Source organism: Cottoperca gobio, chromosome 6 (genome assembly GCF_900634415.1).
Source record: "Cottoperca gobio chromosome 6, fCotGob3.1, whole genome shotgun sequence".
NCBI classification, from domain to species: domain Eukaryota; kingdom Metazoa; phylum Chordata; class Actinopteri; order Perciformes; family Bovichtidae; genus Cottoperca; species Cottoperca gobio.
The window spans coordinates 1024911-1150803 of NC_041360.1; the positions used below are offsets into that span (position 1 = coordinate 1024911).

The following is a 125893-nucleotide window of genomic DNA, read 5'->3' on the forward strand; positions in this document are numbered from 1 at the left end:
TTAATCTGACTTTACTTCCTGCTTTCTTACTGTGCGGACGCTTCTCTGCTTGCCCCTGTTTACCTCTGCTTACATCTTTCTGCTAATATTAATTAAATTTTCACGGATATGCCCCCCTGCACGGACTGCTGTGGACATTTACAGAAGGTTGCAGTACTTCAGGGAAAGGTATTTCATCTAGAAGAGAAGGATACAACAATACAATGGACCCCAAAGGTGAAGCTACAACTTGCCCCGGAGAACAGTCATGTAAATCACGTCGGGACTAAGCGTGGAGCAGGACTTAAAGCCACCCCTAACAAAATAGAAGAACCCGACTTGACAGAAAGAGACTGGCATCATGCCGGCAACGGCTCACATCAACCCCCGCTACACAACCGTGGATTGTAACAGCAAACACGGCAAGGAATGCCCCGCCGCCACTGATGTCTCTACAATTGACTTTAACTTCCTCCTTCTTGTATACAAAGCCCTAAACGGAACCGCACCAAGTTACACTGCCAAATCTCTAATCAACTATGTGCCCCCAAGAACATTATGATCATCCACTACTGGTTTATTAAATGTTCCCAGAAACATCCAAAAGAAAATTGGGGATGCAGCCTTTTGCAATTATGCACCAAAGCTATGGAACACTTTAGCTGCAGACATTAGGGAGGCAAGCTCGCTCAATATCTTCAAAAGTAAGCTAAAAACGTATATTTTTACTTTAGCCATTTAATAGTGATATTTTATATCTCTTTACTTTAGCCTTTTAAGTTTCTCTGATAAATATGTTTACATATTCTTTACACAATTAGTGGAAAAGTGAAAGATTAAAGAATAAACTTTAACCGATATTCATCCATCCATCCATCGTCTACTGCTTATCCGGGGTCAGGTCGCGGGGGCAGCAGCTCCAGTAAGGAACCCCAAACTTGCCTTCTCCGGGCCACATCCGCCAGCTCCAACTGGGGGATCCCGAGGCGTTCCCAGGCCAGTGAGGAGATATAATCTCTCCACCGAGTCCTGGGTCTTCCCTGTGGTCTCTTCCCAGCTAGACGTGCCTGGAACACCTCCCTAGGGAGGCGGCCAGGTGGCATCCTTACTAGTTTCCCGAACCACCTCAACTGGCTCCTTTCAACGCAAAGGAGCAGCGGCTCTACTCCGAGTCTCTCACGGATGGCTGAGCTTCTCACCCTATCTCTAAGGGAGACGCCAGCCACCCGTCTAAGAAAACCCATTTCGGCCGCTTGTACCCGTGATCTCGTTCTTTCGGTCATGACCCAGCCTTCATGACCATAGAAGAGGGTAGGAACGAAATTCGCCCGGAAGATCGAGAGCTTTGCCTTCTGGCTCAGCTCTCTTTTTGTCACAGATCCTCAGGCCATCGAACTGGAACCCCTCTCCTTCACGACTACGCCTCGATATCCTGTCCATGACAATTACAAACAGGATTGGTGATAAAGCGCATTCCTGGCGGAGGCCAACATTCACTGGGAACGAGTCTGACTTACTGCCGAGTATCTGGACACAACTCTCGCTTTGGGCGTACAGGGAATGGATGGCCCTCAGAAGTGACCCCATACTCCTGCAGCACAGAATACGCATTGTTTCTCTTCAATCAGAGGTTCGACTATCGGCTGAACCCTTCTTTCCAGGACCTTGGAGTAGACTTTACCGGGGAGGCTGAGAAGTGTTATACCCCTGTAGTTGGCACACACTCTCTGGTCCCCTTTTTGAATAGGGGAACCACCACTCTGGTCTGCCACCCCCTAGGCACTGTCCCAGACTTCCACACAATGTTGACGAGTCGTGTCAACCAAGACAGCCCTTCAACACCCAAAGCCTTTAGAATTTCTGGACGGATCTCAACCCCTGCGGCTTTGCCACTGTGGAGTTGTTTGATTACCTCAGTGACTTCCAACAGGGAAATTGACGATGGTTCCAGCTGTGCCTCTACCATAGAGGCCACAGCTCCTCACCGCAGCTTCAGCAATAGAGGTTTTGAACATTGCCCACTCAGGTTCAATGCCCCCAACCTCCACAGGGATGTCTGAAAAGCTCCGCCGGAGGTGTGAGTTGAAGATCTCCCAGACAGGGTCTTTCTCCAGACGTTCCCAGTTCACCCGCACTACCCGTTTGGGCTTACCAGGTCTGTCCAGAGTCTTCCCCCACCCCTTGATCCAACTAACCACCAGATCGTGATCAGTTGACTGCTCCGCCCCTCTCTTCACCCGAGTGTCCAAAACATGCGGCCTCAGATCAGATGATACGATCACAAAATCGATCATTGGCCGTTGGCCTAGGGTGCTCTGGTACCACGTGCACTTATGGGCATCCTTATGTTCGAACATGGTGTTTGTTATGGCCATTCCGTGACTAGCACAGAAGTCCAACAACAAACGACCGTTCGGGTTTAGATCAGGGAGACTGTTCCCCCAATCATGCCTCTCCAGGTGTCTCCATCGTTTCCCACGTGCGCGTTAAAGTCTCCCAGCAAGACTACGGAGTCACCTACTGGAGCCCCCTGCAGGGCTCCATTCAGGGTCTCCAAGAAAGCCGAATACTCCGAACTGCAGTTTGGGGCATAGGCACAAACAACAGTCAGAGTTTTCCCCTCCATAACCCGAAGGCGTAGGGAGGCGACCCTCTCGTCCACTGGAGTGAACTCTAACGTAGCGGCGCTCAGACGGGGGCTTGTGAGTATCCCCACACCTACTGCCTATTGCCTATTGCCTCAAACCTTGGGCAACTCCGGAGAAGAATAGAGTCAAACCCCTATCCAGGAGTACGGTTACAGAGCCAAGACTGTGCGTAGAGGTAAATCCCACCAGATCCAACTGGTAGCGCTCCACCTCCTGCACTAGTTCCGGCTCCTTCCCCCACAGAGAGGTAACGTTCCACGTCCCCAGAGCCAGCCTCTGCTGCCCGGGTCTGGTCCGTCAAGGTCCCTGACCATCATTTAAATAGCCAACTATAGCGACTCATTTAATGAAAATAACTAAATACATACAGGCAATGAACCTTTATTGTACCAATTTGCAACAGTTTTCCACAGCTCTCTCTCTCTCTCTGTATTACAACAGAAATATGAACCTTTCTATTTTTCACATTCAAATACATTTAGTAGTCCTAATTCTTTAACTAATTTAATTAGATTATTAATTATCTTAACACATTAAGTGTGGCCTCTCCTGTTGGTGCACAATAGACTGAATGTGAATGTCAATATTTGTACATCCGATCTGCATGAGATGGAACAGTGTCTCATCTGTCAGTCTGTTTCTCTCTCTTGACTTGATGTGCTTCATTGTAGAGAAGTTGCTCTCACAGATGTATGTGCTGCCAAACATGCTGGCCATTGAGAGCGCAAAATCCCTGAGGAGTGGAAAGCGGGACTCGGATAGCAGTCTCCAAAAGGAAATTCCCCTGACAAAGATCAGAAAGAAGGGGTCTGACTGCAGTTCACACATTTCAAGCTGCAACTCAGGGGGCTGCTCGCTTATAGCAGCAGAGAGGGGGTCAGTGGATAACGCAAAATCGTGAAAGTGGTTCTTAAACTGCTGCTGCTGTTTATATGTCGGCTCTGTTCTTGGGTAATGTTTTCTCACATTCGGGGACATCTTTGCACATCTCTTCACATGAGGGGAAGTGTGCCAAGTTAGGATGGTCGGATGAAAATCCTTCTTTAAACAGAACCAGTTTAGTGAGAAATGCGTTCATGTGCGCATATAGATCCCACACGGTTTGGCATCTTCCCTGTAACTGCATATTCAGGCAATTAAGGTGCAATGTAATGTCTGCAAGAAAGGCCAGGTCGAGGAGAAAATCTGTATTCCTGATTTTTGCAATTGTATCACTTTGGACGGTGTCCTCCAAGAACACAGGGATTTCAGCGCGTAGCGCAAAAAACCTCTTCAAGCATGTCCCACGGCTCATCCACCTTATCTCTGTGTGCATCAGTAAATCACCGTAAGCAGCGTTCACTTCACCCAAAAAGGCTACAAACTTCCTATGATTGAGAGACCGGTTCCCTCCTCGAATGAGATTGGTAGCCTTGGTAACTAAATCCACGACATGGCTGAAGTTCATTGATTTGGCACAGAGAGCCTCCTATAATATCAAAATGAAATTGGATTTAGCTTAAATTTCTTACGAAGAATACCCACATTCATAACCATAACAATAGCTAACAGTAACGTTACCCACCTGATGTATGATGCAGTGCAGTATTGGACAGTCAACGCTGCTCTGACGGAGGAGACCGGCAAATCCAATGTGTTTCCCTTGCATTGATGGCGCACCCTCTGTAACAACAGCTGAGAGCTTGTCTCCATGCTCATTTACATCATTTTCAACAGCGCTGAAAATATCTTGTCCTTGCAAACTTGTATACTTGCAAAGATACAAGTTTCAATAACTCCTTGTGTACTTCAAATGAACTGTTAATGGTTCGTGTGTAGATGAGAAGCTGGCTAACATCAGTGTCACATCAGTGCTCTCATCCAACACTAAGGAAAAATATGACTTGTTTTAGCTTTCCCTCAACATGATTTTGAATGTCAAAAAATCTTCGAGTGACTGTTCGACGGGACAAAGAGACGGTTTCAAAATTCTTAGCCATGTTATCATCTCCGAATGCTTTAGCCATTTCGACTGCACACCTCTTCACCATGTCGCCGTCCGATTCTGTAAACAAATAATTTGTTTCCCATTTTGGCTGAAAGATACGGTTTTCTTGGTCCAGTGTTCTTTTTTGACCGCTCATGTTTCTTTTCCCGCTAGACTAGAGGAGGAAGGCCGCGAGATCAGCACAAGAAAATCTTCACTTGGCTGCAGGCCTTCTAAATTGTGGGGACTGCTCTCTAGTGGTGAATATTAAAAATTCAAATGGGAATAATTTGCTTTATTGATTTTTGTAAAGTGACTCGCGTGCGGCCCGCGGGCCGCCAGTTGCCCTTCCCTGGTATAGATGGAACAAGTCTGACATTTACGTTGTTTTTATTTCTGTCTTTACCTTTCAAAAACCTGAAATTTCATAAGGGTGTGTAGACTTTTTATATCTACTGTAAAATAGTTGTTTTTAGACATTTTAACGTGGAAATGTTAAATATTATACGCTTAACACGCATGATTTGCTGATTAGAACAAGAGTAAGTTAACAGCAGGGTGCTCAAGTGAATTATGAATAAAGTCCATCGTTAAGGCATTTTTAAAACGTGAATTTAACACCATATGCCAATAAGAGCATATCTGGGATAGTGCTGTATAATACATTTAGGAAGTATGTTACTATGTGAAGTTCGGTAGGCTATATGCAAAATGGAGTTATTTTAATGATGATTATTGTCATTGATGTCTTCATTATTATCACATCATAATTGCCACTGACACCTAAGACCACAAATCAGACCACAAAAGAAGAATGAAAGAAAGAGTCTGGAATATTCACGATAGTGCTTTAGATATAATTGTAGTCAGTTGTTTGCAATTGTTTTCCTAATAGAAAAAGATTTGTCTTTAATAATTGATAATTAATATTATTTGTGTGAACAGATCTACAATCCGTGTGTAATCTGTAAATGTAAATTACCTTCCACAAATGTAAAACAATATTTGTAAATTCCAAAAATAAAAGAGAATATCTGTCAATAGATTTAATTGATTTAAAACTAAATGAAAAGCATTTGTGAATATCATTCTAACATTTACAACTCTCGAACAGGCATTTGTGAATCCACATTTTATTTGAGGATCATGGAGACAAACTTTCCGCTGGTTGGAAGGAAATCCACTTGATGTCACTGTTGATGATGTCACTGTTGATGACGTAATTTCTGTATTTCAGAGTAAGAGCATGCAGTCTATATGAGCAGGGTTTAACAAACATCTGTTGTAAAGAGGACTTGATAAAAGCATGAAAGACCATTCAAATATATGGAGCAGACCCCTCGACTGTAGTATTCTGTATTGAGAGATTTAGTATTTAATATAAAATGACATTTGGGTTGAATATTTTTGCTGTTAGCTTGACAATAGCTGCTGGGAGAAAAGTTATCATCTTTTCCCACCTCAGGTTCCTGCTTTTCATTCAGGAAGTACTGTTTATTATGCACTGTACATGTTCAGGACTTACTTTTATGCAAATCAAAACTTTTATCACAGCCCTGGAGCTTAAAGAAAAAGGACGTCTGCACTATGAATCTGAATCAAGTATGGATCCGGCTCTCTAATCAAGTATGGAAGTGTCTCTGTCTGCATAGCATTTGTCTGATAGAGACTTATTAAAATATATTTCTTATTCATAGACCATATCCGACAATGAAAGAGGTCCTCCTTCATTTTTTTATTCTATTCGGCACCCTTCCACTGAAGATTAATTAATCAGGAAACAATCAGGACAACTATCTACTATCTGCCATTTTCTTCCTGAACAGTATGCAGGGCATATCCTAAACCTGTCCACACATTGCATCCTAATCAGCCTTGTTGAGTGTAGCGCAGGAGAGGAGAGAGAAGAGCAGAGAAAGAGAGATAGTACCAAGATAAAACCATTTTCATTAAGTTCTGTATGGAGGAAAGTGGGGAGGCATTCAGTAATTTCCATTTGGAGTCATCAAAGCCTCTGATAGCTTTAGACCAAGACAGATTATTACTGTATGCTGCCTTAATTCCAAGACTACCAGACACTTGAGGCTCATTTTACGCACTATGCTAAAGCTAGTATATAATTTCAAGATTCAAAGATTCAAAGGATTTATCGTCAGATGCACAAAAGCTACAGAGTAGTTGTTGGCAATTAAACTCTTAAGTCCCAGCTCCTCCAACAATACAACATACAGTATATTTAAGACATACAATTAAGTAAAGTAATACAATAGTGCAGTAAAAATAGTGCAAGATGGTGCAAATAAAATGCAGGAATAAGTAGAATATATACATATAAAATAGAATAAGACAAAACAGACTAACATTTTCAATACTGGAGAATGGAATTACATACTGTACACTAACAATATATGCATATGTGGAATAAACAGTGAGTGTACTATAAACATATGTAAGTAGTGACACTTCACAGAGGTCAGGAGTTCAACAGTCTCATGGCCTGTGGGATAAAACTGTCCCTGAGTCTGCTGCTCTTGGCCCGGATGCTGTGGTACCAGAACAGTTTGTTGCCGGGGTAATGGGGTCTTTGATAATCCTGTGTGTCTTCTTCCTGCACCACTGGGTGTAGAGCTCCTCCATGGAGGGCAGCTCCGTCCTGGTTATGTGCTGAGCAGTGTACCCTCTGTAGAGTCTTAGTGTTGAGGGAGGTGCAGCTGATGGAGCATTTCATGTACAGTAAGCATGAAGAGAGAGACACTCACACAAAAGTGGTATCAGCACCTCTCTGGCTAGTAACATAAATGCAAGGATTTATACTCTGACTAGTCCACGTTTGTCTGAGGTGAAAGGCTACTAGATCAATCAAGGCTAATAGAGTTCGGTTTCACAAGACCAAAAGGCCAACTGAATTCCCGGCTTCCCTGCATATGAAAATGAATGCTTTAATATGTAGAGTCACATGATGCCCATCTTAAGATACGACGCTATTCTGAGTTCTTTCCCATAGGTAGAACTTTCGTTTCATCGAGTGTAAATAGTCTGTTTCAGCCACAGACGTGTAAAAGATGGACGTAGTCTCTGTGACGCCATTCAAATAAATGCTAAAGGCTGAAATAGTCAAATATTTTTAGATATGGTATGTTTTTGCCAGACCTGCTGCTTGTTAGAATTACAGTATGCACATACTGTAATGTTAGTGCTGGCCATAAATGAACAGTGAAGTAGCATTAATGCATTAAATAATACCGAAATATGTAATGATAATCAAGAACTCTCAGGCTTCAAAATCATGCACCGTAAACACTTGAACAGTGATTGCGTTAACTTCGGCTTTCATCCCTCCGATTCTATCTATCTATATGTTTAAACTTGTTTCAAATGTTACCTTGTGTTGGTCAATTGAAATTAGAATCATAAATTAAATAAAGAACTGAAAAACTGTCTACCTTACTTAACAGAAAGGTTAAGCAAATTGTCAGTGAGGGAGTTGGTGCTTCATCACAGAGCAGAGACCAAAGTGAAAAGTCATTGTTAAAGTCAGCCATGGCTTGAAGCCAAGTAAGAAATGACTAATGAGCAAGTCTGCAAGTCTGAGTAGCGCCTTCCAAAGAGAGAATCCTCTCAGCACTCGGACAAAGCTTTATCTGACATATCAAATCCTTCAGGAGAATGTACTGCAAACCTCTCACATAGTTGGAGTTTATGGCCCCTCACCCTACATCACTTAACCACGCTTACTCCCCGTCTTGTGCTGTCAGCCTCATATTTGGTTTGTTTGAGTAAACAGCCTGAAGACGACAATGTTCCAAAAAACACTGTTGCTGCTTCGGAGGACAAGCTGGTTATCATAAGGAGGGCTCTCAGAGGGGGGCTGACACACACACACACACACACACAGAAAGCAAGCGGTCATCATCTCTCACGTTAGCAGGTGTGATACCTCCATTATCACACCTCACTGGTGAACAGTTGGTATTGGTTTTGCTCAGTCATCGGACAAATTATATGAGTGTGTGAGCCTTCCTTGTTTTCTCCTTTTGAACTGTATGTACAGTTTTTAAGACAGTATTCTATGACTGTGGCCGTTCCTCACCTCATGTTCCTTCCCCTAATACATTTTTATTCCTCCAAGAGAGACATACTGTAGTGCAGAGAACACTGTGTTAGAGCAGGTAACTGCTTGCCCGTTGGGGAGATGAAGTAAAGATTAAAAACACCACAGTGTGCATGAAAACCTTGAAGATCCACTCTTTGAAGACCTTGAAGACTTGTCGCCATCCAGATTTAGAAACAGACATATACACACACACACAGATTGACATACACTGCAACTATATCAAAAATACATCCTCACATTGAGAATAGATTTATGTAGAGTTTAAGGCTGGTGCTGCCATTTCGAAATAAAATCTGTTGATCGATGACATTTTGTGCGAGATCGTACGGCCTTTAAATCTGACCAAACTGTGTGGGTCATTCCAAAAAAGGACATGCATTCAGCTTATTCCTGGGATTTTGATTTTCTCAGTTTACTGAAAGTGGTTGCTCTCATATTCTATCTGAGATGTTACAGGGATCCAGCAGGTAGCTAGGAAACACCTTACAACACTGGTTTCCTTGCTAACAGAGCACCAGTAAAGCAGAATACACTCAGGGGTGTAACGGTACGATCAAGACAGAAGGGAGGTGGGACTCAATTGCACGACACAGAGGCAGATAAATGTTGAATGGAACTGGTCTTTACTGAAAACTTTGCAGTTGCTATGGTACACGCATAGACAGTTGAACATACAAAGTATCAAGGGGTAATCCAGGAGCAGAGTCGGGTCACGGAAACAGGTTTGGTACACGGGCAGATACTCAGCGTAACAGCACAGTAGACAAGGATCAGGCAAGGGCAGAATCGAGTCACGGAAACAAGGTCGAGGAAGCCGGGGAATCAAACGCTTGGGAAACAGGAAGATGGGACTAATGCTGGAACTCTTGACATCGAAGTACGAAGACGAACTGGCAACGAGAGACAAACAAAACAGACTCTATATACACACCAAGAAGTGAGAGGGAACGAGACACAGGTGAGGACACTAACGAACAGATTGGGAACACCTGGGGGTAGAAAGTAGAAACAACAGAGAACAGGTAATTAACGAAATAAAACAGGAAGTACAAACACAACACAAAACATCTAACGAACAGGCCGAGACCTAATAAGGGGCAAATTTACAAAGAATGGATTGGGGTCGCTGGCAGGACCATGAATTGCGCATCCTTTGCCTCGAGGTCGGTTTCACAAAAGATTTAACGGTAATGATGATACAGCCAAAACAAGCCCTTAAATTATTGCACTCGATTGGAATTAGGGGGTGCATAGCGCAGTTTGGGATATATTTTTTCTTTTTGTCTTGTTTGTGCAGGTTTAGCGGCCACAAAAGCAGTGTAATCCTTTTGTAAATTCACCCTATAGCCACACACTTAAAAATGTCTTGCTTTCCTCAAGTGAACTTTGATCCAGGGTTAGATTGATATTTGCCACTTTTCTAAAGTAGGAAGGGTGACATGAAATAACCTTTTCTTTTCAGTGATATTCACAAATAAACATTTAAACTCAAACATTTAAACTCAAGTGAAATGGCTGGCTGGCTGGCTGGCTGGCTGGCTGGCTGGCTGGCTGGCTGGCTGGCTGGCTGGCTGGCTGGCTGGCTGGCTGGCTTGAAGGTCGTCTCTGGCAGGGTCAACCCTTTACTTTTAATCCAGTAACAGTCTCAGAGGTGCATAAAGCCCTTAAAAGTTTAGACACAAGAAAATCAGCAGATCCTGACAACCTGGAGCCATACTTTTTAAAGTTAGCAGCTGATTTCCTCGCCTCGCCCCTGGCCTATCTTTTCGATCTAACCCTGGAGACAAACGAAATTCCCCTTATTTGGAAATCTGCTTTTGTTCTCCCACTGTTGAAAGGGGTTGACCCCACTCTCCTAAACAATTACAGACCCATCTCCAAATTGTCTGTCATAAATAAAGTGCTGGAATCATTGGTAAGTCAACAACTAAAGGACTTTTTAGCGACTAATAATATTTTATCTGACCTTCAATCTGGTTTTACGAAAAAACACAGCACTACAACAGTCGCCTTAGAAGTAGTAAATGATTTTATAAATTTCTTAGACAATAGAGAACATTGTGCAGCACTTTTTATTGACTTATCCAAGGCTTTTGATACAGTGGATCATGCCTTATTGTCACAAAGACTCTATAGTATAGGTCTCTCGGATCAAGCCATCTGTTGGTTTGAGAACTATTTATCAGGCAGATCATAGTGTGTGAGGGCAGAAGGTATAACTTCTAGCTCTCTTAATGTATCCAAGGGTGTGCCACAGGGATCGGTTGTAGGACCATTGTTATTTATCATTTATATAAATAATCTTAATCACAATGTTTTAAATGCAAATTTCCATTTTTATGCTGATGACACAGTAATTTACTGCTCTGCGTCCTCCCCAAATCAGGCTCTTTGTCAGCTCCAGACTGCTTTTAACATTGTACAATGTACAATGTAATTTACGTGAATTGAAACTTGTCTTAAATGCTGGAAAGACGAAGCTCATGATAATCTTGAAAGCAAAAACCAAACACTTGAACAGACATACAGACAGACAGACAGACAGACAGACACTTTATTCATCCCGAGGGAAATTTAGGCATCCAGTAGCTTAAAAGACATTATACATTTATTAACATTACACACCCACACCCTCCTCCCTCCATTAAAAAGTAAGTACAAATACATTTTAAAATAAGCTTTACAAATTTGTTTTTGTTTTACAAATTTTTACATTTTACAAAGTTTGTGTATTGTATTATACAGCTATATATATCTCTCTTCTAGTGTTGATGTATTTACTGTGTATGTTTTACTAAGTAAGTAAAGTAAGTCTGACTTTGACCATATCACTGACTCTGACTCCAGCCACTCCCTCCTATTCTGCCATAACCCTTTCCCTCCAGTCCGTCACCTGACCTTCCCCGCCCATCTGCTCACCTCTTTCCCCAGTCCCTGTCCAGCCCAGTTGTACAGGTCAAACCTGTTGAAAAAGAGAGGCGGGACACTCAGATGAAATCAATCAATTAGCTAAACTTCAAGCATAACTTAAGGACATAAAAACTTGTATGTCTAGCAACTTCTTGATGTTAAACACAGACAAAACTGAAGTTATTATACTTGGCCCCAAATGCCTCCGAAACGCATTTTCTAATAACATAGAAGCTCTGGATGGCATTAATTTGGCCTCCAGCACCACCAAAAGGAATCTTGGCTTTATCTTTGATCAGGACCTGTCTTTTAACTCCCACATAAAACAAATCTTAAGGACTGCCTTCTTTCATCTACGTAACATTGCGAAAATAAGACACATCCTGTCTAAAAATTATGCAGAAAAACTAGTCCATGCATTTGTTACTTCAAGGCTGGATTACTGCAACTCATTGTTATCAGGTTGTCCCAAAACGTTGCTTAAGACTCTTCAGTTGATACAAAATGCAGCAGCATTAGAACTAGGACACAGGATCATATTACTCCTGTGTTAGCTGCTCTGCACTGGCTCCCGTTAAAATACAGAATATAATTCAAAATCCTTCTCCTGACTTACAAAGCAATTAATGGTCAGGCTCCAGCTTATCTTGAAGATCTCACAGTACCTTATAAACCAACTAGAGCATTACACTCCCAGAATGTAGGGTTACTTGTGGTTCCTAGAGTCTCTAAAAGTACAATGGGAGCCAGAGTCTTCAGCTATCAAGCTCCTCTCCAGTGGAACCAGCTTCCAGTTTGTGTTCGGCAGGCAAACACCCTCTCCACATTTAAGAGCAGGCTAAAGACTTTCCTTTTTTGATAAAGCTTATAGTTAAGGCTGGCTCAGGCTTGCCTTGGATCAGCCCCTAGTTATGCTGCTATAGGCTTACACTGCCGGGGGATACCTCCCTGATCTCCTCCTTCTCTCCCTCTCTCCTCCCCTCCCTCTCCCCTCTTCATCTGTATGCATTTATGTATGTTACTAACTCAGCATCCGGGGCATCATCCCCGGAGTTTCTGTATCTCTCATGTGGCAGGTTGCCACTGATAAAGTTTACGTCTGGATCATGAATCGTGGCTGCGCCTGCTGCCCTGGTCCTGCCGGACACTGGGAAGCCTTTTTGACATTATCCTGGATTCATCCATACTTTCTCTTTTTTGATCACAACATAATTTCTGTCAAATGCTGTATTTGTACTATGTTGTTTATCCTGTACACACGACATCTATTGCACGTCTGTCCGTCCTGGGAGAGGGATCCCTCCTCAGTTGCTCTCCCTGAGGTTTCTTTCAGGAAGTTTTTCCTTGTGCGATGCGAGGCTCTAAGGACAGAGGGTGTCGTATCCTGTACAGTCTGTAAAGCACACTGAGACAAATGTGTAATATTGGGCTATATAAATAAACTTAATATGAATTGATTTGATACTTCGACACCAAAGACTGTTGTAATCTGAAAAGGTGAAAGCATTGAACAAGATTGTTCCAAACATTGGTGTTACGACCCGGCTCGGCAAGGGAAAAGGAGTAACATAAAACCAGATGGTCATGGTTTAAATAAGATACATTTATTAATATAGCTGGACAATTGGCAAACAATTGCTTTTAGACAGACAAATGGAACAAAAGGAGGGCTCTTACACCAGAGCAATGAGGCGTCAAAGCCAAACAAACAGAACAATAAACCCCAACCTAAACAATTCTAAACAAAACTTGGGGTGAAAACTGGATCAATACAAACAAAAGTCATAAATAGCACTGAAGCACCTAGCGATTCCAACACAGAACACGTAACTTAACTGATGACAGGATACAACCGAATCTAGGACCCACACACACACGAGTACAATGCATATGGCTGACAACACCAGCAGCCCCGACTGTCGAGCTGGCTTGGCATTTGTAGTCACCGGTCTCTCCAGTGCGCCTTGGATTGGAGAGCCGGAACAGGTGCACAACAATCACAGCCGGTCTTCATCAATGTGGGAGGAGGAGGTGTCGCTGCAGCCAATCAAGGGGCAGCGGTCACACATCCAAATCTGCATACTTACAGTATATCTCAAAAGTGAGTACACCCTTTAGATTTTTGCAAATATTCTGTTATATCCTTTCAGGGGATAACATTATCCTACTGAAACTTTGATATAACTTAAAGTAGTCAGTGTGCTGCTTGAATAACAGTATAGATTTATTGTCCTTTGAAAATTACTCAGTACACAGCTGTTAATGTCTAAACAGCTGGCAACAAAAGTGAGTACACCCCATAGTGAACATGTCTAAATTGTGCCCAAAGTGTCAATATTTTGTGTGACCACCATTGTTATCTAGCACTGCTTTAACCCTCCTGGGCATGGAATTCACCAGAGCTGCACAGGTTGCTTCTGGAATCTTCTTCCACTCCTCCACGACGACATCACGGAGCGCACGGATGTTGGACACCTTGCACTCCTCCACCTTCCTCTTGAGGATGCCCCACATGTGCTCAATTGGGTTTAGGTCTGGAGACATACTTGGCCAGTCCATCACCTTAACCTTCAGCTTCTTCAGCAAGGCCGTTGTCATCTTGGAGGTGTGTTTAGGGTCATTATCATGTTGGAAAACTGCCCTACGGCCCAGTTTCCGAAGAGAGGGGATCATGCTCTGCTGCAGGATGTCACAGTATATATTGGAATTCATGTGTCCCTCAATGAAATGCAGCTCCCCAGTGCCGGCAGCACTCATGCAGCCCCAGACCATGATGCTGCCACCACCATGCTTGACTGTAGGCAAAACACATTTGTCTTGGTACTCCTCACCAGGGTGCCGCCACACACGCCGGACACCATCTGACCCAAACAAGTTTATTTTGGTCTCATCAGACCACAGGACATGGTTCCAGTAACTCATGTTCTTGGATTCATTGTCTTCAGCAAACTGTTTGCGGGCTTTCTTATGCATCGGTTTCAGAAGGGGCTTCTGTCTGGGGCGACGGCCATACAAACCGATTTGATGCAGTGTGCGGCGTATGGTCTGGGCACTGACAGGCTGACATCCCACTTCTGCAACCTCTGCAGCAATGCTGGAAGCACTCGCACGTCTATTTTTGGAAACCAACCTTTGGATATGACGCTGAGCACGTGGACTCAACTTCTTTGGTCGACCCTGGCGAGGCCTGTTCCGAGTGGAACCTGTCCTGGAAAACCGCTGTATGATCTTAGCCACTGTGCTGCAACTCATTTTCATGGTGTTGGCAATCTTCTTATAGCCAAGGCCATCTTTGTGAAGCGCAATAATCCTTTTTTTCAGCCACTCAGAGAGTTCCTTGCCATGAGGTGCCATGTTGTCCAGCATTCAGAGAGAATTGTGCCCAAAACACCAAATTTAACAGCCCTGCTTATCATTTACACCTGAATCCTTGTAACACTAACGAGTCACATGACACCAGGGCGGGAAAACAACATCATTGGGCACAATTAGGACATGTTCACTATGGGGTGTACTCACTTTTGTTGCCAGCTGTTTAGACATTAACAGCTGTGTACTGAGTAATTTTCAAAGGACAATAAATCTATACTGTTATTCAAGCAGCACACTGACTACTTTAAGTTATATCAAAGTTTCAGTAGGATAATGTTATCCCCTGAAAGGATATAACAGAATATTTGCAAAAATCTAAAGGGTGTACTCACTTTTGAGATATACTGTAAATAGGGAAAACAAGGTGCATGCATCCACAAAGTAATCCCCGCAGATAAATAAGGCCGTGGCCGTAACACTGGTGATTGTTTCATTCATTTTCAGTGTCTTAGCTTGTAACTTGATGAAATGATTGCATTTAAAGCAATTAAAATATTCTACACAATATTACAAACAAATGACAAACAAATGATTTAACAATGTATTGCTACTGGACTGTGTATGCAATTTCCATCGTATGTCTTTGTTATCGTACAACCTTTCTTTTCCTAATTAGTATTGATAATTGAAATGGAGTCCAAAATTATGATCTATTTGCATCTATAATTTTTCCAAATGCATGACTGAATAGACAGTGGGGCTGACTTTATTTGATGCTGTCAAAGTTAAAAAGAGGACCCAATCACAGTACACACAACAAGCAGGTTGCAAACAAAACAGAGGGAGTAGTCCAGGGCAAAAGACGACCAGACCAGCAGAGACGCTCTGGGCGAAGGACAAGAGGACAACCGGACAGCCGTAGCCCCTCTGGAGGACGGGCAGGTGGATAACTGGATGTGCAGAACCATACTGGAGGGCAACCAGACAACAGGTCGGCGACAAAGGAGGAGCCTCTCTGGAGGACGAAGTAGGTGGCAAGACCCCTCTGGAGGATGAAGGCTGATGTGGGACCACCAATGAAGTTGGGAAAGTACAGAGGGAAGTTGGTACTGCCGCAGCCAAAGCAGGCCAAGGCAGGCCACGCAGGATAAACACAGAAGGAACGACAACACCATGAAACATAGAAGACGAACCGTGAAGGAACAATGGGACACACAGGTATATACAGTACACAGACAACTAATCACAAGAACGGGACACAGCTGGAGGAGGCAAAGACACAAGGGCAGCAGGGTGATTGAACACAGGAGGATCTCGTCAGGGCGGGGCACTATTGGGACTGGATCAGGTAATATCAGATGAACATACTATGGACTGAAAAATCAGTTAAAACCTTTTCAACGTAACCACTGAGTAGACTGCAGAGGGCCTGAAGAAAAATGGTCAACCTCAATATTTAAAGCTTAATTGCACCGTTGTGGTTCAATAATGGGCCACTTACGCTTGTCTGGACTGGAAAACTAATTCAAAACCCAAGTTCCAACAGTATTCTCTGCTGTCATGCAACACCGTGGGGACATCCTAATTGGAAGTTTGAATTATTTAATTCTTCTTCCTTTGAAAGGTAAATAATATATTTGTTGTCTGAATGATACTATATCTCTGTTGAAATCGCCATTATTGAAGGAAAGAAAAACATCAACAAATCAGGTTATTCCAAACTTTTGAAGGGAATAACATTCATTATGTTTTTGTAATGTCACTATTTATTCTCAAGTAAATAAAAAAATAAGCAATACCCATATTATTCTGAACAATTTCACCATGTGCCTTTTCAATTAAACAAATCATTTCAGTTATAGTTCATTACAATAACAATATAATAGTTTTACAAGTTCATTTTATTCAGCTGTAATTTAAAAAGGCTAGTACATAATCTGTGCCATTATTTAGAAGGTGGGTGAATTTACCCGAAAATACCTACAAACGACATACCCAAAGTAAATTGAAAGCTGCTCTTCAACCATTTGCACCAGCTGCATGATTTTGGGCTCATTCAAAAGATAACTCTCGTATTGTTCTTGCAAGATAGTGAATAATCACTCCAAGTGCTTCTGGCACTGAGAAATAGTGGTCTGAATATACTGAATTTGAAGAAAATACACTCCGCCAGAATTTCTTAGTTCTTAGAAGTTAGAAAAAGATGTCTGAAGATGGGTATAGCTGGTAGTCCCGAGCTGAAATACACAGTAGAAACACAGAACCAAGTGTTATCAAGTTCACCACCAAATTTCAGATAAAAAAGGATAAAAACTTAATTTATTAGACAGGTTTGTCTAAGACCTCTCTGGAACCATCACCTTATCGTGGTGGAGAGGTTTGTGTGTCCCTATGAACCTGAGAGCTGTGTTGTCTGGAGCCTAGTGCTCCTGGTAGGGTCTCCCAAGGCAAATTGGTCTCAGGCGAGGGGCCAGACTAAGAATGGTTAAAAAACGACTTCATGAAAAAAAGGAAAAGGAAAGGAGAGACCCTGCCCGGAGGAAGCCCGGGGCCCCCGTCTGGAGCCAGGCCCAGAGGGAGGGCCCGACAACGAGCGCCTGGTGGCCGGGTTTGCCACGGAGCCCGGTCGGGCACAGCCCAAAGAAGCTACGTGGTGCCTCCCATCCATCCATCCTGTGGGCCCACCACTCATGGGAAAAACCGCTGGGGTCGGGTGCGCTGTCACATGGGTGGCAGTGATGGTCAGGGACCTCGACCTGAGCAGCAGAGGCTGGCTCTGGGGACGTGGAACGTCACCTCTCTGTGGGGGAAGGAGCCGGAACTAGTGCGGGAGGTGGATCGCTACCAGTTGGATCTGGTGGGGCTTATCTCTACGCACAGTCTTGCTCTGGAACCGTGCTCCTGAATAGGGGTTGGACTCTATTCTTCTCCGGAGTTGCCCAAGGTGTGAGGCGTCGGGCCGGGGTGGGGAATACTCACTAGCCCCCGGCTGAGTGCCGCTACGTTGGAGTTCCGGTGAATGAGAGGGTCGCCTCCCTACGCCTTCGGGTTATGGGGGGAAAACTCTGACTGTTGTTTGTGCCTATGCCTCAAACCGCAGTTCGGAGTATTCGGCCTTCTTGGAGACCCTAAATGGAGCCCTGCACGGGGCTCCAGTAGGGAACTTGCTGGGAGTCGCCATAGTCTTGCTGGGAGACTTCGACGCACACGTGGGAAATGATGGAGACACCTGGAGAGGCATGATTGGGAGGAAGGGCCTCCCTGATCTAAACCCGAACGGTCGTTTGTTGTTGGACTTCTTTGCTAGTCATGGAATGGCCATAACAAACACCATGTTCGAACATAAGGATGCTCATAAGTGCACATGGTACCAGAGCACCCTAGGCCAAAGGTCAATGATCGATTTTGTAATCGTATCATCTGATCTGAGGCCGCATGTTTTGGACACTCGGGTGAAGAGAGGGGCGGAGCTGTCGACTGATCACCATCTGGTGGTGAGTTGGATCAAGGGGTGGGGGAAGACTCTGGACAGACCTGGTAAACCCAAACGGGTAGTGCGGGTGAACTGGGAACGTCTAGAGTAAGCCCCTGTCCTGGGGATCTTTAACTCACACCTCCGGCGGAGCTTTTCAAACATCCCTGTGGAGGTTGGGGGCATTAAACCTGAATCTATTGCTGAAGCTGCCGTGATGAGCTGTGGTCTCAAGGTCTTAGGTGCCTCAAGGGGCGGTAACCCTCAAACACCGTGGTGGACCCCGGTGGTCAGGGAAGCCGTCCGACTGAAGAAGGAGTCCTTCCGGGTTATGTTATCCGGGAGGACTCCGGAAACAGTTGGAGGGTACCGAAGGACTAGAATGGTGTCAGCCTCTGCCGTGTCAGAGGCAAAGCAGCGGGTGTGGGAGAAGTTCGGAGAAGCTATAGAGAAGGACTTTCGGGTGGCACCAAGGTGCTTCTGGAAAACCATCCAGCACCTCAGGAGGGGGAAGCGAGGAACCATCCAAGCTGTGTTACAGCAAGGGTGGGACCCTGCTGACTTCGACTGAGAAGGTTATTGTGCGGTGGAAGGAGCTCTTTGAGGAACTCCTGAATCCGACTAACACGCCCTCTATAGTAGAGGCAGAGCTCAAAGCTGATGGGGGATCATCATCAATTTCCCTGATGGAAGTCACTGAGGTAGTCAAACAACTCCACAGTGGCAAAGCCACAGGGGTTGATGAGATCCGTCCAGAAATGCTGAAGGCTTTGGGTGTTGAGGGGCTGTCTTGGTTGACACGCCTCGTCAACATTGCGTGGAAGTCTGGGACAGTGCTTAGGGGTTGGCAAACCGGGGTGGTGGTTCCCCTATTTAAAAAGGGGGACCAGAGAGTGTGTGCCAACTACAGGGGTATCACACTTCTCAGCCTCCCTGGTAAAGTCTACTCCAAGGTACTGGAAAGGAGGGTTCGGCCGGTAGTCGAACCTCTGATTGAAGAGAAACAATGCGGATTCCGTCCTGGTCGTGGAACAACGGACCAACTCTTCACTTTCGCAAGGATCCTGGAGGGGGCCTGGGAGTACGCCCATGTGTTTTGTGGATCTGGAGAAGGCGTATGACTGGGTCCCCCAGGTGATACTGTGGGAGGTGCTGCGGGAGTATGGGGTGAGGGGGTCACTTTTGAGGGCCATCCAATCCCTGTACGCCCAAAAGCGAGAGTTGTGTCCGGATACTCGGTAGCAAGTCGGACTCGTTTCCAGTGAATGTTGGCCTCCGCCAGGGCTGTGCTTTATCACCAATCCTGTTCGTGATTTTCATGGATAGGATATCGAGGCGTAGTCGTGGAGAAGAGGGGTTGCAGTTCGGTGACCTGGGGATCTCATCGCTGCTCTTTGCACATGATGTGGTCCTTATGGCATCATCGGGCTGTGACCTTCAACAGTCAGTGGATCTGTTCGCAACCAAGTGTGAAGCGGTTGGGATGAGGATCAGCACCTCTAAATCTGAGGCCATGGCTCTCAGCAGGAAACCGGTGGATTGCCTACTCCGGGTAGGGAATGAGCCATTACCCCAAGTGAAGGAGTTTAAGTACCTCGGGGTCTTGTTCGCGAGTGAGGGGACGATGGAGCGAGAGATTGGCCGGAGAATCGGAGCAGCAGGGGCGGTATTACAGTCACTTTACCACACCGTTGTGACGAAAAGAGAGCTGAGCCAGAAGGCAAAGCTCTCAATATACCGGTCGATCTTCGTTCCTACCCTCACCTATGGTCATGAAGGCTGGGTCATGACCGAAAGAACGAGATCACGGGTACAAGCGGCCGAAATGGGTTTTCTCAGACGGGTGGCTGGCGTCTCCCTTAGAGATAGGGTGAGAAGCTCAGCCATCCGTGAGAGACTCGGAGTAGAGCCGCTGCTCCTTTACGTTGAAAGGAGCCAGTTAAGATGGTTCAGGCATGGTGTTCCAGGTACGTCCAGCTGGGAGGAGACCCCGGGGAAGACCCAGGACTCGGTGGAGAGATTATATCTCCTCACTGGCCTGGGAACGCCTCAGGATCCCCGAGTCGGAGCTGGAGGATGTGGCCCGGAGAAGGGAAGATTGGGGTTCCTCACTGGAGCTGCTGCCCCAGCGACCCGATCCCGGATAAGCGGTAGACGGTGGATGGATGGATGGAGGTTTGTCTAAGAGTAACACCTTTATTAATAAATATTCTTTTTATTTATTTATAAAAAACTATTATATACCCATATAAGTAAGTAAGTGAGTAAGTGAAGTATAAGACATTTTTTTCTAATATGTTTATGTTTTTTTTGTATTTTTTTCTGTACAATAAATAATAAATATTATTTTGGAAATAAATTTAATTTTGAAAAAACAAACCAAGGGAAGTGACGCATCTAACGAAGAGGCACTAGTTTTCTATACGATGCGCGCGCCACCAGGACGTTGAGCTGGCCCAGGGTCAGTCTATAACAAAAGAAGTGGGTGGGTACTTTCTTATCAAGTTGACACTCATTGGCTCATGAAGGTATTAAAAAAACCCATCGAAGCTCCGATTGGCTCAAATGAAGTGTCAATCTAATGCTGAGAGCCCGCGCTAAAACCAGGACATGTCTGAACCGTGATGAGCGCACGATATATTAAGTTATGACTGTTTATGATCACACAATGTAAAAATCGATCAGCTGATTTCACAGATTGCAACACCTGTTCATGGACTTTTATTGATGTGACGATGTTCACAGTGGATATCTTTTTACCGGAAACGAACGTGTGGACATCTGGCAATGGCTTATGAGCATCTTTTTCAAAATATTGCTGAAAAGAGGATATTTTATGAGGCTTTATAGGTAAGTGGGCTCAAAGTTATGATTTTGATTTTGAGTGTACTTGCTAGTTTGAGGAGCTGATTGTACCGCTGTTGTGATTTTCATCTCCATATTAAAATAGACGAGATTCTAAGCTTTCCAAAAATATAAAAAGAAATCTAACACCTGCTGGACCCGCCAGCGGGCCCGCGCACGGTGAGAGGTTGAGCAGAATCCCACTGTGCTGTAAAACATTCCAGGTAATGTTACGTTTGGTAAAATGGAATAAGCTGCCAACATTCTCAGGAATGACTTGGTTTGTTTATGGTTATTATTTAGGAAGATTTTCCTTGTGTGGTGTGAGGGTCTAAGGACAGAGGGTCATATGCTGTACGGTCCGTAAAGCCCACTGAGACAAATGTGTCATTTGTGATATTAGGCTGTATGAATAAATTTGATTTGATTTGATTTATGGCATCTCATGTCAAGTGTTTCACAGTAACTGAATACAACAGTGAGATGTAAATTCACAGCTCATACATGAAGGATAAACACAGGGTGAGAAAGTTACTTACAAATGTGCAACAAATAATTTAGTCTCTTTTCGAGCTATCTATCAGTGCTTTTATCAGTGCACTTTGCCAGTGATGGGAGCAGCCTTGGTGCTCTGATTAGCACACTTTTCTTCTTAGAGTTGCTATTTCTCATGCACAATATTCTGAAAGAAAAGCTGATGATTCACTCTGCCTTTATTCAAGAGTATCAAACAACGCACTGGAAACTTTCTTATGAAAGGAAGTGATTTATGAGTGACTACACACAAGCAACAGAGATTCACCTACAAAAGTCAAGGACTCCCACTCAGGCACATGACGAGAGTTTTGGGTATACCATCACGCAAAAAACATCAAAGCCACTAGGACAGGGGTCGGGAACCTATGGCTCGCGAGCCAATTATGACTCTTTCGATGACGCAATATGGCTCACAGACAATTTTGAGCTAACATTTTTTAACACCATTAACAAGCAAGAAATAATTGTACTGTGACATTTTAAAGTAAAACATTTAACAGAAATTAGTTTTGAAAATAAAATTCCAAATATAAAATATTTTGATCCATTTTAATCTGTCAACGGCAAAACTAAATTTTAATTGGATAATGCGGAACGACACAGGTCAAGAAAGAAACTCCTCCTTTTCGTCAGGTAACCAGCTAGTTTATCTGCCTCGAACCCTTAAAACGGAAAAGATGTCAAAAAGAAAAAAATATGAGGATTACCATACGTTCCAGGCCGCGTGGACAGAGGACTTTGCCTTTGTGGAGAGAGCAGGATCTGTGGTATGTTTGATATGCAACGATAAAATTGCATCAATGATACGGACAAATGTAAAGCGGCACTTTGATACACACCATGCTTCATGTGCATCGAAATATCCAGCTGGGGACAGCAGGAAAAAGGCAAGCGAAGAGCTACAGCGGAGAGTGCTAACCAGTCAGCAGCAACTCCTTGGATGGACCAAGCAAGGTGAAGGGAGATAAGCTAGCTTTGCTGGTGCTTTGGCAATGGCTCAACAAGAGGAGAGGATTTATTCAAGTCTTTCATGGAGTTCGACAAAAAAAAATATCTAGCAATGGATAAACTGATTTCTGTGTGTACTGATGGTGCACCCTGTATGTTGGGGAAAAACAGGATTTGTCACGCTTCTTCGTGAACATGAAAATAGACCCATCCTAAGTTTTCATTGCATTCTGCACCAGGAGGCGCTTTGTGCTCAAATGTGTGGCGAGCAGCTTGGTGAGGTGATGTCATTCGAGTGGTCAACTTTATTGTTGCCCGAGCTTTAAATCATCGCCAGTTTAAAGCACTGTCAGGAGTCAGACATGTGGGTGAGTCAAGTCCCTTAATGGAGAGTTAGAAATACTTGCGCGACAGCGAGCAGAGCTGACGAGTGAACACAAGTGGACAGAAATTAAAAAACTTCAACCTGAAGACCAGCTGATTCTTAAAACTTGGAATGAGCTTCCGGTCACAAACTGCACAATGCAGCGTGTGAGTGTTGCCATATTGACCATGTTTGGCTGTACATATGCATGTGATCATCTGAGGAACATTAACACCAACCTACGCTCACATTTAAATGATGGAAGCCCCAACGCCTGCATGAAGCTGAACCTCACCACTTATGAACCAGACTACAAGGCCATCAGCAAAACCATACAGCACCAGAAGTCGCATTAATGGTAAGACGTATTTAATTTATTATTGGTCAGCTACAGTATATCAACAAGAGTATTAAGAAGAATAAAGATATTTATTATATATAGCGCTTTTAGTACTCAGAGATGTTTTGTACTCAAAAAATGTATGTCTTACTTAAAAAATGCACGCATAAAGTTGCATTCAATTTTATTAAATATATGGCTCACAAGGAAATACATTTAGAAATATTTGGCGTTTATGGCTCTCCCACCCAAAAAGGTTCCCGACCCCTGTACCAGAAAGAAGTACAATCATATTCTCCATCAGTGTCTCTCAGAACGTTTTTATTTCCCATGCATAGTTTGGACAAGAGTGTAATGAAACTGAAATGAAAAGTATGGAAATAAAAGTTTAGACATTCATTGTGATTTCTTCCATTATGGACATTAGAGAAATCATTAAGAAACATGTTTTACAACTAGATAAAAAAGGTTTTATGCGAGGGTTCAAATCTTTCAGAAAATCCTTCAAGTTGACGCACTTTGGACGGGGAAAAGTTCTGTATAACATAAATACATTACAAAAAAGTCTCTAAAACTAAAACATTCAGCACATTTTTATACAACACAGTGCAATTAAAATGGGGTAGGTTCAAAGGATGATTTTTCAGCACTCAGTTACTCAATTTGTAAGTAGTTACCATGACTCTGTGACTTTCTGCTTTTCTCTCTCCTTTTGAACTGAGAGAGAAAGACCAGCACAATTGTAAACACTTAGTAGTAAGATGTGTCTGATACAAGTGCTGCTCCGAACCACAACAGAGCAGAACATCAACCAGGAATTTTGAAAATGATGATAAAAAATCCTACACTTTTATATTTAGTTTCCAGTTTTGGAAACAAAATGATGGGGTGAACATGGATCAATTAATGAGGAACTCACATTTCCACATTCGCCATAATAACTTTATACGATGATACTATGTCATTGTTGTGTTTACAGCTTGTTCTGTTGTCCCTTAGTGACCAAAACAAACTTCAACAGGTATGACAATGTTTCTCCCAACCACTGATGACTTTGATTAGGCATGTGTAATAAAAAGGTCAGGAGTATCCAACACAGGTCCAGATCTGTCCTATGTTGGTAGGTATACAGTTTGACTGACATTAGCATTCTAGCAAAAAAGTGTAATAGCTGGCTTATGTGCTCACCTGCTATCATCTAATTCTATTTCCCAACTTTGCAGTTCTAGTGTCAAAATCAGAAAGGTCCAAATTCTATTTTAGAGGCTATTGTACATTGTCAAAGTCTGAGGGAAATGTTTGTAACAAATTCAGCATCTGGATGCAATATTGGCTAATGGCAACTTCAATTGAAATGAAGTCTGGACCTTAACAAACTTAAGATGGCCCATACTATACATTACTTAGTTTGCATCAATATTTGAAAAAAAGGATTTCACAGTTCTAACTAACACTGTATTGCAACTGCACCAGCAGCATGGGAACATTGCGTAAACTGTGTGTGTGAGTATGTGTGCATGAGCGAGAGAGCAATAAAGTGAGAGAGGAATAGCACAGTATTTTTCTCACACACACACCATGGGCCACAATAAGCGGTTACTACATACTGGATGTGCTTAACCTACAGTGTGACAATTCCCTGCTATGCCTTCATTGCCGGACAGAAACACAATCATTTAAAAGAAAAACAACATCTTTTAAGATGTGTATTAGAAGCATTTTTTCTGTTTTGTGCATCCCTTGGAAAATATATGAAAAGGCAGTGTCCAACCAATAATGTAAAGCTGAGTGTCCATAATGGTCATATTTTGCATGGTATAGAGGCTGGTAACTAAAGATAGTTTTTAAGGTATATAACATTTTGATTTTAAATACCCTAAAATCTGGGAGGCTACATTCTCACCAAAGTATTAACACAAAAGTATCAGTAGTTCTCCCTTCAACTTTCTCATGTGAAAAGCTGTAAGTGAGGAAGCTGTTCTGATCTAATCATGTTCCTCATCAGCATGATACAAGAGGGGATAAAAATAAACAGCGCAGGTTTTCAGACCTCACCATCAATTAAAGACTACATAAACAGAACACCAAATGCTAACGTGATAACAAAGTTCAGTGAGATCCCAGTGATTACTGTGAGAAGATATTACATATCTGCACTTAAAAAATACACTTCAACACACCCAGATCCTTCCAACAGTATGAAAAATATACAAATAAAAAATACAAGTACTCTCAGACACCAGGTAGGTAGTTTTCTGTTGACATGAAATCAGTGAGGACTAAAAGATAAATATTTCACATTTTCTTCTCCCTTGCATTTTTTGAAGAGAAAATAAAAATGTATATGTATGAAAGAAAAAAACAAAAACAAAACTGTCCATTTAGAAATATTATCCTTCAGTAATTAGTAACATTGTGATACCACATATTTGTTTTTGTTTTTTTAGCTAAAACGCTTAAGCTTCTCTAATAAGCAAAAAAGAGCCAGTGTTGAAACCAAAAGTATTATAGAATTCTTTTTTTCAGACATCATACAATATGCACAGATAATAAAAACATTAACAATGATCAAGTCTTTTCCACACAAGAGAAATTATTCCTTTGTTTAGGTCTGGAACATTAAGAGCTCAGGAAAAGACTGGAGATTCATCATAATCAGCATCAACATTACTGTATCATCATCAGTCATAAATGCCTCCAACAGTCAGTTCAACAGAGAGACAGAAAAGAGGCTGTCTAGATAAATGTTTTTAACGTCCCATAATGCAACATACTGTGAGGCCTGGGAGCGGTAGATGTTGAATTGGTGACCGGGGTATGAAGACAGAGAGTGAGCTAGATGATGAGGGCACACCAGTGTGTGCAGGTAGCATCTGTCGCAGCTCTTAGTGTACAACAAACTTTGACCCATTGGAGGAGAAATATCAGTTAATGTATGTTAGTAACACCACCTGCAAATTCTACTCTCGAGCATCAGGCCCTGCCAGGTGAGTAACAGTCATTCATTGTCATTCATGGTCATGCCATCTGAGCGCCATTTTGGCACCTATATGGGAGGACTGGCCGAGGAGGGACTTCTTAGCTTCTTGGAACCTAATGAAGGAAAGCCTCCGCTCAGAAAGATAAAGTTAGGGGAAGAGGAGAAATACTCAGCTCACTTGACATGTTCAGCACTGTGGGAGGAGCAGTAGTATTTCTTATGAGCTATGAACGTGGAGAGGCTGCTGAACTTGATATTGCAGAGCCGGCAGAAACGGGAGTTACCGTTCAGGACAGGGGAGATCACTGTGGTTTTGGGGCCGGGGATGGGGGCAGGCTGGGGTGTGGGGTCGGGATGGGAGGCTGTGTTTGGGACAGCCTTGTCTGGAAGGAGGGAGGACCCCACCGTCTCCCTCAGGACCTCAGGCACAGGTGACAAAGTCAGAGAGGGAGCCCTTGACGGAGACACAGACAGAGGGGAGCCAGCCAAAGGTGATCCATCCCCAGCTGAAGGGCTGCCGTTTGCCAGTGGGGAGACGGGAGAAGTTGTACCGCTCCTTGCCTGCCCGTTGCTGCTGTCTCTGTGAACTCGAGAGACCAGTCTGGGCTGGCTGGCCGGGGTGGTGGAGGTGGTTGCAGCTTCATCCCTGGGACTAAGGCTGGGGCTGCGGCTGACTGCACTGCCTGGCTGGGGTGGCTGAATGGTTACAACCAGGCCGTGAGTAGTCTTGAAATGCTCCATTAGGTCACATGTGATGAGCCTGTTAGGGCAGTATGGGCAGACCACCTGGGAGGCACTGGCGCCTACGACTTTGGCTCCAGCTCCTGGGATGGCTGCAAGTGTTGTGGTCGTATGGTGAAGAGATGTGGCATCGGCGGCCTGTAAGGAAGATGGATGAGGACTGGATGATGTGCCTTGAGCCTGGGCAACCCACTCAGCGGGCAGAGCTTTAGCCTCCATAGGGTGCAGAAGATCTGGGCGCTCCTGCTGAGGCCTGCTTTTGGGAGAGGTAGAAGCAGATCTCTTGAGCCTGTGAAACTGCTCCAAGGTTTGAGGTTGAAGGGTGGTGGCAGGGCAGTAGTAGGTTTTATGGGCCAGGTAGTTCTCAATGCTATTGAAGCTGATACTGCAGGCGGTGCATTTGTGGTAGTCAGTCAGAGGCAGGGAAGGGAGAATACTGTTACTGCTGTTCCGTGGAGCCTCTCTCAGACGGGGCCTTTTGCTGAGGTCAATCGGGCCATCTCCTTCAGGGCTGGAGCTGCCTGCTCCGCTGGGAGAAACTTCTTGCTTCACTGCTAAGCCCAGAACAGAGGGAGATGGTGCAGAGGCAGCTGCACTCGCGGCGGCGGCAGCAGCGGCAGCAGCAGCGTTGGCTAAAGCTTCAGTTCTAGCCATGTGAATCTCATACATCTTCTTCCTCTTGCGTGTGCGGATGGGTTGGGGAAGGAAGGCTGCTGCGGTGGTTGCCTTGGCCATGTGTACGGATCGGTGGTTGGATGGGTCATGGCGGGACGCGCAGTAGAAGCGCTTGTGAACAGTGTAGTTTTCATGACGACTGAAGCGGATGTTGCAGGCTCCGCAGAAGGTTCTATTGGGATCGTCTTCTTGGTCCTCTGCAGAACCACTAGCAGGACTCTGGCTGCCTTCACTTGCTCTTCCTCCTCCTCCTCCTCCCACACTTCCACCTCCACCTTCCCCTTCAGAAGAGGATGATATTCCTTCTTTTCCAACAGGTGTTTCTGTCTTCACTTCCACCATCCTCCCGGATTCTGTTGCTCCACTCCCTGCAGGAGGGTCAGAGTCAGAAGGAGAAGCAGAGGCTGCTCTACTTCCTGCTCCACCCTGAGGAGATGCGGACGAGCCATGTGCCCCACTGGAAGGTATCGTTGCTGGGGCTGCGTCCCTTGTCGATCCAGGGCCTGACGCTGAGGTTGCACCTTCTCCATGGTGCCTACTGGAGCAGTACAGCCTCTTATGTGCATAGAAGTTGTTGATGTTGTTGAAGGTGATATCGCACTCAAAGCAGGTGGCTCCTTTGTGAGGAGGAGTGGCTGCGGCTGTAGGTGCAGTCGGTCCAGAGGGGAAGAAGGCTGCTGGGTTGTTTTGAGGAACTGTCTGGCCCTGTTTCAAACGGCTGTGGACCATCTCTGACATTTTAGCCAGTATCTCCGAGGCCTGAGGCAAAATGGCTGCCTCAGGATTAAACATGTACTGAGGCAAGAACATTGCTCCTCCGGGAAGAACTGACCCTGTACCGCCCACATGTGCAGGGCTAGAACCAGGGGTGGGACTAGTTGGTTCTGCCTTCACAGTTGCGTTAGCTGGACTCCTCGGAGAGGTTGATGTCTGAAAGGAGGATGTGGCAGTTTGCTTCTCCTTTGTCTTCCTTCTTGCTTCTTGATCCGCCGCCTCTCCACCAAGTTCCTCTTCTTCTCCATCCTCCTTAATCTCCATTTGCTGCTCTTCTGTCTCCAAGTCTGAATGTGGCTCCTCTTTGATCTTAAGGTCAGTGGTTGGGGCATCAGGAGGACTGTAGTCTCGAGGCGTGGCTGAGCCACCATTTGCACCAGGACTGGATGAGTCTGGCGTAGGGACACAGGCCAGGGGCTCCCTCTCCTGGGGAGACTGCTGGAGCTGGGGGTTGTCAACTGATGATGGGGTGCTTTGGCGAGGGGTGGGGCTCCTTTCGGCTGGGACCCTAACCTCTAGATGGGTTCGTACATGCTGCTGAAGCTGGGCAGGGGAGTCAGAGTTGTGGCCACACACTTGACACTTCAGCACCACACCAGAGTCTCCTGGACTAAGACCTGAAGAAGAGATTCAAGAATAGCAAACTATATTAGTAGCTTCAATTTTAATGGATTTAGAATGGCAACATTCAGAACAATGAATCTGGTCAAGATTGAAATTGATCCACAGTCTTGAAAATCAACTGTCACAATGAAGATATGACTTACCAGTGGACAGGGGCAGCTTGGGAAGGCCTGGCCCTGGGGAGTACACCTCACTGTGAGACCCAGGCTGGCAAACCATGTGGCTGGTGACCAGATGACTGTAGAGGATATCCCTTGTGGTAGAAACAAAGCCACAGCCATGACACACCCCGTTCAGTGTGTCCGTGTGGACCTTAAGGTGGCGCTCACAGTTGGCTTTAGTGGTGAAGGCTGACAGACAGATGAGACAGACAAATGGGCGCTCACCTGTTGAAGGAGAGAGGGACAACCAGTTAGAGGGACAAACAGTGGACTCATCTACCAGATGGTCTGATGAACATGGTTAAGGCACATCTACAAGTTAGGTCTCAATGTTCTGACCCTTTTGTCTGTTTTTGTGTACATATACAGTAAGTCTGACTCTCACCACTGTGTGTGCGCATGTGGATCTCCAGTGAGCTGGCACTGGGGCAGCTCTTGTTGCACTGTGGAAAAGGGCAGATGCGTTCATTGGGGTAGGACTCCTTGGGTTTGTCTTGTGGCGGGGATGAGGCTGCGGCCGGCTGCTTCTGACGGCTGGCGCAGTAGTACATAAGGTGTGCCTGCAGGTTCCTCTCACTGCGGTACCAGATTCCACAGTCCTTGCATGGGAAAATGTCCTCTGATAGACAGCACATTTAGAGTTAGTTGACTGAACAGAAAACACTACATTTTGGTCTAATTTTAGTCTACTAGTCTTGTACCCTTATTACGAAGATGTGAATACACATAAAGGTATGTGCATAAATAACAGAAACCATTTTTCAGAAATCAAACTACAGCTCTAATAGGTTGAGCAAGCACTCATGTTTGCCACACACACACACACAAACACACACACACACACACACACACACACACACACACACACACACACACACCATTGCTATGAGTATCCAAGGCAACAGGAACGTAAGGGCATTGGAACAATAATTATCATACGTCTTATCATCTAGATTATTTTGTATTAAATTATGCAGAGTTACCAGATCTAGGAATGTATAATTATATCGGATGATTATCAATGGTGACAGCAAATCTGTTTGTGTGTGTGCATGGGCATCAGCTACAGACATAAGTATGGCACATGGCAACAGGGAACTTTATTGAGTAGCCCTTGCAGGTGAGTCAAAGAGCTGCAGCGTCATCTTGTGGACACAGAGATCATTGCAACTTTAAGACAAATGCTGAATTACAGTGGATCACAATGGCCTGCCAGCACCAGCTTCTATTGCAGTAATTAGAATAACAATGTCGCGATAAAAGATGTAAAAGCTTACAAGGCAAAACATGTATAGCATAAAAGATTAGAAAGGAATGTAATATTGTATAGCCCATATACAGTATCTCATATTTCCTGTTCCTTGAAACACGTATTCTTATGGAGTAATCTTCTTCTTTGCATTTCTACAATATTGCTGGTACCTTCTAATCGATTCTTGATTCTAATCGATAATTTTCTTTGCCAAATTAGAACCAACTAAAATGTATAAACAATACATAAAATATACTTTATTATTTGAACAAAATAAGCGGCTATACTGCCAACAAAAACAAAACAAATGTCATGCCTTAAATATAACACTCACTATTGACAATGGCAGTAGCCAAGATGGCGGCCATGCCAGCTTGCTGTGGGAGGAGCTGGATGTCTGAAAGCAGTGCAGGTGGGTACAGTGACTCCTCCTTCACCACAGGTTGTTTCTGGGTTACGAGGCTGAGTGGAGGAGAGAGCTGGGCCTGCGGGGAGGAGGAGCAGGAGCCCGGAGGAGGTGACAGGGAAGCCAAGAGCCTTTCACCAGCTGCAAGCTCTCTGCTCACCTTACAAAACAAATCCTCACCTGAAAACACACAAGCTCAGGTCACAATTGGAAACCGAAAAGGCACATGGTAAGAATTAACTTTTCATTTTCATACCAGTTAATACACTGAATTGATTCTATTTTGGGGTGTGGTTGCCTAGAGATAATATGATACAAAACAGAGGAAAAACTGCAAATCTCTATATTTGAATGGCTGAAAACAGCATTTCCTGCCATTTTTACATGACAATTTACTTTAACGATCAATCGATTATCAAAATAGTTGGTGATTATTTTTTCTGTAGATCGACAAATTGACTATAGCAGTTGCAGCCCAAATGTTAAATAAAGAAGTTAAATAAAAATGTTTACGGAAAGATGAATGAGAAACACGAGGCAAGCAAGGCATTGACTCCTGAGTTAGTGTTCTGGAGCTGCTCAGAGGCTACCAGTGACAGACCGGGTTGTACTGGGCAATTGGAATGCTGGTGCATAGATTCAGACATTCAAAGCAGTCAACACACATATTGACCGGTTTACAAGAATATACAGTACTGTAAGTCACAAAGAGCAATATTCAAGCAATGCTTGCCATTGTTACATAGTAAAACTCACGTTGGCTGTAGATGGTACAGTTGGCAGCTGAGATGTCGGAGGTCAGAGGGAGCAGACTAATCCAACAGTCTGGATCTTCACACACCAGAGTCAACCTTGAGTTCTGCTCACACACACACACACACACCACGCACGCACGCACACGCACACACACACACACACACACACAGGAGATGAGTAATGAACATAACCTTGTCATTGGTTATATACAGTACATAATGAAGCAGAAGGTGTATCTTCATCTGCACAGTGAAAATAAATGTCTCCTGCTAAATATAAGAATTACAATTTTTTTGTCAAAGAGTACATTTTTTATGACTATAACAGCAATGTAGGTCTTGGTTTTTTGTTGATTGTGATTAGTTGATTAATCATCTAATTAAAATTAAATTAAGTCATTTTTTTAAAGCAAAAATGTCCAAATGTTTCAGCTACTCTGTTGTATCTTCTGGACTGTTGGTCAGACAACAACTATTTAAAGATGCCACCTTGAACCCTGGGAAATTGTGATGGCATTTTTCACTATTTCTTGATATTAAATAGATCAACCGTTTAAAACCCATCCATAAGTAATTTTAAGTGACAAATAATAATCTGCCTTGTATTGTATCTGAATTTTACAACAGGGAATTCTTTTTTTAAAATGAGTCTTACCTGATGATACACACATTACATATTCATATTCATGGAACTTTTCATAATACTAGAAATACAGTACATACAGTGTAATGTAACCATCCTATAGCTGGAACAATGTTTTGATTGGTTCACATGTTTCTCTCTTGCCTCCCTTAGAAACAAATCAAATGAAAGAGGAGAGATACTCTTAAAATACATGCCATTGTCACTTTCAAGTGTCCCTTCTCTTCTTTAACTGGGCTACTGTATAATATGCAGACCATGAGATAATCACAAAAATCCAAGCATTAATTGCTGTCAATTGGAAATACACAGTCACGCGATACTGTCCAGTGTGTGAACAGTGGTAAACACCCATTTATAAAATGAATGCCAGTGAACAGAGGATGATTACAACCCAAGAAGGAAATGAGGAAATGAGGGGAGCATGGGCTGAACAAAGCTGCATAGAGAATAAAGGAGAAGAGAAGAAAAGAGGGGAGAATGAATAAAAGAGAAAGAATGACCCCGGGAGAGTGAGAGAAGAAAAGGTAGAGAAAGAAGATCTGATGAGGTCGACAGGCTGCTATTCAGAAGGCTGACATAATTAGATCAACTGAATACACTGGACAAAGAGTGGAGAGTCACCATCCAGTGTCTGTATGTGGCGGTATGAGAGACAGAGAGACAGGGAGAGAGGGAAGGAGAATACGTACAACACACACAAATATACACACACCTGTGTGTCCGAAGTACAATCTTGTCTTTGTTCATATAAGGCTCCAGGAGCATTCCCGCTTACGATCACTACAGGACACAGGCTTATCCCATGTTCCCATGAAACACGTAAGCACACACACTTTTCAGTACCACACTGCCACTGTCATCCCATAGCAAATTACTTTACTGCAAAATTGCGTAAAATGTCACCTTTAAATGTCTCATCATGCTCAACAAACACCATTTTGATCAATAATCTCTTCATTAGATTTGACCAGCTGTTAAAAGCAATGGCTATGTAAGTGGTACATGCTCAGGGACTTTACTGTGCGTCTAACTGCCATGATGAAAGTGAATAAGGAAACACATATGGCAAGGCTCAGCTTGTGTTTTTTTTCTTTCCTATCTTATATCAAATACAACCATTTCACCATTTTATTTGAGTAATAAAACACTTAAAATGTATGATGTTCATGCATTGGCTGGATCTTTTTGGTATCAAACCCACCCAGTATTGTTAAGGGAGTTTAATGCAGTACTGCTCACTGTCCATCAGGAGGCAGCATTCGCTCAGCACTGGACCTGACAGTCCTCACACCACACTAAGCAGTTACGGGCTGAAAGGGTCACAGTTGACTCGATGGTGTATCCTGCTTGTTAAGTGTTTCCTCTGTCATACTCAAGAGATTCTTTTAATACCAATGCCACTTTGGCCCTGGTGTTACATTCATTTGTAAGGTTCTGTTTTCTACACTTAAACTAAGCTGATATCTAAAACAATTTGGAAACAACATTCTGAGAAATGGGAGCCTTTTTAAAATCTTTAAACGCTAATCAGTACTTTGTCATCAAATCCTAATCCCCTTGTTATTGCAGCAATTTTAACAGTGATTATTACTCCATTGTGTTGTTAAAACTGCTGTATTTAAAGACTGGCTGATCAGTGAAAATATGACCCTCCAAGTGAGGAAGGGATCTATCACTGGCTTTCTGGGAGGAAAACTAAGCAGCTAACAGTATGAGCCAGTGAGAGCCCAGAACAGGAAGTGTGTTTCATACACACTGGCACATTTCATGCATTTGGCCAAAAAAGGATTACCCAGCCTGATGAGTATTCTCATTGCACATGTATCTGACCTCTATTCTATTCATCTCTAATAAACTGCCAAAAACCTGTTTCCCCTCCCACTCAATTCTTCATTAGAGAGCTACAATGCACTCAGAGTACATACACTCCCCTATATGTTGTTTGTTAATAGAAAATAATTTGAACATTTTAATCTTTATCTGCATTGGATACAGGTGCAGAAGTGTAAGTACAAATCCAAGTTTATTAGAACAAAGAGTGCCGTTATAGATGTTTGGATGTATGACTGATAATGTTTCTGGGCAGCGAATATGAAAATATATTAGTAGTCTGCATCACTACCTCATTAATGATCTTTTAGGAATGAATGGAATGGAAACCAATGGCTGCCTAGAATGGTAAAAAAAACAACAACAATCAAAACACAACAGCATGGTTACCTGTGATGTAAGGTGCATGTGATTAGCAGTAAATGGAGTGGTTCCCTATAATTAGCTTAGGGACAAACACATGACAAAAACATCACTACCACACAAAAAATATGGCTTTTCTCAAATCTTTTTTTTGAAAACTGAAGTGTTTAACTGCTTCAGAAGTTTAAAAACAATTTAAAAAAGCAACATCGCTCAACAGGTATGACCAGGTGTTGTGAGTTCACATTTTTTGGCTATGAAATGTTCAAAAGCCAAAATGAATAAAACATGAAAAAAAACATTGGTATGGTCTGCAAGTTGCCAAAACTCCCACCAAATGATAAGCTAATAGTCTTTTAGATATTCTGCTAAATAAAAAATAGAAAGGCACGCAAATGAGGCCAAAAACATGATATCATATGTAGATAAATGAAAAAAGAAACTGAACACATGTGTTATTCCTAATCTGTACCCTGCCACTCCCTAAAGTGTCTTCTTACCTAAAGTGAAAACTTTTACTTCATTAGTGTACAGTAAGATCTGAATGATCATATTTTACAGCCAGAGGTAAATGTTGAGAGACCCGCAGAAGATGGACTCGTCTATGGGACAGCTTGAGAAGACAGTGAGAAGAGAGAAGGAAAGGACAGAATGAAGGAAACCTCTGAGTCTGTTGTATGTTGAAGACTGAGGCAGAGCGTATTGGATTTCATGGGGAACTAGCGCTGATGTGGAGATACTGCTTCTTTTGTTTTAATTTGTAACCCAATGCTGGAGCCGTCTGAGCTGTAAGTACTGCTAATTTGTTTCAGTCTAATTCATCACGGCCACGGCTTTGGAATTCGCCATGATAGGGCAATGGGGAGAGCTAAGCAGCGCACAAGCGGAAAACACGCACACAAACACAAAACAGTCACACACAGATTTGTTCTTCAAAATATATTAAGTAATTACTCACTGTGAGTGTGATACTTGTCCATATTTTCTTATTTGAGAATTGTTATTAAAAGTCAATGTTGTCCACTCCCTGATGGAGTTTCCTCTCACAATATACAATATCATTGGGAAGGTTATTCATCCATAACATCATAGATGTTTTTTTCATCTATGGGGTATTCAAATATCATGTCCTCAGTACGACAACACACTGATCAATTGTTGCTGCCGCAGATGATGTTGGTTTTACTTTGTCAAAGCAAAAGATGAATTTAACTCAGAACTACAACATAGCCACCAATTACAATGATAGATTATCTACAATGTCAATCTGCAAAAATAAAAACATGCTACTTTACACACTTACGAGCAGAGATACACACATACACACACAGCTTCAAATGAGATAATAAGAGTCAGAGAAGCACAGAGCCAGATCATAATGTGTGTGTGTGTGTGTGTGTGTGTGTGTGTGTGTGTGTGTGTGTGTGTGTGTGTGTGTGTGTGTAGGTGTGTGTAGGTGTGTGTAGGTGTGTGTAGGTGTGTGTGTGTGCGTGTGTGTGCGTGCGTGTGTATGCGCGTGTGTGTGTGTGTATGTGTGTGTGTGTGTGTGTGTGTGTGTAATTAACCAGGCCAGTAGAGAATGCAGATGCCAGAGATGTGCGGGTGAGTTAAGGAGAACGGAAAGAGGCCACCGGATGGTATCAAAACTCTTTTCACTTCTCTTGGTCTGACGCCGATCTCATTGACTCAAATAGCCAACAGTCAGTCGGGGAACGTGCCTCGACCCACGGAGAGTGAACCTAGGCTGCGCCGTAAGGTTTTTGTTGTTTACTGTAAACATGAGAATGAACTCCCCAAACTCAAGCACATTGTTACATCCATGAGTTGTGTTCACTGCTGGGACTGGCCACACCCCGTCAACAATGACAAAACAGATAATTTTTCCTTTGACAGAAAACACCTGCTGTAGCCTCACGGTGACCACACAATGTAATCCCACAGAGAGCAGTGCAGCACAACTGTAGCCTCTGTCTAACAGTTAGGCACGGTATTGAACCCTGATGCACAGAGTATTAAAGTTATATGAAAGTTGACATGGAATGTTTGGTCAGATTGTTATGCTTGTTTACATATTATTTGATACGTTATTTCTAGCTTTAGCAGTACTGGCTACTTTTTGTATTCCCCAAACTAAGGCATCAGAAAAGTTGTTTTGGTATCAGAGTAGAAGGTCAGGTACCGTATTCCAAAACTATTGAAAATGTTCTCACGAAACCCAGAAGAGGGAGGACTAGGAGGATTTACCATAATTGTTCCCAGCATTTCATAAAAATAACATGATTAAATAAAGATCTATAGATCCACATAGATGTACCTTGTCACCCTCTATTCCTCTTGTCTCACCACAACTATCTGCACAGTCCTCCATCTATCAGTGGGATGTCAGGCCTCCCCGGCAGAGCTCCATCTTAGTTGAGAGCACTGCCTTAAGCCCCATCAGCCAGAGGAGAGTCTTTGAGCTGCAGTCTAAGCCCCTCGCCCGGACCCCGGTCCCCTCATGAATATTAACCAGCCCCGAGCCTGGCTTTAATCTGCCTGATCCCCGCACTGCTGCCGCAGAGACGATAGCGAATCTAATTATTTGGTCTGATATTAACCCCCCGCTCCCACACCCCCATCACACATACACCATTCCCACCCCCAATGCCCTGTCCTGACTATAGCTGCTGTAACATTCACGTATGTGTGTGTTAGTGCAAACAGACACCAACTGAACTCCAGAGCTACCTTCTTTTGCCAAAGTCAGTAAACATAAAACATTCATACACAAATCATACTCACACACCCACCTCTCCAAACTAACCCCCCTCCACCTCCAGCGAAGCCTGCGACGCCCTCTCCTTATCAGGCCCAAGAACGCCCTCCTCAATACCGATAAAACTTGAATGCAAATGATGCCAGCTGATTTAATTTCTTCCTTTTCTTCCTCCATTCCCTCGTTTAGTATCAGAATGGATTGTCTGTCTGTCTGTCTGTCTGTATGTCTGTTTGTCTCTGTCTGTCTGTGTGTCTGTCTGTCTCTGTCTGTCTATATGTGTCTGTCTGTCTGTATGTGTCTGTCTGTATGTGTCTGTCTGTCTGTATGTGTCTGTCTGTCTGTGTCTGTCTGTGTCTGTCTGTATGTGTCTGTCTGTGTCTGTCTGTCTGTATGTGTCTGTCTGTCTGTATGTGTCTGTCTGTGTGTCTGTCTGTGTCTGTCTGTCTGTCTATATGTGTCTGTCTGTCTGTATGTGTCTGTCTGTATGTGTCTGTGTCTGTCTGCCTGTCTGTATGTGTCTGTCTGTATGTGTCTGTCTGTGTGTCTGTCTGTCTCTGTCTGTCTGTGTCTGTGTGTCTGTTTGTGTCTGTCTGTCTGTATGTGTCTGTCTGTGTCTGTCTGTCTGTATGTGTCTGTCTGTGTGGCTGTCTGTCTGTATGTGTCTGTCTGTCTGTATGTGTCTGTCTGTATGTGTCTGTCTGTATGTCTGTCTGTCTGTCTGTCTGTGTCTGTCTGTGTCTGTCTGTCTGTATGTGTCTGTCTGTCTGTATGTGTCTGTCTGTCTGTCTGTCTGTCTGTATGTGTCTGTCTGTCTGTCTGTATGTGTCTGTCTGTCTGTATGTGTCTGTCTGTCTGTATGTGTCTGTCTGTCTGTCTGTCTGTCTGTGTCTGTCTGTGTCTAAGAGAGTTCAAAATAATAAAATAAAGTGACAGATTTTATTTGAGTAGCCTGTAATTAGTGTAATAATATGTAATAGTCAATATGTTGCTGCTTTTCTTTCTCTGTGTATATATTGTAAACTAAATATCTTCAGTTTTGAAATGATGTTCCGACAAAACAAGCAATTTGAAGCACCTTGGCCTTTGATCAATTAATAACAACCAATAAAATAACTGTTTATAAACAGTTAGCAAAAACAAAATTCCTCCTTATCACTGGTGCAACACAGCTGCAACTGCCAGGGCCAATATAAGAATACTAGTGGAAGCCAGTAGGGTTTAATACAAACTATTTGAAGAGGGTTCAACTCCTAAAACAAAATGCATTAAGTAATATTTGTACAGGCAGTGAAAAACATAACAATAGCCTAGAGATTTATTTTACAGCTCACACTCCAAAAAGGTGTATTTTACCTTTAAAAACCCTTTCCTGCATTAAGCGTTTCAAATGGTTTGTGGAATTTAATAAGCCCCCCTGCTCCTGACCTTTTCAACCACCGTTCACTCATTCACTCTCCTCACAAAATCATCCATTCAATCATCCAATTCACCCTCTTCCTCCCTTCTCCTCTTTCACTGTGTCTCCTGCACCCCCTCCTTCCTTTTATACACCTCTTTCTTTCTTAATCTCCAATTCTCTTCCTCTCCCCAACTCTCATTCCTATCCTTCTGTCTGCCTGCCCCTCCTTCACCATCCTATCTCTCCCTCTTTTCTCTCTCTGTCTCTCGTTCTATCTATCGGCTACAGGAAATGGTTTCTTTCCCGATCCAGGGGGTTGGAGGGGTGTACTCACTGTCCCAAACAAAGAGGTCACTGTGTGAATCCTCCAAAAATACAAAGAAGAAAAGGAAGGCAGATAAAATCAGAAACCTACTCTCATCCGCCTCTCACACACACACACACACACACACACACACACACACACACACACACACACACACACACACACACACACACACACACACACACACACACACACACACTTTACCTCTGTTGCACTCACGCAAAGCATTTCTCTAACATTCAACAGAGACACAAGATTTCTTTACACTGTATATTCCTCTCACGAGGTACAAATATCATCAATACAGTACATGGCTATGGCCCAGCAGCGGAGTGAAAGCTTATTCCCTTGTGCTCATATCGGCACACATCCGAGAAGCAGAAAAAGGAGGAAAAAAAATAGAGGGAGCCAGGTTTGATGAGCTGCATGCAAATGACATGTAAAAATATAAAACTGCGATACTTAAAACGGGGGCCAAGATAAGAGATTTGAAAATGAGGCACTCTTGGAAAGCAGGCTCCTGAACTGCCGGAGATGAGGCTCAGAGATAGAGAGGATAGAGGTTTTCCCTCTCCTCTTCTCCTCTCTTACACCTCCTCCTCCTCTTTCCTTCCTCCTCCACCCTGCAGAAGCCGGTGCAGATGACAGGAAGATGCAGATACCAGCCAGTCATTGCCACTGAGTGATGAACACCTCCTCCCTCTCGTTTAACCCTTCTCTTCCACGTTTGCCTCACCTTTCTTCCAGTTCTGTTTTTCTCTCATATTTCCTTTTGTCTCTCATCTTTTGTTTCAGTAGATGGACCTTACTCGCCTTTCTCTTTGGCTCTCTTATGTCCCTCTTCCTCCCTGGCCAGGCTGGCTGCATTTCTGTCTATCAATATTTGATCTTATTTGGCTAAGAGACAGGCAGCTACTGTCATGATGTGGGCAAGTCATACGACAGGTAGCCTATGTGGAGAACGCCGATTCAATCATCACAGATAAAAGCTATGTAAAGGCCATGATGCACAGGGTCAACATTTTAGAGGCAATATGTCCATCACTCAAGGGGTGATGTGGGTTTTGCCAAAAACTGAGTCCATGTCCATGCTCAGTGCGCAGCGACAGCATCTTTGTATTTTCAAGTGACACAGAATATGAACGAGGGATCATTTCAAGAGGGATTGAATACAATCTTCCGGGGTTTGATTTGATGGAATTAATTGGTGAACATGGAGTCCTTGGACAACCACTGATTTGAATGTTCATTTTTGATCAAAATGTCTTCAGTGAGAAAGGTCTATCGTTAGACTTTTCCTTTTTATAAAACCCCCAATAGGTCATACAATCTCACATATTATATTAAGTGTTAAGAGAATGCATATTAACATGGCCTCTGATGTTATCAGTATGTTACAAGTTATTTTCAGTTTGCCAAACAGTGTATGAAACCCCCTTCTTCAGACTTCTGTCACATTTTGAATGAACAAATGAAACTACAAGAATGTCTTTGAAGAAAGGTAGCCTGAACGTGTGCGCTATTATCCCCGTATCTGAACGACTATCAAGTCTGGTCAATCTCTATGAGGGCCATCTTTCCACCCCGCCTTCAGACAGTTGGGATGATTATTTTGGGATGCAAAAACCTCAATTTAAAATGTCTCTTTTAAACAGTGTCCAAAAAGGTGATTCTGTGTGTGGCAGCCAATGGGGCATGGCCACCACCTGCTATCCCTGAGCTCTGCCATTATTGCCTCCAACCAAGTTTCTCTCACCTGTGTTATTAAAACAGGAGGTGGAAGAGGGGGAAGTTATTAATTAAATTACAAGCATACACTTTTCAATGTAATGTAAACAAAGCTTTTAACAGATGATATTCAAACGCACACCTCTGACCCATAATATTGCTCTGTTAGCTACAACATGAGCCAACAAAGATAAGTGTGGTTTGATATGATGGCAGAGGTTCGGTTTTTCCAAATCGCTTATGACTTTATTTATGTACAATAAATGCATCAAGGTCAAGAAAAAAATGTCTTTAAAGATAGAACCTCTTTTTCTCGCTCTCTAGTTGTATTGCGTTCTTCTGGGGGGCATCGCAGAAGGTGTCTCAACACTCGCTGTAATCATCGATTTGTCATCTTTTGAAGGAGCACAATTTTAATTAACATTCTAATTTGATGGGCGGAGGAGAGAAAGAAACAGAGAGGCAGAGAAACACTGTTGATGAGTCCAGATAAAAAAGATCAAAATCAGGATGTAAACAAACTGGCTCAGAGTCAACGCAAAAAAAATGAAAAGGAAAACAGCTCCAGAGAGAATAAGGAGACAGTGATCACCTTCACTCGTCCTTCGAGGGGGGTGAGGGAAGGAGGTAGGGGAGAGGAGAAGAGAGGAGGTAGAGGGGAGGAGAGATAGGGAGTGAGAAGAGACTACCCAAAAAGTGTTTGAAAAGCCGTGGGTGGCGCGCCTTATCGCCCCAGTTCTCCTGGAGAGATTATTGGGGGATTAGTGCGAACGCTTGTTTCTAAAACATGATGAAAAGACGTTCGGCGCGTGATAACGCTTTGAACTCCCCTACTCTGCTCCTTCTAGGATCGTGCCTTCAGGCTGCCTTTCCACGAAAGACAGGATTGGGGTGGGGTGAGCTGCTGGGTGCTGCTGAAGGAGGGAGAACAATACGGATAATGTTGTAAGAAGAGTTTCTCCTGTGGTACACTGTGGAGACTTCCCTTCGGACATCTGTCCTTTTGGAAGATGCAACAGATGCAACAACTGTAGGTTTGCGTACACTTTAGCATCATCACTGTGTCACTTCATCAGAGCTGAAATTTCACGACAATCCTGCAACTTCGGTCCAATCACATGCACTTGCACTATCAGTTAATTAAAGCAGGATCCAATCAGAAGGAGAGGAGATATAATATCAGATTTGTTATGTGCGATCCAATCAGAATAGTAGAAGTGCTGCGCAAACTCCTGGGTTGCCATGGGAGGCTCACCGAGGAGGACCTGGTTGTTCACTCAACCAAAAACAGTGAGGAATCAGCAGCCAGCTGATCAGTTGATCAGTAAACATTATTATACCCTGTTCTAAAGTCCAACAGCCATATCAGCCAGAATATATTTAAATAGATAAATGGTTTTACGCCTCTTTCTCAAGAGATGCAAATGGCAGGATTTCCATATGACACAGAGCAGTTAACACACCACTAATCTAATGAAGGAGATCTGTTGGAGGGAGAGCGAGGACTGGATCTCATTTGCCTCTCTTTCTCACTTGCTCTGCTCCACCCTGATTACTCAGTACTGACAACCCCACCCAAACGATAATACACAAACAAACCAAGACAACATCAAAGACATCTCATTCTACATTGTTTAAGATATAAAAAAATAAATAAAGTCATTGCACTTAGGATGTCTCTTTGTGTGCATGTGTATATGTTACTTGCACACGCATCCAAAATGCTTCCCGATGTAGATGTGTTGGTGGGTAGGCCTTGTATTAAACTGATGGCTTATCTGTCCGGGTCAAATAAAAAGCACATTTGTTGAGAAAGAAGTTGAGAGAGAGAGAGAGGGCAATGCTGGAAGGGGCAGCACTGCCGAGTGGGCCATGCCAATCTCCCAGAGATGGAGGGCAAAGCCTGGGGGCTTCACAGACCCAGCAAGGATGAGGACTGAGGAAGACAGTACAAGTAAGATAGAAGTGAGGAAGGATAGACAACTGGGAAAGATCTGGCAGGCACAAAAGCACATATATAAAAGGTGAGCAGATGAAAGGATGCCCACAGCAGGGAGCTGAAAGATAGAGGGAATTGGACAAAGCATGGCCCATGTCCAGTCAGAAACAAATATCTCTACTTAGATAAGATAAAAAGGTACATCACAAACTGTTACCCCCTTCATACTTTACATACTGTATCTTGGAAATGAAAATGCCCCGTCTACACCACGATCATTTTGGAATTTAATATATAAAAACAACCTGTTGAGAAAAAGGAAGGAATGAGGATTGCTCCTCCAAGCAATTCCAACTAACTCTGTAAGACGACATACTTTATTTTTTATTGCTAATCAATTAAAAACAGAGAACATTATGTGATGGGCTATGCTTTCCTTGGGGTTTCCTGGGTTTGCAGCCATCCATTTGTATCTGCATTTACAATTTACAAACAAAACTGGAGTTTTAAAACTCCTAAACACCTTAAATGTTGCAAACAAACTGTAAAACAAACAATAAGGGCTAATAATAAGAATAAGGGCTTGTGATCAGAGAGTTGTTGGTCCAATGTCAAGACAGTCAGGATGTAGTGGTCCAAATCCATACTAAGTTTTGAGTATGTAGTGTTCACACTGAGTTTATTCAAAACATTTAGTAAGCGTACAAAAAAAAAGCCTACATTTTTGAGTGTGCTGTTGATGTACTCAACAGTGGTCATGGGAACACACTAACTCTTTAATCTTGGGGAACACATTTTGCTGTCACTTAAGTTTTACCTCTTACAGTGTGGGGGAATTTACCCGAAAATACCTACAAACGACATACCCAAAGTAAATTAAAAGCTGCTCTTCAACCATTTGCACCAGATGCATGATTTTGGTCTCATTCAAAAGATAACCCTCTTATTGTTCTTGCAAAACAAGAATCACTCCAAGTGCTTCTGGCACTGAGTAATAGTGGTCTGAATATACTGAATTTGAAGAAAATAAAAAGATGCCTGAAGATGGGTATAGCTGGTAGGTAAGAGCTGGAAAACACAATAGAAACATAGCACCAACATGTTACCAAGTTCAGGTTCAAATATCAGAACAAAGGCACAAAAACTTAACTTATTAGACAAGTTTTTCAAGAGTAACACTAGGCGTAGATATTATAGTATTTATTGATACAAAGGCCATAAATAACTATTGGCCTTTACTATAAATAACTATTATATACCCAATATTCCCTGTCAGTAGTAATGACACAAATAAGTGAAGTATAAACAAAACAAATTGTAATATTTTTGTATTTACTTTGTATTTTGTAATTAATAAATACAATTATGAAAAGATAATAACATTTGTAAAAATAAAACCATGGTTGTCACATGTCTAAAGCTCCAGCAGTTTTTTGGCTACACGATACGGGAGACAACGGGAGACTGGGCTGCTGCTGGCTCTGTCTGTAAACAAAAGAAGAGGGCTGGCACTTCCTTATCAAGTTGACACTCATTGGCTCTTGATGGCTATAGATAATGTATTCAAGCTTCGATTGGCTAACAGTTTGCTACATGCCGTTTTTAGCGAGTATCATTGCGAAAATAAACACATCGATCAGCTGATTTCAAAGATTGCAACAACTGTTCATGGGCTTTTATCAATGTGACAATGATCAAGATGGATATATTTTTACTGGAAACGATCTATTGGACCTTTGGCAGGAAGTGTTTTTATTATTATTAATGATTACAGGATTATGAGACTTCATAGGTGAGTTGGCTCAAAGTTATGGGTTTGATTGTGAGTTTGCTTGCCTGTGTGAGATGCCTACTGTACTTGCTGTTGTGATTTTGATCTCAAAACAGATTTTCTCACTAAATAGACGAGATTCTAAGCTTTCAAATGACCTATGGCGTTGCGTAACAACTCCATCATGGCGGACTGTAGGGAACACAGGATTAAGATACAGCCTCTCTGAAAATGGATGAAAACGGGTGGACGGCCCGTTAAGTGGTTACAGTTAGTGACATTATTCTGCAATTTTATCTGCTATTTTATAATATTTTAATTCTGCTATTTCTATAATGGTACTTCAGACTCATTTACATCAACACTGTGGTTATTGTACTGTAAATGCTCTTATTCTGTCTAATCTTGTACTAATTGTTATATTTTTGCTGTGAAGCACTTTGGGCTGCAATTCTTGTATGAAATTATTATTATTATTATTATTATTATTATTATTATTATTATTATATAATTTCCTATTTCTGTAACATAAATCAATGTACTTTAAAGTGTTATACTAACTACCCAATACTAATTAATAATCAACAATCAACAATTCTGCACCTCACACTCACACCTCACAACATGTAGTGCTAAAGCAGGAGGTAGTGTGCAATACACTGTGTACATTGTGGTTTGGGTGATGGTGTTAATAGCAGCTTGTCCAACTTTCATGCAGCAGGCCAGAGTTCTCATCCCAATCACATACCAGCAAATAATGCTGACCTTTTTATTAGTCACGACAATTTACTAACCTTCACGATAGCAAAGTTGGTTTTGCAGAAAATGTACATTATTATGTGTGCTGTATACAGTTAGTGTGCAGTATGAAATTAAGAAAAAGCTTATTCTAACCCAATGTGCAACCAAATGTCTCTTTTGACATTGAAAATTGTACTTTTGTTTATAAAAAAGGTATGCAAAATAAGTTTATCCTTTACATTCACTGTTTTTAGAATATAACCCTTGAAATAACTAATCAAGGAATGCAGTGTGATGGCTCTGGCTTTAGCAGCGCAGCAGGAGCAGATTTCTCCTCTCTAACACACTGAGGAGGATAGCCCTGACCCCTGCTGACCCATGTGGGAGGGAGGCAGGGAGGGATGGAGGGATGGATGGAGGAGGGGGAGGATGTGGAGTGACAGGGGGAGAAACACAGGAGGAATGTGAGATTACGGCCACTATCTCCAGCAGATACTAAAGGTCCGTCTCCTCACTTCTTCAGTCCGCAGATAGGAAGGGAGGGAGGGGCAGAAAATGAGGAAGAAGAGAGAAATGGGTATTAAGAGTCAGAACGAGATGCTTTCCATATGAATGCAAAGCCCTCAAAAGAACAGAAACTGACTTTACAGTTCAGAGGAGGTATAGGACGGTATGGGCAGCGGAAGGGAGGGGAAGAACAAAAGGTAATGGGTGAGTGAGTGTGTGTGCAAGGGAGTTGTCGTGCACACACACTCACACCCACACACACAGACATCTATCTGTACACTCAGAACCTCACTGATAATAAATGAAATCTTAGAAATGAGAGCCTATCAAGCAGGAATCAATCACTGGGGTTTGTTGTCCAGGAGGATGGCGCCATGTAGAGATAAAAGACAGGCGGACGTCTGGGGGGGCTGAGAGGAGAGGAGGAGAAGAGGGGAGAGGATGGGATAGGAGTCCGGGGAGGGCTGGTAGGAGAGAAGAGGAGAAGAGAAGAGAGGAGCGGACAGGAACGGACAGGAGAGGAGAGGAGAAGAGAGGAGAGGAGCGGACAGGAGAGGAGAGGAGAAGAGAGGAGAGGACAGGAGAGGAGAGGAGAAGAGAGGAGAGGAGCGGACAGGAGAGGAGAGGAGAAGAGAAGAGAGAGAGGAGCGGAAGAGAGGAGAGAGAGGACAGGAGGAGAGGAGAAGAGGAGCGGACAGGAGAGGAGAGGAGAAGAGAGGAGCGGACAGGAGAGGAGAGGAGAGGAGAGGAGAGGAGAGGAGAAGAGAGGAGAGGAGCGGACAGGAGAGGAGAGGAGAAGAGAAGAGAGGAGAGGAGCGGACAGGAGAGGAGAAGAGAGGACAGGAGAGGAGAGGAGAGGAGAGGAGAGGAGAGGAGAGGAGAGGAGAGGAGCGGACAGGAGAGGAGAGGAGAGGAGATGAGAGGACAGAAGAGGAGAAGAGAAGAGAGGAGAGGAGAGGAGAGGAGAGGAGCGGAGCGGAGAGGAGAGGAGAGGAGAGGAGAGGAGAGGAGAGGAGAGGAGAGGAGAGGAGAGGAGAGGAACTGAGTAGGCCATTTTGTGAACAGAATAGGAACTGCTTTGAGCCAAGATGTGGACTAGTTAAACTCGGCTAAACGGGACTGAAATGCATTAAGCGACATTTGACACTTTAAAAAAAAGGTAGGAATGATCATGGGTATGAATGGCTCTGCATGTGTGTGTGTCTGAATTTGTGCTGCCAGGAAGCCTCTCCCAGCATCAGTATCATATGATTAGATGGACTTGCACATGATGCACAAACCCAGCCTCTGATAGGGCTCCATCCGGTCCCACACACTGTTCCCAACCAACACACACACACACACACACACACACACACACACACACACAGCTGTTTTCATTTCCAACCACTGTCCAACATATACGTGATAAGGTGTTTATTCATCGTCTGTCTTTGTTACACGACCTTTGACCTTTCAAATTGAAATCTCTCAAGTTAGTTGGAGGTCTCTCTTAATCCTCCTGCAGTTAAACAACAACATGGTTTATTCTCACCTCAGTAGTACAATATGTTTATTATAGGACATATTACTATAAAGCCTCACTCTAATTACATTAATGGATTTGTCTTACTTTTGGGCTGCATTTCATAATTAATAAGTAATCATTTATACGTGTTTTCACTATTGAATAATCTGCTAAATATGTTTTTGACGCATTTGTGAAGTTGCAATTTTTCTTTTTTATAAATGAGCAAGCGAATAATAGAGCATCAAAATTCTGATCAATTAACCGATTAATCAACAAATAGTTTCAAAATGATTCAGTCTAAAATACCACCTAATATGAACTTGCAATTGCTTAATAGTTAGGTCAGATATTACTGATGACATTTAGAAAATATAGATAAACATCATACTTGGTCAGCCTGCTCATCGTGTGTGCTGTCAGCAACTGTTGCTATCAGAGATACTAAGACTTCTGGACTGAACTTCAAGCTCATCAACAGTGTCACAACATGTTTTGTATTTATGTATTTATTTAAATCTATACAGTCATTAATATAAAAGACTGTAGAATATCTGAAATCTTCTAGTGGTTTACATGTATTACTTGACATGAATTGCAATGCAAGAAGAGTTCACCAACAGCAGAGACAAACACCTCAAACTCAGAAATGTAAAAAAGTAGTAGCCAATTAATTTGCTATGACAAACATCTTTAAAGTAACGATTAAAACCTTCTGTTTTATTTTACAATGGGTATGTTATCATGCTTACGATGCACTGATATTACTTTAGAATGACATGTGTCATTTCAATATAAGGATTAATAAAACGTTACAATAGCTGTGCAGGTGGTTAGTGGACAGTGATCGTATTAGAGCTCTTACCTCTGTCTCCTGATCATCTGTGCTACCCTCTGATTGGAGGATTCCTTGGTAGGGGCCCCACGTTGTGTCTGGATGGAGATCCCTACCAGCCACCACTCTGCTGTCACCGCCTTCTTCACTTAGCTCCAGCTCATCTAGAGGAAGGAGAGTGGAGAGGAGCAGTTAACATCAGGGAAGATGATACAACTGTAGGAAAATATATAAACATGTGATATTGACCTGATCATTACAACTGGTATCTTCCAGGCAGTGCCATCAATGACAGAATGATGAAGAAACCTTTTTAAAAATGACATCTTTATGTCAACATTTGTAAGCATTCAGATCATTTATTTATATTTCATCAACAGTCTGAACTCAATTTTACCAATACAATTTTACTACTAAAGCTTTCATGAAAAGTTAGGATGTTTGCCACCTTGTGAATTCTAATGGCATCAACAGGGCAACATATTGATTATTAGATTATTATATACTGAGTATTGATAGAAACTATGGTATTTAATCAAAATATGGTTACTGCTAGAAACATGACCCATAGCATTTAGTAGAGACCACATGAGAGGCTCAAAAGGAAAAACAAAACCAAAAAAGAAACACCAAAGCAGCATGTGGCTTGAACTTGACCTGAACCCTTTCCGCAGTTCAGACCATACAGCAAAAACTGTCAACAGCTCAACAGCAGGGGGAGTTTGATACAAGCTGAGCACTTTCGGTCCTGGCCGGTTCAAACAGGGGAAACTTCTTGTGTACTTCCTCAAATTGATAACTGAAGAAGAATGGCAATGACGGCTGTGGTCTGAGCCTGCTGCAGTCCTGATAGAGCCAGTTAGCCGGGAGGCATGGAGGACGGATCCATCTATTTTAAAACTTAGGACAGCTGTGAGTGCAGCCGGAGCAGCTCACAGTTTAGAGAAGACTCTGCACATCTGAGGAGAGCTGAACAAGTTTGAGAAACACTGGAGAGAGTTGCAGTAGGAAGCATTCTCGTTGTGACCGTCTGCCTCTGTCTCTGATCAAAGCGCATACAAAATCTGACTCCCCTCCTCTCTTCCCACCCCCCTCCCCTCCCCTTCTCATCTCGTCCATGGTTCAGGCGACTGTTTCGGGGGGTCGGTCTAAAGTGGCGGGCCTGATAAGAGTGTTTGTCTAACACTCTCCATGTCAAAACACTCATCTATCTTCTCTGTATCTATCCCCACCAGAGAACAACGGACAGGCGCTGATAAAATGGCTTTCCCACAGCCGGTGGGGGGTGGAGGAGGTGGTGTTGGTGGTGGTGGGTAAACGGGGGGGGGGGGGGGGGTTTGGGGTTATGGAGGGGAGGAGGGGAGGAGGGAGCAGGAAGGAGTGTGGTTTGAGGGAAGAAAATAGGAAGGAGTGAGAAGTAGACATTAATTTAATAAAACGAGTCCAAACAAAGAGTTGATGTGCTTTATTATGTGCATGGTATATGTCACACTGTAACCAGCCCTACTTTTTCATTATCTTGCCCCGGTGCACATGAGAGCGTGACACTGATGCCAGACGCAACAAGAGCTGACCTGACCTGTTGTGCTTGGGTCAGGTTGGGCTGAATTTTTTATTAAATGACTCATGTTTTGGGTGGAGCTCGATTTCACTAATAATTTTGAATACAACATAGTCTCACTTCTTTATTACAAATACAAATTAAATAGGATATATGAGGGTTGTCGGGTCTGGCCTCCTGACACATAATAGCTGTCTAATTCTTTTCGGATTTGGACACAAATTTTCCAGGTTCAAGTTGGGTCAGTGTCAGATTTCAGTCGCAGGTCAAGCGCCAACCCAAACATGAGTCCTCAGGCAGTCTAACCTGCTGCCTTACAAAGTCTGAAGTGCAGCCTCTGTCCAGCTAGTATCCTATCTCTTGTCCCATGGGGCCTTAGTTTGGCCACTCTGACCCTCCTTATCTCAGAACTCCATCAATGTCCAGTCTGTCTCTGTACCATTGGCCAATCTTCACCACATGGTACTCTTATCAGCATGACCAGCTCAATTGACCCTCATTATGAAACAGTGCACGGATTTGACCTCAGTGAGCCAAGACAGATATTAACTTATAAACAAGCTCAACACACGCATTAGTTTGTCAGATATAAGATGAACATGTGTTATCCTATTGCTTTCATGACATGTTGCATCATTTCCATTCATGTAAACATGGCTTTAGGTAAATCAAACAGGTCATTTGTTGTTGTGGCAGAGTGTAGGCTAACTGGAATATTCACATGTGTTAATGGAGTCTTCTGAGGTGCACAATGTGTGTAAAATAAAATATTTGTAAGTCATTTGTAAAAATGTCACTCTGTTGTATTTCTTGCCTTGTAAAAACCAGTAAACTAGACAACTTTTGCTCTCTTTGCTAATGCAAATGGAGGAAATTAGCAAACCATGCGGAACAGATAAATCAGGACAGAAAACCATCTGAGAAATACTACGCGGAAGCATTTTGGATTCAACGCCATGGACAGAAAGAATTGTGGATAAAGGTAAGGCTGTCTACTGAGTGAGTCAGTATAGGCACAACAAATAAACGGAACTACATCAATTCTGCAAGATAGTTTAGAATAAGGCTAGATGGGTTGCTTTCAAATTAATTTGAACAATTTATGTGTAATTTGTTTTTACTTGATTGTGATATCTGTACTGATGACTTCAGTAATGGCAATGTCAGTTTGTGGGTTGGAACACTGGTTCATCTCAACAAGTGATGGACTGCCATAGTATTTTGTACAGACATTCATGATGCCAGAGGATACATCTTAATGACTCCCTGACTTTTTATCTAGCTCACCATCACGTCAAATTAATTTGGTTTATGACTATATATTTATAATGAACATGCTGACGTTAGCATTCTGCTCAAAGCACGGCTGTGCTTTAGTACAGCATGACAGAGCTGCTAGCATGACTCCTGTCTTGTTTCATTTTTTCCTTCTTTCTAGCCATACTGGCTACATTATCAATCTTAGTGTCTATTTACACATAATTGCTATTAATCATCTGAATAATAAATGTAAGAAAATGTACATACAAAGCAAATGAGGGAGTTTAACTGGTTAATTATAGGCAGCATCAATGACTGTAGATCAAGTAGTTGTCAGGGAGTCTGTTTAATAAAACACTGCCTCTTCAAATTAGTAGTTATTATCAGTGCACCTACACTAATGAGTGCTGCATGCTAATCCCAGCAGGTTAGCTGTGTTCACTGGGGTAACATGAGGCCTCCAACTTTAATCCCTGTTAATTACCCCTCCTGCCCAACACAGACCTGCATAATAACGCAGCGCTCCTTATCAATACTACCCTCATTGTTCTGTATGATACTACCCCCATCGCTGTTATACACTGAACACACACACACACACACACACACACACACACACACACACACACACACACACACACACACACACACACACACACACACACCATTCTTTCTGTCAGTGCTAGATGACCCATTCCCAAAAACACAGGGCTGGATGGCCTCTGATTCACACACATACCTGACAATTTCACAAACACACTCTCAAACACACAAAATACACACAGGTCCGCAAGATGACACGGTAAAACTCATCAGCCCAACACACACTGTGCCCACACACATCCAACCTGTACACACCATCACACCAACATACACCCCCCGTCACCAGCCACACACATACACACAAAGGCTTATCAATACGGACGCTTCAGCAGCCACTGGGGCGTCCAGGCCTCTTTGACGAGCCAACACAATAAAACAATCAGTCCGCCATTAATGAAATTACTAACGCAATTAACCGATGAGTGGGGTGGGGGATGGGGGGTAACAGGCAGAGAGAGAACACAGCTGAAGATGACAGACAGCCGTTAGCTGAGACCAGAGCAGTGCTGATGATATTGTTCCAGGATTTTTGGATCAGTACCGTTTTATTGTGATGTTTGTTTTGCCACTTTACCCACTGTTCCATTGTTTAATGACTGAGTTCTGTCAATGGAGATTATACAGATTCAATCCATTATTGGAGACTTACTTTGTTAATGAGTGTGATGCTGATATACAGTATATAAAATACTATCCTGGAGTCACCATGTATGACGCAATTAAGCAAAAACCCTAAAAGACACATTCAGTCCCATTTCAGTATGTTTGTCCTTTCAACATTGTTCCAAACTATTTCTTTGTTTCTTTTCTTATTTTTTGTCAACATTAGCTTTTGATTGATTCAAAAGTGATGACATTACAGAATGTGGAGTCCCACATGGGAGTTGCTTGGTCTTGGTTTCATTTTCTGTTCTTAAAATGATTAACAGTATCTTCTTATGTTGGTATTCTTACTGTATGTAAGTGTATGACTTAACCTTGTTCTGTGCTGCACATGACAACACACAGATAAAGGATGATGTGCTGTTAGAGAAAGTATAGAGAAAATAGAATATAATCTTGAATCTTGAAAAGTTTCAGTTTCAGTTCAGTCAGAGTTTCAGTTCAGTCAGAGTGACACCATTGGAACACTTCAACAGTATAAATGATTTGGTGTCAAATAAGGTTATCTTTTGGTCTTGATCAAAACTGTTGGTCCGTAAAATGAAAAGTAAAGCAGGGCAAGTTTATTTGTATTGCACCTTTCAAGGCAATTCAAAGAGCTTTACATAACATAACAAGGCATTAAGAATGTTCTGATAAACTGTCCAAGGACTACAGATGAAAATAAGCTCATTAGCTAAGCACATTTTCATTGAGGTGAAAACTGAAATGATAATTAATGTGCACTGTTCATTGTAAAAACAAACAAAAAAAGAAAATACACACAAGGCTATATAAAAAGACAATATAAACAGACATGATTTGAAAGAGTATAATAAAACAAAAGACAAAATAAAAATAAATAAAAGTTACAGTGTAGTTACATTGCAGAGCAATATATGAATAAATAGTCCCAAATGTATTTTACTAAAAGGCAGTGATAAACAGAAACATGCTTTATAAAGCAAGAGTAGTATTTTAAAGCAAATCATTTAAAATTACTTGTTCTGTTTTATGTAATGTTGTCTAAGAACAGACCATCATGGCTTCCTAGGCCTAAGTTATTTAAAGATGGACAACTAGTTGTACCACACCCACAAATATGATGACAGCAGTTTCTACAGAGGTACCTGTTGTTGAAGTACATTTATATTGGTCACAATTTTATTCCTGGAGTCCTTCTGTAAACTTTGTGTGTGGGTCATTCATAGAGCTGAAGTCTATATAACTGTGCTTGGTGTGCAAGGAGGATCAAATGTGAATCCTTGCATAATGGCATCTTACCTGGTCATCCAATAGGAGCAAAAAGTCTGCCTGATTGGATATCAATGAGGAATAAAGGGGGGAAAAGAAAGGTGTAACCCAACACCGATGTTCTCCTCTATCCGGCCTAATTGATTTTTAAAAAGACTAGTGTTGATATCAAATGAGCACATCGTGGCGGAGCTATTGATTTTTTGACACCACACAACAGGAAATCTTTATCTGCGTGTTACTCCGACCCCACACTAATAGGTGGGGTTTAACCTCTGCTGAATGACAAATCCCAACACCTCCACTTGCAATTCTCTCTCTAGTCCTCATGGGAAACACAGGACAAATACTGTATTTCTTTTAATGTTATAAAATATGGAGTTCCGTGCTCTATGTTTACACATGAGGTCCAATCCAATTATATCTGCCAAATATACAGAGGCTTTCCTGTCATATGGTAAAGAGTCTAAAACTACTGACAATTGTTGCTTACAGTCTCTATTGCTTGTGTATTACTATTACAGTATACTGTATATACATACTCAATATTACAGAGCCAGGCACGTGTTTTTTTTTTGATAATTTGTATGCATAAATGTCTATGTTATTTCCTTAATATCCTTCATTTGCTTAAAAAGGTGATTAAAACATATTGTGTCAGCTTCTTGCTAGGAATGATGGGAATATGCTTTCTTCTACAAAAGTTAAATCAATTTTGGTTGTTTTACATGAGATATTTAATATTTCTTTCTTTTCCTCTGTGCTCATATCACTGGTTTGAAGTGGGCGGAACTCAACTGGAAAAGTGTGACGTCACTTGGTGGTTGGTGTGTTGGTTTGTCACTATAACTCTTTCACATAACACACAGTATTTTGATTCAATATTAAAAATATTGATTAATGCAGCATTAAGTGGAATTTTAGGGATTTTCCAGTCAATATTTTTGCTGTTGAGATTTACTTTGTATATCAATTTTTCGCAAATCTATGAAAAGTCTGTAAAGACTCATCTAGCATCTAAAGGCCCTGTCACACATCTCCGTATGGCGGAAACGTATATGAAAAATAGCTCACAATTTGTCAGAGTCCAAATACGTCCAACTTTTCATCGGATTGGATCGGAAAAGTGACGTATACAGATACGTATGTCTAACCTATTGATAGCGTATCACTTACTTATACAAAATGTATCTGGTGAATGCCCAACGAATGCATAACGTATACAAAAATATGGCGTATACAAAATATCGGCAACACGCTGGTGTACGTTGATATAAGGTAAGGTATAAGTGGTATTCGTTAAGAACACGCTGTGTTACGCTGGGATACGTTGTTGAACGCTGAGGCCGTGAAAATGATTTGAGTGTGTTCAAAATTTTCTTCATAAGTTATGCAGGCGTTACACATAAATTACGTTACGGTAGACATACGTGAATACTGAATACAGTACGTAAATTCCTACATGAATACAGTACGTGAATACGTTACAGGTACGTTAAGTTTAAGTCGGCTGACGGTGAACCCTACAGGCAATGTATTGATAACGAGTGGATAACCTATTCGTAACTTATGTTAAACTTATGTCTGACGACGGAGTAAGTTATTAAACGTGTTTCTACAGTACAGCTAGCGTTCAGCTAGTGTTTTGGGAGCTTATTGGGGTTTGAATACAGTATATAGGGTCCCTGTGAGGAGCTCATCCTCACTTCTTCACAGCATGTCTTGATGAATACATCAGCCCATCATCAGAGAGCATGGAGGATGCTGAGAGGCTGCGGCAAGAGTACATTCTGTTCTCCAGCATCAGCATGAGTGAACCAAATGGCACTTTTCCAGCTCCGTTGGCCAGACGCTCTGATAAGTTTTAAATAAGTAAGTGATACACTATCAATAGGTTAGACATACGTATAATAATTTGTTATGTATTCGTTATGTATACGTCAGCTACAACACCGCTGTGGAAAAGTTGGACATATTTGGGCTACTTTTCATATAAGCCGGCATATGTTTCTGCCATACGGAACTGTGTGACAGGGCTGTATGTCTGGCGTGTTCGGCGTATCGTCTGCGTCACAACGATCACAACGATCACAACGATCACAACGATCACAACGATCACAACACTTACCCTAAATTTATATCAACCTATTGCTGATATTTTGTATGCGCCGGCATACGTTTCTGCTATACGGATATGTGTGACAGGACCTTTAGGGATTTGAGAGTTTTGAAAATAGTCAAATATATTTCCAACATTTTCTACAGTAGGATTGTTTTTTCACAAAGCAATGGCAAGTTTCAGTGATCATGCAAAATATGCACAATTTGATGCTGTTCTTGTTAAAATGCTAATTTATGGTTTCAGAGCTTTAATTAGCAGTGTTACATGTTACTCAGAAATAGATCAGTTCATTGGCCATGTTTCGTTATCTTGGTCAAGCTCTTGGAAAGTCTAAAAATTTTATTTACAAACCCTACCCAAATTTTCGCATTGATAATACCTCACATCATTTACAATGCTGGCTGATAAAAGGTCTCGATTTAACAACAACCAAGACCCGATTGCACCTCTTTTTCTCTTTCTCTTTCTCTTCTCTCTCTCCATGATCTTCCATGCAGCACCCCTGGGTCCCTGGAGTCCAGCAGGCTCGGCTCAGAGGCAGATAGACGTTTCTGGGATAGGCATCTACTGCTCAGGACCACGCAATCATTTCCATTTTACCCTCTGTTGCACAGGCAAGATAAGACACCTGCGTAGCCCTGCTAATCAGATGAGCTTCAACAGAACTTTATCATTGACATTTACCACTGTTTACCCAACTAATTTCTCTTAACTGCACTGCTGAACTTTTATCTACAAAATACATACACCACCAGAAAAGAGCAAGAAGCAAACATGCAAATTCACAAATATGCGAAGAAAGATAAAATGAGGGGGAGAAAACTAAAGGCATTTTTTCTGTTCAGAGGACCAAGGGGGTGAAAACAGAACAAGTGACAGGGCTACTGTTGATGAGATGAGCCCTCTCCCCCCTCCCTCCTCGCTGAAGACAAACAAATGCAAAGAATGCTGACATTCACATGCAAAAACTTCATTTTGCAGTTCAATCACCTGACTGCTGGCCAGATGTATTTATTGCTGATAAAAAAAATGTGTCTCTGTATGCAAGTGTGTGAGAAAGTGAGTCCAGCATTATCCAACCAGTCACAAGACAGACGGAGTGCGAGTGCATCCAACACACTGTTCTAAAATGCTGCGGTTCTAAATGTACCACCCTCAGATCAAAATGTTAACTTGACACATGGTAGGTACTCATGCTACAATACAGCATGCACAGGGTCATGACATTGAGCATTGTCCCAAGAGGATACTACTTGGAGCAATTGATTAAATGTTTTTCATGATGGTATGAAATATGCTGAAATAAGAGTATTTATTTATTTTGCGCACAACAACAACGTGCACCTTTTTTATGCATGTAGCTACATAACTAGCTATGTAAGAAGATGACTTCCACATTCTCTTAACACCTCGTGCAGGGTTTCTCCAACCAACAAACACCAGATCCATTCACATTGCTGAACAAATGTTGGCGGTGAAATGTGGATGTTGATTCAGAGGTGTGAGACCTGGCTTGTTATTAAGCTCTGAGGCAGTAGCTCGCTGTAATCCAACCAAATTTTAAGCGGCATTTTACATTTTCAGTACTGCTGGAGAGATTGTCGAAATAGTAAATATGCTGTTCCATCCATCTGGCTCTTTCAAGCTATGGAGCGAAAGATGAAGTCTCTAGGCCACTAGCAAGGCTTTTGAATTTTAGCTTTGTCCCTTGGCTATGTGGGTTAGGTTTCTGTCGCTGGAACTTTTCACTTCAGGGAAGATCGCTGCTCATGCTAAAGTCCTATGAGGCTAATCAGTTACAGTCTTTTCAGTACAAAATCCCGTGTTTTATTGAGTTATTAGTATTTCCTTGCTCACCTGTGGAAGTGGAATATGTTTATTAGTCAACTGTGGGTTTAATGCCATGACAACCAACACATGTCTGCCAGGACAAAGAAACCCACTTGATTTGGCCAATTCACACTGCTGACGCCTTACAGCTGAGGTTGAACTTCTACATACAAAATGCAGAATGTTCGGCTGCAGAATGTATTTTTGGATTTGGTCACCTATTTATTGCAGTTCACTTGCATTTCAGAGCTGAAATGGAGAGAAGGAAGGACATAGAGACATACAGCATGTAAGTATTATATTATGGTAGACCTAAACAAGTCTGAATCTATTCTTCAAGAAAGTGCTAGGCATTCCAAATATTTTACAACCAAGGCAATGTCAAACACACAGAAATGTCAGTCTGTATTCCCTGTCTTTATGTTGAGAAGAAAAAAGCCCAAAAACTCAACAATTTCAAACATTCAGTTTCCAAGCACAACAACACTGACTAGAGAGTCATGGCTCGAGGAGAAAGAAGGAATTCTTAGGAGTAATTCTATTGAAAAAACAGTATATCTGAGAGAAATAGAAAATGTAAGGGCATGAGTGTGCACAACTCATTGAGTGTGTGAGAGGGCACGTACAACACGAGCAGAGATGCCTCACACTCCCACCTCCATCTCCCCCAGCCTTCCCTCTCTCCTCCGCTGTCACAAATTGAAAGTGGAGACCTTCCAGAAACTATCCCTGATAATCACACATGAATTAATTAGAAAATGTTTCTTGACATTCTCTACGCACAGACGGGGAGAGGAAAAAGACTGAGGCAAAGCCACAAAATTAATTGTACGGTATGTGACTCCGATAATTAATTCAATCATTAATTCATGTCTGCTTTAACAACTCCTTCTGGCTCCCGCAAAAAAGGACATTTCAATCAGGCCGGTATCAGCAACACGGGCCGAGGATGGAGACATGGAAAAGTTAAAGAGTGATAGGCTTGCTCGACACACTCAGGGTCATTTAGAGGTTCATCAATTAAACAGACAAGAGCCAGAATAGACCCGTTAGGGAAGCGAACATGAGAAACGGAGATTCTTTTTTTCAACTCTGGAATCAGTGTCCATATCTAGAAAGAGCACACAAACACCGTTAGCATAGCATCTTCCTGTAATAAATCGGTTTGGAATGGTAAATGCTTACAACTGAAGGGAAAAAGCTCATAGTGCATTTAAGTACTTACAGTAAGTTTGTGATACTAAAAGGTTGATTTAGAATCATAGATTGTACAGCACGCTGTTACGTTGGAACATTTGGCAAAATACTGTGTGTTTTTCTAGTGCTGCTGCACAACCTCCCTTAAGACTTGGGAAAACAAGAGATTGTTGTCTAATAAAGGAAGGAAACTGGTGAGTGAGAGATACTGTAGAGGACACAGAGAGAAAGAGACAGAACATGATAAGAAAGAGATATGAAGATGGGGAAACGAATAGAAAGACATGAGTGTGTTTATGTGCTAGTTATGTTTTGTTGAAAAAATAATCATAAGATTTTGTTGGTCTAACTACTACAATGAATCAATATGGGGTCAGGCCTTGAATTCATACTATTCAACTATTATTATTACATTAGCGTTTCATATCAGATAATGGTGTAGTTAAAGTTAAAGGAAAAGTAAGACGTTTTTAAAAGCAAAAAAACTAATTATAGCACAAAGTAGGTTCTAAAAATGTTAGTTTTGTTCCTTTAATAGCTTAACTGTTGGAGATGATGTCGGTAAAATGCACATATGCAGTGTCTGAGATGAAGTTTTTGACTCACCAGCTCAGGGTAGATGAAAAAAATCAGCCACAAAAACCTTTTTGTCACATTTGTTTCAGTAAATCTTATTGAGATAATAATAATAAGGGATTATCTTAAATACAAACTTAAGGAAGAGGCCAGAGAAAAAAATGAAGTAAAACTATTTAATATATTGATCAACAGTTATTCAATTCAAGCATTAAGCCGTCATAATCTATAAATTACACTAAAGTATTTGCTATTTAATAATGTACCTAAGGATCAAACATTCAGTACATTTCCTCCTCTCCACTTCACACAGTGTAGCGGAGCAGCTGATGTGCCATACAGTGCTGCAAAACTAGCGCTCGAGACAAAAACACATCTGTGTGTGTGTGCGTGGGTGTGTGTGTGTGTGTGTGTGTGTGTGTGTGTGTGTGTGTGTGTGTGTGTGTGTGTGTGTGTGTGTGTCAAACTCTGACACAGACAGCATTGGACAAAAGCAGCGAGCCTGTAAATTACACCAAAACGTGGCAGAGCCTCTCAGCATAGGTTTTTGGTTTTATGGTAAACAGGCCAAATGGAAAAAGGGGAAAAAGAGTGAGACCTGTAGTTTCACAGAGCTGCGGTAGAGAGGTACAGTATATATATACACACATACATATACTGGAATAAGGACCTGCAGATAAATGTGCAAAGCTGGTGATAACAAGAGTGAAAGGTGATGGTTGTCCCTCTACCAGCTACTGGTATCATATCACACAACAGAACTTAATGTAAACCAGCTGACCACTGAGAACCATCAAGTCAAACCAATACATTACAGCTGCTGACAGAAGTCAATTCATCGTCCTAAAATATGTAATATAATATATATATAAAGGTGTCCACTAAGTCTTAGTATCAGTAGTAAGAGACTGATTTAAATAATTCTAATTTTGTGAGCATACAAATGACAGAGCATTAACACAATCAACACATACTAGATCAATTACTTCATCATTTCAGGCTCTGACTTTGTTGACTTAAAGAATATCTGATTGTATATAATATATGATTTTAAAGAGAGCTTAACATACTTATTCTTGCATGAAAGCTGACATATTCCTGTGATACCTGTCAGTCATCAGTATTATATTTATACCTCACAGTTTTATCAGTTTATAGTCATTTTTAGTTGTAATCTATCATATGATATGGTAATATGTTCTGTTGTAGCCACTTAACAGTGAGTTTATTATATTGAATATTATGGTAATAAAACACGCGCATGAGCAGCTACAACCCATACACTTTACAGAGGGCTGTATATTTCATGGACCAAAACATTCTAAAGCATGGCTATACTTTGTGGCGTCTGATACAAATAAATGCATCATTTCAGGAGCAACTGGGAAGATGAGTACATACAGATCTGTACATTTATTTAATACATTGATACTAATTTGAACACTTTAATAATGTATTTGTGTAAAAATACAATTAGATGCTGAGGCATTTTCTGCATCGAATGAATTATAGAGGAAACAAAGATATCAAATGATGTTGGTATCTGTTTCACTTTAAGAGTAGTGGATTTTGCATTTTCTAAACGGTGATGCAGCCCTTATCCAGACCCAACACCACAAGTTGTTTGCAGCAGTGCATTTTTAGCATAATGGTAAAGGGTTGGGGGATGAGTGTAGGCAATAGAGCACACTGACAAGTTGAACACAGACGCGAAGCTCAAGTGTGTTTTGTGTGAGAACGTATTACAGGTGAGGGGCAGTGGCTGCAGGAGAAGCCAGGAATCTGATAGGCTGGTAATCAGCGTGCCTATGTCCAGTTCTGCCACCAGTGCCAGGCCTGCCACGGGCTCGCACGTTGGGTGTATGGGAGTTGCTAGGCTGATAGCAGCAGGACAGCATGGAGAAATATTCCTTTAGATTAGGCCCTCGCTCCTATCAACCATCAGGGACGGAGGAGGGGAGTGACACACCACAGACAGGCTAGAGAGAGGAGATGGTAGAGGTGGGGAGTGTGTGTGACAGTCAGAATGTGGGGTGTAGATCAAGAGGCAGAGGGCGATGCTGGCTGCGAGTGCTCGTCCTGAGCTTCTCCTCCCAAACACATCAGTCACACATTCTCACTGCACACATCTTGTTTTTAGGTTGCTCTCATTGTATATGGGCTAGTTTGTGCTGCAGTACGCAGTACTTGAGTGGGCTATAAAGTAAAACCAGATGTCTTATTATGAAGCAGGCCATAATAACAAACAAATGTATTTACATGCTCTAATATTCCACTTCTGAGTTAAGCTGGTTGCTTCACAAGTAACTGCTAGTAACTAGTAGTTGTATGTTATCTGGAAAAGTAATAAGAGGATCAATTGATTATTAAATTAATATACTATAATTAATTAAATCAAATATTTTGAAGTGTCAGTGTCTGAAATATGAGGATTTCAGTTGTTTCTTTAGTTTTATACTGAATAGCTTTGTGTTGTGAACCCTTTGATTTGAGATAACAAGCGACATCACCCTGGTCTATGGTAACCTTTGATGGGCAGATCACATTAAGTGAGCCAAGATATTTGTATAGTATACATTAAATTATTTTAACAGTAATTTGACTTTTGTCTAAATCATCTATTTGGGTTTTCATCCATGCTACATTAATTACAGTTAAGCACATCTTATTCAACTTTCCAGGTTTAACCCAGCTCTTCATTAGACTGAAATAAGTGGACTGACCTTCATCCACACTGATGCTTTCTTTTCCCTGTGCATACAGCCAACTGGACCTGTATGATAGCAGCCAGCGTTATTGGGAGAACTGTGAGATGTGATTGGGCGCAAACAAAAGCAGTCATTCTTTGTCTTAGATAGATACAGATCCATTAGGTGTAACATGCATTCCAGCTGACCCACATACTAAAAGTTTTCTTCGGCTGTGTGTGGATGGGACAAAAACAAGTTTCAAACTGCAGACTGTACTCTGAGGTATCTCAGCCTCACTGACAAGACAAGCCCTCTGGACACATGACAACCAATCATCATCCCAAAGCAGTTTGATTGACAGGTGGAATTGACAGGGTGCTTGCAGGGACACCGTCCTCCTGAGAGACACGGCAGTCTGCTGGCTGGAGATATGGAGGAAGGTTACAGAGAAGAGTGTGGGAGCACAGCATGAAGTGTGTGAGAGATGGGTGGATGTGGGTCAGCTCTGCTCTAAAGGAGCCCACAGTTGATGAGTAACAATATGTTGTAATTGTACAGCTGAAAATGAGTGATTAGATGTGGCCCAATATTAAGCATTTGTTATTAGCTACTGGACAATCAGCGTCACCCAAGTGGTTAACTCCAAGGCTAGAAAATGAAGCCTATACAGAAGTGCCAAAACTGCAGTTTCTCTAATGGCCTGGATCGAAAATGGAGTTAATCTCCTCAGATGGTAAAATGCCAAGCTTTACAGCAGAAATAAACATGTTCACAGATTGGTACAAAAACGGTTTTGATCTCTATAGCTCTATAGCCCTATTCATGACAACTATACGGGGGGTGAATCTTCATATAACTCCCCTGCTTAAATGATATTATTAAGTTAGCATTATTAAGGGTGCGGTCGATTTGACAGAAAGGTAGGTAAGTGCTGTCACAGGTAGCAGGCATCTTAATTTAACTTAACCCTGCCACATCCTAAACTAACCTGACACCATATCAAATCATTTACACTCCATTGTCCTTCATCTCATCCTCCTCCACTGTATATTGCATCTTGGCACTTAATTCTGTTGTTTTGGCCATCATTCCAAAACTGTCAGAAATGTATTGGCTGTTGCAAATGAGTGGTAAACAGTACAAACCCAAGAAACCCAACTTTTTATAGAGCACAATGATTGTTTAAGGGAAGCATTAAAACATGCTGAAAATGTTCTACAGTCTACACCAAACTCAAAGCATAATAGGTTTGGTACTGGAGCCCACAGAGCCAGTCATTTCTTCACATTATATCTCCCTCATCTTTCTATCTCTTAACCTTACCCACTTTCCATTCCCTCACCTGTAATTTCATTATCTGAATTGCACCTCTTAAAATCTCTCACCCCTCATCTCTCTCTCTCATTGATCCTTAAACCTTCACCCCTCTTTTACCCTTCATTAGTTATCTCTGCACTCTAAACTCAATAGTGTACTTCTTTATTCCAACCACTTCTCTTGGTCTTCTTTACTCTCTCACCTTCTTCTCCCGTTATTCTTCTTCCCTCATGCCATTCTCTTTATCTCCTCCTTAAGTGCTCTCTAACCCTTCATCCCTCTTTCATATGTTCACCCACTTTAATCATGACCAGGTTACCTCTCGTCTCAACGTGAGAGTTAACCGTATATGCTCCTGGTTTACCACACGCATAGAAAACTACTTGTTCAAATATGAGTAGATTCTTAAATTCAAGGTTTCATTAAAATGCAACCTAATTAATTTATATATAAGCTTCATCTTTTTGAAATAAGGATGATACAGGTGATAAAGTGTATGTTTGAGCGAAGCAAATTCCACAGATGCTGAATAAAACCTTTTAATACCTATTGAATTATAAAATACAAAATAATAATAATTAACAGCCTTAAATAGCCTTTAAAAAAAACTGTTGTCCTGTACTCCTGGAATGGTAACATTTAAGAGATACTGGAGGTCCTGGATTTGTATGAATAACTCCACAAAGAGATGAACAAACAGTGCCGAAAACGGGAAGCCTTTAACACAAACATCTTATCCTTCAGTTGCTACCTTCAGCCATCCATGAGCAGATGAATCAAAATGAGAAAACAAAGTTCTTATCACATGTGGACAAAGTGATGAGGGTGCACCTCGTGCTGAGCGCGATAATTTCAATGGGGGAAAGTTGCCATGCACAGTATGCAAATGTCACACCGCCAACATCTCTTATTCCTCAACCCAAATAAATTAAGACTCCCAGCAGTGACAGTGTGCGCATATAGTGTGCCTTCATGCTCCTTTATAATTATCTACTGTATGATAACACACACACACACACACACACACACACACCCTAGTAAAGAATAATAACCATAATAATAACCTATATTAATATGCCTGCAATTACAATGCTTTATTTGAGGTCATTTAAATAACTCTGTTGGGGAGGATAAGGAACGAGGAATGCTGGGCAAGCAGTAAAACCCCTGGCCTCGCACGGCTGGCTTCATGGGGCCCCTGGACAAGATGTCAGAGGGTGGGATTGGACCTTCTTTGCCATCCATGCCACACACTAGAAAGCTGGGAAGGGGAAGGACCTGGGAAATTCTTTGATGGTGGAATTCACCAGGGATACTGGCAGTGCACTTTTTACTGTTTTACTGCTGCTGGGAAGCAAGAATACTTTTTGAAAATGTAAGAGGCTAAAAAAGAGATCATGTTATTAAAAGATTAAAAGTATATAACACACAAATATACTTTTCAGTTATAAAATCAAAAACCTAAGGAAATAACATGCGATTAATATATTCTCACAAAAATCCAAAGAGGATAAAGAATTTTTTAAATGGTTTTAATTATTTTTCAAGCATAAATACCATAACTTCCCTGGAAACTATGATAATAAATTAATAAAATAAATAATTAATCAAGAAAATAATAATAAGTTTAATCGATAATACAAATAATCATTTGCTGCAACAACGGGTTAGTAAAATCTTTAAGCAAATTAAAAGCTTAAATTTATGAAAGTAGCTTTTAGTATTTTTTCAGTTACTTGTCCATCGCCTTGGATATAAAACACTTTGACTGTTTAGTGATGGCCACTGACAATAGATTTGTACACAGTACTGGAAGCAGAAGATGTGTGGACTGCCAGCCAGCAAATGACAAGGGATTACTGTGACACATTTGCATATCAAGAATGTTAAGTAGCGAGAGGGGGAAATATTGAACCCTCCAGCCTGCAAGGTCATTCAGAAGATAGGATTTTTTTTTTTTCTTCTTTTCATAATTTATTTTGCATATCATGCAGTATGGACACACTGTAGATTAAAATGGTGACTTTAGCATATCATGCCATCCCTGATAGGGACCAGCTCCCACCTAGACTACCCGGCACACGCACACGCACACGCGCACACACACACACACACACACACACACACACACACACACACCCACACACCATCTTGTTTTAAGACGAAAAACTGAAACTGAAAATTGCTGAAGCCTCTAATCCATTCCAAGTTTATCATCTCTTTAATTTGAATGTTTTTCCTTTCATATCAATGGAAGCCACAATGTTTTGCCACTGTCGGCAGAAAGTGGTTCAGAAAAAGAGAAAAACTAAAAAAGCATCGCCTTGACTCTCATCTATGACGAAGGAATGTATTGAGATTGACGTATAAACAACTCATTACACACTGAGGAGACGGTGTTAAATATGTCGATTGAAAAATGTTGTGTCCAGTAATGAATTGTATTATCTTTAAGCAGGAAGAAAAAAGAGAGAGAGGCTGAATTAAAATGTTCTGTTGTTTTATCAGTTTGTCTGAACAATAATGACTGCAACAAAGAATTATTTGAATTAATTATTTGAATAAATTAAGAGATTATTATCATAAGGTTAGAACACAAACTGTGCACAGAAAGGGAAATTAAAATTGTCATATCTAGGATTTATTGTGTTTCAAAGTAGAATAAATATTTTTCTCTTACTATTTAACTAGAATTAGTAGATTATTATTCAATTAATTTAGGCTTGCTATATACACAAGACTGCATGGATTTTAAAAGTAAAAGATTTGTGCATATATAATATTACCACACTGATACAAACAGCTATAACCGAGAGTTATCGAGAGGGAAAGAGGGTATAGACTGATGGATAGAGAAAAAGACGGATCGAGGTATCATGACTCAGTGCAAGTGAAGAGATAGGGAAGAAGACATGAAGAGGAAGGAAAGAGAAACGGATGTAGAAAGGTGTAGTAAGCGCAGAAAGAAAATGGATGGCACATGTGGACAAAAGAGGGGCACAAGGAAGACTGAAATGTGAAAAATGTATGTAGTGTATGATCTGCGTAGAAGTGTCTTCTCTAAATGAACAAGCGTAGAGAAGCTTGGCAGCACATACAGTCTCAGAGTGACATGCAGACACTTCTTTCACAAAAAGGGTAAAAGGAAGGAAAACACTGGAGTTTTACACCATCGCATAAATATAATAACGGACTGTAATATCTTTATTCTCGTTGAGCTGCCTAAGAACAATTTATTTATTATTATAGGCAATTATTTTGATGATTGATTTATTGTTTCTGATTTAGTTTAAGAATTTGATGCTTTCTAATTAAACTATTGGAACAATAATATTGGGCTCTAAGAAAAAAAATAATGAGCATTTTGAATATTTTCCAACTTTTAGTAGGTAAAAAAAAAAGAAAACCTTTTTAAGAAAAAAAACAACAGATTCATTGGGGATGAAAATATTAGTTGCTGCTCTAATTTCTATAATTATCATATATCATCAAAACTGGCAAACCTACTATTATTTAGGGATGCAAATAACTATCTTTTTTTATTATTGATTACGCTGTCGATTCTTTTTCGGGTTAATCAATTAATTGATTAGGTTAGAAAATGGTGAAAAATGCCAATCAGAATCTCCAAAGCCCAGGGGGACTTGAAGTTGCTCATTCTGTCCGACAGACAGCTCACACAGATTTTCAATTATATAAACCAGAGAAAAGTATCAAATCCTCACATTAGTACCATAAATGTTAAGCAATAAGTTGATTGTCAAAATTGCTGTTGATAAATATTTTCTGTCAATCGACGACCTGCTTAACCAAGTGGCTGTCTCAGCCCTACTTTAATCAACTACATACACAGGAAGTGTTAAGAGCAAAGTGATGACTGACGTGTTGTTGCTCCTTTAATTGTTGCTAAGTTTTGCTCCTTACTGTAACACTTAAAACAACAAGCATGTACGTTGTACATTTTATTTGATTTTGTATTTTATAAAAAATAAGAAAAAACTAAACAAATCCAACATGGGAACCTGGACATCCAAAGACAAAACATATATATATTGAAAAGTCATAAAACATCATATGAATAGCATTTGACACAAACAAGGTGTTGTAGTGACAGTTGGCTGGCATGATGGGCCTTAAAGCAACCAAACCCCATAAGATTAAAAACTAGACTTCTGGTCCCAGAAGTGTCTAAAAGGCAGCAACAGAGAGAAACGAGTGGAATGCCAACACTCAGACGAGATAAAACCCTGTTTATTTCCATAACATACATACACACTTCTCCACTCATACACACTTCTCCACTCATCTGTTTATGGGAAATGTCTGATACACGGGGAAACATTTTGTATGAACAAGGGAACATTAGCCAGAGACTCCAGTCCCACTGTGACATGCAGGACGAAGAAGGAGGAGAAACAATAAAAAGAGGGAGAGAGGGAGAGATGCATGCTGTTAGGGGTGGACAGGAGGGAGGGGAGGAGGGCTGTTAGAGGGGTTGTTAGTGGTGATGGATAGAGCAGAGGAGGAGAGGTGGATGGATGGAGGGAGGGGGGGGAGGGGAGGGGAGGGGGAGGGAGGTAGGTGGAGGAGGGGGGGCTTGACGATAAGAGAAAAATTCAGACCGGTCAAAGTTTCCTTTTTGCCAATCGTACTCCTGATAAAGACAGCGCCTGCTCTGGAGCTGATAGAGGGGCTATCTCTCTTCCTTACTCTCTCTCCCCCCTCCTCCCTCCCTTCTCCTCCATCCTTTTGCCTCGCTCACCCAGCAGTTAGTTTGTGAGGAGAACGGACAGGCCCTATCAGTGCAGCATCATGGTGCTACCATCAACCAGCCACTGCGCAGCAATTAATATCGCTCCAATTACTGTTAAAGGGACAAGGCTGGGACAGGACGATAATGAACACATCCTCTCTTCCCCACCATAGGAATTAAAATACACATGCACACACACACACACACACACACACACACACACACACACACACACACACATAAACATACACACACTCAACGCTGCGTACACACACATGCACAGACATACATAAAACGTGCACAGCTTGAAAAGGAAATAATGCGAGATAGTGCGGTAATCTTCTTGCATTGTTTAACTCATTGAAGACAACAGACAGAGAGAAATAAATAACCAAACAGACCTCGATAAGAGAGGAAATAAATAATAAAATTATGGCGATTTACTTGTTATCTCTTCTTAGCCGTGTGTGTGTGTGTGTTTTTGTTACAACTTGAATAAATTTTCCCCCGGCCTGTCGCATCCACATCTCCTACAGGGGAACAGTAGGACAACACAACGGACCCTGAAAGACACTCGGAAGAGGCAACACAGCAGAGCGTCTCTAACATGAACACAGACACAAACACAGACATATAGTGACGGTAGATCCACTTGAGAGCATGTTAAGAGTTGAACTGATAGTATGTTGCCTAGAGTATCCCGGTATCCCATTCTAGACTATTCTGCAGCACAGCATATGCATTTAATGCAAACAGTCAGCACTCGTTACCAAGTTATAAGGTAAGTAAGGGTGTGGAAGTTGGGGGCATGGCCAACGTTCATGCCAGAGACTGGAGTTTGCACTCAGGTCAGGTTTTAACAATGAATGTATATATTTCTTTTTTAAACCCAACAATGATCTGTCCTTATTTGTTTAGCCTCCTAACCTCGACTTTATCTAAACCATGCCGTAGTTTCAATGTCCATTTATTTTTAGAAATAAATTGATTTTAAACGCTGTCATTTAATGTGAAAACACGTCATTTGGGGTTTTATAATAATATATTAATGTCCTGACTAGTGGCAGGGTTGGGCCCCCTATTAACAATCATTTTCCATAACCATTACAGAAACGTACACTTACAAACTGAATTGACCAAATGGATTTCTTATTAAATATGTGGTCTTCTGTGTAAAATAAAGCCCCTGCACTAATTTCTCTGAAGATTGTTTTATTTCATAAAAGTGGAATTGGTCTATATGCAACATTATGCAGTATGCAAGATTCAAATTTAAATATATAAACCACACAAGTCAGGTGCAGTGTACTAACACAACTACAGTAAAGAACTAACGTCATAGGTGGAACAAGGGAGGAGATGGTAATGCAGGCTTTCCCCCAGGATATTGGTTAGTAGAGGAAATGTGATGCTGCCACCTTACAAACAGAGTTCAGTCCTTTTTGCATAAAGAATGACTGAAATCAGACAAACAATAACAACAACTAAACAAGAAAAAGAAGAAAACAGTCAATACAAACTTTAAACTAACTTCAAACCAACTGAGTAACAACCGTTCAGTAGCTGATGCTTGTTAAACTTAAGCCTGGTGTCTGAGCGCTATTAAGGATCAAAGAGCAGCCCTGTCACTGAAGACCATCCTCCAGCATCTGTAGCTGCTCATGGTGAGGACAGAGAGAACACGTAGCTGTTGTCGTGAAGGCTTTATTAGTCATACTTCAATTACATTCTCTAAATAAACTCATTTGTTTCTTTATCGTCTTAGTTAACAATGTACGTAGATGAGATGGGGTAGGCAGACGGCTTGAGTAATCGTCTGTATTTTCATATCATTATCGTCACCAGAGATCGCTGATAGACGATCAGATGGCCTCCTAACTTTCTCATTCTTAATGTTAACATAGCCACTTTCTCACAGCACAGCTGCTGTCTTGAGCCTGTGCTTTTGATAAAATAATTATTTATGCAGCGACATACTTGGTAATGACCGCTGGTGTTGGTAGTATTTATGAGCTGTGATCAAATGTCATACTACATTTGACGACTGTTACTCTCCCTCTCTAATTACAAACACAAAACAATGTGCTGTATATGCGTTACAACAAAGTCAGTAACAAATGATAATGAAAATGTTTTAGTCAACTGCCAATAAGTACAGCCATTTATACACATTCACAAGTGAATTTCAGGCTTCAAAGATGCGAGCCAGTCTGGCAAAAATAGAGCTGGTTTGTAAAGATAGCAGAGTGAGGGAAAGAGCTGGGCTCTCACACACACACCAGCTAGAACAGCAGCAGATCGTCTCCGTCAGCATCGACGGAGCAGAACATGGACATGCAGAACAAAGCTTGGGTGAGCAGGCGTATGGAGAAGGGAGAGGCCTATTGTCTCATGTGCTGGATAGATATTGCACATTTCTGACTGATTGGATTTGAAATGAACTACAAGCCCCTCAATGACATCCCGACACTAGAAATGTCCTTTTTATGCATAGTGCATGTAGTTGTAAATAATTACTCTTAGTTTTAAATCAAATAACACTGTTAATGTGAACGCACCATTAAGTATTGTGAAAGGGTTGTTTCTGGTTGGTCAATAAAGAATGTGAACACCTGTACAGGATTTTACAATCCTTTAGTAAAAGCAGATATTCTTTTGTTTTGCATCAGTACATTTGTTTTGGTTAGTTTCAAATACCACATGACATCGTTACTGACTGACCTGGTCCCCTCCACTGTAACACCTCCTCTTCCTCTCCTTCCTCTTCCTCGCCACTGTGCGTAGGTCCTTGCTCCTCCCCGTCCTCGTCTTCATCATCGGGGCCTCCTCGAGAATCCTGCGTCCTGGGCTCTGGATAAACAACACAAACATTCACATTTAAATACACTCAAACATACGACATACTGCCTCCTGGCAGCTTCAATCCCAAACTTCGATTGAAACCTATGTGCATGTCAAAATGTGTGTCTGTAAGTGTGTATGTGCATCTGTGTGTGTGTGTGTGTGTGTGTGTGTGTGTGTGTGTGTGTGTCTGTGAGTGCATCTGTGTGTGTGTGTGTGTGTGTGTGTGTGTGTGTGTGTGTGTGTGTGTGTGTGTGTGTGTGAGTGTGTGAGTGTATCTATCTGTGTGTGTGTGTCTGTGTGTCTGTGTGTGTGTGTCTGTGTGTCTGTGTGTGTGTGTCTGTGTGTCTGTGTGTGTATCTATCTGTGTGTGTGTCTGTGTGTCTGTGTGTGTGTCTGTGTGTGTGTGTGTGTGTGTGAGTGTGTGAGTGTATCTATCTGTGTGTGTGTCTGTGTGTCTGTCTGTGTGTGTGTGTGTGTGCATCTGTGTGTGTGTGTGTGTGTGTGTGTGTGTGTGTGTGTGTGTGTGTGAGTGTGTGAGTGTATCTATCTGTGTGTGCGTTTGTGTGTGTGAGTGTGTGAGTGTATCTATCTGTGTGTGTGTCTGTGTATCTATCTGTGTGTGCGTCTGTGCAGTGGCTGTTCCTGTCTGTTGATCAAAGGCAGCAGTGAGATGACTCCCTGAGCTGTGTAACACACACCTCGCCACACAGAGATGGACCCTTTGATTCTCATTGCAACTCTGGAGAATCAAAGACTCATCAAAAACAAAGTCTTCACTCTCTACCTTTAGTTGTGTCTCTTTCAATCTGTCTTCCACCAGTTTTCCATTCTCTCTTCATCAATGCCCACCATCATTGCCTCTCTTTCTCTTCACTGGAGGTGGTTCTCTTTTCTTTTCCCTCGTCTTTCTCCTGTATCTTTCCATCTCCTCCCCGTGCCTCCCTTCGGCCTGTCACCTTCAGCAGAGACAGAGGCTGCCTGTGTTCCTCTAATCAGCATTGATATCCCTGCCATTGATCAAGCTGATTACAGAGCCTCCTGCTTGCTGATCAAAGAGATCCGCCTGTGCTTCTGCACATGGCTTTACTGTGTGCGTGTGCGTGTGTGATGTGTTTATCCAGCATGCACAAGTGTTAACCCTGAACTTTGCCTGTGCAGCCGGTATCAGCTGGTTCATCACACTGCTGGGTCACTCCCTATTAGCGGGACTCATGATTAGTTAGATTAGATTAATAGTTATATCACAGCACCTCAGGCTATCTGAGCTGAAGATCTTTCTCTTCTTGTTCTCTGGTCTTGCATCATCATCATCATCATCATCATCATCATCAGGACAAAGGTTAGCATGACTCAAAAGCTGAATGCATGGAAACGGATCACAAACATTTCACTATTAATATCTCTAATGATGTTCACTGTAGATACAGCAAAAACTGGAGAAGTTTCTAACTACATGTTTAACTCAATTAGGTATATTACCAGTTATACTGCAGTGATGCAGTTAGTGTTATGTAATGGACGTCATGATTAAAAGTAATCTCCCCAACCTAGCTTTATGCCGGTTAGAAAAGCACTAGCGCTGTCTGTTACGTGACAGGCAGGTTGTGTTTTGGTCTTGCTGTGTTTTTTTCTCTCATCTGTGCTCCAATTAGGTGGTGATTACCTGATTGGCTCCCCAAGCCACCAGCTGGCCTATCAGGAGTAAGGGCCCTCAATAAAGGAGGAGGACCAGGAAGAGCTGGGTCTGCTCTCTTCTCCCTGGTGTGAGGTTGTGGATTTAGGTAAGTCGGGGTACCCTATACATTTGCATCCACGTAGACACCGCTCTGTTAGAAACTCTAGTTAGCCGGTTGCTGCCACCTCTGTATGTGTTTTACACCATTTGTTAATAGATCAGTTAGTGAGTTAGTTAATACCTTCTAGGTTAAAAATACACATTTTCATTATTATTATTATTATTACAAGTATTATTTAAAAAGCAGTCCTCCTCCTCCTAACTTCTGCCCTACTTTCCACTTCCTCCTTCCCAGCTCTGTTCTCCCTCTCTCTCCCCTTCCCCAAATCCCACCCCGTCTTCAGCCTCCGACCCGATAACACCTCAGCTGTCTGCACAAAGGCCGTGTTTACCCTTGCATTCCCGCTCCGATAAACAGCGATAGCGCCCAATCGATACCAGCCATAAACGCCACAAGACCATGTGACGCCCTCACTCTCTGCCGTTATTAATGTAACAGTTGAGAGATTGGATCTGCATCGTCAAATAAATCAACACACACATACAAAGAGAAGCTGATGCATACACACACACACACACACCATCCATCTTCACGTCACGTCCACCTTTCAACCTCATGCAAACACTCATACACGCCTACATACTGCACGCACACGCACACACACACACACGCACACACACACACACCTCCCCCTGCCTAAACAGTGCCATTATTTTCAGCTATAAATCACATTGAATGGCACATTGATTTTATCCTGCAGGGGCTGAAGCGAGGGAGGGGAGCTGGAGACACAGTTATTGCGTTTAATATTATCAATATTATCTTCCATATCATCTCAGACATGGAGGCAGGTATCAGGAGGAGTCGACAGACACTTTTCTGCAAAACTCCCTCCTCCCTCTCTCTCTATCTCCCACCTTCCCTCCCCCCTATAGCGAGACAGTCTCCATCAATCTGATAAGCTGAACTTCCCCTGTCACACCTGCAGGGCAAAGTCACCCAACAATCTCGCTTTCTTCTACAACTTCTACAACCCTCGATACATTTCAGACCCTCTTCGTACTGATTTTAATGCTGCCTTTTGTAATCGGCATCTTTTATTTACATATGTGTTCACTCACATTTGAGGGATCCCTCACATACCTCCACGTTGGTCAATTGGCTGGTACAGATTAAGCTAAAAAGGGCTTGGACAAGACCAAGACCAAGACCAAGGTATGGAGCCTCAAGTCTTCCACCTTGTACACACCAGCTAGAGAAAGCTGCACATCATACGCAACTGCAGTCGTCTGTCAGTGTCACTGCATCCATTCAGCCACAGCACAGCTGCACACTGACAATCATTTTGGCAAACCTCAAAGCCCGATGCACAATCAATGTAGTGACGCATGTAAGTCAGTCAGAAGAGAAACACACAGGAGTGTAAACTAGGCTTTGGCTCACATATAAGGCTTGAGTAAAGCAAAAGTTATTTACGCATCTTTATAAAAATGTAAGTTACGAAAGACGCCCATGAGACAGAAACATGTGTAGACAGGTTGTTACCATTACAACCTATAACAGCACTGCTGGTAATGGAGCTGAGCTAGATCAATAATAGCTGAAACAGGGTTCACAGGGTTTTGTTCACTTGTCTGGTCAGAAATCTATCTGTCATTATACAATTTGTAATATTATCAAATAACAACCTACAGACTAAAGTAAACTGTCATGTTTAATCTTTATTTAAGTAAATTAATCTGGATTTGAGAGGACATCCTCTTACACCACCCAACTAAACTCCTGTATCCAGGATAACTGGAATGCTCCTCTTGCGCTTCAGGTCATAAACATTGTTTTTACCCGCCGTCAGTGCCCGATCAGTAAACTGCACATGTGCAACTCTCAACAGAGGACAAGGAAGAGAGATGGCTCCCTCCTCAGCTACTTCAATTATCAGCTCCGGAAAAAACAATGTTTAATTATTTTTATTTAATAGGCTGACGAGGCATTTTACTTGGCCCGGGGTGAGCTGGCAGTCCTTATTGTTGAGCCCTGTGATAGACACCATGATATGGTAAATGTATGCAAATGTGTGTTCAATGCAATTAGTAATGTTCCACGAATGTCTTCCAATGTGTTAAACAAAAACTGTCTTTAACTTTTTTTTGTTTTTCATTTTCATTTGTTTGGAGTGAGTAAATGTATCAATAGATTCACTGTGAGAAGCCATGCACAGCGTTCCTCAGGCTCACAATCATCATAATCAACATGTTTTAAAGTCCATCAGTGGTACGTCCTGTGAGAGCATCCCTGTTCTCCCTCTGCTCACCCTGCACATCGAGTGCCAAGTATTTCACAAGCATGCAGCTCTTTCCATAAATGTCCGGTCACGTGTGAATGAAAGTGTAGGAACGTTAACAGAACAGACGCCTCTGTTTAAATGACAGAACGCCGTCCCTTTAATAGATTAAACCAGCAATGTTACATATTATATGTCTGAAAAGGGCTGTGCATTCTTTTCAGGGACAATAATTATCATTGGTCACTAAACTATAGAAAATGTTTGTATACTTTTGGCTAACTTTTTGTTGCCATTCATAAAAAAATCTCATTGTGTAAATCTCTTGTGAAAGCACCAATAATATAATCGGCAATATCAATATCAAGGTATGTGGTCAAACATCCGCCCACCCTGAATTGCTCATTGCTCACAATTTGAAATGACATAAAACCGATTAAGTTCTCAGACTGGAGCTGAAATGAGCAAATGTTTCATAAATTCCCTTGATAAATGATTTAAACATTTGTCAATTCCAATTGACTAATCGATTAATCAATGCATCACTAATCATTGCAGCACTACTGGAATATCATGGATATCAGAAGAGATTATGACTTCTGTCATTTGTCCGTTTAAGCATCACATACACTTCCTCACCATCCTGTTCCATCACCTCTGATCAGATTCTGATGAGAAGAAAAAACTGCCGCTTTACAAAAAGCATTCTGATTGGTCTAAACAAGGGCCCGACAATTAGAGGTCAAAGGGAGGTAACATACTCACGAATCAGGCCAGATGTGGATTTTATCAAGTTTCCTGTGATGTAAATGTATGATTGCCTTGTTTAAAACATTTTTTAAAAATAGCTACAACTGTAGAGCAATTCTGAGAAGAGAGAGGAGAAAGAAAAAAACACCACAACAGAGAGAGACGTACTGAACAGATGCTCACGTCTTCCTCAATCATACTGTGTGTGTGTGTGTGTGTGTGGGTGTGTGTGTGTGTGTGAGTGGGTGTGTGGGTGTGTGGGTGTGTGTGTGTGGATTCACAGTAATGGCACTAATATACTGGCTCTCTCTGTCAGGTTGAGTAGGTGGGTGCGATGGAGAGAACAGAGGCAGAGTGCTTGGGCCTGTTACAGGTAGAATGTTTTTTTATTGTTATCACGGCGGTTATCACTAGTGTGTGTGTGTGTGTGTGTGTGTGTGTGTGTGTGTGTGTGTGTGTGTGTGTGTGTGTGTCCCTCTCTCTCTTTCTCTTACAGATGGTGGATAAGAGGCCTTGCCTTTATTAGCCAGCTCTGGACAGATAAAGACCTGGTATTGATCCCAGGTTGAAAGAGCAGGTTCGTCAAACATGGCTGATTTACAGAGAACTGATAATGGCAGCGCTGGGCAACCGAGGAACCCCAGGGAAGAGAGAGAGAGAGGAGTAAATCAACTGTGTGTGTGTGTGTGTGTGTGTGTGTGTGTGTGTGTGTGTGTGTGTGTGTGTGTGTAAATAAAGAAACAATGACGCCAAGTCAGTTTGCTATCGACCGACAAACTTGCTCACATGTGCAGTCTGCCTGAATTCTCTCATCTTTTTCTATCTTATACACACATAACCCACTCCTCACCTCAAATACACACACACACACACACGCACATAGCTAATCTCTAATCTCGTCTCGATTAGCACCTGACAGAATTTCCATGGGTTTATCAAACCAAGCCAACCAACAGACGCTTATCACTTCCAGCCCCAAAATTTCACAAGAGCAGGAATTTTTGAGATTAAAAAACACAGCTAGTGAAATCTTGAATAAGTCAAAAGAATATGACTGAAAACTCTGCTATCACACGGTACAAGGGGAAGGCCTGGGATAAGAGGTGCATGAGGGGGCAGGTTCACTGAAGCCAAGATTGAACCTAGAGAATTGGGTTTTTATTTTTTATTTGTTTAGACACAATAGAGATAAAAGAGTGATACATGTGGAAAGCTGCAACTTCATAATGGTTCTTCAGTGTTTTTTAGTTGTCTCTGGGTGACGCTAACTGTCTCTTGTCAGATAACAGGTAAACGTTCGTTGATGAAAGAAAGACTTCAAGTCTTGATGAGGAGATACATCTGGTGATAACCACTAATAACTGCCAGTAAACTAGACATCTGGATTATTTTGCAACAAAAAATGCGTGTTGTGCATGGCTATCAATATAGTCAGTGTGATAGTATAGTATATTAATAAAAACACATGGTGAACATATTTACTGATGATTATACTATCTGGAAGTTATTTGGTCAAACTGTCAATTTACTATATCATTGATAGAAAGTAGTTCCAGTTAAAACAGTTCCCAGTGAAGGTCTGTGGAAGGTCCAGTATAAGTGCACAGTAAAAGTGAATTGACGCGTGTGCTAATATGTTCTGTTGTAGTTGGATATTTGACTCTTCTTTCTTACTTTCGTTGTACAGCGATGTGTATGGTGGAGGGCTGGAACTGTCCCCTTCTGCTGAATCGTCTGGGTCCGAGGCTCCTCCCTCCTCTCCTGATAGGCTGAGGTTGTCCGGTGTGTTTTCCTCGTCGCCGCCAAGATCCCCGAGGGAACCTGTGAAGAGGAGAGGAGGGAAAATGTAAAACTGGATCTGTACTTAAATCCACCGATAGAAGAAAACATATTGCCATCTGGATGGATGAAGACACATTCCAAGCAGTTATATTAGAAAACATTTATTATTAAGTATTTAAGTAGAGAGAAGCACATTATAGCCAAATTGGTATATAAAAAAAAGAAATGCAATTACATCAGGTGGTCTCAACCCAAAATACACATGAATAATAAGAGTAAAGTAGAGACGTGTAGAAATCTGTCAGAGGACAGGAACACAGAAGAACATTAGACTCCGTGTGCAGAAGGAGAAGGACTTGAGTCTTCACATGGGCCTCGTGTCTAAACAGCCTGGTGCAGCAGAGGTGCAAAATAGAAGGTAGCGAGATTGTAAAACAAGCTACTTATAGAGGAAACGTACCCTAAACACACTGATCCATTTTCTTAACTGGACTCATTCAAATAACAGTTTCAAGAATTGGACAGGCTGAATGCTCTAATCCACAAGATTAATAGCAAGAAGCCAAGGGGGACCTTAAAGCCAAATTACAGTATACCTAAAATTGTAGCTAAAAAAGTGATTAGTGCATGGCTGATCTGTATCAATTACAGTTTCATAATCCCTGCTGACCATAGTAATTATACAGTACTTTTGATCTATTTTAGCCTGTTTGAAGATTACATCCCAAAAAAATGGAGTCAGTTAATATGGATTTAATGCGATTCTTTTTTTTAAATTGCTTCATTAATAAAACTCCTATAAGATGAATACACCAGGCTACTTTAATGGTGCATTAAGAGCTCCAAACCTTCAAAAATACAGTCATATTTATTGGCTGTTTTTCCGGATCTAAAGACTGAGTTATAGTTATTAGCGTTTCAAGGCTGATTATAAAAGGCAGTTTCTATTATGTTCACGTGCATCGGGTGACATGTTTCATTCTCCGTTCTCGAGAGGTGAGATGATAGAATGAATAATTCAGGGTAACCATTTCTTTTAAGAGGACTAGGAAGTGAAGCAGACATGGTTAATCACTGCCGAGGGAGAAAACAATTCTCATACACGATGATGTATTGGAAAGTCGAGGAAGGTGGGCAAATGTTTTTGAAAAACTGAATCAGAGTGAAATTATTACAGAGAGAAAAACAGGATTTTTTTTTCATTTCCCGCCTTTCCCTCCCAATCCAGACAGGTTGTAAATTAATTTTCATTAGGTTGTGTCGAACGAACAGAGGGATTGTTTCGGAGCTAAAGCCGTGACTGGGGGCGTATATATTTACAATACTGGAACAAAAGGAGTCTATAATCTATACAAAGCACACAACAATACCCATGAATAAAGAAGCTTGTAGAAAAAGGGAGAGGCAATTTTTCTAATTCTGTTAATTTCACTTCCAAAGCAATTAAAAGCAGGCAGAGATAATGCTGGGAAACAATCGCTGGCTGACAAAGTGTTTCTGTCTTTGTAAATGAAACATCTTTAGGCTAATTTCAACTTCCACGCCTGCATGGTTCACTCTAATTTCAGATAAAATTAACACAGCTAGATTTGGACCTTCATAAAAAAAGAGGAGAAAGAGAAAAAGATCGATCCTGTACACAATATTTTTAGAATGAGGTCTATGCCGCACAAGCTTTGCTAGATCTAATTTTCAGTATCTATAAGGACATTTTCATACAATTAATTTTCCTTTAATCATAATTGTACAAAGGGACTTCTCTGTATAAAATTCCAATTATATTTCCTGTTTAAAATGTAAGTTTGAATTATGATTTCTTTCCTCGTTACGGCTCTGGTTTAATGAATCAATCGCTGCATCACTGCTTTCAGACATCAAATGGTGCGGAAAAGTTTCGGCTCCACTTTCTCCCCTCTTTTATCCAAGGAGAAATATTCTCTTTCCCCTTCTCTTCCTGTCTCGGATAGTTGGCAGAAAGGATAGCGGGCCCTGTGTGATAAGTGCGGCACATTCTACTTCATTTGCCAGTTTAAAAGTTAAAGCCTTATTAATTGTTAAAGCGTGATATCCACAGGAAAATTGGACTGAACTCATTGAAGAGATGGAGAAATAATAAAAAGACATAGCCCACATGTGTATCTCTGTGGGAGGGACATCAATTAAGTTGAGACTTATCCAGCAGCACCACTGAGCTTTCTAGGTTGTGAACTAAAGACGGAGGATCTTGTCTTGAACGAAAAGCTAAAGCTTACATTTACTCATATTTCCAAACTTAAGGGCAAATGAAACTTGTGAAATATGGAAAGATGAAATTCAGAAAATACTTCAGTTCCTGGAGAGAGAAGGACTTTTGAAAGTTCTCTACAAGGTGCAAACCCTTACAGAGTCCTTTACAAACAAATCAGATTGTGTTTAGTTTGGACTGCCTAAGATCTATTGAAGGAGTTTCCAGAACAAATTGCTCCTTTTTTGCAAGTATACCAAGTGAGGTGCACGGACAGAACTTTGACGTCTGCCTCAAAGTATGGACTTAATAATATTTAAAAGGGTTAAAAGGAGATCTGACTAAAAAGACACCGTAGTGGAGTGAAGAAGGGATCCCCATCAACTCAAACAAAAAGATTTTAAATCAAGAACGCAGCTCATCAAGCCTAATGAGCTTCATTTTAAGACAATGATGTAATATATATATATATATATATATATATATACATTCCTCCCTAAACCTGCAACAAATAACTATTTTCATTGATTAATATATCAATTACTTTTTTTTATTAGTCATTTTGTATACACAATTTAAAAACAATAATGACAAATGCACATCTTAAGTTAAAGACCATTTCATCATACGAAAGCTGGGTTTTTGACAAAATAGGACAAACCCTCAATACCCTTATTTTAAAAAGGTTTTTATTAATTAAGGCTTAATAAGTAAAGTTTACTGAATTGCTGAACAAATAGACTATTAATCTGATCACACCAACTTTAAGAACTTGGCGGCTTTTGATGCTAAATGCTCACTTTGTTCGGGACTCAAACTGTATTAACATTTAATTTCAAAGCATAAAGGAGAACATGTTTGGTATTTTTACTTGATGCATGTCTTGAAACAATTCATTGATAATAATGGAGCAGAAACAAATAGTCTAATAATGCAATCCACATACAAATAAATTGATAACTATTTGAATAATCTGCACATTTTTTAACTCGAATATTTTAAGTCTTGAACTGTGGATCGGACAAAAATGTGTGGCCATTTTTTATTTAATCAATTATTCAAAACATGAAAAGTAACCATTGCGGCCCTAATGGACACATTTTGGACACATTTTGATATGGATTGTATTGGGGTTCGATACCCAGACCTTAGTGACACCAGACTCAAGACATGACCTGGATGTGATTTGTCCAATGCAAGGACCGGACTGGGATATTCCTCTTAATAAATACGTAATAAAATACATTATTAAGGTGTTTCAGGCAAACACCGTTTTAAAATGAGAGACAAAGTAGATTATTACGAGTCTGTGTTGACTGTGGAAAAATCCATTCCAGCATCAAGATGAGACCGAGACAGATGTGGTAGTAGTACAGGAGTACTTGAGCTCCAGCACAGAGACTGCAGCTGTCTGTCTTGGAGGCGCGAGGAGAGGCAGAACAAAGTGCTGCAGCTGATGAAGGCACCAAAGATACTGCTTTATTAACTCTCCGTCCACATCAAACCTGCAGCAAGCAGCTCGCTGATTAAACACAGAGACAACACACATCAAGCCTGCATGCTCAACAAGCCTGATTAAACAGACGCAAGCCTCGCCGCTCTCACGCTAATAACCCGCCGCACAAAAAATACATTAGACCTGAAAGCAAGAGAAGGAGAGGGAGAGGGAGGGAGAGAGGGAAAGTCATACTTGTATGAAAGAAAATCTGAGACTTGTGAAGAGAAACATTAAAGGAGGATATTTAAACAAAGAAAGGAGGAGAGAATGGAAAGAAGAGGAGGATGTGTGAGAGAGAAACTAAGGTACCTGACACAGAGTCACGCACTGGAGAGGAGCCACTTATTGATCAGAGTGAAGAGAATTACCCACCACTGAGGAAATACTTTTAATCAACTTTGCACTTTAAACACTTCCTTCAACGCTGCATGGCTCTTATCACAGCTCCATGGCCACCGTCCCTTACCATCAACGTCACACCAGAGGAACCGTCCACACAGCCCGTGATATCGATCTGTTATATTCAGCTTCAATAATAATCAGCTTCTTCTCCTCAGCCTTTAGGATTTGAGCTGCTAACGACTGCCCATTGATTACTCTAGGGATGACAAACTCAAGCAAAGCAAATTCGACAGATCTGAAATCCCTGGGATTTATTGACCGTCCACACATCTTCACATCTAATATGATGATGATGATGATAAAGTTCCCAGAGTGCAGTGGCGCGTGCAATACGTAATGGTTGTCAGTGAGAGGGTAGAGTAACTATTAAGGCCTGCAGGCTGGTCAACCTCGACCAATCCTCTGCCACATCCCTTACATGTTCTCAAACTAATGATGTGTGTCAGTGAAACCTGAGACACTACCACAGGATGCACATGTTCTCGCCACATCAAATGAACAACCAGTATGATTCCATTGTGCTCGTGAAGTGGACAATTGTTAACTGCACTAAGGAGCAATTGTTAGAAATGTGTGTGTTTCCTGAATATTTACGATTTCTTAATATCCCAGGAGCACGGCTGTAACTAACCATCTGCATTATGTGAACGCTCTTGTATCGTGAAACTGCCCTGAAAAAACAGCGATTAACATTTTATTCCACTTTGCACTGCATTGTGTTTCAAACAAGCAAGACACGGAGCATTACAATGAATAGCACACTGAAAATAATATAATTACTATGATCACGATCATTAAAACAGCCACTGTCAACGTGATGATGATGATGATTATGATGATGTGCTGTAGATGTCTGAGGCATCCACCAATATTCTGCCATTTTCACTAAAGTATAGTATCAATATATTCTAGAAACTATACAGAATAGTTGCACGGCATGAAGCAAAAGATGGAAGTGGAAAAATGGTGCTGAAGTAGGATATGATGGTGCAGCACAATGTTTCATATCTTAAAAGAAAGAGCTTAATAAATAGGTATGAACACGACTCTAAGAGAGCGGAGCAACCACACATCTTAGAATAACACACTTAACCCCAGAGTTCCACTGTTGCAGAACAATCTGTCATCGGTATAAATGTCTAAATGTCAACTTTTTAGGAACTACTACAACCGTGGTTAGGTTTCATATTGGAGCTGAAACTACGTGTCAATAAGTTGACCTACAGAAAATGACAGATAAGCGGTTTTTGATGAATAATTGAACATTACCGTGTTCCAGTTTGTCAGGTGTGTTGTTGCGTTGTCTCTTTCTTTTTACTTGTGATGAAGAGAAACACCTTTGGCTTTTGGACGAGCAATTTGAACGCGTGAGAAATTGTGATGGGCATTTTTCCCCATTATCGGACATATATATATTATATATATATATATGTATTAATATAAAATCATAACCAGATTAATAACAATATATACAATAATAATAACAATGAAAGCAGTAATTATTTGGAGCCCTGTTTAATATGATAGCAGTGCAGTCATATACGACATGTGAAAGGCATCATGGGTCGACTAATTCTGCTGGTGTTTTGTTAAAAAAGCAAATATTATCCCGTCAGTGCGAACCACCTGTATTATGATTCATAATAGATTTGATGCAGGCTGAGACATAATCCTCTACTATCAACACCTGTGTCCCACAAATACTGTACATATGTAAAGAATATGTTAATAACAGTGTTCTTATTATTAGTAGAACTCATTTAAATATCAATACGTTCGGCAGCATCGACAGCATCAATTCAAACAAGACACTCGTTTTAATCTCCTCAACGATAAGAAAAGTGCTTTTATGTGACGACAGAACATTTTAATTCCATAGCAGTTCGTTGCTATGCCCTTAGTAAATACAAATGTACCCAGCAGCAGCGTGAAGGACAGACTGAAGGGAGGAATACGTAAGCAGAGAGGGAAGGGGAACGCCCAGCTTTGAGAATGTCGATCACAGCCAAGAGTGAAACACGTAGTGTAAGGCTAATGATAATGAGGATTACACTCGTGGTAAAGGGGCGAGCTGCTGCACTTGAGCACAGCAGGACACCAAACATCAAAAGCCTGAAAATGCATGAACCCGGTGTAAACATGAAGCAGTACAGCGTGTATTTGCAGGATTGATCAAGCTAAACATTTTGAAAATGACAGACTAACAAAGTGCAACATATTTAAAAGTTATTTGCTCGATTAAATTCTTAATTTAATTGTATTCAAGTCCCATAAAGGCCTGGAGTTGAAAAGATTTCAAGGCATTTCTAGACTTTTAGGACGCTGTTTTCTCAGCGATGAATGCCTCTCAATGAAAAAGAAAATTCTCTCAGCTTCAATCTCTTCTCTCAAACCTCATCTCTCCATTTCAACATGCAGTCTCTCCTTTATATTCTCGCTTCCTCCTCTCTTTCCATCATTATCTCTCCGTTCCTCATCCCCTTATCCCCCCTCCCTTCCACCACCTCTCTTTCTTCTTCTCTGTACCCTTTCAATATCACTCATGCTCTCTCTATCCCTTATACTCCATCACCTTCCCTCCCTCTCTTTCTCTGCCTCCCCTCCATCCCTTTTTCTTTTTTTCTGTGAAAAAGCGTAGTGACTGGGAGCGTCACTCTGTGCGGATAGCTGGGAGCCGTTGGCGGTTATCGGCTCCTGCAGACTCTCTCTGCCGGTCTGATCTGTCTCCTCTTCATTAAGCAAATACGCCGACGTGGAAATGAAAACATAATAGCTATTTGATTTCCAGCGAGATATTTTGCATATTGGTTCGGAGCTGATAGCGGAATTTCATCAAGTCGTTTTTTTCTCTCCTTCTCTCTTCCCTCCCTCTCCCACCACCACCACCGTCAGCCCCCCACCCGCCCTCCACCACCTCCTTCTTTCCCTCTATCCTCATGCTTTAAAAACTGAATTACTGAGCTGGGCTGGCTTTCAGAGAGATTTCTTTACATTGCTGGGAAGAGAAAAAAAAGAGAGGGAGAGAGAAATCTAGTTCCCCAGGAAGACTACTTAACCGATTAAATATCCCCCCTATTCCCATCTTTTTTTCTCCCTCTCCCTTTTTGATAACAAGGAAGAAAATTTGAAGAATTCACAGTGCTTTAGGTTGACTATACTAATCAGAGATAGGAGTGAGAAAATTAACTCCTTAATGAGCAGAGCCGTCTCCCTGATAAAGGTCCTGGGGAGATGGCGGGATGGGACACTGGCTGAACCTTGGGAGAGAGACAGAGAGACAGAGAAGAAGAGATAGACCTCGGATGGAGGGATGTAGCGCAATGGTAACAGAATGAGAGAGACTTGACACCATGCAGGGGTAACAATTAGCTCCCTCCTCCTCTGAGGAGGAGATACTTGCTTCTTGGGCATGAGGACGGCAGGTAGAGAGATAGCAGCAATTCCCCCCCTATTGTGCCACAGATACCCACAGTGGCTTGCATCAGCGCTGGCTGTGATGGATTGTCCAGTGGCAGGGGTATCCTTCATGCCCCCCAGAGAGAAAAACTAGCCCTGGAGGAGAGGATCAGCAGCCTCTTCACAGCGGGCCTATCTGATGGTCCGGCGCCTCTCAGGAGGACAATTCACTGGCCCCAGTCCACAGAAATAAATCTCCCTGCTGCTGCTTTCCATGTTGGAACACCGTGTTGGTTCAGACCTGATAGCAGTCCCGCCGTGTTACAGCTGCAACCGACGGATATTGTACACACTCACACATACAGTGGACTACACACACACAGACACTTTTGTCAAAGGGTTCTGAGGTGAGGAAAACGATTCCTATTAAGAGCTGTGCTGAAAATGTTCATAAAATCATTTATTTGTTTGGCGGATGAGGCTGGTGTTGTTCTATATTCTTATTGTTCTGCTTCTATTGCCAACTAAAAAACATAATTCTTCAAAAGTTTAAATGACTAAAAAGGCTCAGTTTAGTTTGAACAAATGTTACTCAAACAGGAGGAAATAGTGCGTTTATTTTGGGATAATTGTCAGTGGTGGATCACAAATACTTACAACATTCTTATATTCTTAAAACGTGATTTGTTACCTTTTTTTCATTTGTAAATTGAATATGTCTTTTTGTTGTTTTTTGTTCTTGAATGTAAAATAAATTAATCTAGATTCCTCTTTTATTCTCTACATGTTATTGTTGAAAAGACACCAAATGTGACACTGCAGAGCTTGTTTCTAAAACTTCTTACAGGCCTGTACGGATATTCCTTAGTGATCCAGAGTACCAATCTGACCAGGCGAGCTCTTACAGATCGGGTTGATGCACAAACGACTTCAGACTGATGATCAGTGAGTCAAAAGTGAGTCCGTACAGTAAACGAAGAAAACAATGCAGAACACTGGACTGACAGCATACTTATTTTTCCAAATTTCTAATACACATAATTTAGACAAAGGGGTGTCATACAAATATTATTATTTATTTATTTTAATTTACACTGAATTATCGACATTGCTATCAAAAGAAATCCGGTATCATTCATTTCCACATTAAATTGGCCAGAGGGAAAGAAAGGACATTGACGCTCCTTGAAACTGAGCACTACAAAAGCCTTTAATATCTATTTAAAATCTCTCCAGGATTTCCTAAAGGAACAGTGCGCACAGAAAATAGCATCAATTAATAGAAAATGACGATGGCACCAGCGAGGAACGGAAGAACACACAATGTTTCAGAGTGTCAAAACGGAACCATGTGACTCACATACTGTGATAACATTTTGGAGATGCTGCATTTCAGCAGATTTCATCACCTTTGACAGAGAGATCGTATCAGGCTTGTCTGACTAACACAAAGTCACCTCTCTCCATCTCTGTTCTGCCTCTCATCTTTGTTTTTATACAGCTCACTGAGATTTTGGCTGCACTTTGTCCAGCGCTCTCATGTAATGGAGGAATGTTCTCCAAGCACTGCACTTTGGAGTGAGGGATGAAGCAACATGATAAATACTGTACACCAATCAATGGACAAATATGGCTGAATAAGATGTTTTTGACATTAGTTATGTAAAGTCTGAATGATAAGTTAATTAAGGGTGTGGGTTTTACGTTTTCAAATCAAGTATCCACATTTGTATTGAGCACCATATCGCTGCATAAAGTGCAGTGTGGAGACACCTCGTGATACGTTGGATCAAGTCTTCCCTCTGGTATTCTGTTTCACAACCGTTTCTTCTCTGGCAGCACTTCAGACGCACTCACCCTGACAGACTGTTTCATGTTCCTCAAGGACGCCTCACTCCCACATACACAACAGAGGAACAGCAGTCTACAGTTTAAATACAGTGAAACTGTGAAAAGTGAAACTGTGTGCATTATGATAAGCATGTAAAGGAATGAAACAAGAAACAAGACCCTCTTAGATCCCTCCAGGTAGGGGGGGATCAACTTTTGTCAACTTTTAACAACACTTGACAAGGAACATTGATAAAAACTGTGTATTGACATTAAATAATAATGAATCATTTGACTCTTTAGCAATAACCCCAAAACCACTCACTTTGTGTGCCATTACCCCCTTTTTATGCATGGAGTGTACAATACAACTTTAAAGTGTTTTTCAAGGTCGGTGTATTGTTTGTGAACGACGCCAAAAAAACTAAATATTGAATTCAACGTTTGATCCAACGGGATCATTTCATTTCTTGCCAGAAAAGCTGTATACCAACTCTTCTCAACTCTTCTTGAAATGTAACTAAAGATATAGTTCATGTTTTTTCACTGTTGACATTTCAAGCTCATTCTCATTAAACGGGGAAATGCAATATTTAACTGTATGGAGGCACATTGAAGGCAGAGTTCTTCAACCTTGTCAGCACATTTCTGGTCCTAAAAGTCTCATGATCTCAAGCATAGAAGCAAATACGTTGGCTTGTAAACTGAACATGGGTTATTTGTGTCTTTCATTTTCTAGGAAATAGAGGGGACTCCAAATGAATCATAAAACATATGCTTGAAAATGTCAAATTGTTTTAAATACATGAAACATGTCAACATGTACAACTTCATCTGCATATTAAGTGACCCTCCAGAGTGAGCATCAGGAAAGGGAAACTCTGATTGAAGGCCATGCATATAGAGGAAATACATTCAGAGATGGTGTATTCTCTTTGTCTTTTTAATGTGCTGGTAATGAAAAAATGTAGAGGAGAAAAAGGAGTAAGAACAGGTGGTGTTTCAAAACAAGACAAAAAAGAAAGAGGGGAGGAGTTTTGAGGGAGGAAGATAGAGAGCAGTTACCATGCAGCCGAGCTGAGACCCTGGACTATTGAAGCCAGGCATGCAGACGAGAAAGCCAGCCGATAAGCCCGGCTGATAAAAGATAGAAAATAGCAGCAGATTTGAACTTTCCCACCGTCCTAAGATCCACAGGGGGAGGAGGGGTTGATTCAACTACTTATTGAATCCCTTCCTATCACAAAGCACCCTCAACCCCCCAACCCCCTCCCAAAACCCAACAGCTAGGCAAGGCCACGAGTGGAGCGGGGATACAAGGTTGACACGCACGCAAATGCACGCACACACACACAAGTATCAGCATAATGTAATCGGAATATTGTAATCATGTATTGCACAATTTAAGAGTTTAAATAACCAAAAGGTTTCATGGAGAGGTCATTGAAAGGTCAGGAAGAAACACACACACACACACACACACACACACACACACACACACACACACACACACACACACACACACCCACACACACACACACACACACACACACACACACACACACACACACACACACACAAGGTCATACAGTACGTGAAGTCTAACCATCATCCCTCCATCCTTAAATCAAATCAGAGACAGTGTTTCTTTCCATATCTCTGCTCCACTCCGTTGACATAAAGAGACTTGGCCTTGACTAAATTGGTGAGAATTTTCACACCCTTCTAAGTGCAGGCAAACACGCACACACACTGTTTGGTGAAATAAGGTCATTCCCATATCCGACATGGTTTAGGCTGTGAAATTTATTGATGGGATTCATTCACAAGGTCTACACTGCAGACACTCTTTGGAACTTTGGCTCACCTGCTCTGATTCTTGTACACAATGGTACAGGTGTGATTTGCCCAAATCTCGTATCGAAAAACACACTAATGATGACAAAATACTATATACAGTGACTCTAATTTCTCTATTATTTTGCAAATTGTCAGGATTCATTTCCATGGTGTCATGTGTGTAGTAAAACCTGCTTTGGGTTTATGGAAGCTTTTCATGACCAAACAGATAAAGTCATGCTATAAACAATGCTGCTTGTGTTAGCGCCTCAAATCTTTTCCATAACAATAGCTCCTCTTAGTTCCTTCGCTCTTTTTAGCAGTGTGGTGAAGAGCAGTGAGTAAATATAAACACTGAAGCCATAAGCATTTCTGAGATAGCGTAAGTGCTATTAGCTTTATTAACATAGACTCAAATTCAAAAGTGCTAAATGTTCTTCTGGTGAGTACACTCTCAAACTCACACAGTCAATTCACTTTATTTTGGTGGTGAATTATATGAATTGTTCCAAGACAAATCAAATAAATACTTACATTTGTATGTTTCTGATTTATGCTGTGTATAGAAAATGATATCAATTGTATAAAAGCCTGCTAACTCCAGAAAGTGTACCGGGTGCTAGTCGGACACAATAGCTCTTTGAGCTTCAATCTATTATCTTTACTAACGCATTAATCAATTTACCTAGTTACTTCAGTCCATCCACAAACACCTGAATACCTTGTGCTCTCAACTGTCAGAAAGCAGTTTCAGCTCTCTATGTAGCTCTCTGTGATGTTAGCAATTATGTGCAATTAAATGCAAGACGCCACTAGGCTAGTCAAGCTACCTGACACCCCATAACACAGAGGTTGACTTTCCATTACAATTAGGCAGGACAGGCGGGTTTCATTACTCTTTAAAATGATTTGATTAAAGCTTAAAAAGAGGAAGGTTTGGCAGCATACTAGCTTCATTGACAGGAGTTTTAAGCCTTTGTGGTACTTGCTTGTTCCTCCTGAGCTGGACGCAGGCTGCACTTCTCTGCTCAACGTTGAGCTTTATTACTGCAGTCAAGATGGAGGCGAAGGTGCAACGTCAGCCACGACATCCTTTTGTTTCTAACACAGAACAAAGCTAGAACAGAGACATGATTGTAATTTTATTTGACACTGGCTTTGGTAACCAGTTGGCCAAACTGACATATGGTTGAAATAGCTCTTCAACAAATAGCAATATCTTCTATTAATATTGATCAACAAAAGTCTATTCCGACAGTGTGCAATTACCAATGCCTTGTGCAATATTCACTTTTTATAACTTTTGCAATTACACTGTCATGTGCAATATTCACTCCTACACTTTTGTTTTCTCCAATGACTGTACTTATGTTGCTGTTACTGTATATTTATTCTATTTAATTGTTACTCGTCACTTTACTCTCTTTGCTGTAACAACGTACATTTCCCTGTCGTGGGACAAATAAAGATTCTGATTCTGATGCTCAACAAAAGTTTCACCCACAGTTTCAACCATTTTCGACTAGCACATCACTTCCATCTCTCTCAAATGATCCAAGCTGCATGTACAGTTTATAACAAGGTTGTGTGTCATCCGCTGATATGCTGCATCAAATGAAAGAAAAGAGAAAAGCCACAGGAGAGATCAGATCCCGCTGGATCAGGGACTTTAATGCATGGCTCCATTAGCATGAGAGACATTTCTCAAAGTGTGTACAGTATGTGGGAGAAAGTGTGTATTTGACTTTTTGTGTGATTAGTGTTTGCCTGTACTGTGTGTGTATGATATAATGAGCCTGATTGCAATCCCTTCTCCTTGATTTTAATCCCGAACCCCGAATATAAACGAAAGGCAGATGAGCAATTATAATGGTATGCAGGAGGAACGAGAGGTCCTCCCTCCCTCAGCTCCCTGAGCACCTCCAACACCACATCTTTGACATGACCCAGCTCTGTGTTCATGTCAGTGCGATGTTGCAGAGTTAGAAATACAAATGATGTTAACACTGGAGAAAACAAAGAACTTCATGTGATGAGGTGTTGAATTTCTGATCTGTTTATTATCTATGAAAATGTCAAAAATGGTTATCTTTACATGTTTCATCTTTCTCACATTTCTTTCAAGGTTTTTTACTTTTGTCAACTGTTCCTGCTCTCCCACCTTCCTGGCTTCTCTCTTCCTTTTCACTTTCACTAACTTCTTCCTCTCTACCTCCTCGTTTTACTTACTCATCTTCCTTGTTTAGCTAATTCCTCCTCCTCCTCCTCCTCCTGATCGCATTCTCAAGAACTGCGGCCTTCGCTTTTGCTTTTTATCTGAGTGTCAACCCTGAAACCTCATGTCAACTGTGCAGGAGGAACCAGCACACACACGCAGATGTTTCTGCTGGTCCCAGAGACTAAACACACTAAGGGATAGAGGGAACAGCCCCGGCAAACAGAGACAAAAACATGATTGAGAATGCAACAAAAACTGTCCTGGGGGACGGTTTGTGTGTGAGTGTGCCATTTTAATTAATATATTTACAGTGAAACTGATCAATATTATTGTTTGTCAGTTGCATGACATTTAACTATAATGTCATCTTCCTGTTGAAGTGTCTCACTAAATGATGTTTTAGAGGCATTTTGAGGACATAGAAAATATCACATACACGTGACTTCAACCCAAAGCTGTACCTGCTTTTAAGAACCCATAACTCTGCATTATACAATACATGATACAGCACAATTACAATCAGTTAAACTGATGGCTGACATGTACTATTTGGTTGACTGTGCAGCGTTCAAACTGAATGTAGCCCTGTGCTTATTTGATTGGTCAATGCAGCATCTTGCTGGATGACATCACATTGTGTTGTGCAGCACTACTGTGGATCCAAGCACGTCCTAAGGCTCGACATTAGTTACACATTGAGTAACTTAAAAGACCTCAATATTTTCTCTATAAAACTGAAAAATACAACAAATTTCACTGTTTGGCTAAAAAACAGACAATAAAATAACTGTTCTTTGTATGTTGCACTTAGTTGCACCTGGTTTGGCTTATTTATAGCTAATAGTTGAATTTGTATTCTATTGTTTCTGTATGTTGCACTTATGTTGCACTTCAAACTGGCTTATTTGAAGACAGTGTTCACTTATACGATTGTACCTATTTGAAACTATTGTACTTACAAGATTCTTGCTGTTCGGAGTTGTATCTCCATGATTGTTTGCACTTTTTGTACGTCGCTTTGGACAAAAGTGTCAGCTAAATGAACTGTAATGTAATGTAAAAGTCTATAACACCAACTGTTTAATTTGAAAAGTGCAGGGACTTTTAATAATGTCTAAATCCATGATCTTTGATTGTATATGTGTACAGTAAACTTATTCATTAATTGCTGTATCACTTCTGCCTTAAGTGGAATCAACAAAATCAAACAATTGCACTCATTAATAGCAAATGTGGCCCAAATCTGATTTCTCTTTGCTCTTATGTGTCACAGATCTGATTTTTTCAGAGTGATGTGGACATAGAAATCAGATTGTTCACACTTTCATATGTGGTATGATACATATCTGATCACTGCCTAATAGGCTAATATTTTCCAATATATCGGCCTGACTGATTGTTTTGGTTACCAGCTATGGTATCCTCTGACTATTATATTGGAAGGACACTTTGTCTACATTTTAATGGCTTTACAATTGTTTTGAATGCACACATTGCAATTGAAGTCAAGTGTAACATATGGTGGATGTATAAATAAGCACTGATCAAGCCACAAAAAATTCAATATGTCAACGTTCCACATGACAGAATCCAGTGTTGTACATCTGTGTGATCTCCGGCTTCCTACTGTACATCTGCCACTCCCACTGCCAAGAAGAGGAAGCTTTTACCAGGAAACCCTCTCTGAGAAGTAAAGAGAAATACCACGAGAGAGAGAGGGGAGGGGTGGAGGGAGATAAAAAGGCAGAGAAGTGATAAAGATAAAGAGACAGACAAGCAAAGCAAAAGAAAAAACAAGGGAAAAGAGAGATGGAAAGATGGGGGGGCAGTCTTTTTGTTGAAGAGAGAGCAGAAATAGAGAAGAGGGGGGTACGCCACTCACAACTTGGCTTTGCATCTCTTATCTCCGCCTCCTGTCACAAGGCTTAAAATAAAAATAAAAATAAAGTGAGATGGTGGCAGCAGTGTTGGTGCGATAGCCCTGTGGAGCATGGAGAGGGGATGTAAAGGAGATAGCTAGTTAAATATAACCCGCTGCATGGTTGGCAGCAGCAAAGAAAGGGGGTATTTTCAAGAGGCAGGGCATCACTGGAGCCCTCACTGCCCAGATAACATCCATGTTAAGAGTGTGTGTGTGTGTTTGTGCAAAAGACATATCCATAGCTACTCTACTGATCGAACACACACACACACACACACACACACACACACACACACAGTATGCAAACCCAGGCTTACACAATTACTTTCACAAACTGATGGAGAACAACACACATACACACCAACACACAGAAGGGGCACAGCTCGCTCACATCTATGCATCTCTCTGCCTCGCCAAAGGAAGTATCAACGACCCCACCCCCCTCCAACGCAAAAAGTCACAACGGGATTTCTGATGGGAAAAATGTGCTTTCCTCAGATGATGGTCAGATAGAGGGGGAGTACAGCCAAATGTCAAAGATGATAAATGGAAGGGTGCAGAGACAAGATCACACACACACTCACACACAGAAACACAACACAGGCAGACACAGAGAAAAACACTCTTCCTCACTTGTACTCATAAAAGCACGCATGCAAATACACGTGGACACGCCAGGGCTGCAACTGTCACTTATGTTTGAAGAATCTATCAAAACTGTCATCCAGTATTCAAATAATCTGTAAATCTATATACCTTTATTTACTAACTAAAATGCATTTTTTGGCCAATCTACAAAATGTCAACTCAGTTGGATGTCTAAGTTAAATATGACAGCAAATTTCACGTTTTGATATTTTTCAAACTTTCTGCATTTGAATTGCACCTCGGACAGCAGCTAATGATTGTTCTCATTATCAGTTAATCGGACTGATTATTTTTGTTCAATGAATACATAATTAATAGACCACAACATGTGAAGCAAACAGTGGATAATAACCATAAAACACGCCTAGCCCAATGTTTTTGGTTGTGGCCGACCAACAGTACAAAACTTAAGATATTTAGTTCACAATAATATAAATAATATAATAATAATATATAACAAAGAAAAACAGCAAATCCTAACACTGGAGAGGTTGGAACCAGATTAAGCAACTACTAAAGCTGCTGTCAATGTTGTTGTTTAACTCAGTTAATTGCTAATTGCAGCTTTAACATAAACACGTCCATGTTTTTAAAAAAAGAGAAGTCCCAGGTAAATATGTTGGACATATTTTAGAGCAGTAAGACCTCTCCAATTTATTACATTAATAAAAATATTATTTAATATTGTAAGATTTCAGTAAGCAGTGACTGGTTATTAAAGAAGCCCACATGTCCGAATAGAACACATATTGCTTTAATAATTGACATACATGTACTGTATGAACATACGTTTGTGTATGGTCCCCGTTTACTACATATAATCATTGACCATTTCCAACTGTCAACAGGTTACAGAATTGATAATATAAATTGCCGATGCACACTTCACTGCTTGTGTGAGTACAGTAGCCACCTGCCATGTAAACAATCTTTGGACCAGAGCAATTATTAATGGGAGAGGTTTATTTGCTAAAATTATAACGACAGGCTAGTAAAAGAAAACCGGCTGTTACCTGTCAGAGTTATTTGAGAGTCTCGAACCCAGGAATGTTCTAAAAGATTACATAATTTTTTCAATAATTACTATATTATTTTTTGTTGATCGACTAATCAATTGATGAACTATTGTTTCCGCTCAAAATCATCACAGAAAAAATATTAGACACCTTTGTTTCTTGTCAACGAAAAAAAAAACTCAAAGCAATGAACAGCAACGTATTTTTGTAGAGAAATTACGTTCACTTCTCTTAAAATCCATGTTTTCTTCCTTTTTGCTTAAGTGTACCTCTTTGACTACACAGCTGCTAAATGTGATGCTTTTGAGCAAATGACTTTAAAACCTCAACATCAGAGCATTCTTGATCGCACCATGAGGTTGTTTTCCCCACACGTTCTTCTGTCTTGCCCTGTCAAACAGGGGTCAGAGGTCGAGATCAGCGACACAGCAGCTATTCTGGAACTGGCTGGGGGTTCAGTGTCTTTCTCAAAGGTTCTCCTGCCAGCTAGTAGAATGATAAACTACTAGATTAACTCATGGTCGACTAAGTATCTGATCACAAGGTCACATCTATGATAGTATCATGTCATATCTTTGTCAACCTGGCTTGGCCTTGCCCAGTCTGGTCTTGTCTGGTGTCTTCTGGGGCTTTAGGTGTACAACTTACCTTAACTGAGGTGTGCGTTAATTTGCTTACTCAAGCAATCATACTGTGTGGATGTGTGTGTGTGTGTGTGTGTGTGTGTGTGTGTGTGTGTGTGTGTGTGTGTGTGTGTGTGTGTGTGTGTGTGTGTGTGTGTGTGTGTGTGTGTGTGTGTGTGTGTGTGTGGATGACTTAAGAGATAATTTTAATATCAGGCCGGTGTGGATTGCTGATAGTGTTTTAAGGCAGGGCCCTGTGGACCGAGCGCTGGTAGTACCTATCTGTAATTAGTAACCATTCCCTATCACTGATAAGATAAACTACGCCTGACCTTTTCCGTTTGGTCACCATAGCAACCCAACACCCCCACCCTGGCACCACCGCCCTCCTCTTCGTATTATTTTAGTGATTAAACAGCAAATAGCGCCGAAGATGTGAGGAGCTGATAGGAGCATGATTAATAATAGTCCTCCACATGGTCCTCTGTGTGTGCGTGTGTGTGTGTGTGTGTGTGTGTGTGTGTGTGTGTCTGTGTCTGTGTCTGTGTGTGTGTGTGTGTGTGTGTGTGTGTGTGTGTGTGTGTGTGTGTTGAGGAGGAGGGGCCCGTCAGTGTCAAACAGTCATTGTGAGAGGCTTGGCTTGGCTTTTTGTGGTGAATAATGGAAATTTAAGATGAGCTGAAAGTGAAATAAAAGCAACGGGATGAGAGCGATAGATGTCTCCCTTTTCCAGAGCCACTCTCTGAGGATAGACAATATTAACATTACCCTCTCCTACACCCACTCAGCTTTTTGCCAACCATGGTCCTAACATTCTGAGGGGCCATGCTGGGGAAGTGCGATCTGTTGATGAATAATGAATGCTGGATTCCAGGGTTACCTCCTCCTCACTTTAAAACACCACACTGTGGTTTTAGAGTGGTGGGCAGGAGGACTAACCTCTTCATCAGAGAAACTTGAAATAAGAATCTGAGTGTAGTTCTTAATCGATGTCTGTGAGAAACTTCCCCTTACTGAAAAGCAGTTATTGTGGAGCTAGTGTAAGATACATTCAGGTGTGAATATGATGAAACGCTTTCTTTAAACAACATATTATATATAAATATCTAAATTAACTGATAGCAATTCTGCCTGGAAGACAGATAGGACACCTCAAATCTTGCTTAAGTAACGTAAAATATATATGACATGTAGTTAATGAGCTATAAACACCAAGTGCCTAAGCAATACGTTTAGCTCTCATACTAACATACAGTACGGTTTTAAACGGTTTAAATGTTTCTTTCTAGCAGTATACATCTAATATAGCCTATGTACTCACACACACACACACACACACACACACACACACACACACACACACACACACACACACACACACACACACACACCTGATGATGTTTTACATGTTATAACTGATCAAATGTGGGTGGCGGTAATGCAGAAAAATGCAGAAGAAGGCCAACAAAGGAGGAAGAAGACTCAGTCTAGCAAATATGGATGTAAACACTGCAGGTTTCAAATTCCTCCAAAATAGTCCTCATAATGTTTTATGAGGAAGGAAACGCATTCAATATTTTCGTTAGGCACCAAGAAGAAACGCAATGTACACATTTAAAATGTTAAAGCCAAATGCAGGCCCAATTGTAATCTTATTTAATGTCTTATTGGATGTGAGAAACTGAAAAGCTTATGATAATTGCTTGTGCAAAAGATGGTTGCAATTCCAAAACCCCACATTTCTCAACCCAGTTAAATGAGCTCAAAGCAAGGCCTTCCCCACTCCTAGGAAGCCTGCTCTGTATCTCCAACCATTTGCATGCCAGGGAAACAGAGAGTAGCTATGCAAAGCAGGACCCGTTGACTGAAAGGTCAGTGTGGGTTTACTGAAGCCAGGCAGTCAAAAAGGCTGAGCAGAACCCCTTCCGACTGTTCCCACACTCCTTCACTATACTTAAAAGGGAATCTCCCTGTTACCTCCACTGGTGGATTAAAGCACTACAGGATGTCCATACCAAACTAATTATAGATGATGTAAAAGTGATGTAAAATTATCTGGAATCATTTTTAGTAGTTCAAACCAAAAATGTTGGTTACAGCTTATGAAAAGCTTTGTCAGAGAAATTAACCCTGATGATGTCGTGTGATCAGGGTCATCTCAACTTGGGCTTTAAGACTACACATTCATATCAGAAAGTCTGCATTACCAAGTGTGGGTGTGTGAGAGATCTACGTGTCAATCAGGAAGGTAGGATCTAAAGAAGAGTATTTTTAGAGCCTGCCCCATACTAAACTCTTACAGTCAGGGCATCTCGACCTCCATTGGTTTGATTTCTACCATTCTTTTTCATTTATCTGTCTTTCGCAAGTCTCCCTTATGGAAGTGCAACATTGAATGACTGGAGTAATGTGTCAATTGTCTTTAGCTTGGACCAACATTGTAAAGAATAAAATAGTACCAATATTAACTGTTTACAACCTGCTTTATTACCTGGGGTAGACCAAACAGAACATCAGATGGTTGTGAGTTCAGTACCAGGGCTGCCACCATTGTACCCCTGAGCAAGGTACTTAAGCCTGAGTTGCTGTCCCTGTAGTTAGTTCACTGTAAGTCGCTCTGGATGACCTGTAATGTAATGTAATTAGCTCAGACAGAGTAGCTAGGAAACTGTTTGTGTAAAGAGATGTTGCTCATTTCATTCACTGCCATTGTTATGCTGACATTTGAAAACCTACAGTATATGTATGTAAAATCTAAATACCTTTTTGTTTTGTTTGTTTTATGTGTTCCTTTGTATGAAGTTGATCGGAGTAGCGCAGTTACTATTCCGTTATTATTTCTCAAACGGGCCTAAGCTCCAGAATGCGGGCGGGTCACCCAAAATTGCAGTCATTGGGGTTGGGGGGGTTCAGAGGAATGTGCCTGGGAAGGCGGATTTAGCATCTGATGAGTGTCAGCCATCCAGAGATATTTAAAGATAATAAGCATTCTGGGATATCTCTAGAAAGTTCCTGCCCCTTACAGTGGAGCAGATAATGGATGTCATACACTGCTGAGTGATGTGGATGGAGGCAGGATCGGATTCACACATGCAACATACACACACAAGTTTACATACTGCTGCAGGTATAAGCACTTCATAGCAGAGTACTTTGAGGGCAATGGCTATGTCTCACACACACACACACACACACACACACACACACACACACACACACACACACACACACACACACACACACTATGTCCGCATGATTGCTTGAGTAAGCGAATTAGCCTCAGCGTTGGCTGAGGAGGCAATAAGTTGGCAGAAAAGAGGGATAATCTTTTATCTTTCACCCTCCCAAATGATTTCTTAAAGTCTGTATCACATCCCTGACAGTTGACGTTCCACTTTTTCCTCTTTCATTATTTATTTATCTATTTTTGCTTTGTGTGAATTCAGCTAAAATACTTCTAAAGCGCTTAATGGCCCTATCGCTGCCTCAGATCTGCTGCCACATGCTGCCTTTACTCAGCTTCCCCCATTTTTGAGATATTCTTCGGCCCGGCCCCCGAAGAGCCAGCACTTTATCAAACCGTCTTGACGAGAATGACACGGCCAATTATTGACAAATTATTCCTTCATAGAATGACAGTAAGACAAGGAGAAGAGTGAGAGAGAGGGGGGAGAGACTATTGGCTTGATGAGTCGAACCCACTCCAACACCCCCCTAAGAGGCCTGAGGAGACAGGCGTCTATCTATCAGATTCTATTAAGAGCTCGGCACTTTGGCGAACAAAGCTCCCTGCGCCCCGCCACGCATTAACTGCTATTATACGCTCATGAACTTTGTCACAATCACAATGGTTCCCCCCATTCTCCCTTTTGCACATTTTAGTCTCCTTTTGTGAATTTAAGAACTGATAAACCACATCGCTTTCCCGTCGTGTGTCTGTGTATGTGTGTAAGTCAAAGATTGGATATAGGAGATGATGATGTATAAACAAAAACCACATTGGTCAGAAAAACACTTTTGTTAAGGGGAAGATGAATAAGCTACATGCTTTTTTGAATATTTATGGGATCCTTCCAGTACAGTTTTATATGTGTCAAAAACATCAGGTGTTGCATCACTACAGCAAGCAATAATTCACAAGATTCCCTTAAAAGTCTCGTTCCATATTTTTCATATTGTCAACCAATCCAATCAAAGAGAAAAACCAACAATGTGTGTCACGTATGGTGTGTTTATCAATGCCTGATATATCTCCTTTCTCTGTGCCAGAGAGCTCACAACACATCACTGAGCTACACTGTTGCACTGGGTGACATGTTCCTTCATAACCATGAACACATGCATTGTACTTTCACCCACATACACTCTGTTGCTGTAAATACTCACAATTGCAACTACTATCCCCAACAAATGCAATATTTCTTCCTGTTTGAGTAACGTTTGCTAAAAAGTGTCCATGTGTTTTCGGAAATAAGTTAACCTTTTTAAAATAAATGAAACTCCACATTTGTAAGTTGTTTTTAATGTGTGAAGGCTTATGTCCTCAGTAGGAAATAATGGGCCTGGGAATGAGAGCCACATACAGGTTAAGGAAATTAGAATTTATTACAGCATGTTTGTATCCATGTCCACTGCATGCCGGACATGCAATGGACATAGGGATACAAACATGCCTCAAAAGGTGCCCCTTTTTCTGAACTTCTCAGGGGACTCAAACGTGCAACAATCTACTTTGAATCCCACAAGCCAACAGCACTGGGTTTATTCAAATGCACTCCATATTCAAATAAACAAGTCTTGTGCACCCAATTGCACCCACCTAGCATGAGTGTAAAAATATGGCCTACTGATCATCAGTCGACTAACTACCTAATGCTTTATCAGGCATGTGTACCATTGCTTTTGTGAACCGCCTCTCTTATCACCTGAATCGTAATCGGGGGGACTTTGAGGCCTGACGGTGATGGCTGCAAGATAGAAGTTCTCGATGTGTTCACAGGGACGGATGGACTGCAGAGTTGGCGGTCGACAAGAACTTTGATACCAAGGCTGGCAGGTAGGTAACCCTTAAGCATAAGAGAGGAGGAGGGATGAGGGCAGGTAGCTACATTTTCATCCATGGGTCAGGAATTTTCATGAAAAAAATACCCATTCAGTAATATTTGGTAAATAAAGGGGACACTCAAAAACATGAAAATTCTGGTATTTGAAGAATGCTGTAGATATTGCACCTTGTTACCCTGTCAGATTATGTTGTCAATATTTGAATTACAGACTACAGACTAAGAAATGCACTTGTTGGGAATCCAATTCAGCAATTTATGTTCCTGAAACAAGTAATCTTAGATTTCTTTAATCTAGAATGACATTTCCAATGCTACTTTGCATAATGTTTTTAGCAAAAAAGGTTTTGTTGCTCAAGTTAAAACATCATTATTGACACAGAAACCCGACTATGAAAGGTGAAGAAAAAGAAGAAAGGGCGCCCTGTTGCAGGAGCAGAGAAACCTAAGGAAAGAATAGACTTGTGTGTGTTTGAAAAAGAAAAACACCCACCGGGGCCTGACCCTTTAACCCACGACTGATGACAAGTAGACTTCTTTTTCCTCTCTCACTCCCATCCACATCACCGCTGCTAAACTCCTCTTCTTCCCTTTTTCTATATTTTTCTCCTCCACACACCCCTCTCTATTACTTCGCTTTGCCAAGTCCACATCGTCGGTAACGAGGGTGTAGTTTCTTAACATTCATCATCGCTGAACTCTGAAACTTTATCAGCTCCGGAGAGCGGCGCCACAGCCCCGGCCCTGGCTTTCTCAGCTCTCAGATAGGGCCGATAACACACTGATAGATTACAGCAGATTGTTTTACTTCAGGGGACACTACTGCTGCTGCTAATACTAATACACAGACAAGAAGACTTGTTGGGGATAGAAGGGGAGGTGGAGGGAAGGGGGCAAAGAGGCTCAAAGAGGTAAGGACAGGGAAACTAAGATGTGCTGGAGGAAATTAAAGACAATGTCAGAGATGTCCTCATCCTGCCTCCGCTATCATTTGTGGAAATACAGGCTCGTAAATTTGGAAACATGTTAATATTATGTGACAGTTAAAAACTGGTCTCTCTCTTTCTTCCCACTATCTACTTTCACTCCTCTTCTTCACAAACAAAACCACCGACAACTCTCTACCCATGAGAGAATGAACACACTGAGCAAACCTGAGCCAGCCCTAGCTATAAGCTTTATCAAAAAGGAAAGTCTTTAGCCTACTCTTAAATGTGGAGAGGGTGTCTGCCTCCCGAACACAAACTGGAAGCTGGTTCCACTGGAGAGGAGCTTGATAGCTGAAGGCTCTGGCTCCCATTGTACTCTTAGAGACTCTAGGAACCACAAGTAACCCTGCAGTCTGGGAGCGCAATGCTCTAGTTGGTACACACTGTACCCATGAGAGGATGAACACACTGTACCCATGAGAGGATGACCACATTGTACCCATGAGAGGATGACCACACTGTACCCATGAGAGGATGACCACATACACCACGCACACACACAAGTTTACATACTGCTACGCACACACATACACACACAGGATTAGGGATTCAGATGTAAAGCGGGGTCAAGCTGCTGACCTGCCTGTCTTCATGTTTTCTGTTGGGACGGCAATAGATTGATCTGTGCGACAAAGCAGCCAATCACGGCACCCCATTCCTGCCACCATTGCTGACTGCGCCGTTTCGGCCTGTCATTGTGAAAACCCAAACCTGTCTGCTGCTGGTTTGTGCCTCTCTATTAGCGACAGATTGAGGACTGAGCTTATCTGGGCCCAGCAGAATGTGTGCCTGTATGTGTGTGTGTTTATGGAGACAGAGGGTGTGCATGTAATGAATTGGTGTCAGGGAGGGCAGAAAGAGTTAAATGAGGTCTAATCTGCTAATAGCAAGCAACGGCAAGAAATTATCAAGGCACAGCTTGCACACAATGCAAAAACCTGGAAACACACAGGAAAAAGACACAAATATAATTATGAAAAACACACTTGCAGAGAAAAAAAAGTGAACTGTGCATTGGTGTTCATTTTGGCATCAACATTATATCAGTAAACCCACATGAATAATCTGCACGGTAATTTCTTTCTTTCTTTCCTTTTTGTTTCTGGCATTTTGGTACAGCAAGATAAGTACTAAAAACCAACAGAAAGGCACGCAGAGCGAAAAAAGACAGATAGATAACATTGATATCAGGTCCTACACAACACAGTCATTTTCTTATCTGAGCTTTTTATCACTTTTTTTCTCCTATTTTTTTCTAAGCCTTCCACTCCCAGTTCTTTGTGGACTCACAGGACATAACAGGAGCACTGCCCTTAAAAAGTAAAGTCAGGTTTTGGTATCAAATTAACCGTAATGCTGATTTTCTGCATCTTCATTCTGCTTAATGCTTTAACGCTGTTAAAGAGGATAGTCATGGTCACATATAGGCAGACTTTGGGCTAGGAAATAATATATATTCAGATACATGATCTAGTGAGGTAGGAGGGAAGTTGCTTATTAGCAGACACAGATAGGAAGATTGGTTGGTGCGCACACGCGCACACACACACACACACACACACACACACACACACACACACACACACACACACACACACACACACACACACACTGTTATTTCTGAGAAGAGGAAAAACTATTTCACACACAGACTTATCATTGCTCTGTGTCAGACAGAAAAGCCTCTCTGGGTCTAATCTATCAAGGTCAGTAAGTGTGGCCCGGACAAACAGCATGTTGTTCCATCCCGCTGCTCCCTGCTGGAGAACACAACATCTGACTGACTCACTGGAGGGAAGACTGGCTGACCCAGATGCTGGATGACTTCTAATGTGCTAATGATAAATGTGCAAACACACTGCTGTATTGTGATGAATTGATCAGGGGTGGGAAACTTCTGCTTTACTTTAATTGAAATACTAGTTGTGCTCATTTCTTTGGCACATTAAGGTCTCTGATGCATCCATCACTCATGTAGTACCACATACTGAGCTGTTGTTTTACTGGATTCAGTTGTAGTATGTGTTTTTATTATAAAGAGATGAAGCTGGAATCAGTTTATTACTTTTATTAACACTTTTAGAGCTGTTGTGCTTTTTGGTAGTATAAAAAGTCAAGAAATGACCTACAATATAATTGGATTATATTGGAGTATGAGATTTTAGGATTCATTCAATCTTTGCTTGAATTAAAAAGTTGTTGGTTTGTGCTGGTCTCGCTAGAATAAAGGTCTCTGGCCTCATTGAGACAAAAAAAGGTCAGTTTCTAAACAAATGTAGTTCCTTCACCCCTATCACTGACTGATATGCTGATGATTTTACATTTCAAAGCCAATACCACTAAGTGGATTAGTAGCAACTTTAGCTCGGGTGTAGTATTTAACAATTACAATATACAATTACAGGAGTCACACAGTACATTCAGCTAGAAGCTTAAAAAAATTGTTTGAAATGTTGCTTTCTTGCCAAATATTAGATGAGAGGATCCATACTACTCTAGAGTCTAAACTGTAAGCAGGAAGCAGCCAGCAGGTGATTAGCTTAGCGTAAAATAACAGGGGGAAACTGCTAGTAGGGCGCATTGACATGCTGGAGTCTTGTCATAGTTGTGAGTTTGCCAGGCAACCAGCCTGGCACATAAAGTGTTGTTTTTAAACTTTGTTTTTTGTACAGATTTAAAAAGTTAAGCTATAACATATTTATTAGTGAGCTTTAGAGGTGCTGTTAGGCAGATTTCTTTACCTTTGGACAGAGCCGGCCGATTTCCCCTGTTTTCAGTTATTATGCTAAGGTAGGCTGATCTGCTCCTGGCTGTAGCTTTATATTAAACAGGCGGACAGAAGAGTGGTATCAACCCTCTCATCTAAGTCTCTGCAAGGCAGAGAATAAGCGCATTTCCCAAGATGTCAAATTATTCCTTTAACAGCCCTGTAAGAAATCCTTAATGAAGGTTATAATATTCAATTTGTGTCCACCCTAATTATATAAGCAAGCAGGGTCATTTTAACATCACAAATACCTCTCAGTATAACCAGTGTATAATGATTAGAACTTGTGTATTTTTGCACGTACAAATATGACAGCAGTGCAATAAATGCAATCTTTTAGAAATTCTAAAATTCAGGATGTCCAATTGGTTCAAACATGTACCACATAACTGTAATACCCCCAGTTTTATTCCACCCGGGGACCTTTGTTGTCTGTCATACCATTCGCTCTCTCCCCACGTTTCCTGCCTACATTATTACTGAATAAAGACAACATGCCAAAAACTTAATGTCTAAAACATTAAATCTTTTCTTGAAACTATGTAAGAGATGTGTGATTTGAACCCATTCTGCCCTCCACATAGAAGTTAGAGGTCATAGTCAGCCACAGTATAAAGCTGCAGCAGGATTCACCAGCTTGCTCGAGGACAGTAGCAGAGAGATCTATCCCACGCGACTGAGAAACATAGAAAGCAGAAGTCTTTTTACAGCAATGTCTGCCAGCTGGTTGGACTTCACATTTAACACTAGTTTTATTTAACCATCGGGTTACCAATCCTGAAAGTGTAACCTGTCTTTCACTTTCAGAGTTTCACACAGTAAGCACCCCAAAGGCCGAGTTAACAGCCACAGGGTGTATTAAGCCAAGCTTTAAAACCAGTATGGATTGATGTTTAGCGTAAGGTTAAAAGATCATTTGAGAGGGGTATTTAGTCATGGCCCTAATGGTGATGATGGAAACCTATTCAGAATTTGACATTTAATTGAATCTCTTTAAATGCAATATGTCAAAACTCACATCTAACAACATGAATGTAAGATATGGACAGAGAGCAGACACCGTCACCATCTTCTTCTTGATGGTGCAGATGGGGAATTTCTCCTCATGGAGAGGAGAGGAGAGGAGAGAGGAAGAGGTGTGAGGAGGAGGAGTAGGAAGGAGGACAGAAGTTCAGTTGGACAGAGAGAGCTGGAGAGCTAAAGATAAGAGAGTGGAGGGAGATATAGTCTGTGTGTGGGGGGGGGATATAAAGCAAATGGGTTAGAGGATTTAGATGCAGGAAGCATATCCATCAGGGATCTTTCCTAGTATCAAACTGGAGCAATCAGTGATAAAAAGACAACCTGGAAATGGCTGTAGCTGCAGTGGGAGTTCACTGGGCTGCAAATGGGCCTGTCTGCCCCTACTCTCTCTCTATCACTCCATCTATATGCCCCCCTTCTCCTCCAGCCACTGTTGTTGCCTTTATAATCACTCAAAAAGCCAGTAATACAAGTTTTCTTTATACTCAGGCTAGTACTGATGGCCTCTCTGGAATGATCTTTGTGCCTGTGCTGTTTTAACACATCTACACTGCCGACAGGATCTGCAAATATAATGCACTCCACCTCTCGATGCTCTTCTTCCAATCATATGACCACTACAGAATCTCTCAATCCCGCTCCCCTTCTCTCTGCACTTCATCTCCCTCCTCCAAAACAAGCTCCACAAAAGAAAAGAGAAATGAAAAGAGCGCCCCACCCCTTTCTAGATAGAGAGAGAGGGGGAGAAGAAGAAGAAGAGGAAGAGGAAGAAAAAAAACATAATTTATCTGTGTATTATCAAGAAAGGCAGACACTTTAATCAGTCAGCTATGAAGTCAGTATTTCCATTCTTATCTGTCGCAGGAGTGGAAATGGAGAGGAGATAGCGTTCTGGGAGCCCATCGGTGGGCAGGAATGATAATGGGGGCGGTGGGGGGGTTGAGGGGGTGAGGGAAGGAGGGAGGGGGGCAGGGCTAGGCTATTGGACCGCTGTGTCAGCGCTATCTGCACCCATTATCAACAGCCTTATCGGCCCTACCATCAGCCTCGCTGTAATGGGGCCAGTTCAACTTTCCACATTATCATACCGCCAAGACCTGGTTCACCAAGTCTAGGGGTCTGACTGGAGACAGAGAGAGAGGAGGGGGCAGATAGATAGAATGAAAGAAGGGGTGATAGAGAAGTGGAGGTGGAGGGGTAGAGATACAGGGAGTAGAGTTTAAAAAAACAGTGGAGGGTCGAGAAAAAGGAAAGAGAGGAGATTATTTGAAAAGCAGAAGAAAGAAGAAAGGATACATTAATGGAATAGCTGAAGGCGGAGGTGAGGGGGTAAGGGTAGCAAAGGGATGGCAAGATCCAAAAACCATAAACTTAAAAAAAAAAACATTACAGCTTTGTTATTTAACCTGATATCGCAGTGACATTGTGTTGCGTCTACCCACTGGAGGAGTGTTTACGGCCTGACTTCCTGTCTCTTCAGGCTGTTAAGTTATATTAGATCCTCACGCCCATAATAAATGATGTTACAACAGGGATTCATTAATCAGGAAGATAACATAAAGTTAGTTATATAGATCACTCAAGCTTTATCTGTGTCTCTATCTAGAGAGAAGATGAAACAATGTGTCAAGATATTGCACAAATACGTTTTTCCCAACCATCCTAACCAAAACATATAAAGACAGGATGAAAATTAAGCAGTGTCGTGATTAATTTTTTCCGTTTAAAGAGTTTGATATGGACTTTTCATTAATGATACCAATAAATAATATAAATAAATAAAAAATAAAGTCTTGCTGTAGCAAATGTAATATAGACTTTTTTTGTATTTGGTCATATCATGCCAACATTTAAGCCTTCAAATGAATGCTTCTAGCAGGACAATATGATTGTGAGATTGCACACGCTTCTGAAATTCAATATATGTTACATGTACAGTATATATATTTAATATATATAAAATCTTAAATACTGCAGTTTGCATGTCAACAGTACACTAGTCTTGCGATACCAGAGAATCGTAGATCTTTGCTACTGGCTGTAGCAACAACGTTTCTGTTACGTGTTTACAAGCACACAACTTCTGCATGTCACTGCCCCCATATGAAGGGCCGCCCTAAAGATTTTGATTGAATTCTTTTTAACTCATGTGGCTGTGGCTCAGGAGTTAGAGCAGTCGGTGGTTCGATCCCTAGCCCTTGCTGTCAACATATCGGTGTGTTGGGCAAGTCACTGAACCCCAAATTGCCTCCGATTGCATGGCCATTGATGCGTGTATGTTCATCTCCTGATGAGCAGGTGGCACCTTTTATGACTGTGTGAATGGGTGAATGCTGACTTGTAAAGCGCTATGAGTGGTCACAAAGACTAGAAAAGCGCTATATAAATGCAGTCCATTTACCATTTATTGTTTTTACCCAGTTTTAGCAATGAAACAAGGGAGAGGGTATTTTAAAGGCTATTTTAAATGGGGGAAGCATTAAAAAAACTATTGTGTAGCAGCAATGTTTTTTTCTTCATCCTGTTAATCATCTTTCAACACTTTGAGGTTGGGAACCACGGCTACATAATAAAATAAAGCACAGTGCTACACAGTATGAGCTATAATTAAGATAGTATTGATAATCTTCAGCCCCAAGAGCTCTCATACAATAACATGTATGTGTATTTACAAGGAACTCTAGCAGAGTGAATTCTCCTTCAAAATCTTTTTACAGTAACTGGTTTATATTAAATGCTCCAAATATGATGTATTTTCACACACACACACACACACACACACACACACACACACACACACACACACACACACACACACACACACACACACACACACACACACACACACACACACACACGATTGGCAGCTCACTTATCAGTCAGGGAGCCAGAGCACCACGGTTTACACAAGCACAAAGCAATCCAAAGGCCCGGATCACTGCAACACTACTGGCTCACATGACTCATAATGTACACACTGAGATGTGAGAGAGGGAGATACTGAGAGACAGGGAGAGAGTAAGGGAGAGAAAGAGTAGAATGTTACTCATCGCTCACCAACGTGGCCCTGATCAGCCTTACATTCCTAAATGTAACAGTACATTTCAATGAAAAACAAGTAATTTATGACTTTTATCATCCTCTGTTGGCAGCCAGAGGGAACTGCAACAACAACTGGCTCTGACAACTGATTAAAAAGTTGCATTTTGTCAACCAAGAGGAGTAAACAGGCTAATTAGTAGACCAGAAAGGGAGTTTCAATCATTTGAAATGTAGAACTTGCCCAGGTCATCACTGATGTCCAGACAAATGATGCTCTGCCACAAAATATCTCATTGAGAAGCCTGAAGCTTAAAGGTGTTGATCTACGGGAGCTGTGCTGTTTTTTGAAAGCAGATTTTTATGTGTGTGTGTGTGTGTGTGTGTGTGTGTGTGTGTGTGTGTGTGTGTGTGTGTGTGTGTGTGCGTGTGTGCGTGTGTGCATGCGCGTGCATGTACGTGTGTGCATGCACGTATGTGTGTGCGTGCGTGTGCGTGTGTGTGTGTGTGTGTGTACAGCAAGAGGAGCCGCTGGTCTAGACCTCCTCTGTGAAGGTGGCTCCCAGGAGGCTCCTCCAGCATCTCCTCTTTCTACTTCCATTGTCTCGGACACTGAGCGCCCTTATCGACTCCTATTTTTCCACCTTCTAACCGTCCTCTGCTTCCTCTTTCACTCATTGTCCCCTTCTCTCAAACTTCTTCAGCTGTCCTGTACATTACTGTACAGGACAGCTTTTCTATCCTTTGCTAATCTTTTGGTGTGTTGCTCTCCTTTTCTCCCACTCTATTATTCTCTGCTTAGCTTTTTACAACCAGCCTTGTTGCTTTATTGTCTGAAGTCTTTACTATCCCAGCAACAACACACCTCTCGAGGAAATGTTTCATTTGTGTCATGAAAATGTTGTTGTTCAAAGATAAGAGGAAGAAAATATAACGTTTTAACAATTATATCAGCTGTCAAGAAATACCATCTGCCTGTGGCTCTTTGTATAATGTGCTTTGTAAGGGTCCTCCAGAGTATGATTTTACAAATAATGTTATGTCAACACAATTAGCTAAATATTCAGAGTATTAAAAAGACAGACAGAAAGACATTCTGACTCTGTTCTATTCCCAGTTCTAAGTGTCCCAGTAAGCCGTGAGCCAGCAGGAACAGCAGGACCCAGAAACTGTGTCTTTATTGCATATCTCATTGAGAAGCCTGAAGCTTAAAGGTGTTGATCTACGGGAGCTGTGCTGTTTTTTGAAAGCAGATTTTATGTGTGTGTGTGTGTGTGTGTGTGTGTGTGTGTGTGTGTGTGTGTGTGTGTGTGTGTGTGTGTGTGTGTGTGTGCGCTCACTAAAATGAGCACACAAAACATTTACAAAACCTTAAGAGATACAAGGTTTTTTTTACCCAGCAGTGACAATATGACATGATAAGGCTTTATTTTCCACTTGATGGCCCAGTGCACATAAGGTCAAAGGTCAGTTCAAATAAATGTGTGTGTCATCCTTGTCATTTTTTCCTTCCTGGCCCTCTGAGCATCTCCCAACAATGTGTTCAAAGGTGTTCAAGGGAAATTCAGATCACAGCAAAGACAACAGTTAATACTGTAAATTCATGTAAACCTACATGTAGGTGAACTTACACAGATCAACCAGCCAGATTTCATCCTATTTTTCAAAATAAGAGTTTTTTTGTTTGTTTATTTCTCTCTGCTAAACATTAGTATTATTATTTCCCTAATACATATCAAATAAAAAGTGTCTAAACCCATTACATGTTATATGTTTTACATGCTTATTGTATCTTTAATATATTACATTTACGCAGGTATCTATGCAAGAATGACATTCCTTTGACATAATGCCATAAGATCATCTTGTATTAATGCCTGTATTTCTGATTAAGACTTTTAAATGCAAGTATGTGGGTTAGAATACCTTCCTTTTTCCCCATTTGATCCCAATCAAGCCACTAAAATGAGCACACAAAACATTTACAAAACCTTAAGAGATACAAGGTTCTTTTTACCCAGCAGACAATATGACATGATAAGGCTTTATTTTCCACTTGATGGCCCAGTGCACATAAGGTCAAAGGTCAGTTCAAAGAAATGTGTGTGTATTAAGCACTTTATGATCTTTCTAGAGACAGTGGAGTTTTGTTCCATCAGGCTTCTGTGACCTTTGACCTCTTAACTTATTTTCTGAATTAATATTCGTGGTCTGGGAATTCAAGCTACAGTTGCATTTATTGTCAGTCGGTTAGTGTGTGTGTGTAAAAGCAGGTCAGGCAGTGTTGTTTGCCCAGGTTGCCTTAACACCCTGGAACTGAGCGCTCAGCACAGTAGGAGCAAATGGTCTGTCTTATCACTGCTTCTGGGGGGGGCTTGTCATAATACTGGCTGTCTCTCTCTGTCTCACGCACACGCACACGCACACGCGCACACACACACACGGAACACACTGTCCTTCGAGTATCCAGTCATTCTGACCAGAGATCAGAGCCACGTTGCTTACAGCTGTCTCACACACAAAAACAACTCCTGCAGCCAACAACTACACACACAGCGGCTTTAGTCCTTACACCCCAAATAACAACCTCCGTTTGGTCTCCTTTAATAAAGTGAGGTTCACATTCTTTGATTCTGCTGTCCTTCCCCACACTCACACACATTCTCATGTATATTGAATCATATATTTACACATCTCTGTTGACAAAACCTTGCATTGTGTCCTCAAACCTGTGTTCCCATGCATTGATCGGACAGCAGCTCGAAGAGAAGGCTTGGATTCTTTGGTTACTGTAGTTAAACATCCACCGTCTCTAATAGGGAGCACGTCAGCCGTGAGTTAAGCCCTCACAAAGCTCCCTGGGAAGAGCTGGCAGAGTAGTAATTACTGCTAGAGCAAACAGTTTGGACGTAGATTACGCTACTGTTGGCCGGGGTAATGTTTTCTCTCCTCCCTCATCTACAGAGTCCTCAACGCTGAGGTCAAGGGTGACACGGTTTTACAACGGTGCTGAGTTGGGGAACCATAATTCACCACAAGGCTGTCCCCTGGGTAAATAGCAGGAAAGGGTAATAACTCATCCACACACCGAACACAAACGGTGTTTCCTCTATAACCCTGCCAACTTCCCCCTTCGGTGTATCTGACCATGCACACACACAATCTCAGTCAACGCTGCTCAGATAGCCACAATGCAAACACACACATTAATGCAAGCAAGCTAAAATCTTAGTCAGAAGCAGAAAGAAAACAGGCAAATCTACAAGGTATAAAACACTGACAAATTAAGGAATAGAGAATAAGTTAAGTTCAATAATGTTTAGGTCACATTATTAAACCATGATGGAAAGTTCAACCTTCAAAGAATGAACAGCATTCTAACAGATATCCAATCAGCTCTGCTTGACTGCACAACTAAAGAGTTGAAAATGTCTAGGTTTTTAAAGAGTTCACTGTGTTTTGTGCAGATACTATATGTGCATGCATATGTGGGTGTGACTGATTGCAGGCATATGCAACTCTCAAACCAAGCTATCTGATCGTGAGCATGAGAATCGCTAGCGTCCGATCAGTCACCATCTAGCCAGTCTAATATCTGTCAGTAGAATCAACCAAGTGCGAGTCATCCTGCTGATGCTGTTACTTTCCTCTTCCCCTCCGCTTACTGTACGCTCTTCAAGCTTTACGCCTTTAACAGAAAAGAATATTTAAATGAAAAAAAAATCACCCTGGAGATTATCATCAATGAACACCAACATTTCCCAACATGTCTTTGCTATCTTACACATAATCTGGAATGAGTAATACATGGTATTAATTTTAATTAAATTAATCAATGACAATGCTTGTTAGGGAGGAGAGAGAGAGGAGAGGGGAGGATATAAGGAGGAGGTGGAGTTTGAATGAGTGAGAAAAGATTGAGGGAGAAAAGAAATGCATTCACACCTATCATCTAATTATACAACAACATTAATCCCATTAGGGCTGGAACTGATTGCCAGGGTCCGGACCCCGACTGCTCCTGCCTGGGCCTGTTATTATTGCTGTGGAGCCTCGGCTCCTGCCTGCTCCAGCCTGATAACAACTCTAATCACACTTGGCGATCTCTATCTGCACCAGAGATCAGGCCCCGCGGCTTATCAAAAGTTCACATCAAGCTAAAAGCAGAACAAAGAAGGAGAAAAAAAACACAAGGGAAAGCCACCAAGGCGCTGCATGAGTCTTCTGGGTGTGTGTTTGTGTGTGTGTGTGTGTGTGTGTGTGTGTGTGTGTGTGTGTGTGTGTGTGTGTGTGTGTGTGTGTGTGCTTGGAATTTAGACATGCTTGTGTGTTTTATTTCACTTTGGCTCACAAAGAATGAATTAATCTCTCAATTGTGCGTCCATATAACAATCACGTGACCTGTGCCGTGTCAGAGTACTGATAAAAAACAACACAGTTACACATTCCTTTCAGCTGCAACACTCTCAACTGGAACCTATCTGAAGTCATTTTAGAAATCTGAAAACACTGTTTCTATAAGCTATAAAGAAGTTTTACATCTGTTTTGTAAAAGTAAAAGAGGAAGAAGTAGAAGAAAAGGAGGAGGAGGTCAGCATGGTGATTTCCTTGTCTGGCCTCTGCAGGCGTCCCAGTTTGCTTTAAGCCGTGGGAGGCAGCGTATTATTCATGCTGACCTCTGAGCTCTAGCACTGATGTCATAAGAACCAAGCTTTGACACACAGACACACACACACACACACACACACACACACACACACACACACACACACACACACACAATCAGCAGTATGGATCTGCAGGGTGCTATCTATCTCCCATCAGCAGGCCTCCTTATCAGCCCCAAACATCTTTTACAAAGGGGAGGGGGAGCAGCAGCGCTGGCTGGGCTGCCATTAAAAACACACCACAACACATTCATCTACCGACTTCAACACACTTTTCCACTCTTTCTCTATCTTTTTTCCCCCACCATCTACTTTCACTCCTCTTCTTCTCCCTCCTATCACCAACACTTTTTTCCCACTCTCCCTCTGCTTTTCTTTTTTTTTCTAGAGATCCACCCCCAGCCAATCAAAAACAAAACCACCGACAACGCAACAAGGCTGGGAAAATGGCATGCAACAGCCAGATGTAATTACAGTGTGTGTGTGTGTGTGTGTGTGTGTGTGTGTGTGTGTGTGTGTGTGTGTGTGTGTGTGTGTGTGTGTGTGTGTCTCTCTCTCTCTCTCTCTCTCTCTCTCTCTCATATATCAGCAGCACCAATCGCCGCCAACTTTTATCACGTCTCCCATCTCAACCGCCAAAATATAAGCCCAGGGATCCAGCCTCAGTGGGCTGCCTGCCTGGTATCTCCCCATCAAGGAGAGAAACCTTATCAGGCTGAAAGATCACCAACCGTTGGGGAGGATGACGCACAAAGAGACACAGACAAATATCTAACTGCTACACAAACACCCGCTATTCCTCTTCAACTATGGGCCCGCAGAAAGCCCTGGACCTAATTCATTGTTGCTGGGGGAAAAAAGATTTCCATGCTATGTTGTCTTAATGTGTCTGTCTGGGGTGTTGTAGTCAATTGTTGCTTTTCTAGTGGTTTAAAAAAAAAAACTTACTTCAGGTTATGGCCCTGTCACACAGTTCCGTATGGCAGAAACGTATGCCGCCGTATAAGAAATATTGGCAATACGCTGGTGTATATTGATATAAGTTAGGGATAAGTTGGGTAAGTAGTATATGTTAAGAGCACACTGTGTTACGCTGGGGTACGTTGTTGAACGCTGAGGCCGTGAAAATGTTTTGAGGATGTTCAATATTTTCGGACGTACCCAATGTGTGCTTCATTGATAACGAGTGGATAACCTATTCGTAACCTATGCTTAACCAAGTCTGACCTATCTGTAACGAGTCTCAACTTATTCAGACGTATTAAACTTATGCCTGACGACGGAGTAACTTATTAAACGTGTTTCTACAGTACTGCTAGCGTTCTGGGAGCTTATTGGGGTTTGAATATAGTATATAGGGTCCCTGTGAGTAGCTCATCCTCACTTCTTCACAGCACGTCTTGATGAATACATCAACCCATCATCAGAGAGCATGGAGGATGCTGAAAGGCTGCGGCAAGAGTACATTCTGTTCTCCAGCATCAGCATGAGTGAACCAAATGGCACTTTTCCAGCTCCGTGCCAATAGGAGGAGGAGAAGAGGGCAACGGAGGAGGATCTGGACCCGAGCATGGATCGGTAGGCGACGGCAGTTTGGCTTATACGACCAGCTTCTGGTGGAACTCCAGAACGAGGACAACGCCTCCTTCATCAACTTCATGCGGATGACCCCGAGATGTTCGAGCTGCTAGCCAGAGTGGGTCCCAGGATAACAAAGCAACATACTGATGATGATGTTTCTGTGAGATCGGCGCCGTATTTATAGGCATGAGTCACGTGATTGTTTGAAGGAAGCAGACGATACACGGAACACGGCAGCCATACGCTAGGAATACGTTATGCATTCGTCGAATACGTTGGCCATACGCTCTGATACGGTTTGTATAAGTAAGTGATACGCTATCAATAGATTAAACATACAGAGCGTATGTTTAATCTATTGATAGCGTATCACTTACTTATACGTTATGTATATGTCAGCTACAACACCGATGTGGATTTTTCTGATCCGATGAAAAGTTTGACGTATTTGGACAAATTTTCAGCATACGTTTCTGCCATACGGAACTGTGTGACAGAGCCCTTAGAGAATCAGGGGGGAACGCTTTGCTCCTCTAGAGATGCACACTACCAAACTACATCACATGTGGGGCAGGGTATAATGTACACATTCTTGATAAAAGTGACGATACGATACCTGGGTTTGTAATGATGTAAGCCAGGGGTGTCAAACTCATTCTAGTTCAGGGGCCACATACAGCACAATCTGATCTCAAGTGGGCCGGACCAGTAAGATCACAGCATAATAACCTGTAAATAACAACAACTCCAAATCTTTCCCTTCATTTTAGTGCAAAAAAGTACAAGTACATTCTGAAAATGTTCAAACGTAATCTTTTTACAAAACATTATGAACAACCTGAAATTTCTTAAGAAGAAAAGGTGTAATTTCAACAATAGTATTAGTTTATCATTTACACATGTGCGTTACAATTTACAGATCACAGTGTATCTACAGAGGCTTTTACTTTATGATCAAAACTACTAATTTTTACACTTTGCAAACTCATCCCGTGGGCCGGATTGGACCCTCTGGCGGACCGGTTTTGGCCAGCGGGCCGCATATTTGACACCCCTGATGTAAACAATACTGCTTGCTACTGTACAATAACTTTTTTTACATTTACATTGTTATTGAAGTCAACAATATTATAACATTTGATGCCAACCTGATACTCAGTGAAACAGACACATTTTGGTCGGTACCCAGCCCTTCTCACTTGTTTGCCTTAATGATGTACTCGAGGTTATAGGTTCGCCCATTTTGCAGGAAGCACCTGGGCAACTCACATTCAAGTGAATAAAAAACTACATGTAATTAGTTCTCATTCACATGAATTTGATTTTTATAATTAATTCAAATCCAATCCACATAGACTAATCATAAAATACATTGGTCGTTTAATTCACAGTGCCTCCGATGCCTCATTAAGGGACAGAGACAGGTGACTTCAGATTTATGGTAGTGATTAATTGCTAATGTAACGGCTGTAACATGATTCTCTGGGCTATATGAAGGAGGGTCATTTGGAGACCTTTGCATGGTAGGTTATTTTATTCTTGGGCAGATTCTGAATGTAACAATCAACCAATCAGCTAACTTGACGCGCAGCTTTGCACAACACAATATTGAAATTTCCGTGATGCACATCAACCATTTACAATAACTAAACAACCATTACTTGGCTTTAGCTGTATCAAACTACAGTATGTTGTATGAATTATTTTAGAGAGGAAGTTAGAGGTATATTACTGTGATGATGAAACTTGACCCAACAACACTATGCCCTGACTGGAATTTATAATATCAGTGACAGCATGCTGAAAACAATATGGTGGATGCACTGCATAAGTAGTAATAGTAGTAGTTTTAGTGGTAGAACCAGCAGCCCCCACCTCTGCTGAACCCCCACACACCCCAGCCGAACAAAGTCCTTATCACTCCTCACTCTTTCCTATCAAAATGTCTGCCAAATCACAAGAGAGTCACGGGGCTGAGAGCCTGGCTGGCCTCAACCACAGCCGGGGCCTGGTGCACAGGGAAGCATAGTGGACCAGAAGCACTGATAAAGACGGCCATAACACCCCTGAGACAAACACATGTACACACACACACACTCTCTCTCTCTCATACACGCCAAGTCTAGCCCTGGTTTATCAGCCTCAGGGTCTGGGATACATCTCCAGGCCTCGCTGCTGGCTTTACTGTAGGTGCCTGCTGGGAGTTCACAGCTGATAGGCTTCTTTATGGAAACATGTAAAAAACAACAGGAAGTGACAGACTATATAGACTGCTTGCAGTGGCACACCAACGAACCTCATCAAGAGCCATCCTTCATGCCAACCCAGCAGGTATGCTTGATCACAATAGATGGCATCCATGATTTCAGTGCTATTAGGGGCAATCTATGGAAGAAAGTGTGCAGCTAACAAGAACGTTTACTACATCTAGTTATTACTCTGTTGGCACAGCAACTCTCCATTTTGTTACACAGAATGGTGTCTTCTTCGATTAAACAATCTTTGGTCGAGCAATAAAAAAAATACAGAAACCAATATTCAGACATCATATAAACCAAACAACTAACTTTCATTGTAGCATGACAAACTCACAGAAGTAACTTTAATTAGCTGAGTAGGCTAATTAATCAACTGATTAAAACCTTTCATCTCCTATCAGTGGTGGAAAGTAACAAAGTATATTTACTCAAGTACTGTACTGTACAATTTTAAAGTACTTTTACTTTACTTGAATATTTACATTATATGCTACTTAATACTTCCACTCCACTTCAGTTCAGAGAGAGATATTGTAGTTTTTACTCCACTACACTTATTTGATAGCTTTAGTTAGTTTGAAGATTCCGATTATTAATACAAAATATAATATATCAAAAAATGTAATATGATATATTGTTACACAGCAATAACTACATAATATTCTGAAATGGACCATTCTGCATAATCAGTACTTTTACTGTTTGCACCACTGCCTCCTGTAGCTTAGTGAGACAATGTATTGTCAGCCCTAGTTTGCCAGTCTGCCATTACATGCCTTTTACTAAAGTCACATGTCTAGGAGAAAATACACCTTCTGCCACCAGCACCAGGATACTTAAACATGAATATTACTGATTCCATATCATATATAACTTTAGATGTATATAATGTGATAACATACAGCATCCAAATGTTGCCTTTAGACACCAGGTTTCTCGGAACACAGTGACACAATCGCTGATGACAAGATATTATTATTTGCTCAATGTGATAACTTGCCAAACAAACTGTCCTGCTGTCATGTTTCCAATCCAGCTGTAGTGTCCAAATAGATACACCATGTTTCTTTTAACTTTAATCTCCAGTGTAAATATGCCACTAGATTTAGACTGAGACTCTCCATTAGCTCAGAGTACAACATGCTTAGGATGGATTAATCACAACATCATTAATATGCTTTTATATCAACTTTGAACATCAGTCACCAGCGATAAAAATTCACACGTTTTATGAACAGGAAGAACTCATCAAGCACGGAGACCAGCCAAGCGTCGGACCAAGAAAAGGCCTTTCAAGCGGCCTTAAGATGCATTATTGAGTTAAAGGGATAGATGAAAAAAAGATCCAATTGTAAGCAGCTATCAGTAGGAGAGATCAGCCAGGCTGCCTATCTGACGCCCCATCTCTGGAAAAGAGAAGTGAAAAGCCAGGGGGAAAATGCAACGGCGGCCTCGGCGATGCCTCAGACAGAAAACAAATAAAAAAAGATCCAATTTTAATCTTTATCTGGGCTCACATCGGATCGCTGCTTTATCTCTGTTCACATCAGCTTTTTCAGAGAACACTGACGTTTCCACAACAGAATTAAACAGGAAGCCACGGCTACAGTTTTAGCTGCCAATGGACAAAGCATTCTTTACAGGGTAATAAATGAAAACTTTTTATATTCTAGGGCAGTCGAGATAGCAAGGCTACCAAAGTGGCGCTTAAATAACTTTGAAAAGCATTCTTTTAAAAAAAAGGAAGGTGTAGGCTACGTCTCTAGGCTATTCGGAGAAAATGCTGTATCCTAACTGAACTCAATTGAACTTGTAGCTACTTAAAAGGTTCAATTTGCTGATATTATCAAATGCACAACAGTGTTCTGAGTGGGTCTAGTTTGTGTTTTAGGCAACATTCAACCATAAAAACGGTGTCATAAAACTACTGTCGAGACAGTCAGGCGTTAGAGTAGAGTTTCATACTACTTATTAACTTTACAGCGAATGTACAGTTCATTCGAAGTGCCGCACACAACATGCGGCTTCTTCCCAGAGCGTGCGAGGCTCACCACACACTAAAACTACTCACAACACTCCAACAAAAAAAGGCAACATTAAGTAATGAGCTTGTTTCATCCTTACGCTTTATCTGACGGGGTTTGCTCTGCTTTCTCCGGGACATGGTGGCTCTTCCCTCTGACTAGGAGTCCGCTTGGACGGACAGACGCAGCGGCAGATAAGCGCTGTGGTTCTTCTGTTTTCGGCTTCTTCTCTCTTTCCCCACCGCTTATTGCTGCGACGCGGCACTCCGATCAGCGACCGGAGAAATCCGCATCACCCGCCTGCACTTTGATATCTTCTGCCACGACAGCTTACGTGGGGCTACCTGTGGCTGAGTCTGCTAACTTGTCACTGTCCTCCTTCTCTTCTTCCCAAACGTGCCTTTACCTCACCTTTCTCTCCGTTTTCCTACTAACGTTATTCCTTCGCCGGGCGCGAGCCACCGACGCAACCCCTGGCGCGTCTGTCAGCAAATACAGTTGCCTGTCTTCAGAAATATTAACGCTGATAAATAATAACAGTTATATGGAGGTCAGCGGAGTGACTGCTATTGTTTTCTGTGAAGTTTCCTCTCGCCGGTCCGCCCCCTCGTCCGCCTGTACTGTCACTGAAGCGGGGAGCCAGTTTCAATGGAGCACGAGCGCTACCATCAACTCCGCTCGCTTACTACTGAGGAGAAGACGCGCCTCTAGAACGCCCCTTACGCCTGACGTATGGCACCGCACTAATTTCCTATTGGTTCAAAAGTGTTCCCATGTAAAGCATGCTATTCTTTTCTTTTCTTTTTAATTACATATTATACTCATACTGCATAATAATTCGAATAAATGCATCAAAACATAGATAAATCATTATTACATATTTTCAGGGAAGTTAAATATATATTATGTATCAGGCACTGAGACATTTTAAATATTGAAGTAAAGTATTTTTGTTTTATCCTTTATGATATACCTATTCTAATAATCAGTGTTATTATATTAAAATAATAAGGAAAATATTAAATATGTCAGAACTTGCCTTTTTAAAAGTATATTGCCATTGTTTTGTGAAAAACCTTGTACAACTCTCAAATACATTTTGTCCAAATTAGGATGTTCATGTTATTTACCTGAGCAGTGTGTCACCCCAATTAACTTGCTATTATATATTATATATATATATATATATATTTCAAAATTCCTATTTATCAAGTGTGTGATACACGCTAATTTTAAGTGCTTTCATTGTACTGCACTTTGATTCTTGTTTAAATGTGATACAGACATGTGATAAGCCAGGATTTCCTTTTGGGCCGCTCTAGTTTCCTGCATGGATGACTCAGACTTATTATTACTTTAAAAAATGTCAAAGTGCAATAGTAGTATTAGACTATTAGACTATATTGAGAGTTTACGGAGACACATGTGAAGAGATTAATGTGTATAGACAACATTTTATTTAACTTGTTTTCAGTCACTAACATCAACACTAAACTATTAATAGCAGGGGAAATTAAATATTGAGTGTCCAAACTGTTCAGTTGATATTCTGTCATGATACTGATTAAGCATTTTAATATCTTTATTTTGTATAATGCAGGGACATGGTACATTAAGTAGGAAAAGTATTGACCACCTTTTTAATAATTAATTTACATTTTCAACAAATTATAATCTGAGAAAGTTTTAACTTTGTTTATCTATATCCATCACAGATATAAAAGTGCACTACTGAAAATCTCACATTTCCATTGCGTTGTAACTAACCACCATGTCAGTGTAATTCAAGTAACCTGGTTGATGTCATAAAGTTGCAATGCATCCAGGGATTCAAACCAGCAACCCATGGGCCTCACACGAGCTTCTCCAAATATGCTCCAGCCTCTTACCATGAACATGGAGAGGAGCTGGAGTTGGAGTTGGTTACTTACCAGCTAAATTCACTGGCGCCATCTAGTGGCCATCTTTTAAATATGACAGTTACTCACAAAGAGCATACAGTGTTGAGGCGCATCACACACTTCATGTTCTGTAGAGCTCAACAGTGCAGTGACATAGAGACTTGACATACTGCCAGGTTTGAGATTTACAATTCTGCGACTTGGAGGAGAATCATCGTGAGGAACTATTTCCTACTTGGTTTAGTTAATGACAATGGCAACTTGTAACCTGCACATGTGTGCATGTAAGGAGGAAAACTCAACCCAAAGTTTTTCTTATAAAGTGATTTTCCACTGCAATCCTCTATAACAGCTTCAGTGCTCCTTGTCATATATTCTCCAACTGTGTAGAACTCCATTGGAGGGTTGGGCAGCATTCATCTTCAAAAAAGATTTTCATTCATATGATGTTTGATGGAAAGAAGTGAAAACACGTAACTCAAAAATCACCATATAGGTCAGGGACGGGCAAGCGCGGGTGCTGTCGGAGCTCCGTGAGGGGGGGTGCAAAGTGGCCCTCTGGCAGTGAGGACACATTTTCTGTGGCCCTTCCTAATCCTCAAAGTTGCCCATCCCTGATATAGGTGCTGTTATATTAGTTGGGTTGAGATCTGGTGACTGTTTAGACCAGTGGTTCTCAACCTTTTTTGGGCCAGCGCCCCCCTATCCATTATCCGTGTTTACGGCGTTGCTTTGCGTATTCACATTCTCTCCGTTTCTCGAACAAACGAGAGGAGAGGAGAGGAGAGAACTACAAAGTGCAAAAAAGTCAAAAATCCAACACATTAATTATAAATGGAGCCTGAATGAGCAGCAGTGATGCTGGTGTTAGCTCTGCTATAACGTTAGCTCTGCTGGTGTTAGCCCTGCTGGTGTTAGCTCTGCTACTACGAGCAGCCAGAGTGCAGCTCGTCTGCTGCTGGTCCAAGTCCCGACCAGAGTGTTAGTGTTTTAACATTAATTCAGATTAGTTTTATTCATGGTGTATCTTTGGAATAACATTAATGCTTTCGAACAGTGGTGGCTAAGGGGGACGGCGCTTGTTTTAGTTTTTCAAGCAGCACTTTATCGCTCAGCAAAATAAAAATAAAAGTCTAAAAACACACAATGTTAACTTTATTCAAACGCACTCGACTCGTCCTTTCAGCTCGTGCAGTTTGACATGTTTTGTGCTGTAATGCAGCTCAAGAGCCTTTTCCATGACCACAAGCAATTCCACGCAAACACTGGCCTTTTACTTCCACAAAGAAATCCACCTTTCTCGCATCCACCTTTCTCTTTGTTACACTCGCCATGCTGCGTTCGCTGATGTCAATGACCGTCTAGTTTAATATTGAAGTTTTTGACATGACGTGACCACGTGATGACACGTTCCGCTCGTGTTGTATTCAAGGACCCTGACCTTGGTCAGTCGCCGGTTATATTCTATATCTGACTAGATTCTAGCATACCTGTATCCCGTATTTTTCCTTCTATCCCGCTGTCCTTCCGTTTAAATATTTTCCTGTAATTATCCCGTATTTTTAAATAAAACAATTTTTTTCTAAAAGTGTACATGGTAAAGAGGCCTCCAGTAAAGCAGGTGGCAGTATTATGTTTAACTTTAGCTGAAAAACGTTATCCGCCAGTAAACACACAGAAGAAGAAAATAGGAACAATAACACAGAAGAAAAAGAATGGATGAGAGTCACAGTGAACGGGAGATAGATGGAGACGTAGCTGTACCTGCCAAACAAGTTAAACCTTTATGCAAGTACCTGAACAAATGGGAGGAGACCTTCCCTTATTTAATAAAAAGCAGAGTCGGGCAAACTCGTGCTTTTTGTAAAGTGTGCCATTCAGATTCTAGCATTGCACACGACGGAATAAGCGATGTTCGCCAGTATAAAAAATCGCCCGACTCTGCCATCGCAAGGAAGATAATAACTCATCAAATAAAATACATAAATCTTATAAACATGTCTGTACAAGTAATACATAATTTGAATAAACATTTATTTCCTAAATGTATATACCCGTCCCTTATGTGTTTACATTTACATTATATGGGGGCTGGGTGTCTGAGAGTTGTTAAAGTATGGACGGAGTCCGCCAAAAAATTCCCTTATTTTGAAATTCCAATGTTGACAGGTATGGACTAGATTTGGATTAATTTTTTTGGAGTAGATTTCTTGCGTGTGTTTATGAATTACCTCGCGGGCCGTACACACAAACGCCCCCCAAAGACACGTGAAAGCCCCCCTTTCTAAAATATTGCTTGCAGCGCCCCCCGACGTCCTCTGAACGCTCCCGTTGAGAACCCCTGGTTTAGACCAAAGCACATGATTTAGATCATACTCATCAAACCCTTCAGTGAGCCCTCCATGTATGAAAGCATCTGCATTCAATATTTTTCTGCAATCAGTTATTCATATTTTATTTCATTTAGCATCTGTCTCAACCCCATCTGAAGGCACCATCTTTACTGCAATGGCAGTCTGGGTATCACTTGTTGGATAACAGCCTTTCTTTCTGAATATAGTACATTACTTTACTACCCTGCATTGTATAGTATTTTGGATATGTGCGTGTCTTACTGTAATTGTTGGTCATTTATCAAAATTCCAGATTGGATCATGATATCATTCCCTGATATCAATTGTGGTTAGTTTCGAAATCTTGCTCATTATTTTTATCTGGACTTTTTTGTAGTCATCAGCTGATGATGACAAAGAGTGGTTAGCTTGTGTTTTATTAGCATGTCTTTTGGGATATGACTATTATTCACATTGTGCAACATGTACAAAATAGCATAACATTTGTTTACTAGTGGTATAGTCCTCTACTGCTTGTTCCTGCCAAGCATGACAGATATGACAAACAAAATGACCTTATTTGCATTTGAAGTGATTCAGGAGCAGGTGAGAAAGGGGTGACTGCATGACAAGAGGAACAGGGTTGGAGTCCGTGCCCAATATATTTACATGTATTTGAATTTTATAAATGTAGGCCTATGTGGAAAGTGTGCAAATAAAACAGTATCAAATGTCTTCCTTTTAACAGCAGTTGTTGTTAAATACAAGTAACAACTCTGAAGTGGGTGTCAAGATATCCGATAAATACCAGGTTTCTTCCTTTTTTTTGTCAGAGCATTTGATTTATTAATTGCTCTCAGGATGTAAAGAGTAATTCAACAAATATAACAAAAACAAAATCTAAATTACACCCTAGATTTAATTTAGAGCTGCAGGGTAAGGATAACCATCTAATCAACGTGATCAGTTCAGTGAAAATGCTTAAAAGATGTCAAGTAGAATGCAACGCTGTTACATTTTGGAATTTTTCTCACATACAGGCAGAACTTCAACGTCAAGGCAAAGACATTGTGCACATTATGAGAGGCAACTTAAAAGCATCTTGTCCAAATTTGTGAATAGCTTCACTGACTTTGCATTAATTGATTAATTGCAACCTATTGCAAGCTATCTGAGTTTTCCATTTGGTGCAGGTATTGATGTGGATTGCAATGCCTCTAAAGTATCATCACAGTTCCCCCTAGACAGCTCTAACCTATTTGAGTGGGTCTGCTTTTTTTCACATGAAAATCATCAAGTCAAAGTACAGATCCACAATGATGGATGACCAACTTATGGCCTGCCTAAGGCTTGCAACCAGCTACTACTGCCCTGACTATGAGCAATAGCTGCCTCCTTCCAGTGCTAGCAGTCCCACCAAGGTAGAGAAATACATTTTCCAACTAAAGGAACTACTTTAAATGATATCTTGATACTTTTTTCTGTTTGTATATTTAATATGTATGTAGGCTATCAGTAATACAGCTCCCTATTTATATCTATCAGAGTAGTAAATTATATTTTCCCATTATGGATTCAGATTCCACCTCAGTGCTTCTGTTACTGGATCTCATTTCAGCTTTTGTCACTATTGATCATTGTATACTCCTCAACTGATTGGACAACAAACTTGGTATCTCTGGCCTGGCTATTGTGGGTCCTTTAATAATGCCAAATCAATATTTTCTGATGTAAATATGGAGCACCTTAGGGTTATGTTCTTGTACTTTGCTCTTCTCTCTGCTTGTCTGATGTGAAAGACTGGATGTGACGTAATTTCTTGCTCCTAAATTCAAATAAAACTGAGTTGCTGGTCATTGGTCCTGCTCGACATAGACACAACAGTTTGATCAAGTAACAGTAATTAAAAAGTTTTGGCTGATGCAGAGACCCAAATTCAAGCCTTTGTATCATCCAAACTGTATTGTAACATTTTGTTTGTCAGGCCTGCCGCTTTGTTAGTATTAAAAGTCTTCAAATTGTTCAGAACACTGTAGCTGGAATCCAAACTTAAACTAGAACACTCCCTTCATTGGCTATCATGTCAGATCAGACTTTAAGGTGACTTACAAATTAGTTAATGGTTACGCCCCCTCCTACATGTCTGATCTCCTTAAACCTCATACTCCAATCAGGACTCTCCACTCTCAGAATATAGGGCTCCCATCTGTTCACAGAGTTAAAAAGAAGTCAGCAGGCCATATGGCCTTTTCCTATCCTGTCCTCTTCCTCTGGAATAACCTCTATATGGACATCAGACAGTCTGGCTCTGTTGAGGCCTTTAAATACAAACTCAAAACTCACCTTTTTGCCTCAACTTTAAATCAAAAGAAGGAGCAATTAGCTCCTTCTTTTGGGGTTAGGGTTATCTCTCTCTCTCTCTCTCTCTCTTAGTGCATGCTGGGAGTTTGTGTGTGAGTGAGACGCTGAGCGTGTGCTTTTCGATTTTTCTTTTTGGGTGTTAATTTAACTAAATTCACTGGTGATAGATAGATTTAGTTTTACTTTTGGTGAGTTTTGGTGTGGTGTTTAAGGTGTTTGTGGGGTGTCTTGCCGGTCCGCATCTGATGCCATGGTAAATGGGGAATTCGCCATGCTCACAAGGAAATATGGCATCATCATCGGCTTCCCGTGTAGCGTAGAGGAGATTAGTTTAGCTGTGGAGGAAAAGGTTGGACACAGCAGTATAAAGTCACTGGTGCGGATGAACGGCGCCATTGTAATTTTCCTGGATCGGGTGGAGGAGGTGCTCCGCGTCATCGAGACAGGTATCGTGGTGAACGAGACGTTTGGGCAGGTACTGCCACTCACTCAACCCGCAACCAAAGTTATTTCAAATGTCCCTTTGTTCATAACCGATGAGTTTCTCAGCAGAAAGCTGTCTAGATACGGGAAAGTTGTTTCCCCGGTGAAAGAGATTCTGTCTTGATGTAAGTCTCAGTTACTGAAGTATGTAGTTTCTCACCGTAGACAGCTGTATATGATACTTAATAACCGGGATGTGGAGCTCAATCTCAGCTTCCATATTAAAGTGGATGATTACGACTACACCTCATCGGGTATGAAATGTTTTGATTGCAGCGAGGAGTGACACACCGCAAGAGCTTGTCCGAGGCGCGGGGACCCAGCCCTGTCTGGTCCTGGAGGGGCGGCGGCTGCTGCAGCGGGGGGCTCTCTGCCGAGGGTAAACGCGGCTCAGGCGAGGAGATCTCCACTGGCTGTTTCCAACCAGGCGCACGAGGTAT

At 41.5% G+C, this 125893-nt stretch overlaps 1 protein-coding gene across 3 annotated transcripts; it reads right to left on the reverse strand.

Annotated features, from left to right (window-relative positions):
• Positions 1-23734: 23734 nt before the first annotated feature.
• zfpm1 (zinc finger protein, FOG family member 1) lies at positions 23735-119037 on the reverse strand. Of its 3 annotated transcripts, XM_029434169.1 has the most exons (11): positions 118476-119037; positions 99890-100030; positions 77242-77388; positions 70678-70806; positions 48182-48315; positions 31804-31906; positions 30976-31227; positions 29775-30008; positions 29372-29614; positions 28743-29221; positions 23735-28706 (listed from the first exon to the last, which is right to left on the reverse strand). In XM_029434169.1, the coding sequence occupies exons 1-11, from the start codon at positions 118513-118515 to the stop codon at positions 26589-26591; spliced, it is 4020 nt and encodes a 1339-aa protein (XP_029290029.1). In that variant the 5' UTR covers positions 118516-119037; the 3' UTR covers positions 23735-26588. The 3 variants fall into 3 exon arrangements, with proteins under 3 accessions (XP_029290029.1, XP_029290028.1, XP_029290030.1); XM_029434168.1 differs by having other exon boundaries at positions 23735-29221; XM_029434170.1 differs by lacking the exon at positions 99890-100030 and having other exon boundaries at positions 23735-29221.
• Positions 119038-125893: the final 6856 nt, after the last annotated feature.

Coding starts and splice junctions, on each gene's coding strand:
- zfpm1 (XM_029434168.1), bottom strand. CDS start 118,515: ATGTCCCGGAGAAAGCAGAGCAAACCCCGTCAGATAAAGC. Junction 77,389..99,889: donor TCCCCCCGATTACGATTCAG/GTGATAAGAGAG, acceptor TCCTCTTCACAG/GTTCCCTCGGGGATCTTGGC. Junction 29,615..29,774: donor CCACATGCGCACACACAGTG/GTGAGAGTCAGA, acceptor CTCCTTCAACAG/GTGAGCGCCCATTTGTCTGT.